General features: G+C 45.2%; 12 protein-coding genes across 12 annotated transcripts in view; 6 read left to right on the plus strand and 6 right to left on the minus strand.

Moving 5' to 3' along the window:
- Positions 1 to 53,306: 53,306 nt before the first annotated feature.
- PtA15_12A454 (uncharacterized protein) lies at positions 53,307 to 54,272 on the plus strand (the record flags this gene model as incomplete). The annotated part of the gene is made up of 3 exons (XM_053162065.1): positions 53,307 to 53,572; positions 53,675 to 54,103; positions 54,224 to 54,272. The coding sequence occupies 3 exons, from the start codon at positions 53,307 to 53,309 to the stop codon at positions 54,270 to 54,272; spliced, it is 744 nt and encodes a 247-aa protein (XP_053026020.1).
- A 1,556-nt stretch (positions 54,273 to 55,828) lies between these two features.
- On the minus strand, positions 55,829 to 58,481 carry PtA15_12A455 (uncharacterized protein; the record flags this gene model as incomplete). The annotated part of the gene is made up of 14 exons (XM_053162066.1): positions 55,829 to 56,017; positions 56,091 to 56,250; positions 56,333 to 56,408; positions 56,468 to 56,507; positions 56,573 to 56,749; positions 56,813 to 56,930; positions 56,999 to 57,131; positions 57,206 to 57,366; positions 57,453 to 57,485; positions 57,549 to 57,706; positions 57,777 to 57,801; positions 57,886 to 58,079; positions 58,119 to 58,202; positions 58,284 to 58,481. 14 exons carry the CDS (start codon positions 58,479 to 58,481, stop codon positions 55,829 to 55,831), a joined length of 1,746 nt encoding a protein of 581 aa, XP_053026021.1.
- An 18,786-nt stretch (positions 58,482 to 77,267) lies between these two features.
- Positions 77,268 to 79,321, plus strand: PtA15_12A456 (uncharacterized protein; the record flags this gene model as incomplete). The annotated part of the gene is made up of 5 exons (XM_053162067.1): positions 77,268 to 78,217; positions 78,295 to 78,375; positions 78,494 to 78,707; positions 78,785 to 79,093; positions 79,217 to 79,321. The coding sequence occupies 5 exons, from the start codon at positions 77,268 to 77,270 to the stop codon at positions 79,319 to 79,321; spliced, it is 1,659 nt and encodes a 552-aa protein (XP_053026022.1).
- A 3,069-nt stretch (positions 79,322 to 82,390) lies between these two features.
- On the plus strand, positions 82,391 to 83,380 carry PtA15_12A457 (uncharacterized protein; the record flags this gene model as incomplete). The annotated part of the gene is made up of 4 exons (XM_053162068.1): positions 82,391 to 82,456; positions 82,574 to 82,807; positions 82,900 to 82,984; positions 83,070 to 83,380. The coding sequence occupies 4 exons, from the start codon at positions 82,391 to 82,393 to the stop codon at positions 83,378 to 83,380; spliced, it is 696 nt and encodes a 231-aa protein (XP_053026023.1).
- A 1,100-nt stretch (positions 83,381 to 84,480) lies between these two features.
- PtA15_12A458 (uncharacterized protein) lies at positions 84,481 to 87,373 on the plus strand (the record flags this gene model as incomplete). The annotated part of the gene is made up of 13 exons (XM_053162069.1): positions 84,481 to 84,666; positions 84,773 to 85,089; positions 85,170 to 85,194; positions 85,269 to 85,426; positions 85,524 to 85,556; positions 85,657 to 85,817; positions 85,928 to 86,063; positions 86,187 to 86,307; positions 86,394 to 86,570; positions 86,653 to 86,695; positions 86,779 to 86,854; positions 86,919 to 87,078; positions 87,185 to 87,373. The coding sequence occupies 13 exons, from the start codon at positions 84,481 to 84,483 to the stop codon at positions 87,371 to 87,373; spliced, it is 1,782 nt and encodes a 593-aa protein (XP_053026024.1).
- A 759-nt stretch (positions 87,374 to 88,132) lies between these two features.
- On the minus strand, positions 88,133 to 89,432 carry PtA15_12A459 (uncharacterized protein; the record flags this gene model as incomplete). The annotated part of the gene is made up of 6 exons (XM_053162070.1): positions 88,133 to 88,269; positions 88,372 to 88,574; positions 88,708 to 88,793; positions 88,883 to 89,036; positions 89,131 to 89,153; positions 89,250 to 89,432. 6 exons carry the CDS (start codon positions 89,430 to 89,432, stop codon positions 88,133 to 88,135), a joined length of 786 nt encoding a protein of 261 aa, XP_053026025.1.
- A 1,671-nt stretch (positions 89,433 to 91,103) lies between these two features.
- On the minus strand, positions 91,104 to 92,630 carry PtA15_12A460 (uncharacterized protein; the record flags this gene model as incomplete). The annotated part of the gene is made up of 4 exons (XM_053162072.1): positions 91,104 to 91,246; positions 91,351 to 91,571; positions 92,118 to 92,140; positions 92,241 to 92,630. 4 exons carry the CDS (start codon positions 92,628 to 92,630, stop codon positions 91,104 to 91,106), a joined length of 777 nt encoding a protein of 258 aa, XP_053026026.1.
- Positions 92,631 to 97,914: 5,284 nt separating this feature from the next.
- On the plus strand, positions 97,915 to 98,558 carry PtA15_12A461 (uncharacterized protein; the record flags this gene model as incomplete). Its single annotated transcript, XM_053162073.1, has 2 exons — positions 97,915 to 98,480; positions 98,552 to 98,558. 2 exons carry the CDS (start codon positions 97,915 to 97,917, stop codon positions 98,556 to 98,558), a joined length of 573 nt encoding a protein of 190 aa, XP_053026027.1.
- A 5,118-nt stretch (positions 98,559 to 103,676) lies between these two features.
- Positions 103,677 to 104,216, minus strand: PtA15_12A462 (uncharacterized protein; the record flags this gene model as incomplete). The annotated part of the gene is made up of 1 exon (XM_053162074.1): positions 103,677 to 104,216. One exon carries the CDS (start codon positions 104,214 to 104,216, stop codon positions 103,677 to 103,679), a length of 540 nt encoding a protein of 179 aa, XP_053026028.1.
- Positions 104,217 to 107,905: 3,689 nt separating this feature from the next.
- PtA15_12A463 (uncharacterized protein) lies at positions 107,906 to 110,819 on the minus strand (the record flags this gene model as incomplete). The annotated part of the gene is made up of 3 exons (XM_053162075.1): positions 107,906 to 108,012; positions 108,079 to 108,246; positions 110,399 to 110,819. The coding sequence occupies 3 exons, from the start codon at positions 110,817 to 110,819 to the stop codon at positions 107,906 to 107,908; spliced, it is 696 nt and encodes a 231-aa protein (XP_053026029.1).
- Positions 110,820 to 137,295: 26,476 nt separating this feature from the next.
- On the minus strand, positions 137,296 to 138,062 carry PtA15_12A465 (uncharacterized protein; the record flags this gene model as incomplete). Its single annotated transcript, XM_053162076.1, has 3 exons — positions 137,296 to 137,364; positions 137,469 to 137,612; positions 137,814 to 138,062. The coding sequence occupies 3 exons, from the start codon at positions 138,060 to 138,062 to the stop codon at positions 137,296 to 137,298; spliced, it is 462 nt and encodes a 153-aa protein (XP_053026030.1).
- Positions 138,063 to 142,986: 4,924 nt separating this feature from the next.
- PtA15_12A466 (uncharacterized protein) overlaps positions 142,987 to 144,179 on the plus strand; it is a gene marked incomplete at both ends in the record, with an annotated part of 1,271 nt that continues 78 nt past the window's right edge. The window contains 4 exons of the mRNA XM_053162077.1: positions 142,987 to 143,060; positions 143,143 to 143,199; positions 143,725 to 143,821; positions 143,913 to 144,179. The exon at positions 143,913 to 144,179 is cut by the window's right edge and continues 78 nt beyond it. Of these exons, the coding sequence (XP_053026031.1) occupies positions 142,987 to 143,060; positions 143,143 to 143,199; positions 143,725 to 143,821; positions 143,913 to 144,179 (495 nt within the window). The remainder of the gene's footprint in view (positions 143,061 to 143,142; positions 143,200 to 143,724; positions 143,822 to 143,912) is intronic.

Here is a 144,179-nt window from a genome sequence, read left to right on the forward strand (position 1 = left end):
TTTATTCGTTTTACTCAAGATGGATTGACTCGGGCGCGTCGTTGCCTTTGTATTCACCGTCGAGTTCCAAAAGCGAGGACTCCCACATTTGCACCTCATGTTGACGTTGCACAAAGATGACCGCCCAACCACTCCAGAACAAATCGACTCAATCGTGTCTGCTGAAATCCCCGACCCTGTGCGTTCTCCCGAGTTGCATGCAATAGTGTGCGAATTCATGCTCCACGGCCCATGCAAAGGGCGGCCTTGTTGGAATGGCAAGAACTGCAAGCTAGGATACCCGAAACCATTCTCCGAACAAACAGTCAACGTTGAAGGCGCGTATCCTGTCTATCTTCGGCGGGACTCAGGTCGGTCTATAACGAAGCACACCACGACGTTCAACAATGGTCATGTTGTCCCCTATTGTCCGGCACTGTTGACTCGGGCCTTGAATTGCCATATAAACGTTGAGATCCCCGTTAATACTTCTGCGATCAAATACCTGTATAAATACATCACGAAGGGGCATGACAGGCTGATGATGTCGGTGGAAGACGGCGACGAAGTGAAATCTTACGTGGAGGGCCGGTACGTGAGCGCACCTGAAGGTAAGCTATCCAAGGTTTAATCGCGGAATTATTACTTACTTGTTGCTCTGCAGCATGTTGGCGGTTGTTCAAATTCCCACTCTCAGGCCAATCGCCGTCGGTGACACGCTTGAACATACACGATAAAGATGAGCAACTGGTCTACTTCGACAACAAGGAAGGTGCAGAAGGCCAAATCAACACTGGGAAGGCGAGCCAAACAAGCCTGACCGAGTACTTTGTCAAGAATCTTGAAGACGCAATAGGGGCGGATGGCAGGCGCGCCTGTACCCTCCTTTACGAAGAATTCCCGGCGTATTTTTCTTGGAATAAGTTAAAGCGCGAGTGGATCCCCCGAAAGCATAAAGTCAACGTTGTCGGGCGAATATTTTCCGTGTCGTACTAATTGGCAGGCGAGAAGTTCTACCTCCGAACTCTCCTACTCCATCAGAAAGCAATGACCTCATTTGAAGACTTGAAATTTGTAAATGGTGAATTTCATGACGACTACCGATCCGCTTGCAATGCACTCGGGCTCCTTGTCAACGACTTCTTATACAATGAAGCTCTTTTGGAAGCATCATTGGTCCGGACAGGATTCCAGTTAACTCAATATTTCGCAATGATGTGTATCCATTCCCGGCCCTCAGACCCCCTCGAGTTGTTCAAAAAGCATTACTTAAACTTCACCAACGATTGCATCCGAATTGATATGTCGAAACAATTTTCACAAACATTGACGGATAAAGAACGTCGTGTGATGGCAATTTTTCGCCTCAAGGACCTACTCGAAGGCATGGGAGGCGACCTCTTGACAGCGGGTTTGCGAGTGAAGAAACGTGAAGTTTGTATACTCGCCCGGATGGCCGCTGAGGCCGCGGAAACAGAAGACAAACGGTCAATCAAGGCGCGTCTTCGATCAATCAAATTGTCTTTCAACACAAACCAGAAGTCTTTTTACGACGAAGTCTCATTGGCGACTGCGGGACTGCGTGGACGGTGTTTCTATTTGGACGGCCCGGGTGGGACTGGAAAGACATATCTACTTAACAGTATTATAGACATGTGTTCCCTTCGAGGCATCAAAATTTTGGCCGTCGCGTCGTCGGGAGTTGCCGCCTTACTTTTGAAAGGCGGGCAGACCGCTCACTCAGCTTTTAACATACCTATTGATACTCAAGAAGGAAGTGAATGTCCAGTTGAAGAAGATACAATCCTGGGGATAACTCTCAAAGAAACACGCGTTATCATTTGGGATGAAATAGTCACGATCCATAAGAATGCTATAGACGCTGTTGACCGAACATTACGGAGAATATGCGGCTCGACGCAAGTTTTCGGGGGTAAAGTGGTCATCTTTTCCGGCAACTTTTGCCAAATACTCCCTGTTGTCAAATATAATGAATACCCTCCCGCCTGCCACGCTACAATCAAGTCATCGCCCATATGGCCTCAGGTTATTCAGCGTGAGTTAGTCAAAAATATGCGACTTGCCAATGCTCTGCAAGGCGAAAATGCTCATATCAATCTAGAATTCAGTAAATCCCTTCTAGCATTGGGAGAAGGGAGGACTCAGAGCCAGCATATGAGTGTAATCAAACCCGACACCATCGACATCTTATCTTTCAACACAAGTGATGCCATGCGGAAAGAGCTCAGGGAATTTGTCTACTGTGACCTTGAACGTGTATATTCGGAAGGCATCAACTCCTCGGTGGAATACTTAAATTCCCGGTGTATTCTAGCTCCGCTCAACCGAGAAGTCAAGAAGCTTAATCATGAAATCCTGTCTCGCCTGCCTGGAGAGGTCCACATCCTCAAATCGATCGACTCGCCGGACCCTGATTGCTTCGGGGCACTCCCGGAGGAATGCCTTAACAAACTATCAATTTCAGGATTCCCTGAACACGAAATCGAGATCAAGATAGGCATGCCCCTCGTCGTTATCCGGAACATGGCCATTAAAGAAGGAATATGTAATGGTTCAAGGATTGTCGTCGAAAACTTCGGTTCAAGTTACATCATCGGCCGATTGATGTCCGGGCCATTCGCTGGGAACGAGATAACGCTCCCGCGGGTCAAGTTGCACAACAAGGGCGACGCCAGGTCAGGGCTCTCATTCTTTCGCTATCAGTTCCCGGTTGCCCCTGCCTACGCCATGTCCGTCAACAAGAGCCAGGGACAAACGCTGAGTCAAGTCGGCATATATTTGGAGACAGACGTATTCTCACATGGGCAACTCTACGTCGCCCTGTCCCGTGTTTCAAATTCAAAAGACCTTCTCGTTGTGCAACCGCATTCACAAGACGGTATCCTTAACGTCGTGCATAAGATAATCTTCACCCAGGACTTGAAGCGTGAGTTCATATCCTCTCCTAGTAATTGTTGCTTAGATGATAAACAAGTGCTTGTACCGCAGTGGCGCCAGGCCCGGAATGTGAGGAATCTTCGGCGCTGTTTGATCATACCATCATCAATGCTGCGGACGCCATGGTTGATTGAGTGATTGGACCCCTAAAGTCATCAAAACAAACCTTAGGAGGTGGTTATCCAGGAAGGCAACGTCGAAATTGTGATCTTTTCCTTTTTGATATTTATCCCCATTGGTACGCGTGCTTCTACATAAATGAATGTTAGCTCGATGATATGTATTCGAAATCGCGCTCCGTTTTCCATAAGACACGCAAGCTTCGTCCGCTGCTCCTCCTCGTTGTGTTCTACGACACTCGATAATCTTCCACAATCAAATCTCTGCTGCCGTCATGGCCGGTTTTAATTACATCATTGCTTCAGAATTAAAATCATGAAAGTGACACCAAAGGGTTAAATTAACATGCTGTGATTTATTATCATATGTTAGCGTCTCCTCTGAACCTGACATAAATGGCAGTTCCTTGTTGATTCATCAATTATTGAGGATGAACTTAAATTGGGACTGTTTGGCCTGCAACTTATGATGAATGCGGCCTGGGTGTCAAACAACAATTATTTGCCCTAGATCTGAACTGTCATTCAACTCATTGTATGAAGTCTAGCCGCGAGGGCCTCGCCTGGAACTGGTTTGCGCTCAATCAGTGCCATCACGACCGGCTCGTTGTGCCCCAACCAACTGTTATATTATCTTGGTTCCTCAACGTGTAACATGGGTTGAGGTTACGCCGTCCCTTACTGATGTTTAAACATAGGTTGGGTTGAACGGCCTGACTGGGGTGCTCTGTTTTTGCGGGTTCACGCCATGACAATGCCTCGGCGCGGCAAGATGATACATCTCATTGGCTATTGGCATGGCATTCGGACACGAGGGATTTCGAGTGCCCAACCGTCATGGTTACGAGGTAACTAAGCGGAATCTGCGGGCCATGCCGTCACGTTGCTGGACTAACCCCGTTGTTTCATGCACTACGGCAGGGCAGTTGTTCAACCTACGCCCGTACCGGGGCGAGGGACTGTTTACGAGGCCAGGCCAGCTCTTACAGCAATCATGGCCAGGCGATGGATGCAACCTTTGATGGGACCCAGAATAACATGTGATACCGTGACGCTATATAACGTTACTGAAGGCCGCCTAATATCATTTCAACAATTGACCCGGCCTGCTGCCATTCACCGAGCTCCACAATACTGAACAAATCTAACAAACCTTAGCACGACTTGATTGCGCGGAAGTATGATACAGACTAATCGGGCCCTGAAATCAACAAATTACTCGCTTAGCGGGCCAGACCGCCTCAATTTCCGGGGCAAAATTTATGTTCAGGAGGACGTGAGTCGACGTTGGATCGCGTTTGTGATGTTTGGCTCATGCTGGTTTGCAGATTTCCGACGATATTGACAGGCTAGGAGTCGTGGAGAAAAATCTCCTGTGGGCTTATTTGAGATCAAGCACGCGTGGACCAATGTCTTTTTTCCCAGTTGACCTAAGTGCGGCCGCTTTCGATGGATCAAATATACCGTCTCGTTGCTTTTATTCAATGAAGGGTGCCATAACTGGGTTCAGTCGAGACGGAGCACTTGAACTTAAGTTCAGATCCGCGATTCCTGTTCCACCACATGACTTTACTACTCAACCAGGAAATAAGCCGCTTACTATCAACGCGATGGGAACAATTGTAGAGGTTTCTGTCACATCCGGCGAGCATCCTGGCCTGGGTCCCGAATATGCTATCGTAGTAAGACACAAGGTATGGTGGCCTTGTCTCTAATCCTGGTGAACATAAACTGAGGCACATATAAAGGTGAACTTTAAGCAGGTCACTGTCAACTTCATTGTCTCCCCGACGCTATTGACAACGATAGGCTTAAATTCGAGTATTTTAGGTTGTCGGGCTTGGTTTTCCGGATACCTGGTGGGGGTCAGTACATGTAGAGGCCGCTGTATTGTTAGAGTGAGTCGATTTCATAAAAACGCATAACATGGTGGATTAAATTAACGTTTGACTTACCTGCAGGTCGTCTCGGGTCGAGTATCAGGCGCATTAGATAGTGATGAATGAACTTCCTTGTCCTTGGCATTAGGTCCGGGAGCGCGCGGGATCACGGCGCTGGCGAATAATAGTCATATGGATCTGTCATACATCTGTGTTTTCCTTGTTTGATAACTGGCCTGTTGTTACGTTTGCTTGTTTATGCTAAATATCAGCGCGGCTAGCCTGTGTTTTTGTTCCGGTGACTGCCACCCGGGTATGCGAATGATTTTGTTTAAATAGTCTGATGTCAACTGGGGTTAGCGTTTATGGTGATTGCTGGCAAATACAGATTGGCATACCTCGGTCCCAATCTTGAACTGCGACGTCGGGTTGATGGCACAAAGGCTGCCCATTGACTCGCGCAATAAACAGATTTTGGTTGAGGTTTAGTCTTTGAGTGCACGGCACTAGGCTCAACAAGTGACCTATTAGTGGATTTCTGTATTAATGAAACTACTTTGTCATTGAGTTGGTCCCTTAATCAAGAGGTACCCCTGCTGGAAACCGCCAGAGTGGTTTAATCCGCGAGCTATTCGCAGGCCGGGAATGGGGAAAGCCCTCATTCTTTTCCATCCGTGGTGACTCTCCCCGCCAACTGCGTTGTATCTGCTTGCGCCCGCGCCATTATAATAAGGGTCTCGAGATTTCGAAATCATTCACTCATCTTAGGCCATCTTTGTACGTTAATCGACCAAAGCTGTGTGTTTGGGGTCAAAATCATCACTTGGTCTTAAATCAGACAATTAATAGCATCACGCGTAAGCATTGGTCCGATCCGTAGTACTATTAGCTCCCAAACGGCGAAGGGCCTTAATAATCACGTACCCGCGGGACTAGGCTCGTCTGCGCGTTGTGTGATGAATCTCACTAATTGCATGTGTTTTTATCGTATCGTATACTGTTCGTTGAACCTCAAGTGGATAGCTGCTCTGTTAGCGAGTCCTGTCGCCCCGGGAACGCTTTAACGATTTAAACGTGACGTCCATGGCCGTATAAATCTTATGCGTATGATGACAGATTTGTTTGGTACTAACCTCATATCTTCTCCATTATTGCTTGATACGTTTCAAGGGCTGTGCATTGGTTTGAAGAAGACAAGCAACGAACATAACGGCATGGCTGAAACGCGTGAAAGTATGATAGAGTATACGAGGCGTAATTGGATGGCGATGATAGGCCGGCCCTTCAATTACAAGCTTCCTTCTGTCATCATGTCGTGTCCCAATGATTGCTCTGCCTGTGGTTGTGTGCACTGGAACTATCGGGCTCAGGTAGGAGCTTTGGGTCATGGCTCTGACAAGCGTAGACCTAACTCACAGGCAATGGGCCCAGAGACGCGGGTCGGGCGTGAATTGAACCCTTAGTAGGGCAGGGACGCGTTTATTTGTGAAAAAAAAATGATGGTCATATCACCTGTTGGATGTAGCTCGTGTTGCGAATGCTAATGAGTGTCAAACTGTTTGTCGTTTGGAACTCAGATCCTCGCCTGAAATTGCTCATCTGCGTGGATCACGAGGGGATATTGGTGCAAGCTTTCATGACGGGACAGAGAATTGCAATTTGTTTACTACTTTGGCGTGCATCACCATGAAATAACTTGCGCTCGGGTCAAGGCTAAGGAAAATTACTGGTTGTCTAAGCTAATGATGCCTGATTGTTATGGAGGAATGGTGTACAGTGGCTTTCGGCTTAATAATTTTTCAACTGTATTATTGTCACAAGGTTAATTGCTGGCAAGATTGTTCATTTATTGAAGTCAAGCTGTGAATGTGCGCATGGCAATTCGGCGGGTGGATAATGGTCTGTAACAAAGGCTGACCATGAGGGTCACTTTTTCACGCCGAAGACTCTGCCCGAAATAACCTAGCAAGTAATGGAAGGGTCAGGTTGGGCAGGAAATGAGAATGACTGTGATTGCGTACCTGGACGATAACTCGACCTTTTGTAGCATTGACCCCCGCCAAATTGCCGTAAAACCACGCACGAAGACCAATGTGATCTGCATCTAGGGCGAATATGGAGGCTATCTCCGCGGGTATTAAGTAGTCAATGACGAGCTTTGACGGAAGGTTCTGGTGCGGAGAATTAGCCAACTGTTTGGAATCAGTGTTGGTGGTGCGACTCACTGGGGTTTCGTGTTCGAGTGTTATGGCGCAAGTTGGTTCGCCACTTAATATATTTGTGATTGACAGCTCGCAGATGGTCCCAACTGCATTGACTAGTAGTGGTGCTTCTTTGTTCGAGAGCTTGCGCGGTCGGCGCTCATCGGTCGTCCCACACGTAAAGTTCATTTTGAGGCGGCTGTCGGCACTCAGCCCAAGAATTGATCCTCTGATAGTGTGTGCTCCCTGGATTTGGTGGGTTGCTCCGAGGGAGGAACCTGTTCTGAGGTTGATGGGGAAAAAATAAGGGCCGGCTGACGGGCGTGCGGGGAGGCAATTGGTTGGCGAGTTGTTCTGACCAAAGTGCTGGTGCGTAAGCTGGGGCAGTGTGGGACATATCGCGGCTCAGTTGCAGGGGTGGTGGGACTCACGCATTCTTGAACGTATATTCCCCCGCGGACTTCAACCCTATCAGCCATTTGGGTGTCTTGAGGGGTGGTCTGAATTGTTCTATTGGCCTGGGGCATGGTTGTTGGGAAACTGTGTGATTGGGGTTTAATTTTGTTGTGTAGGGGGGCAGCGAGGGGGTTGGGATTGGTGCTTAGAGGTTTGAGGTTACTGTTGGGATAACGGGTTGAATTTATACCTTCCGGTGGCAGGCTGGATCTCGGGTTTGCCGCCATGCAGCCCTTCGAATAGTAGCTGGGCTGGTCGCGTCCAGGTTGGTCATCGTGGCGAGCCGCAATCATCTTGGCCTGGGGTGGCGATACTCGCCTGTTGGTCGTGGTAAGCGCGGCTGATCGGGCTCGGGCTGATTGGTCTAGCGAGTCGTCTGATGATGCGCGTGGGCGCCCTGGTGGGGGCGGACAGTTTGCGCGGGTAGTCGGTAGCGGGGCGGTGGATTTTGCCTGTGTTTGCCGCGTGGTCGATTGGGTGGGTGGCGTATCGGGACCTGGCTGTGGGCGGGCCAAGGTGAAATGCGAGGGGGTAACGGGTTTTGACGTGAGGTGCGGTGTCAGCCTTAGAGTCATCACAGCTGACCTAAAAAGCTGCCTGTTCTACCTTTGTTACATATAAATTACTTTATATCTTTTTCATCTTAAGAGATATCCCTGTTTTGACTTCATATTCTGTTTCCTCATGCAATTTTAACCCTAGTTACAACTTACCAATTCATTGTAACTATACTCCTTCCCTGAGTTACTGAGTTGTAGCGCCCTTGCGCAGTTGTGACGTGTCAGCGCTACTAGGCGCGCCAAACCACATGTACATATGTAAATTACATAAGCAAACTGTGAAAATTTTCGTAGTCAGGATCCCCCTTGCCTGAGGCGGATCCACAGACTTCAGTACACCAGAACCACCACCCAGATAACTCTAGGATCACCACCAAAGAGCCTACTATACTCCCAGTATACCTACCGTCACAGGCGCCTAGGATATTGACAGTAAGTAACCTCTTTCACTGAACCTTGTTTATCTCAGAGGTACAACTCTGTGTCTTGCTGGATCTGCCTTTTCTTCTTGCTTTGCTTCCTCCTTGATCACAGGGCTGTCCCTCCAAATCTATAGGCCTTTGCCTCCATCTTGATCACAGGGCTGTCCCTTCTTATCATCAGGCCTTTGCCTCAAAATCTAGGTTCAGGGCTGTCCCTCAGGTTTCCCTTTAAGAACCTTGACTGTCCAGAGAGAAGTCTAAAAAACTGTGGCTGGATTAAGACTTATCTAATCCAGATACCCTCCTGAGAGGAAGCTGTAGCATTTCTTGCACAGATTAGCAGCACTCTTCTAAAGAGTAGCATTGCCAGTGGACGGGCATTCCCACTAGAATAACCTAGTACTTCTCTTCCTTCTTATCCTGCTTGGTTTCTCTCTCTCTTTCTCTTTTTTTCTTTTATAGTTGTAATTTCTTTATCCCAAGAAATCCAACTATTGCCCCCCCATTTCTTGTGTCCTGCTGTCACTATAGAGACTCAGGCTCACAATTGGGGGCCTCATCGGGAAATATACTCACCTTTTCATAATTCTAGACTGCTATAAAGCCAAAAGACTGATCCTCTTGACTAAATCAAACAAAAAACTCTAAAAATTCGAAAAATCACCTTAAAATTTTTTTCTACATATCTTTCTAACGCTAAAATTCTTCTAAAATCATCCAAAATTGCTTTTACATTGATAAATTTCCTAACTGAACCCTTGAAAATTTTTTTTACGTCCTGTGTACTCGTGAAAGTGCAGAACTGCGACTCCTCCGCGCCGCTATTTATCCCTTCGTCGGACTTATCCTCCCCAGAACCCTCTATATCTTTGGATCAAGAAGAGATAGAGAAAAACGGAGTACGCTCAAAAGATTCTCCTGCTTCTTAACTATAATTGCCGCAATTGACCGTAAAAAAATTCGTAACGGCGCAGACTAGCGCAGAAGACGAAAATTGCGACGACAACCGCGTAACTGATCCGAAAGAAGGAAACTGGATCAATAGTTCCTCTTGGACCCCTATTGCTACTACTAAATACCCAAAAGTCCGTCGCCGCAAGGTCACCGCCGCTGTTAATATCTCTGATTGGACCTCAAAATCCGCCGCAAAACCCAGCGCAAAGGAAACTAAGAAAAAAACCTCTACTACGACGCGTAAAAGTAAAAGGTTATCTTCTAAACCTAAGTCCCAAGGTATTTTAACCTTGAATTAATTCTTAAAAACTTTCTCTTTCCGCTTAAATTAACCTCTCTTACTCCTTATCACGATGCCTCCTCACCTTAGAAATGGCCGAGACCTCTCCGAAGAGCTCCGCCACCGGTACCGCCTTAGCCCAGCCGCCGAAGAACGGCTTCGAAGGGCTAGAAGCAGCCTTGCCGCCTCTACAGGAGGATTTCCTCAAGCTCCCGGAAGAGGAGCCGCTCCCCCCAGATACCGGGATCCCTCCGGCTCTATACCAGCCGAGAGAAACGTCCATAGCTCTAGCGTCGAGCAGATCCACGCCGGTTCCACGGCCTGTCGACAGGGAACAAATAGATTTGACGGTGAACCCTCCTCAGACGAGTCAGCCGCCCTCCCAGCCTATCAACCCAGAGGGCATGAGACCCACGGCGCCGTCCAATCTAGCCCTCCTTCCGTACACTCAGAGCCCTCGACGGGAAGCGTCCTCAGGACCCATGGACCTTATCCCGGAAGAGGAGGAGTTATCCAGCCTCATCAGTATGTTCAACGAACAATTCGACCTTTTTGTCCGCGCCAGGGAAGCGCAGAACATATTAACTATGAGGCGTCTCCTCTCCCAAGCCTCAATGACCCAAGAAATGATCATAGATCTGGTTGGGAGGAACGACGGGATACGCCTGTGTCAGGATTGGATCCCCAGAGAGGAACTCAACAATCTAGAAATATCTCTGACGCGCCAGAACAACGGCAACGGGCCGCCGAACTCGACCGCGCTACAAATCCGAGCTCCTTCGCAGCTAGCAATGATACCGCACGCCAGCCAGCAGCCTTTACTAGTCACGCCGACTCCAGAGCCTATGGGTTTTCAGCACCGAGCCTTGGCGCAGGAGTTCCAGGCTCCTATCCTTCCCAATCTTCCAGAATCCCGTCCACAGACGCAGCCTCAAATGCGCCCAGAGAATCAGAACTACCAAGGAACTCCCTTGCCGCCGCCGCAACCGACGCAGACGCTCCAAGCGAGGCAGCCACCAGCTTCTATACCGCGAGAGGTGGTTCAATTATTCCGCCCCAGCCCGCATCTTCAAACTGGCGGCTACAATCCACCCCATTATCCGCAAATGCCGCAAGAATTCGCAGGCCACAACCCCCCTCCTCCTCAAAACAACTGGAGAGGATCAGGGAGGAACTGGAGACGCCCTCAGGACGACACTCAGAGAGTTCTAGAAATAGGAGAATACTTGATGAGAGCCACACGAGGAGTGAGGAGAGGCTATGGACGAGGGAGAGCCAGAGGGAGAGGCCCTTATTAGATGAATCTTTACCTAAAAGTTCCTTAAGTAGTGATTCACCACTAGGCCTCAGTTTAGATATTGATAATCTCTCTGATCCTTCAAATAGAGAATTTTTTCTCAATAATCTTAACTCTGAAATGTCTAGAAATGGCCCCTTGTTTCTAGAAGAAAAATTACAAGTATTGTTCTCCAAATTTCTCTCTGAATTATCTGGTACTGTTGAAACCATTCCTGGTACTCTTCTTGAATCTTGTGTCAGCAATTTTAAAGATGTCCTGAATCATTCCATTCTTGATCTATTTAAAAATGAATTCATTCCCTTTTTGCTTGATCAAATCCTGAACAACATAGGAGAAAGTGCCAGAGAGAAATCCACAGTGAATAACAATGTGTTAGAACAACTGAAGAAACACATAGATGATAAGTTTGAGACAGTTCAAGATTTGATTCTGGTAAATGAATCACAATGTCATTCTAACATGGATACAATTGGCCAAAATCTGAAAGATTTTGAAGAGAAAGTGAGCAACAATCTTACTTCCATTGATAATCAGATCAATGACCTTCATGCCAATGAACACAACAGGTTTGAACAATCTAAGAGAAGATTCAGTGACATATCTTCTGTAGTAAACACCGTGAGCTCAAAGCTGGATTCCGTGTTAATACCAGATGACAGAGACCAACCCCCTCATCTCTTGTACAATAATCCCTTCCAGAATGTCCACCATGAGCAACAACAGGAACACAGACCAACTCCTCCTGTTCCTACTCCTGAACCACAGAGACCACCAAGAGATCACTTTCCTAAGCCTGCTAGCAATACTACTGATACTAAGACCCAAGAGGAATTCCCCTACATTGATCATGGAGCTATAGACTTTGAAATGAGGAAAGAACTGTGGAAAGGTATCCCCAAAAATGGAGACTGGGAGAAATTCTCTGGAGAATTGCCTTACAATCATGAACTTTGGATTAAAAATACTGATATCCTGGTTAGAGACTACTTGATGCTGGATAACATGATAATCAGTAGATTAACAATCTTGTTAACTGACACTGCAAGGAATTGGTACCTAGGCATCAGAGATGAGTATGGAAACAAATCTTGGGCTTGGTGGAAGAATGCCATCAGAAATAAGTTTGGCACTGAGAACTGGAAATGGAAAATGCAACAAGAGTTTGAGAATGATCACTTTGCCTATGATGGGAGGAAAATCCATAAATGGTTTGGTAATCAGAGAGAAAGACTGAAAGCTTATCAACCTGAACTCAGTCAGTACCTTATTTGTGAGAAGATCTTAAAGCAGTGCCCTCCAAACCTTGAGCATGCTATTAAAAGCAGATACAAAAGAGATGCCACTGAAATGAGTTTTGAGGATATGGTTATAATTGCTGAAGAGGTCATAGACAGAGTCATGAAAAAGAACAAGCCTGTGACAAATAATTATAACACTCCAAACAGATCCCAATGGAGAAGCAATCCTGCCCCTGAGAAAACTGATAAGCCAACTGACTCCTCTGCCAAAAAGAATCCTGTCTCTGCCCCTGAGAAAGAAAAACTTATATGCCATTTCTGTAAACAAACTGGTCACTTCTCCAGGGAATGCCCTAAGAAGAAGAACAGAATCAATAATGTAGGAATGGATGATGATGATGATCCCAAGAGTGACAATGGAGAAGACCAAGGTGAACCACACAAGTCTGAATCAGAACTAGATGAAGAAGAAGAGAACCATAGAACCAATCACATGATTCTTGCCATGGACAATGGAAATGGTGCCAATTATGATCCCTTAGTTGATTTTGACTTTGGAACACATGCTGTAGAGTGTGAGATAAACCAAGACTTCTCCATTGCTGAAATTCAAGCTGAAACTCATCAACCTCAGACCTGGGACAAATCCTGCCAGTCTTCCCACATAGAAGATGCTAGACTAATGAAATGCAAGCCTGATAGAGGAAAAGCTCATCTTACTGGAAAAGCAAATCTTACTACTGTCCTCATTGAATCCAGAGAACAATCATGTCTTCTTGATAGTGGAGCTTCTTGCTCAATCATCAGCAACAAATTGCTAGATTCTATATTACCAGAATGGGAAAACAAGCTCATGCCAATTAACCATGCTAAATTCCACAGCTGTAGTGACCAATTACAGCCAATGGGCATAATAGAAATGGCTTTGATTTTTCCTCACACTAAAGGTTCTATTAGAATTCTAACAGAATTTGTAGTCATGAAAAATGCAAGAATTAACTATCTTATCCTTGAAAATGATTACATGTCTCTTTATGGCTTTGACATCACAAACAGCAAAGAGAGATTCTTTACCATTGGAAATGAGAACAAGAGGAAGAAATTCAGCTTTAAGTCTCATCATCTGGAGAAAATGAGCCCTTCTAATGAAATTTCTGCTGTAAAGAAGTCCCATCCTCAACTGCAGAAATTTATTATAGAAGAACTCTGTGAAGCCAAATTCAGTGATAAGTTGACTATTGAGCAAAAGGAGAAACTGTTTGAAGTCCTCTACAATAACAACCTTGCCTTCTCCAACACCAATCAGCCCCTTGGTGCCATTAAGGGTCATGAAGTTCATATCAAGTTGACAACTGAGAGACCTTACCCTCCTCTCCTCAGAAGACCTCCTTATCCTGCCAGCCCCAAAAGCAGAGAAGCTCTTGAGCAACACATTGAAGAGCTAGTAAAACTGAATGTTCTAAGGAAAGTTGGTCATAATGAAGTAGTTGAGATCACTACTCCTGTGATCATTGCCTGGCACAATGGAAAGTCCAGAATGGTAGGAGACTTCAGAGCTTTGAATTCCTACACTGCTTCAGACAGGTATCCCATTCCTAAGATCAGTGAGACTCTGAACAATCTGGCTAAAGCTAAGTACCTGACTAGCATGGATGTACTCAAAGGTTTTCACCAGAATGTCATTGCAGAAGATTCCAGACATCTACTCAGGATTATTATGCACAAAGGAATCTATGAGTACCTGAGAATGCCCTTTGGGATCAAGAATGCCCCCTCTCATTTCCAGAGAATGATGGACATTGAATTCAGAAAGGAAATTGATGAGAAGTGGGCCATTATCTACATTGATGATATCATCATTATGTCCAACACTTGGGAGGAACACCTCAATAGGATAGACAGGATCCTGAAAGTTGTTATTAACATGAACATGAAAATCTCCTTGAAGAAGTGTAACTTTGGATTCGATCAGATCAAAGCTCTAGGTCATCTTGTGTCTGGTATTGCCATAGGAATAGACCAGAATAAAGTAGCTGCTGTTCTCCAAAAGCCTGTGCCTAGTAGTAGGAAAGAAATGCAATCATTTCTTGGTTTTGCTGGCTACTACAGACAACACATTGAGAAGTTTGCAGAGATAGCAAAACCTCTGACTGAACTGACAAGGATTGATGTCATATATGAGATGACTCATCATAGAATAGTAGCCTACAACTTGTTAAAAGAGAAACTGACCACAGCTCCATTGCTACTGTTTCCTGACTGGGCCCATCCCTTCACACTATATGTAGATGCTAGCATGACTGGTCTAGGTGCTGCTTTACATCAAGTCCAAGTCATTGATGGAGTGAGAAAAGAAGGACCCATTGTTTTCATATCCAGACAACTGAAGGACAGTGATACAAGATATGGTGCTAGTCAACTTGAATGCTTATGTCTAGTCTGGGCCCTGGAAAAACTCCATTACTACTTAGATGGCAGTGTCTTTCATGTTGTAACAGACTGCACAGCTTTGAGATCACTGCTGAACATGAAGACTCCCAATAGACATATGCTCAGGTGGCAGATTGCTATTCAGGAATACAGAGGCAATATGACCATAATCCACAGAGATGGGAATATTCACAAGAATGCTGATGGACTGAGCAGATGGGCTTTGCCAAATGATCCTAGTAACCCTGCTTATGACCCAGAAGACAAGGATGATGATAGATTCCCCATCATGGGCATACATGTTTCCACTTTCAAGAATGAGTTCTTTGACTCAGTGAGAGAAGGCTACAAGCAAGACAAGAACACTACCATATTATCTGAACTTTTGTTGAAAGATGCTAAAGATGCCCAGCTGAAAAATTCCTTACAAGATCCTTGGAGAAAGCTATATGATGAAGGAAGGTTCTCTATATTTGATGGCCTCATCTACTTCAGAGAGAAACACAACTCTGTCCTAGTCCTAGCTGACAAAGAAAGTATCAACACCATCTTGCATGAATGCCATGACAGTGTCTACTCAGGTCATTTTTCTGAAGACAGGACTTTAGAAAAAGTAGCTGATACTGCTTGGTGGGCTAACTGGAAACAAGACACTGGTGAATACTGCTCTTCCTGTGATAGATGCCAGAAAGCAAATAAGGCCACAGGCAAAAGATTTGGACTGCTCATGAAAATTGAAGAACCTTCAAAACCATGGGATGTTATTAACATGGATTGGGTAACTTCTTTGTCCCCTGGAGGAGCAGCTAGTTTCAATGCTTGTCTGGTAATAGTGGACAGATACTCTAAGACCCCTATATTTGTACCCTGCTTCAAGGATGACTCTGCTATGGACACTGCCATACTGTTTTGGAACAGAGTAATGCCTAGGACTGGCATCCCCAGAATCATCATCTCTGATAGAGACCCTAAGTTCACATCTGAATTCTGGACTGGTTTACATAGTATGCTGGGAACAAAACTCTCCTTCTCCACTGCTTACCACCCTCAGACTGATGGATTAGCTGAGAGGATGATTCAAACACTTGAAGATATGATCAGGAGGTTTTGTGCATATGGTCTAGAATTCAAAGACAATGATGGTTACACTCATGATTGGGTTTCACTTCTACCAATCCTTGAGTTAGCTTACTGCACCAGCATACATTCAACCACTGGAAAACCTCCTGCCATCCTGGAAAAAGGCTGGATCCCAAACCTTCCCAGAAATTTCTTGAAGCAAGACTCTGTAGACATTCATCCTACTGCTCTTGCTTATGGAAAGATCTTTGAGAAAGCTAGAAAACATGCTGAGCAATGCATAACAGAAGCTACATCCTACAACAAAGAAAGATGGGACAAGAGTCACAAAGAACCATCTTTTAAAGTCGGTGATAAAGTCCTAATATCCACAGCAAACTTCAACAACCTGTCTGGCCCTAAGAAGATGAGAGACTCCTTCACTGGACCATTCCTTGTGAAAGCTTTACATGGGAAGAATGCTGTAGAAGTGATACTGACTGAAGAGTTTAGCAGGAAACATCCCACATTTCCTGTCAGCTTGGTGAAACCATACAAGGACCCCAATCCAGACAAGTTCCCTTTGAGACAAAAAGTCAAAGTTGTCATTCCCCCTATGGATAAAACCCCTCAGAGTAAAGTCATACAAAAGATTCTCAGAGACAAGAGATTGAGAGTGGAAAACAGAGATGTTATCATGTACTTAGCTAGATACAAAGGTATGAGTGCTGATCATGATGAATGGCTCCTTGAGAAAGACATCCCAGACTCTGCTATCCTTCTCAGGAAATTCAGAAGTGACAAGAGGTCTAACCCTGTGGTTTAATTTCTTACAGAAATCCAACCCTTTTGGTGGTAGGGAATGTCAGCCTTAGAGTCATCACAGCTGACCTAAAAAGCTGCCTGTTCTACCTTTGTTACATATAAATTACTTTATATCTTTTTCATCTTAAGAGATATCCCTGTTTTGACTTCATATTCTGTTTCCTCATGCAATTTTAACCCTAGTTACAACTTACCAATTCATTGTAACTATACTCCTTCCCTGAGTTACTGAGTTGTAGCGCCCTTGCGCAGTTGTGACGTGTCAGCGCTACTAGGCGCGCCAAACCACATGTACATATGTAAATTACATAAGCAAACTGTGAAAATTTTCGTAGTCAGGATCCCCCTTGCCTGAGGCGGATCCACAGACTTCAGTACACCAGAACCACCACCCAGATAACTCTAGGATCACCACCAAAGAGCCTACTATACTCCCAGTATACCTACCGTCACAGGCGCCTAGGATATTGACAGTAAGTAACCTCTTTCACTGAACCTTGTTTATCTCAGAGGTACAACTCTGTGTCTAGCTGGATCTGCCTTTTCTTCTTGCTTTGCTTCCTCCTTGATCACAGGGCTGTCCCTCCAAATCTATAGGCCTTTGCCTCCATCTTGATCACAGGGCTGTCCCTTCTTATCATCAGGCCTTTGCCTCAAAATCTAGGTTCAGGGCTGTCCCTCAGGTTTCCCTTTAAGAACCTTGACTGTCCAGAGAGAAGTCTAAAAAACTGTGGCTGGATTAAGACTTATCTAATCCAGATACCCTCCTGAGAGGAAGCTGTAGCATTTCTTGCACAGATTAGCAGCACTCTTCTAAAGAGTAGCATTGCCAGTGGACGGGCATTCCCACTAGAATAACCTAGTACTTCTCTTCCTTCTTATCCTGCTTGGTTTCTCTCTCTCTTTCTCTTTTTTTCTTTTATAGTTGTAATTTCTTTATCCCAAGAAATCCAACTATTGCCCCCCCATTTCTTGTGTCCTGCTGTCACTATAGAGACTCAGGCTCACATGCGGGGCAGACCCGCGGCGGCGCAGCCGCTTGGCCTCTAGTCTCACAATAAAATGCAGCTTTTATTTTGGAATAATTCAGATATAGTCCAAAAATAAATATATAATCTAGTTCAAGTAATTCCCAAAATTAAAAATTTCTTTATTATGATTATAAAGAGCTTTGAGGTGGTTTTTGGAGTTATGCTGATTGAGGGGGTTAGTACCACTACAGAAAACTTATTTCTCCCAAGTAATACTATTACATATTTTGCCTAGAAATTCACTAATTTTGAGCAGCTTTTCCAAGCTACTTTAGGGACTGAAACAATACTAGGCTGTTCTTCTGGAGGAGGGAAATCTCTGCATTCAATTGGCAAGACTAGCAATCCTCAACACTCAACTCATCCCAACCAGGGGGATTTTTCCATCCAAATGACCACATTTCAGTCAGTCTCAACTGAAGATTTGCCAAATTCTGGGCAATTTTTTGAACCTGAAAAAATTGAATTGGATGTAAGATTATTCTTCTGAAATGCAAATCAGATGAGATTTCAACAAGCTGAAACTTTGAATTCCTTGCTTATCCTTAAATTTAGGATGAACACCTCATTGCAGATGAGCATATTATACAAATTCAGCCAGTTCAAAAAAACAGGCACACAATTGACACACTCCAAGAAATGAAATTGGAAACTGATTCAGAAATTTCTCAAAGATCTCTTTTCCTGCCTCTGGAATACTTTGATGCCTCAAATTGGGGAGACCATGAATCCAAAGAAAGACAAAATATCCAGGAGGGAGCTTCAAGTCAGCCAGATTCAAAAAGTTTAATTATCCTAGCTGCTTCCACAATATGGACTCTTCTGATCCTTCTTTGGGTTCAGCATATTACAAGATAAAACTCACTTTTGATTTCATTCAATGACTAGAGGCCAAGGCAGCTTCGTCGCTGCAGTCACCATATCATCCCTTAGTCCAGAATAATCATTTGCAGGTGTACCTCCCACCAATTTATTTTGTTAATATGACTGCTGTTATCAGAGGAATTTTCCCATGGAGTTTAAATCATATCAACATTAGGTTCCAAACAGGTATTGTGTTTTGAAATAAGTAATTTGGACTTGAAATCATGAAATTTAGGATTTTCAAATGAATTAATTATGGTGCCAGAACCCAATGATTGAAGGTACACAACCAAGGCACTTAGGGAGGGTACCTAAGTCCATGAGCATGAGTAATGCGGGCTGAGCACAGGCAGACCAAAGGGCAGAGGAAGATGAGGCCCAAGCACCTGGCTGAGCAGTAACAAGTGGTGTATATTGGTACCAAACTCTGGCCAGAGTCACCCCCATCCTCACCACTCCGTCTCTCTCCACCGCATTAGTATCTCTTGTTATTTCATACCCAACGGGAGGAAATAACTCAAACTTTTTAAGTACCAACCCACCCACCCAAATTTGGTTAAACAGGGGAAAGGGGGACTGACTGAGTACGGGCGGCGGTTGGTTTTGCCGCGCACTCCCTACTCAATTTAAAGAACACAATCATTATCTATCACAGGTACTTCTCTAGCCTAATTGAGTATTCAAAATTTTTGGATAAGTTGACTCAATTTTATCCCATGACTCAGGTGGACTGAGTGAACTAGTTTCACTTATAAACCCTAGAGGAAGGAAGATGGACCGTACTTAGAAGGCTCTGGAACCTCTCCTTGACATGATTACTAGAAGATAGTACCATGAATGCATAATGGATTTCATCATTGGTGTGGTGGCCCATTTCGTGGTCAGCTATTCACACTATGAAAAAAATCAAGAAACTGGTGTCAGTTGACATGCAGTATACTGGAGTTCAGTCCCCCTTGAAACAAGCCTGATACAAAAAAAATCCCAGGGTGGTGCAACCTGGAATATTTGGAAGTTACTCAACAGCCCAGGCTAAGCAGTATTTTAAGACTCTACTTAGCCACACCAGCTGCACCTTAACTTAGTGCACTCACTTTTGAGTTGCTCAGCTGGCAAGGCAGTAGCACCTAGGTACATGTCAGCACCTTTGTTAAGCAGGAGGAATCCCCCCAGCCAACCGACTAGGCAAAATCCACCCACGTTGACCAAGAGGGATCCCTCCTGACTGCTTCATACAGTACTTGACTCGGAGGGATCCCTCCTGTCCAACAAAGACATAGGATAGTTGACTGGGAGGGATCCCTCCCAGTCAACTAATACATGGAAAAGTTGTCCGGGAGGCATCCCTCCCGGTTGACTGATAAATAGAATAGTCAACCAGAAGATATCCCTCCCGGTCAACTGCTTCATACAATAGGTGACTGGGAGGGATCCCTCCCAGTCGACTAATACATAGAACAGTCAACCGGGAGGGATGCATCCCGGAGGAATGTATCAGTAGTCCAGGAGGCATCCCTCCCGGTCGACTATCGTATGAACCTGTCGTCTGGGAGGGATCCCTCCCGGACGGCTGATACATAGAACAGTCGTCCGGGAGGGATCCCTCCCGTTCGACTGATAGGGAATATTTGTCCGGGAGGGATCCCTCCTGGTTGAGAGGTTCATACAATAGTTGGTCGACCGGGAGGGATCCTCCCGGTCGACTGATACATTTATCAGTCCTCTGGGAGGGATACCTCCTGGACGACTGCTCCATACAACAGTCGTCCGGAAGGGAACCCCCCCGGACAACTGTTCTATGAATCAGTCGTCCGGGAGGGATCCCTTCCGGACGACAGGTTCATACAATAGTCGACCGGGAGGGATCTGTATGAACCTCTCTACCGGGAGGGATGCCTCCCGGACGAATATTCCCTATATCAGTCGAACGGGAGGGATCCCTCCCGGACGACTGTTCTATGTATCAGTCGACTGGGAGGGATGCCACCTGGAGGACTGATATATGTATCTGTCGTCCGGGAGGCATCCCTCCCGGTCGACTATCGTATGAACCTGTCGTCCGGGAGGGATCCCTCCCGGACGACTGATACATACAACAGTCGTCCGGGAGGGATCCCTTCCGGACGACTGTTGTATGGAGCAGTCGTCCGGGAGGTATCCCTCCCAGAGGACTGGTAAATGTATCAGTTGACCGGGAGGGATCCCTCCCGGTCGACTATTGTATGAACCTCTCGACCGGGAGGGATGCCTCCCGGACGAATATTCCCTATATCAGTCGAACGAGAGGGATCCCTCCCAGACGACTGTTCTATGTATCAGTCGTCCGGGAGGGATCCCTCCCGGACGACAGGTTCATACAATAGTCAACCGGGAGGGATGCCTCCCGGAGGACTGATACATATATCAGTCCTCCGGGAGGCATCCCCCCCAGTCGACTGATAGGTTGACATGGGCTGGTCAACATGAGTGCCCTTTCATCTAGCCTGGTCAACCCCGCCTAGGACGGGAGGGATTACTATTAGTTGACATGGGTGCATATTCTGGTTGACCTGGTGGAATTCCCCCCAAGGGCTAGTCAAAAAGGGCTTGTATTATGTGTATGGAAATACTGTTGAACTTAAAGTAGTTCTTTTGGTTCTTTCTCATTTTCCCGCCTTTAGTGTAGTTGTGCCTAGTGATATGATGACGAATGCCTTGATCCTTAAGATAACTTTCAAACTCTGCGGAGCAAAATTCGCCACCGCCATCGGTTACCAGGTTAAGAAGCTTCCTTGAGTGAAACGTTGTTACTTCATTGAAATATTCTTTGAACTTTTCGAAAGCTTGACTTTTTGATGATAAAATATATACATGTTTATACAAAGAGAAAGCGTTGGTAATTTTGAAGTAGTATGAACATTTCCCAACAGTGGCTGGCGTTATTTTGCCGCTGAGATCCATGTAAACATAGTCAAGGACACAAGTAGGCTTAGGTAGTTGACTAGTAAATGGTTGACGGTGAGATTTTGAAATGCAACACGATTCACAATTTGAAGTTGAGTAGCTTAAGTCAAACATTTTAACTAATGCTTCTCGGCTAGGGTGCCCCGCTCGCCTGTGCGCAAGTTCAGAGTCAACATCTGCTGAGCTTAGTGAAGCAAATTTAGACGGACCTTGAGCTTGCGTAGCATTTGATAACGACTTGGAGGAACCCGGTGGTTGAACAACTCTGACCTGGCAGACAAAGATGTTGCTGCTGATATTTGCTTCAAAAAGGACGATATTCTTAACAATATCCTTAACGAAGTATTGAGAACCATCCCGACAGAGCAAGTCACAGTTGGATGCTGACAAGCGCGCGAGACTCAAAAGCGCGTGAGTTAAATCAGGCACATGAAGAGCCTTAACAACGAAAGATTTCCCGTTGTCACTCTTGATTTTGATGAGACCGCGTCCTTTAATAGGTAAAGATTGTCCGCTAGCAACGTTCACCGCAGAGTCGAATTTTTTGTACTCAGTGAAATTACGACGTTCAGGAAACATATGATCAGAGCAGCAGCTGTCTAGGAAGATCAGTGCGTTGTCGTGGATCACCGCCAAAGCTTGAGGAGTAGAAACGCAGACGTAGACCCCGCTAATATCTTCGGATGTCACGGCGTTAGCTTTCTTCTTTGAAGCAGTTTGACTTCGACGTTTTTTGTATGCTTCGGTTGCCTTATTCGGATGAAGTTGATAGCAATTTGACTTAGAATGCGGAGCATCCTCGTTGTGAACACCGTTTTCACAGGTTGCCACGACGGACTTGAGAGCATTTTCACTCTTTATGATAACCCCTTTGGAAGCAGATGAGGAGTTTTCAGCGTTCAAACTCAAAGATTTAGAGTTGAGGAATTGTTTGACAGTATCGATGTCGATCGGACTCTTATTGAGAAGAAGATCTTTAGTTCCTTCCAGTTTGGAAGGCAAAAGGTTGACAAGGTATTTGGCTAATAGATGTTCATCAAGCGTTCGCTTTTCCATCTTGACGATTTGGATCCCTACCGACCAAACACAAGATAACCCTACATCTATATCCGTCAAAAATTGCTCGAGAGTCGAGTTGAATCTAATTTTTAGAAAATCTTGGTAAACAACCGATTGATTTTGAGCTGACTTTGACTGAAAGTGATCAGTCAAAGCGGTCCAAATAAGATGAGGTTGTTTCTTATTTTCTTCAGTGATGAACTTGGCGTAGTTTTCTACCCCTAAGTTGCGACCTAAGATTCCCGCCGCGACTCCTTTTTGAAGTTTAAGAGTTGCTTTGGCAATCGGATCTCTTTCACCAGTGACCAAGTCAGATAACAAGTGCTCATCGACTCCCTTCTCAAGACAGAATGAGAACATGACATTTCGCCAGTCGTCAAAAGTAGTCCTGGTGAGAATCGGAAGACGATGGATAGCCTTATCGGTCATTGCGTACGAAGACTCGGGTTCGAAGAGGTTACAGATTTAAGCACAATCTGGGCTCATTCAGTCCTCCGGGAGGCATCCCTCCCGGTTGACTATTGTATGAACCTGTCGTCCGGGAGGGATCCCTCCCGGACGACTGATACAGATCCCTCCCGGACGACTGATACATAGAACAGTTATGAGCCCAGCGCTACCGCGTGATACCTAGGATATTATGGAGTCTTGGTATGATAAACCCCTTTCATAGCACGGGGGGCTGTCAGGTTGTGGTTCTGCTACTCTTAGCTTTATCATACCTGCTGGTGTCACTCATTCATGACCTGTCATTTACAGGTCTTACCCTCAATTAGGGATCTTCATGTGACACCAGTGGATGTTCATTCACCCACCTGCAGCCATTCATATCCAAGCGTCCTTAGTACAGTGGTTAGTACACTTGACATGGATATAAGAGACATGGGTTCAACTCCCATAGGACACATAATATTTTATGGAGTTTCACAAACACATCCCCTTGTTGATGACCAATGAGCACCAGTACGGCTCAGGAGCTTGGCACATGCAAATACTGAGCTAGCTGAGCTGCCCTGTGATTAATCACGGAATGAAAGTGGATGTCCAGGAAGCCTTGCCCTGGATTGCGCATGTCAACTGACGGCGCTTTCTGGAGTTTTTTTCACAGTGTCAGGATCATCATGTGTCTGCCACCTGCAAGATCAGCAGTATTCTCAGCAAGACTCAAGATCAACACTCACCTCTCAAGATCCTCAAGACTTCAAGAATTCTCCAAGTCGGTCCCTTGACTTGAGCTCCTGTCACTTGAAACAAACATGTCATGTGAATATCACTAGACACACTTTGTCTCCTGGTTTTCCTCTAGACTTTCAAACTTTCTTTGTCTCATCTCACGATCCCAGTAAAAAAACATTCAGATCCGTCTTGCTCATCCTTGTTTCCAACTCAAGTCCTTGCTCATCAAACTTGTCCAAAAGATTTCTCACACCAAATTTCTCATCACCAAATCCAACAAACTCCAACTCTCTTAAATACTTGACATCTCTTACTCCTTCTCTCTTTCTTCTGGGGAAATTGTTTGACTCATCTCTGGAAAATATCATTGATAGTTTCAAAACATCTTCAAACTTCACTATTTCTGACTATCCGTTCCTCCAGAAGACCAAATTTTCAATCAGTCTTCAAATTCTTCAAAGCCTCAAGACTTCCTCTTTTGGCTCTCTCTCTTTGGTCTGCTCTTTCTTCCTCATCATTATATCATCTCATCTTTTTGTTGTACTCTTCTATTTTATGTTTGCCTTCAGTTTGATTCTTAACACTCAAATCCCTACAACTCTTTTCCGGACTATCCAAGAGGGCAGTCACACAACATCTTTTCCCCTCCCAGCGCTGCCGCTGGCCTAGCACCAACCAGAGTTCCATATTGGTTATTATGATGATGACAGTACTGTCATAATCATCCCAAGCGCAAACCTTGCACTTCAAGGATAATTAAATTTCCCAAAAAAATTACTCAAAGTTTGAGGTTGGGAAAATCATTGAAAAAAATCACTCTGTACTGAAAAAAAATGCAAACTGAGCGTGCTCAGCCAAAAAAATAAAAATGTGTCAGACTGATCAAAAAACAATGGGGCACATTTTTGGGGTGATTTGTTGGACGGGCCTGCACAAGGCCCGCATGGGCCCCTAACAGGCCCGTTGGGCCCATTGGAAAAGTAGTATTTGTTTGGAATTCCAATGCTCTGCTAAAATGTGAAATGGGTCAAACTGAATAAAAAACATGGGGGTACATTTTTGGGGAGATTTTTTGGACAGGCCTGAATGAGGCCCACATTGCCCCCACAAAGCCCACTGGGCCCATTGAAAGAGTAGCCTTGGTCAAGAATGCCTATGCTCAGCTAAGAAACAAAAATGTGTCAACCTGAGTAAAAAACATGGGGCCACACTTTTGGGGAGGGCTTATTGACAGACCTGCATCAGGCCTGTCAGGGCCCACCCAAAGCTGGTTCGGCCAACCCAGATGTAGTCTTGGTTAAGAATGCCCATATGATGTTTCAGAACAGCACCAATTGACCACTAATCAACAGAAGATATTGAAGGGCTTCTGACATCTGTATGACATTTGTGCACTCACAGAATGTATGTCCAGGCCCTTTCCTTTTTCTTGTAACCCTGTTGGCCCGTACGGGCCTGATGCAAGCCCGTCCAAAAAGCCTCCCCAACAATGTGCCCCTAGGGTTTTTACTCAGTCTGACACATTTTATTTCTTAGCTGAGCATATGCTTTCTTAACCAAAGCTACTCTTTCAATGGGCCCAGTGGGCTTTGTGGGGGCCATGTGGGCCTCATTCAGGCCCGTCCAAAAAATCTCCTCAAAAATGTACCCCCATGTTTTTTATTCAGTTTGACCCATTTCACATTTTAGCAGAGCATTGGAATTCCAAACAAATACTACTTTTTCAATGGGCCCAATGGGCCTGTTAGCGGCCCATGCGGGCCTTGTGCAGGCCTGTCCAAAAAATCACCCCAAAAATGTGCCCCATTGTTTTTTACTCAGCCTGACACATTTTTATTTTTTTGGCTGAGCACGCTCAGTTTGCGATCTCAGCAATTTCTGCAGCCTTGTGGCAACAGAGGCCTGCAAGATTGTGGATGGTTCTGACGGACTCATCTGAAATGTGCTTGCCTCCGGATAACCACCCATTTCTTGGCAGGTCTCTTTGGCCTTCAAGACAACCCCGGAATTCCACAAGAAGTCCAATTACAGAGTAAACAATGAGGAAACTTATGCTCATTGGATCAAGACTATGAGAGACACCCACAGGGATCACGTACACGCCGGTATCCATGTTGAGATGGACAATCTTGCGGCCATTGCAAAACAGGCTAATATTTTGGTTGATATCAAAACTCATGTTTTGACTCAGATGGCGGCTCAGAACACCAGCGGCGGGCTCAGCTTGATTACAAATAGTCTTTTGGCCAGTGATTTCAAGGGGCTCAATTTCTTCATGAGCCAGCTTTGCATGAAGCACCCACCCAACGTGAAGTACCTCTTGAAATGGCCGGTCTTCATTGATCCAATGTACCCGAGTGGGGATAGTCATTTGGGACCCGGGTATCAAGCGGTACACGGGTACTGCACCACTTTTTGGCCAATTTCAGGTACCTAGTACCGCACCCGGCACCGCCTGGGAGCAGCGGTGGGTAGTCACGATACGCTACGATAACCGCCGTTATCTGTGTAGCTTAACGCTTGCCGTTACTGCGCTCAGGCGTTAGCGCTACTAGTAACAACTAGTTGTAACCCCGGGCCTGATTTTTCTGGTGCGTTACTTGCGTTACTAGTAGCTTAACGCGTTAACCACCGGTTAACAAGATAAAGAGGGGCAAATGGCCCCCTCTGGATCATATGCAGTCCGATATCTGCCCCTCCGTGCGGGCAGATATTGTAACGGATGTTAAATGCCATACATCCTGGGTGTGCAATATTGTAACACACTTTTGTTACGGTTAACGGTAATGGTAACAAGAGAAAAACCGTTACGATATTGGTACGTTACCGATAACCGTACCGTAACTACCCACCCTTGCTGGGAGGTACCACGGGTACCGCGGGTACCGCCTGTGCTATTTTGGGCCTCCAGCTCAGTAAATGTCAGAAAATGTTATTGGCCTCAATTATGGTGACAATATATTTATTTTAAACCATATAGACTGTGTAAATTGAGCTTCTTGAGTTCTTTGACCATCACTTGGTTGTTTGATGCGTTGTTGCTCACAATCCCACATATCTAAAATTAGTCAGTGTACAAAATCAAATAGAACCATAGAAGACGGATAGGTCTCATGTCAGGCTTGGTGATGCCAAGACACGAAGTCCTCTAGCTACACGAGTGACTGCGGCGAGTGGGCGCGTCTGTAGACGCGGTAAGATGATGGTTTATAGAGATTTATATCCCTGATGGGATGTAACGGAGGGGCCGCGAGAGCAGCGGAATGGTTAAGGTGCCCTCCGGGGCGGTTCTTACAGGGCCTGACAAGCAGGGGTAGTATGTCCTGTGTTGTCTGGGGTCCGACAAGCGGGGGTTGTTCGACAAGTTCCCAAGTATATAGTTGATGGGGATTACACCCGAGATGATAAAGAGAAAATGAGTTGGACTTACTGTTGAAGCAGGATTCCAGCGACGAGCAATGAATCTAAAAAAAATCTAACACAAGCTGAGAGTGAACTGATCAACAAATATGTTCGGCGAAGTAGTGCGCTGCTGGGCGGTTAAAGTGGTTGACAATTCTGGGGAGCCAGAGTCCTCCCAACACCGGCTTTTATGCTGTTTCTGGGAGGCTTGTCAGCTCGCTATTCTCCTGGCTGGCCTTCCAATACATTTTGTTGGAAGGCACAGCCTCTTTACTGGTCTTGCTACTCGTAAGACCTGTATCTCTTGGATACTGGTCGCAAGGAAGCTTTGTTCTTCTCAGAACTTGTTTACTGAGTTCTACTCGAAATGACACGCTAGAGACCTTCTGCTCTCGAGTGGAGGATCACTAGGAGTCAGTTCCTATGCGGAGCTCTTCGGCAATTTGTGTCCGAGTCTTTCCGCTACCGTTGCTGCGACAGAGCTCGGAAGAAGATTGTTACCACGCAACCAGGTACTGTAGTTTTCTGAGTCGCGTGGCTTGGTTGTTTTAGCCGCCTACCGGCGGCTGTTGTTTCCATGCGATCAGGTACTACAGTACTCTGCATCGCGTGGATGAGTGATTTAGCCGCTACCAAGCCCACGTAGTATTCACGCGACCAGTGGCTGTCTGCTGAGTATTACGTGGGTCTTCTGAGGGGGTCTTTTTATATAGGCTCCCTTGTTTTTGTTACTTGTATCTAGTCGGAATATCTTGTACAGAAGAGGTTCTGGACCGCACGGCGGTCCTTTTGGTGTCTAGCTTCTCTAGGGAGCTATTTGTAATATTTAAAACAATTGAAACTGATCTATGCTGCGCAGAGGTCCGCACTGCGGTCTGCTCTGCACCCAGTTTACGGTGCTCTTGGCTGCGCTACCGGAGCTGCAGGCGGGGCTCTATTCTAGAATGGTATCCCGGCTGACATCTCACCTTATCCTTAATTCCAAATTCATCCACGACTAAACCTAAAGTGTTGGCCAAGTATTCTCCCATGTGGCTTTGATTAAGACCAACAAAGTCTATAGTCATGGCCTCTAGATCAGTCTTGTCAGCTGTGTTGTTTATCAATCAGTAGATTACTATACCCATGATGTCAAAGCCTTTTGGAGACTGCCAGGCATCAACTCATAGATATAATGCGCCTTGATGCGCCTGATAATAATAAAAAAGAGATAGAAGTGAGCCAGATAGTATTTAAATCCAAGTGGAACTGATGCTCACATTCAACTTGTCCCGGTGTGGTAGACGGAAAAGTGAAAAATCAAAAGTTTTTTCACATACATATATTTACTCACCCTAGGCCTCAAGATACCACCAAATGGACCTCAGAAATCGATTCTATGGCCAATTTTACCCTTAGTCACCACTGGAAGCATCACTGGAACCCCGTTGGATTGGAAGTTACACCCTCTTGGACCCTCATGGACACGGCCAGCCCCAGTCATCAACCTGTCACAACCCTCAAGTCACCTTTCCCAGGTATACACATACTCAGACCCAGCCAAACACATACTCTTTTCTATTCCTCTTGTCTCCACTGCTTATGCAGGGGACCAACCCCATTTCTTCTGTATTTGACACGTCCCCGCTTCATTTATGCACCCCTTGCAGCTGCATGCAGTCTTCTGACCCCATTTCTGCACTCCTTGCATTAGTCTGACACCACTCATGCACCCCTTGCATGAGGTACCCCTGTATTTGACATTTCCCCGCTTTGTTTATGCACTCCTTGCATCAGTATGACATCATCTTTCATTTCTCACCCCACTTTCTGCCTGTATTTAGTATCTTCTCAAACCACTTGTACGCAGCCCACCAGCTAAAATCCCTCATCCAGGGTCCCCCTTGTAGCTAAAATCCCTCACATTTGTCTATATAAGGAGCTCTCTCCCCCAGTTGTTTTTCCCTCAGTTCAGTACCCACCAGTTATACAGATATCACCCATTAGCCATTATCATCACCCTTACACTTTTATAACATACCATATCATCCCTCTTATCTGCAATAACCACTGAGCTCACTCTCATATTCTCATACTCTCATATCACTGGTTGCATATCACGCACCTGTCACGAGTTACCCGGTTCCTGGTTCAACTCCCAACTAAGACATATACCCTTCTCAGTCCAGACACTCTTCTCAACTTCTTATATCACCCTCTCAAGGACCTGTGTTCAACCCCCACCAGAAACATCAAGTCAACTTTCACCCTTTCCATCATCATAAACCCTCTCAACTCTCACATACCTGTCATCAAACAACTTCATCTGGAACTAGACCAGACCTATCACTTGATTAAAACTTGCCAAGCTTAGCTTGGTGGGTCTTGTTATCTGATAGTATAGAAGGGCAGAGTTTGCACCTCCATCATCCCCTTCTCCATTCAGCAAAAGGGTTTCAGAACCACTTTTGAGTCTTACACCGGTACTCGCTTTGTATGGCTGAATATAACAAGTGGATGTCCTTCAAAACCTCCTTGTACTTGGGTAAGTGCTTCACTACCATCGGATGTAGGAAGGATTTCATGCTCAGATCAAAAAGTGCTGAAAACGGCCTCGCAGCTTCAGTGCACCACATAGCGCATAGTTGGGGAACCAGAATAGAAAACCAATGATCAGCATCAATAAAACAAAATCAAAGATGGTGCATATAACCTCTTTGGGATCAATTTCCCTTGTCCCAGTGAATCCAAATTGAGCCAACGACCCTGTGCTCTTTGCATCTTTTGTTTTGCGCAGGCATATTGAGGCGTACTTATTGAGTTTACTACAGGACAAGTCCAAGGTTGGGCGGTTCATCTTTGTCCCACATCTGATTCTTGGTGTCAGTTAAAAGTTAAGATTTATTTAATATACATTGTCAATTTACTTTTGGATCAGATAAGAAAGAAGGGCATAAAACTTGCATGGATAAGCTATTGTTCGCCGGCCAAACTTGTCCTTTTGATTGGAAATTACAGGTACTTCATACGAGCTATAGCTTGAACTGACAGAGTTTTGTGCAATTTTTACAGCTCTTCCTACATGAGAATCAATAATCAGAATTTCTTTAAAGAGAATGAAATGAATAATGATTGTGACTCACATAACTCCTCTTTGTTGGTTGAAGGCTGGCTAGGTTGAGGATCAGTGATATTGTCTTTGTCAAGGGGGGTTGGTTGGTTTCTTCTGGTGGTTTCCCTTGGTTTTCTTGGTTAGAACAGGCACGAGTTGATTTATGGTTGGGTTGCTTGTGGGTGACACTCCCGGGAGGCATGGTGGTCTTGATCACTTCAGTGCTTTGGGAAGCTTGCGGTGACCAGGCCACATGGATAGTATAGTCACATTCTATTGTCCCGCCGGCCCTGAATCCCCCCAGGGGGTGAGCGGTACTTTCAGGCGGTAACCGGGTACCACACCGCTTTCCGTGCAAAACCAGGTACCTAGTACTACACCCAGCACCGCTTTGCGGGTATGAGGCGGTACTAGGTACCCGCTGCGGGTACCAAATGACTATCTTTATACCCCACCCAATACATCCAAAACTGCAACAAATACAATACATTGAGCATATTGGGTAAACATTTTTCATTGAAGATGCATACCTAAATTTCCGAATTTTTGTTTTTAGCCGTGATCATAGAGATAGCGTCTAAAAACAACAAATTGGACATGTAGGTATGCATCTTCAATGAAAGAAATTTACCCATTACGCTCAATGTATTGTATTTGTTGCAGCGTTGATGCATCCCCTTGACTACTCAAAATAACCAAATTTGGGCACATGATATTGTAAGCTATTTACATCTGCCTCATTGCTTTGTCTGGTGTTAAATGATCCACTGAATCACCTGAATTTAGTTACAAGAAGTTGAAGGGGTTAACTACAATTCTCCCCCTTCGGCGCTCCAGTTTGAGAAGCTTTTGGCCTACAAGAAACGCAAGCTCTCTCACATGATCAAGGACGCCTTCCCCCCAGCCAATCAAAGCCCTTCCCCTGCCAAAGGATCAGATAGTTTGTTGGTAGTCGATCCCAATGAGGACCTCATGGAACAGTACCTTGATTTTGTCAAAATTAAGCCAAGTAAGAAGGACAACATCCTCAGCATCCCCAAAGAGAAAGATATTTACCATCCGACATACTTTCAATTGGAAACCATCACTCAAGAGGAAATGGGCCGTTGGGGCTTGTCTCCTGGCATAATTACCCAATTGCAAGACAACACCAAAATGTTTGAAAAGCACCACGCTTCTCATTAGACCTTCTCGTTTGGTGTGCATCTTGTGAGTCTTTGTCCCTGTTGTAGCATTCCTTGCCTTTGTAGAATCATAGATTTTGTATTGCATGTTGTAATTGCTCCTTGCCTGTCCTTGATCCTGCTTCTGGCCTGTCATAATTCAATTCACACCTTATAGATTCCTGCTGTATCTCTGCTCCTTGTTGTTTGCCTGTATTGTAGCATTATTGGACATGTCATGGTTTTTTTAAAAGACCAACTTGACCCATCAAATCTTCAACCTGCTCTGGAGTAATCAGATCAAAGGGAACCATCTAGTTACCATATTAAGTGTCCTTGTCCAAGCTGACAAGAATCTGCCACTCAGTATGACTCAATACAACCATCTGATCAATATACTCAACGGGGACTTGAGCCAGTCTCACTGTGATTGATAAAATTAACAGAGACTCAAGAAAGTCTCACCAAACAAGACCATCTGGATTTCATGGTATGGGTAGAAAGAAGGAGAGCACGGCTTGGGCAGACAGGAAACTGGGGCTGGGTAAAGGACAACTTGTTCAACATTGTGTGTTGGACTAGCAGACTGGATCTGAAGACAAGAGGAAAGCAAATTGTGTTGGACTAGCAGACTGGAGCTGAGGATAAGAACTAGTGGTGGTTTGGAACGCAATATCCAAAGTGGCGGTAGAGTTTATTGCACAACTTATTGGTCATGATTTGGGCGGCTACTTGGCGGATCTCCCATTCTGGGTTGTTGGTTTGGTTCAAAAGCTGAGTTGCCCTTGATTGCCGCAAATCAGAGCTTGATTGTGTTCAACTCTGAGCAGTTGGGTGGCAGGAAATGGATTTGGACTCCACCGGCTTTGCAAAGCTCTTTAACACGGTCTCCTTGGTGGATTTCCGCGTTTTTGCACACAATAACAGAGTTCCTATCAGGGTACCTGTTCATACGAGGGAGCTAGAAAGGATTATCAGCTTGGAAATTTTGAGGAGGAGCCATGAGGAATAAAACTCACCAAACTGTATGCTAGAAAATGCTCAAACTTCCAACCAGGAAAGGTGTCAATCGTAGTGGTGAGGGCCAACAACACATCAAGCGAGATTTCTGGGAGGATACTGGTTCAATCTGGGTTCTGGTTGACAAGGTACTTCAATTCCACAGTTCCTTTTTCCAACCTTGCGTAAGTTTGGAGGAGGTCCTTTTCAGCAAAGGATATTTGAATGCTCAAGCACACTTGCTTCACTCCATAACAAAAAAGTAGAATTCTTACCTGTGAATACCAAGAAGTCTTCAGGGAAGAACTCCATGCGTTCAAAATATGCATACTTGCATAACAAGCGACTTGCAGATATTCTTTGTGTCCGGTGTGGTGCTCCATTCCAAACCATAAGTAGTATTTTATTGCTTTTCTTTACATATATTCATCATTACATTGCCCATTTCCCCATAACCCTTCACAAATACCTCATTATTATTGCATATTCAGATTCTACGCCAAATTTTACCTATAGTCACTCATACATAGTACCCCCTTATCTTCAATGGTTCAGTAGTTATAAAGGATATAAGACTTACAGACAACCTACATTCTTCATTAGTTACAATACTCATTTCATTAGTAACCTACTTGAATCATTACAGTAAATTCCTTTTACATATTTATTCTCACATACTAAACTCTTTACATACATTTCTTATTATGTACTATGCCTATTGTACACCTTACATCATTGGATCTGTGCTTACCTCTTTCAGTAGTGCTCATCATTACAAGTAGTTGCTATGTTCTCATCACTCTTCCCCATTAGTACATTCTTTTATTCCCATAACCAGCATTCCCCTTTCAGCATTGCTCATCATTACATACTGTTACTATGTTCACATCACTTTTCCTCATTTGTACAACCTTCATTCTCATAGCCAGAACTCCTCATTGTCTGTGCTCATCCTTCCTTCATATAAGAACTGTCTTTCCCCCCTCACTTGTACCTCATGCAGAATTTATATATAATTTTAGATACAGAAATTATAAGTGCCCATTCTCATCAACCCATTACCATTGAACTATTGCCCATTGCTTTCCCCCCCTTTCAACCATTACTCCAACTCTCTTACCCTCAGTAGTCAGTAGTTAAGCTCATAGTACTAGCTCCTAAGATCAAGCAGAAATCAGCCACACCTTTTCTTCTTTTTCTTAGTGTTACTCTCATCCCCTCAGCATTAGTCAGGAAGGCAGCCTCATCAGCACCCTTGCATAGCTTACATTAGTACTAGTGTTGCTATCCATTTCCCTTCCAAGCTCTATTCTCCCCTTTGAGTAGTTCCACAAGTGGTGTCCCAACAGTGGCTTTTCTATACTTCAGATATCTTCAGCTCTAGTAACACTCTTACCATCAGCTAGATACTACTTTTACCTACACATCCTCATACTCCTTTCTTTATAAATCAACCTCCTGCTTTTAGAATCAACTTCAACCAACAATAACACTATCAGCATCTCCATTATCAACCTTCAACACTCTTCAGGTTTAGATTCAACTTACCTGCTTCAACCATGTCTGCCCAAGGATCTCCCAACACCAATGTTGCTCCCAGTCTTTACCCTCCAGTGGATCCATCCAGTAATGCTGCAGTTCAGGACTCCACCACTTCCAATGCTGGTCAGACTCAGGTTCCTCCTACTGGTCCAAGTTACCAACCTTCTTCTACTGGTCCAGGTCCACAGGCTTCTTCCAATGCTCCAGATCCTCAGGTTTCTTCTACTCCACAAGTCAACTCCAGTTCTTACAGACCTCCATTTGGACCTCAGACTTCTGGTATTCCTAGATACACAGGATATAGAGATACCAATCAGCCTTCAGAAGATTCAGATGATTTAGAGGCACCTCCACCCCGCTTTCCCAGGTTCCAGAGCCAAAGGGACGACTCAACACACTCCACCAGGTCCAACACTCACTTTTTAAATAAGGAACCAGCTATGCCTAGGTATCAGGATCCTGTCAGCAGAGGAGTAAAGATCAAACCCATGGACAAGGAGCTCTTCTTTGATGGAACCAACATGCCTGTGGAGAAATTCATTAGAAGGTATGAAAGTGCTGGAAGAGATGATGGTGCTAACTCTAAGGAACTGGCTGGACAAATCATTGCTTTTATCAAAGGGTTGGACCTTAAGGATGAAGTGGAAGACATGTCAGGCCATGAAAACTTGGATTGGGAAACCCTGAAGAAACAGTTACTCACCAGATTTGGAACCTCTCAGCCATTGGTCAGATATACCAGGGAGGATCTCAGGAAACTAGTCTACAAATCAGCTCAGGATGGAGGAATCAGCACCTTGGAAACCTTCAACACATTCAGAAACAAGTTTGAAACCATCACTCACTACTTGGTAAGAATGGGGTACAGTACCAGCCTGGAGGAATTCAGACACCTTCTTTTGGAAACTCTTCACAAGGATCTGGATCAAAGGGTTACTAGGAGCTTGATGAAGGACAATCAAATGCTAGCCTCAAAGGATGGAGGTGATATCTTGCCAGACACTGAAACTCTTCTTACCTACATTCACCAGGAAGTCTACTCAAGATCAGTGGTCAACAGAAGGACTGAATGGAGGGCAGAAGAGAAATTCACTTTGGACAACTCACCTAGGACCTCCAAACCCACACCTGCTACTCAGGGAGCTGCCCCTACTGCTTCTACTTCTCTGGACAAACAAGTGGAACTCCTTACCAAACAACTTGCATCTCTCACTGCTGGCAAAGGACTACCCCCCCACATGGACAAACCTGCTAGGACCTGGCCATTCAAATGCTATTATTGTCATCAGGAAACCCATGGAACCAACAGCTGCTCTCAACTTGCTCAGGACATGTCTAGTGGTGCTGTTATCAAGGATGGCAGAGATTACAGACTTCCAGACAAATCAGTTATTCCCTGGATTCCAAGCAGACCAATCAGAACCCCAGTGGAAGAGTACTCTAAAACTAAGCTCACATCTTCTTTTGGCCAACTAGAGGAGGACCCAGTCTATTATCAAACCCATAGTTATGAAGCAGACCTTGGAAAGAGGACCAGAAACAACTCTAAGGATCAGGATGAAGAGGAATCAGCCAAGTCAGACAAAAGGATCAGGAAGGAGAAACAGGACCTAATGGACATGGATACAGAGGACTTACTTCACATGACACAGCCCCCTACTCCTAGTGCTTCCAAATCCCCTACTTCAAAAGGCTCCCCTCAGGTCAGATTCCAGGATAAGGACAAGGATTCAACCACTGCACCTAAGGACAAACCAGTTAAGAAAACCTATTTGGAAAAGACTTTAGCCAAGGAGTACCCAGGAATTGAAGAGGAAGTGGCTAGTAGGATGTTGACTGCAGGAAAGATGGAGTTGGCCTTTGGAGAAATCTTTGCTATATCACCAGGAGTTACTGACTTTATTAGGAAGAAGATAACCAACAGAAGGGTCCCATTGGATGGTGTCAAATCAGCAAACTTCACAGACATGGAGGATGGAGAAGAACCAGCACAGGAGCAACCCACTACTCACTACTCCTGCCCCCTTGGATACATCACCATCACTATTGGAGGAGAGAAACATCAAGCACTCTTGGATACTGGCTCTATGGTCAACATTATTCCTGAAACTCTTGCACATAAACTTGGATTAGTACTCACTGCTAAATCTATGAAGCTCAAAGGAATTGGAGGTCACCTTACTGATATACTTGGAATTGCTGAAGATGTGGAGGTAACCATTGGGAAAGTAGTCAGGACAGTTCATTTCTGGGTAGCCAAAGGACCAGTTCAGATGATTATTGGAAAGCCTTTCTTGATGGATGTCTCAGCTAACATCAACTACAATGGAGCCAGAGGAGAAGCACTTTCAATCATGGATTCAGCTGGTCAGACTTTTTTGGTTCCAATTATACTCCCCAGTAATCAGAAGTGGGAAACCAGCATACCTTCCAATTCTGGACTGTTAAATTTTTTAGATTGAGACCAGGTTTTCAGTTCCCTTCCCTTACAACTGCAACCCTGGAAAACAACCAAAAGCAACAAACTGTAGACACTCATTCAGCAAAATATAAATCAACTCTAAAAAAAATAAAACCAGTAAACCAACCAATGCCATTATCTCTCAATCCCCCATTATCAAGACCACCACTCTCCAGAGATCCTTACCTCACTCCTTTGAACCCATTTCCTCCACCATTCACTCCTACCTCTAAGATTACTCAAGAAAGGCTGGACCTCATCAACTTCGGACCTCCTGGATGGCTCTCTCCTCAAGAATATCTCCTGCTGGTATGGGTAATTGTGATTAGACAAGGTGCTTTGGCTTTTGTGGAAACAGAAAGAGGCCTTCTTAAACACACCTATGGACAGCCTTATATTATTCCAGTCATTCCCCATGAACCTTGGCAACAGAAACCAATTCCAATTCCTGCACCCATCAAGGACCAGGTTATAGAATTGGTAAGGGAAAGACTCAGCACTGGCCTCTATGAACAATCCTTTTCCAGTTATTCCAGCCCTATATTTTGTGTAAAGAAGCAGGATGGTAAGCTCAGAATTGTACATGACCTTCAGAAACTCAACAAAGTCACCATTAAGGACGCTGGACTACCACCAAAGACAGAGGAACTCATTGAATCATTTACTGGAAGGGCTTGCTATGGACTAGGTGATATTATGGGAGGATATGATGAAAGAGAATTAGCTCCAGAATCCAGACCTTTGACCACCTTTGAAACACCCCTTGGAAGATTTCAACTTACCAGATTACCCCAAGGAGCCACCAATTCAGTTGCAGTTTACCAGGCCCAAATGATGTGGATACTCCAGGATGAACTACCTCAACATATGGGAATCCTTGTGGATGATGGAGGTATAAAAGGACCAACCTCTGACTACAATGAAGAAACTCTAAAGGACAACCCCCAGATTAGAAGATTTATCTATGAATATGCCATTACTCTGGAAAGGATTCTTTTCAGGATTGAAGAAGCTGGACTCACCATCTCTGGGAAGAAATTTGCTTGCTGTGTACCTGCTCTGAATCTGGTTGTCCATGTGGTTTGTAAGGAAGGCAGAAGGATATCCATCAAGAAGCTCAACAAAATTGAAACCTGGCCAACTCCCACCACTCCTTCAGATGTCAGAGGATTCCTAGGTATCTGTGTATATGTTAGAATGTTCATTAAAAATTACTCAACCCTCACTGCTCCACTCAGAAGACTCACCAGGAAGGACTCCTCTTGGGATTGGACTGAAGATTGCCAGGATGCCTTTGAGGACCTTAAAAGGATTGTTGGAACTGATATCACCCTAAAGAAATTGGACTATGGACCTGATGCTGGCTTAATCAAACTCTCAGTGGACTCCAGTTTTATTGCTGCAGGTGCTGTTCTTACTCAACAGGATTCTGATGGATTGGATAGGCCTGTGTTATATGAGTCAGTAGTCTTTTCACCCAGGGAATCAAAGTACTCACAATCCAAATTAGAACTCTGTGGTGTTGCCAAGATCCTCAAGAAACTTCAAACCAAACTGTGGGGCCAAAATTTTCAACTCAGAGTGGATGCCCAGTGCCTTATTGGAATGATCAACAACCCTTCACTTCCCAATGCCCCTATGAACAGATGGATTGGATTTATTCAGTTATTCTCCTATGACCTTGTTCACACTCCTGGAAAAACTTTCACCTTACCTGATGGACTTTCAAGAAGACCCCCTGATTCTGATGAAGATGATTGTCCTAGCTTTGATGAAGAGGAAACCTGGATCAAACCTCACCCTGGATTTGGAACTAAACATTCTTCTTTTGGCCTGCTTCTGGGGACATCAGCTAAGTTGGGGGAGGGGGTAAGTAAATTGCAGCAAGGAATTTGGAAGCACCTCCAGGAATACCTTTCAACCATGAACAAACCTCCAGGATGCAGCAGCCTGGAATTCAAGCAAATTTTGCATAAATCAGCCAACTTCTTCCTTTCCAATGGAGTCTTGCACAGGATCAACAAACCATTCTCTCAGATAGTAGTCACCTCTCCTTCAGCTCAGAAATCCATCCTCAATTCCCTTCATGAATCCTTAGGCCACAGAGGTATTGCTGAAACCTACAGAAGGATTAAACTCAGATTTTGGTGGCCAGGTCTCAAGAGAGGTGTTACCAAGTGGGTCCAGTCTTGTGAAACTTGCCAGAAGAGGAGTTCAAAATTGCCAATGGAACCCAAGAAACCTACAGGAGCAGCAACCATCTTTGGAAGAGTCAGTTTGGACACAGTTCACATCAAAGCTGGCAAATGGAAGTACCTGGTAATTGCAAGAGATGACCTTTCTGGATGGGTAGAGGCAGTTGGACTAGAAAAGATTCAGGCAAAGAAAATCTCTCAGTGGTTCTTGGAAAACTGGATCTACAGATATGGAGCCCCTTGGTCAGTCACAGTGGATGGAGGCTCTGAGTTTGGACAGCAATTTCAAAAATCCCTTCTGGAATCTGGAATCAAAATCAAAGTCACCACTCCTTATTATCCTGAAGCAAATGGTATGGTAGAAAGAGGACATCAGGCAATTAAGGATACCTTGGTCAAGCTCTGTGGAAAGGAAGGCAAGAAATGGAGGAATTATTTACCTTTGGTTTTATTTGCAGACAGAATTTCCACCAAAAGATCAACTGGATACTCACCTTATGAACTAGTTCTTGGACAGCCCCCCATCTTACCCATTGACCTAGAATTGGAAACCTTCTTTGGAGTGGATTGGTCAAAGGTAGAATCAACTCAGGATCTTTTATTGGCTAGGACTCAGCAGCTTGAAAACAGGGATACCATCTTGCAGCAAGCACACCAGCAGCTCATGGATTCCAGGAAGAACTCTGTGGACTATTGGAACAAGAAGAAAACATCAAGGCAGCCACTAAAGAAAGGTCAATTAGTGGTAGTGTATAACAAATCTTTGGACTCTCAGTTTGGCAAGCTCTTTGAAAATAAATGGAATGGCCCTTACAGAATCAAGGCTCAAAATCCAGGAGGATCTTACATCTTGGAAGAATTAGATGGCACAGAATTGGCCAGAAGGTTTGCTGCAACTCATGTCAAGGAATACCACTCCAGGTAAAAACAATAAATAAGGAATAATCAATTCATTTCTCTTCTCTTTTCTCTTTCTCATCCTCTTACACAAATAACATAAAAACAAAATAAAATCAAATCTATAAACAAATCAGAAATAAATCAATAAAAATCAGTTTCAAACACTCTCAAATAAAATAACTAAATATAAAAATCAAAAAGCTCACCTCTTCTTCTTTTATCACTACATCACCTTCTTCCATTTCACTTTCCTCCTTCTCCTTCTCTTTTCCCTTCTCCTTATCTAAAAAAAAAAAAAAAATCAAAAGACAAACAAAGAAAATTTAAGCATAACCTTAGTAGAATAAAAAAAAAAAAAAATAGAACTTACCCTCAGCTCTTATCCTCTCCATTTCTGCTTCTACCCTCCAACCATCTTCCTCCTCTTCCACTTGGTCCCTCACCCTTAACAACTCCAGGGCATTCCTTTCTTCAGTTTCCGCTATCATAGCATCTATGATTGAATGGGTATCCATCTATAGAAACAGGAAAAATATCAGTATTATAATCAATCTTCTTTTTTTTCAAATTCTTATTCATATACATACAGAATCCACTCGACATACATGTGTAAAAGCGTCGTGGAACCGGCTATACAATTTAAGGCGTGCGTTTCGTGCGGCAACCGGGTCGTCGAGGTCCTCACGAGCGAAGGCAAGGAGTCCTTGTTGGATATAGTGGCGCAAGGCATCGACTTCTTCGGGCTTAAAAGAGTCTCTCATACCGGCGTTGTACGCGTGAACGTTGTCGACGAACAAGTGCGCTCTGCAAATGGAGAATGGGATTTCGTAGGAAGGCCTAATAGCGGCCTCTTCGTCAAGTTGAGATGAAGTTATGGATGTGTTTGACAAATAATCTAATGAGTTATCAAGGTTCTCTTTTGGTGACGAGGGCGTGGAAGTGGCGCTGGAGGAAAACATTACGGATAACAAATGGCGATAACGGGAACTTTTCCGTTGGCCAATGACCTAGGCCTTATAGAATTTATTCCTTCCTCACTTCATGACGTCACTATGGACGCATTCACCTTTCAGAATTGGTTGGCGCGGTTATTCTTTCATTTCTTTAATATTGACTCTGGTGTTCGACCCAGTTTAATTAATTCGTGGAACGCTTTCACGTCATTCTTTCCGCCTGCAACCTTTTTCAATCGATTGGCCAGCGTCAGGAGTCTAATTGGATAGCTCCTTGGCGCTACCTTAAAGTTATTTCATTATGTATTCATCTTCTTTCAACTCTTATACGATGAAAACCGCGGAAAATTATAATGATGCTTTGAACGGCTCCAACAACCATTCGGCCGGCCACAAAATTAACATTCCCGGTTTCAGGTTTGATCTTTCCGATCTTGCCTTTCATCTGAACTCGGTTCTAGACGATTCTATCGAGCTGTTTAGAAGATATAACCCTTCAAAGTTTCCCAAGGATTTACGCGGCCCCGCGGGTGCCATTCATTAAACGTTTACGGCGACCTATCGGCCGAAAGGAATCTCAATATTAATCTATTCTAGTTTCATCTTCTCGACCCTGCCTTTCAAATAAGACCGTAATTAGAGAATTTCATCGACGGGTTTTGGAGTTATATGCGAAGGAAGATGGTCTCTTAAACTGCACGGCATTCCTACTACGCGCGCCCGCGGATTTCGCTTGGATCTTTAACCGGCCCTACACAATCGATACTCAACCCTTAAAAATAACCAGTATATACCATTTTAATCTGCAGAATTGGCTCTTTCAAATGAACTCGGTCTCGAAGATTTTCATCAAGCCGTTCCGAAGATACAGGTCGACCTTTTCCTTCTTTCTTTTTCCGACGTTCCGCACGCGCGCCTCCCGCATGGAGCCCCCGCTCAGACAACAGGACCCCTCTTTCGACAGCACATGCGTATGGACCTAGGTTCCATTCCCCATCTGGACAAAAATCAAAGCTTTTTTTCGATGAAATGGTGAACTCCAAGGTGGCCAGCACTGAACATGAAGAATCAATCATTCCCTGCCATCATGAATTTGGGGGGATTCCGGGAGAGAGGATCCATTCATTCTAAATCATCAATCATTCATGGAACCCCAACTCATTCACTCCTCCATGAAGAAATCCAATAATCAATCATCATTCCTTACCATCCCATTGCAATTACTGGACATCCAACCACCTCAATATTGGAATTTCTTCATCATCTTCACCCTGTATTCTAGGAATTATTCAACCATCAATCCAATCACTCATTCATTCACCATTATAATCAATTTCTTCCAACACATTGCAGCTCAGAAACCACCCAATTGAATCAGTAATATTCTCTGGACAGCTTATCAACTTCCCTGGACTTCAAATTCTCTTCACAGAACTCTACATTATATACTCAGATACTCAGAAATTCAGCCATTCAACCCCAAATCATCCACAACCTTCAGAAACTACAATTATCAACCCCAGCATTCATCATCAATCATTGCATTCTTCCATTGGCCTCAGTTAGGCAGGAAAATTATTGTATTCTTCAGAGTGGAAATTAGTCTAATATGTGTCTGTCTCAAGGATATTGCCTTCAGCAGAGTTAGATCTTCTTATACATTCAACCCTCATTGATAATTGGACCTTCTTTTGGATACTGGACTCTTTGGATTGGATACTGGACTATGGATACTCTGGATACATAGGACTATTGGACTTTGGATTGGACTTGGATACCTTGGACTCAGATATACTGGACTTGGCTTACACTTGGATTCTATTGGCTTTGGACACTGGACTCTGGATTTGGACTGCTACTCAGGACTTTGGATTTCACCTTTTGGAGGAAGAACACTGGATTTGGACTTTGGACTCTTGGACTCAACATTCTTCAACTCTTTCTGGATCACTCTTCTTTTTGGTGCATTGCCTGGGGACAGACAATAAGTTGGGGGAGGATGTGGTGCTCCATTCCAAACCATAAGTAGTATTTTATTGCTTTTCTTTACATATATTCATCATTACATTGCCCATTTCCCCATAACCCTTCACAAATACCTCATTATTATTGCATATTCAGATTCTACGCCAAATTTTACCTATAGTCACTCATACATAGTACCCCCTTATCTTCAATGGTTCAGTAGTTATAAAGGATATAAGACTTACAGACAACCTACATTCTTCATTAGTTACAATACTCATTTCATTAGTAACCTACTTGAATCATTACAGTAAATTCCTTTTACATATTTATTCTCACATACTAAACTCTTTACATACATTTCTTATTATGTACTATGCCTATTGTACACCTTACATCATTGGATCTGTGCTTACCTCTTTCAGTAGTGCTCATCATTACAAGTAGTTGCTATGTTCTCATCACTCTTCCCCATTAGTACATTCTTTTATTCCCATAACCAGCATTCCCCTTTCAGCATTGCTCATCATTACATACTGTTACTATGTTCACATCACTTTTCCTCATTTGTACAACCTTCATTCTCATAGCCAGAACTCCTCATTGTCTGTGCTCATCCTTCCTTCATATAAGAACTGTCTTTCCCCCCTCACTTGTACCTCATGCAGAATTTATATATAATTTTAGATACAGAAATTATAAGTGCCCATTCTCATCAACCCATTACCATTGAACTATTGCCCATTGCTTTCCCCCCCTTTCAACCATTACTCCAACTCTCTTACCCTCAGTATCCTCATTTGTACAACCTTCATTCTCATAGCCAGAACTCCTCATTGTCTGTGCTCATCCTTCCTTCATATAAGAACTGTCTTTCCCCCCTCACTTGTACCTCATGCAGAATTTATATATAATTTTAGATACAGAAATTATAAGTGCCCATTCTCATCAACCCATTACCATTGAACTATTGCCCATTGCTTTCCCCCCCTTTCAACCATTACTCCAACTCTCTTACCCTCAGTAGTCAGTAGTTAAGCTCATAGTACTAGCTCCTAAGATCAAGCAGAAATCAGCCACACCTTTTCTTCTTTTTCTTAGTGTTACTCTCATCCCCTCAGCATTAGTCAGGAAGGCAGCCTCATCAGCACCCTTGCATAGCTTACATTAGTACTAGTGTTGCTATCCATTTCCCTTCCAAGCTCTATTCTCCCCTTTGAGTAGTTCCACACCGGTTTCTTCAAGGTAATTAACAATTTCTTGACAAGGGCCCTGTGAATGCCGGAGGTACTGAGAATGGTACCAGAGTATTGATAAAATTTATCTTGTATTTTTTCCAAGAAGAGGCCAGGCTCAGAACATACAAGCTCAATCATAAAGCTACACTCATCTCAAGTGAGACTTGCCGGGCAACCTTGTTCTTGATAGTAAATTGGATGCCTGATGATGAAGTGCGTTTCTTCAAAGAGGTGCTTCCATCTGCGGAATTATTCAGGGGAGAATTGAACACCCAACAGTTTCTGGATAAAGTCTATTGGAAGGCCTTGCTGGGACATTTGAACAACAGAAATTTTTTTTTGCTGGGGGGTGGGGACAATAGACCATTGGCCAAATTGCTGGTGGGAAGGTTGCCGAGGAAAGGGGCTGATCAGGTCAATGCTGGTGAGATCCGAGTGACAGTTGGTTGTGAGGTCAGTGTTTGTGGGATTGGAGTGAGGGTTGGTTGAGGATATGGCAGCTGCCAAGATTGGAGGCCAGGATATCATATCATATTACTGCTGTGTCAGTCAGAAACAGCAGGATTAAACCTGTAATATGCATGCAAAGTACATACCTCAGAAATCCAAAAAAGCAAAAAAGTCCAAGCTTTTTTCAAAACACAATATGTGAACTGGTATTTAATAACCATCAAGCCAATGTAGATGTTGTTCTCCCATAAATCCTCTGATACGTGCCACTTTTCTTGATAACCATCAACTTCAATCCCATCCCCAGATTGATTCCTGCACACATCCATGCAGCAAGGCAAAATAGAGGGCTTTCAGCCCAAATCAAAAAAAAACCATCATGCGGGAATTTTGACATAAGTCATAGGCCTACCCTGATGTCAACAGCTCTGCTGCTTGCTCCCACTTCCCCCCCCCCCCCCCCCTAACTTAACAAAGTCCCTCCTCTGCGGGGCTGAGTGGGGAGCAGAGTGCTGCCAACCGCAGGGAGGGACTTAGACCCAAAGCAGGGGTGCTCGCCTGAGACCATCAGGCAAAATCCTGGTTCAAATTTGAGCCCCTGTAGCTTGCTCGTTGTGCAAGCTACATATGAGGTCCCAAGCATTGATAGATGCACCTGCACCTCATCTTCCTTCCTGTAAGCTCAGATTTTCAAAGGAGAAAGTAGAACAGACAACCAAAGCCAAAATGAGAGAAAAAAAAACTTGACCCGCACAGACCTGCGGGGCCAGGCACCGCCTGAGAAGACCGCCATCTTGAGTCTGGGTGGGCTTTTCAAAAATTTATCAAAAAAAAACTTGGAAAATGTGATGATGATGTGATGAGCTCAAAAAATCAACAAAGTATAAAGCAGCTTAAGTTCCGATAATGGGGGGGGGGGGGGGCAGCGTTGAAGCTGCAGGCTACAAAATTCAAAGAGTGATTTTCCATCACTTTTTGGTGGGTGGTCTCCCACCCAAACAGTCGCTTTAGCCGTAATTCCCTCCCTGCGGGAGGGGTGGCTTTGCCACCAGCCAAACTTAAGCTCCACCCAAATGAGTTACCCCCCGGACCACCACCCAAACTCCGAACTCCGACCTCCCGCATGGGGAGGGGATTTGATAATTTAGCTTCCCCCCTGTGCAAGCCTAGTTAATCTTGAGGTTGTGGGTCTATTGGGTTGGGCTGATATTGCAAATTTCCCCCAAAAGCCAACCCAAACCTGGCCTAAAGACAGCCCGGCTTGGGTGGCTAATTGGTGGTCCCTCCCAATTGCCATCCCCAATGTTATACATCACCACTCAAATCCAAGTTTGGATTTGTGTGGGCTGAACTGCGCAGTTGCAGACAGGTTGGTGCACAGCTCCCACATCAGACCATGTGGTGTAAGAATGTAGGATCTGTAGCCAGGCTGCATATATGCAGGTGGGTTACCACCCACTCTGCTGTTGAGACATAGGAGGCTTTGTGTAAGCCTGAGGTATATGGGATAACAAAAAAACAAATGCTTGCTAGCAGAATTTCCAGACAGGAGATCTATTCCTGCTTAGGTTTGCATTTGATATAATATGTTGTGAGGTTGTTAGGGAGCATTAAGTTAAGGTGAGGCTTTATTTGGATAACTTAAGATTGATTCCCTTTCAAGATATTCACAAGATTTGATTGGCAGTGATACAAACATTTTCCCACAAGGACAAGAGCTTCCTGGTGGTTACAAGATCTTATTTATATTCTAACAACCAGCTAAGAAATTTTCCAGAAATAAGTACAAGGAAAGTATGAGGAAGAACATAGAGGAAAGGAAGATTAGGGAAGTTCCTCAAACAAGAATGGTGTGTTTCTCAAGTTTTCCCTATTGAAATTAAACTTTTATGGTCCTGGGAGCTTGAACCTGAATACATTTCTGCATCTTTTTGTTACAATTTGCCTCATTCACCTATATTGGGCTAGGTCCGGAGTTACACCATGGGGCAAGTGGTGGCAACCATGGCACCCCATTGACCCCAAATGGGAAAAGATGCCTCAGTGGCCCGCTATGACCATACTATTTACGGGTGCCATTGGATCCATCCCCATGGGCGCCAGCTGCCATCAGCTGGTCCACGTGGTTTCATTCACCGTGTGAAAAAATGGTTCATTTCACGTAATCAAGTTGTGCAGTCCTAAAGCTGTTACATGACATTCATTTGGCAGGTAGAGGCAAATTCACTGTGGATTGAATGTCACATAAAATCTTGATCTGGAGGGCGCAGCCGCCAGCACCCACAAAAAGAACTCCAAAAGTGGGGTTTGAACCCACCCCTTGGACTCAACTCCCTTTGAGCTCTCTGACAGGTGCATCAAATAAGGGCTCATTGGGGTAAATACACAATCACACTACAGGCAGACACCTGTTGCTCCTGCGCGCAGCGTTACCTCATTTTGGTGGCCGCAGTTAAACGAATATTGATTTGTGATTTGAAACCTAAATGAAACCAACACACTAAAGTGAAAAACAATTAGAAAGAAGGAACACTTGAAGTTTTTGGAGAGATAGAGAAGAGAATAGAAACCAACATTGGGACAAGCAGAGATGTGTGAGAAATGGCAGTTGAGAGATGGAGAACAGGACAGGAAGTTGATAAGAGCAGACACTGGGGAGGAAGAGTCAGTTGAGTTGGTTTGTCGGAATGATTGAGAAGACTGGGGTAAGATCTCACCAGACAATAAGAAGGAACAATGGAGAAGGGAAGTAAAAGAGATAGAGATGAGAGTGAGGAGTGAGTGACGAGTTTGAAGTGAGCGACGAGTCGAGATGAGTCGCTGCAGAGTTGAATTCGGGTTTTTTGAGGTTGTTGATTTGAAGCGGAGTTGAGGATTAAGAAGAGAAGAGAGAGAGGTGAGAAGAGGAAGAAAAGAGGAGTAGAGTTAAGTCGAGTACAGGAGAGAGAAAGGGGCATGTCACGGATGTGACAGGAAGGTGATTTTTACACTCCCCGTGGCTGGAGAGATTTTACCTCCGGGAATGTGAATGAAGGATCGATTGTTCTGGTAAGATTGGTTATCGATGATTTTGAGGCGGCTTTTGTCAAAGCATCGGCAAGCATATCAAAGGTACGGATAAGAGTTATCTTGATGTTTTTGTGTTTCAGTTCCTGACGAATTCCCTTTGTTTTGAGGTCAATGTGCCGAGTCTTTGGGTTGGATCCGAATTTCTTGAGTTTGTCGTCGAGACCCTTGTTGTCTATGAAGTGTGAGTTGGCGAATTTTTCTTTGAAGTCATCATCACTCATCATAAGTCTTTCATTCAGGTCTTTATCATCGATGTAGTGAGTGGCGGAGTTGATTTGCAGATTCCAGATATCAGAGAGGAGAGCCTTTAACCAAGTGCCCTCGTGAAATGCGTCAACCAAGGGATTGAGTTCGGCCTCTGTAGAGGAGTACGTCACGTTATGTTGTCTGCTACTGTTCCACGAGACGAGTGATCCGAATAGATAGCAAAGGTAACCGGATTGCGAGGTTCTATGAATTGGGTCGTCTCCCCAGGTGGCATCACTGTAAATTTCCAAAAGTTGATCCGGACGCCGTATTTCCAGCGAGAGCTTTAGGTCCTTAGTGTGTCTTAGATACTGCCACACTTTTTTAACTTCGTGCCAGTGTGACATTCCTGGTTTGATGGAGTATCGCGCGAGATTGGAGACTGCAAAGCTGATGTCTGGGCGAGAGTACCCTGCGATATAATTCATGAGACCTATAGCAGATCGGTAATTGACATTCTGCTTTTTGAATAATGCGTGATCGTTATCGCTTGCTTCTTTCAGTTTGAGATTCGGCGTAAGAGGAGTACTTGAGGGTTTGCAGTTTGAGAGTCCTAGCTCTTCCAAACCATGTTCGATATGCTTTGGTTGAGAAAGTAGGATCTTATCCCCTATCCGTTCGAACTTCATGCCTAGTATAGTATTTGGATCATGGCAGGAAGAGTTGGAGAATCTTTTGCTGAACTTTTCCTTGAAGTTGTTACCTGAGCCGACCAGTATGAGATCGTCGACATGGAAGAAAATCCGAGAGATATCGTCGTCACACAAGTAGAGACAAGGATCACAGCTTGATTCATGAAATCCAACCGATTCGAGCCATGAAGACAAGGTTTCGTACCAGTTCTTCGGCGATTGTTTGAGACCGTACAGCGCCTTTTTGAGTTTGAGGTACGGCGCATTTCGGTTGACTCCTTTCGGAGTTTTGATGTAGACGTTTTCCGTTAAGGGAGCATGGAGAAACGCCCCCTGCACATCGAACTGAGTGATAGGAAGATTTTGGTGCAGGGCGTACAGTAGTATCATTTTGAGAGTTGATACTTTTCCAGTAGGGGCGAAAGTCTCCCCGTGATCGACACCCTCTATCTGATTGAAACCTTGAACACATAACCTGGCCTTGTGCTTGATCGGGTCTCCATGACAATTGTCCTTGATCTTGAAGACCCAGGTCGTGTCAAGAGGATTTGGTGGATCTTCGTGGTAGTCGTCCCATACTTCGTGATTTTCGATTGATGTGACTTCTTTCTCTATGGCCGTCTTCCAGAATTTTTGGTCCGAGCATCGGATAGCTGATTCGAAGGTATTAGGTTCATAGTAATGATGGAATCCGAAGCGTACTGGAGGTTTGATGGTGGATCTATCTCTCAGAGACCTAGCAACTGGAACGTTTTCGGGTTCTCTCGGCTTCAACATTTGTGAAACGTCGTCGTTTGATTCCGAGTCTGAGTCTGAAGAGTCCGAATTGACATTGTTGTTCTGTTGAGATTCCATCCCTTCCCGACTTGAGGATTCAGAATCGTCGGAAGCTTCATTCCTTTCCACTTGTTGCGCTGTTGAGTTCTGTTTGATTGCTTCAGCGGTCGTCTCAGGGTAGAAGTCATCATCGCTTGATCCCTTGAGGTCCATTGGGGGCATTTTTAGAAAGCGCACGTGTTTGGAATCAACAATCGCGCCGCTTAGAGAGATGATCCTATACGACTGTAGTAGTACGTTGAAACCTACAAGTAGGCCTTCTTGGCCCTTTACTTCGAATTTTCTCCCCTTCACCCTGTTCATGTTGAGCACGACAGCCGTCGTCCCGAGAGGTCTGAGGAAGTTGGCCGGAAATTTCTTGCCGTGAACGAGCTCCCAAGGCGATTCGGTCTTGTCTTTTCGGGGAATTTGGTTGAGCATTAAGCAGCAGGACTTTACTACCTCGTGCCAGTAGTTCTTGGTGATTCCCGAAGCACGAAAAGTAGCTCTCATAGATTCGACGATAGTTCTATTAGCTCTCTCCGCTCTGCCATTATGTTCGGGATGGTAGGGTTCGGAGATTAGCCTCTGAATATGATTTTTTTCCAAGAAGCTGACTAACCTATCTCCCATGAATTCGCCTCCTCCATCGGAGCAGATCAAGTCTGGGAAATAGCCTCTCCGTTTGTTTTCGGATTCAAGTAAGTTAATCAAGACTTTGGTGGTATCGTCCTTCTTGACCAGAGGAAAACCCGCCAGGTATCCCGAATAGTTGTCGACCAATGTGAGAATGAATCGCGATTTGATCTTGGATTCTGGAGAAATGGGACCGATGATGTCCAGGTGCAGTCTTTCAAACACCTTCGAAGCCGGCTCCGATTCTGATTTGAACGGTTGTTTGGTAATCTTCGAGAGGGTACAGGATTTGCACTCAAATCCGTCTTTTTCGGCCCGTGAGATAGATTGAGGAATGAATTTCTCTAAGCGTTGGATCGAGGCGTGACCGAAGGATTCGTGAATAATTCTGAGTGAATCCGGGACATTTGGGTTTGTGAAATGAGAGTATTTGACAGTACCCCCTACTGAATCGGGTTTGTCGACTACAAAAAGGTGGTTGTCGATCTTCCCCTTGAACCGACTGATTCCGTCTTTTGAAACATCGAAGGCGTTTTTCTTCGCTGAAATTTCGCACCCCTTTTCCAGTAGGACACCGGCACTAATGAGATTGATGACAATCTCAGGAACATACAAGCAGTGTTCAAGAGAAATAATTGAGCTTCCCCATTGAAGGGTCACTCGGCCGGTACCCTTGATAGGAAGAGTCGCGCCCTCTTTTCCAGTTCTAATTACGTCCCGATCTCCAAGTTCCAGGTTATCGAAGAATTTGGAGTCGTTAAAAATGTGAGCAGAAGCTCCGCTGTCGAGAACGATTTTGAATTTGGGATTGCCGATTTGCGTCCAGAGGGTTACCAGGGAAAGGTAGTAATTGACATTGCCGTTCCCGTTGCCGTTGCCTTTGCTCGCTTGCCATTTGGCTTGAGATTCATTCCACCACTCCGGGGCTTTATCGGGGTGGAGGTGCCAACACGAGTCAGACGAGTGATTCGAGTCTTGCTTGGGATTGTGGTATCCAGTCGTGCATCTCTTCCCTCCATTATCATTCGGACCTCCTTTTTGCGCGTTGTTTCGATTTGATTTTTGGGATCTCGTTGAGACTAGCGCAGCTTGGGTAGAAGACGAAGTATCCTTTATTTCCGCCTTGTTCTCGTTGTTGACTTGGGTTAAGTGATTGCAAACGAATTGGACAGTCAAATTTTTGTCAGAATGCATAATTTGCCGTTTGAGGAGTTGAAGACTGTCGGGTAGCTTGAACAGGATGAGGTATGCGAGAATGTCTTGAGGGAGATCGATCCCGACGTCAACGAGCTTCTTGATTGAGACCTTGATGTCTGTCACAAAAGTTTCCAGAGCGTCTTCTTTAAATTTGACGTACAGGAATTCATTGAAAACTCGAGCTCGGTTTGATGACTCGTCCGAAGCGAATCGATCCTTGATTGCCTTCCAGAGTTCCTTCGCGGATCCTCTGTTGTCTGCCGTGACGATATTGTTGTGCGTCACGCTATCCATCTTTGAGATGAATAGGAGTTTGAGTTCTGCATTTATGTCATCGGCTAGAGGTACACTGTTTGGGGCTTGAGAGTCGAGAGCTGTAAGTACTCCCCGTAGCTCTAGCAGCGCTGACATCTTGTCCTTCCATATGGAGTAATTCTCCTCCGACAGTTGAGGGGTTGTTTCGAGCGCTGTTTTCAGCATCGCCTGTCGGAATCCATCGTTGTTCGATGGAGCTGCCATTGCCGTCGTATCAGTTATCGTGATCGGCGGTATCTGTTGCTGTCCTGCGTCGGTTTCACTTGGCATAGGTTGGCCGGTCGTTGGCTTTTAACCGTAAACGAATATTGATTTGTGATTTGAAACCTAAATGAAACCGACACACTAAAGTGAAAAACAATTAGAAAGAAGGAACACTTGAAGTTTTTGGAGAGATAGAGAAGAGAATAGAAACCAACATTGGGACAAGCAGAGATGTGTGAGAAATGGCAGTTGAGAGATGGAGAACAGGACAGGAAGTTGATAAGAGCAGACACTGGGGAGGAAGAGTCAGTTGAGTTGGTTTGTCGGAATGATTGAGAAGACTGGGGTAAGATCTCACCAGACAATAAGAAGGAACAATGGAGAAGGGAAGTAAAAGAGATAGAGATGAGAGTGAGGAGTGAGTGACGAGTTTGAAGTGAGCGACGAGTCGAGATGAGTCGCCGCAGAGTTGAATTCGGGTTTTTTGAGGTTGTTGATTTGAAGCGGAGTTGAGGATTAAGAAGAGAAGAGAGAGAGGTGAGAAGAGGAAGAAAAGAGGAGTAGAGTTAAGTCGAGTACAGGAGAGAGAAAGGGGCATGTCACGGATGTGACAGGAAGGTGATTTTTACAGCAGTAACTGCGCAGGTGCTGCTGCGTGCGGGAACGTCACCGGCTGTTTGCCTGTAGTGATCAATGACTCCCTTTCATGCAGAATAAATATTTCAAGTCCAAAAAAGAAAAAATCCTAAGTCTTTTTCCCGAGATCTCAGCTGGGATTGAGCCTTTTGAGATGGATTTTGGAAGCCCAAGGTGTTAGTCCCGAGGGCGGCATAGAGGTGGGGGCCAACCGCTGGCCTGCCCCTTGGACACCAGGTCACTCAAGGGTCTTGCTCAGGCCTTGGGGCTGCCCAGGGAGCCACCGTGGGGGCATCACATCGTGATGGTGGCGCAAATTGGGTTCCATGTGGTGTCTTGGGGGCTGAGGATGACCCTGGAGACCCCCTAAAAGTGGGTGGCACAAAGACCTGTTTTCATCACAAGGCACTTTGGCTTTACACCAACCACAAAATCAGCATGATTCCTACCTGGGGGCATGTAAATGGCAAAGGGGCATCATTTGCATGTGTTCATTACTGGTCAGCTCAAACCAGCAACCCTTGAGAGGGGAAAACCTAAAAAAAATACATGAATCTTGGATTCATACATTTTTTTTGGTTTTTCCATTCTTGAGGGTTGCTGGTTTTGAGCTGACATCTAATGAATACATGCAAACAATGCCCCTTTGCCGTGTACATTCCCCCATGCAGGAACCACAATGATTGTGTGGCGGGTGTAAAGCCAAATTGCTTTGTAATCAAAACAGGTCTTTCTGCCCCTCATTTTTAGGGGGTCTCCAGAGTCCTGGCAGAAGAATACGGCCGCGCGGTTGTGGTACCATGGCCTTGTTGAATTTGCCCCGCAGTGTTACGGCTGTAGTTGCTTGTCTGCAACCAGGGGTTGTTTGTCCTTGTGTTTCTGTTTGAGGTGCCCTTACAAGGTATGTATCCTCTCTCTTGTAGGGGGTTTGTCCCCCAGTTCCTTTTCATATTCAGGCCATTTGCCAGTTTCCTCTCATCTTGTGCGCGTTTCTATTCCGCTGGGCCTCTGCATCCTGAAGAGCCCCGCTTCAGATCCAGGAATATCCGCAGGTTTCGGAACCTCGGGCTTCAGATATCTGGCTTGATCCGCGGTCCCTCAACAGATATCCCGGATTATCTACCGGATATCCCACGCGGGATACTGGCTAAGGGTTGAAGTGAACCGAGCTCAGATCGATCACTCAGTCACCAGACCCAAGAGAGACAAGAGACTGCCCAAGTTTTCGCACGTCATAGCGCATTTGCATACTTCCATGTGTTTGTACATAGAGTATGCATTTCATTGAGGAGTTGGGCAGATTTTCGTATTAGGCTCCGTGCTGTCATAACATCTCTCCTTCAAAGCTTACCCTGGTCATCCGTACATAGATAGTCGCTTTATGGGAACCATTTATGTAAGCCCAGAGCTCAAAACTTACCCGGTCTGATTTCTCAAGACCCCAGACAGGAAGTTAATAACCATGGGGCATCAAACCAGCCACTCTCGATCTTGGAAGCCGCCGTCCCTGAAGAATGCCAAATCATTCTTGATCAAGTTAGTGCACTTGCACCCCACAGCACCACACAAAGCAGATGAACCGCCGCCGGACGATCAAGCGCCGCACGGAGAACTTCAGCAGGAGGGACCTCAAGATGACAGGACCAACAGTCTGCCTCCAGCCTACGAAGTAGCAGTTCAAACGCCTTCTCACCTGCCGGGTCATGGTCAGATAGAATCATCGCATGAGTACGTCTGACAGTTTCAGAGTTGGGATAGCTCGATTACCTCGATAAACAATGTTGCTGATAAACACACTCTTGTCCACACACTTGCTTTACCAACTTGCAGTCTGCAAGAACCAACTGGCAGTTTGCAAGAATCACTGAGTTCCTCGTCGATTATGAGGGAATCTGTAGTTATGGAAGATACGTCTGTAGTGATGGAAGATACGTCTGTAGTGATGGAAGATACGAGCGGAACCAGTTCCAGTGCCAGTTCCTCAACCAATCTTCCGTCATCCGCCATACAATCCACCAGCTTGATGCCAACTCCTCACAATCGCGAAGAGATCGAATCACTGGCAGATCGAAGACTTCTCAGGCCAAGCTCAAGTCGACAAAGTTACAGCAGTAACAACCCTCGCCCAAGCAAGAGAAGGTTCACGAAAGCCTCTTCTATCAGTACTCTTAATTCTCATCGAAATGCTCACGATGGCCGCTCAGGTTCTCGCAGAGATCGAGAACTGATCGCTGCCAAAAAGTCTTTGCCTATTTTGACGTGAGTGACGATCTTTCATCACAACTCTCATGGTTCAAATCACAAAACCTGATCGTCTCTTATTTGTTTTCTTGTGGAAAACCCATCACTCAATAAATACCTTTACCCCGGACAAAATAGCAAATTTGGCAAACCGAGCACCAGCTATAAAAATGCACCTCTCCTTTGAGCTGTTCCAGTTCTCAGTGACCCGAGTCCAATCACGATATTCTTATCTGTTCAGAATCCTCTGTCACTGTATTTTTTCCACACTTGTCACATGCATTCATCAACCATACACCATTTGGCCAACACATAAATTGCTTTATTTATTTATTTATTTATTTATTTACTTATTTATTTATTTCCATATCATAATTTAGTGACCTTTTCTTTTGCTTCTCATTTTTTTAAATCCACATCTTGGTTCTGTTTCACGCGCCCAAATGGTCCTGATAATTTTCATGTTGATCATGATTATTTTACTAGATCTTCTTCCCCAAATTAAATTACATAGCATGACAATACCTTAGAAATTGGTTGGGATTGCCATAATGTTTTTCTCTTGGTGTTTGACAACAGTGTGTAGTGGGGGAATTCCTGTCAAGATCTGCAGGACCTTCAAAATCAGACCTGAAGCCCCTGTGACTATGATGGAGGAATTCCTTAGCTAGAATGGTTGATCTAGAGGGAAAGGCTAAACCTAGCTGGCTGGTGATAATTGATTGAGATTGATTTTTTGCCAGCAAACAAGGTTGGGCACACTCCTTTAAATCAAGCCATTTAGGCAACAGAAAGTCCTCCATTTCCACACAGAAATTCTTTTTTTGGCTCCAAATCAAAATCTGCAGGGGTTATCAAAAGAACAAAATTGTCCCCAGAATTCCATCATTCACTTAAAAAGAAACATACTTCTTGGGTTGCCACTTACCCAAACAAAAATGCATCTAATTCCCAGTAACAATATGCACTCTCAGCAGTAGTAGAGAGTCCCTGCTCCACCTCAAACACTGTTTTTGAAATCTATTCTCAAGAGCACCCCATGAACAGATAAGGGAGGCTCATGTAACTTAAGGCTGATTTCAAGGAATTTCCATGGATGGTTTGGCTGCTCATGCACCTTGCAGTAAGTTTTATGCATGCAAAATTGCTTCCACCACCCAGCCTAAATGTTTTGTCAGGATAAGAGAAACAAGTTTGAACAAGGTTTCATGACTGATTTCAAAATCCGCCTAATGTGAACCCCCCTGTAAATTTTAAACAGATATCAATTATAGCAGTCACGTTGCACTGCAGCATAGTTGGAAATAAATGACATGTGTGCAAATGGCAGTTAGGAAGTATGTGAGCTATGTAACTCTTTTTTTCTTAGGCCATGTTTGGCAGCGTCTTATTATGCAGTGTAATGTTTAAAACATGCTAACCTTACATATTGTAAAACACATTTTTTAGGATAATCTTAAATAAGCTATAATAAAGCTTGAAAGTTTACTTCCAAATCATCAGGCCAAAAAATGATGTTTTAGATGATGTAGAGGGACATGCCACAATTACTTATTCTGTAATAATGACGCTGCCAAACACGGCCTTATTATCCACATTTAAGTGTACCCCAGAAAGATTATCAAAAATTCAAATTGCTTAATTCTCAACTACTCCATCTATTTTCAGTCATGTTTAAATAATTCCTCTAGAGGGTATGCTCAATAAAAGCAAAATGAAAAGGGTCTCTTCATGAAATTCTGCCTAATCCCTTGCGCAATATTGTTGAAAGCAAGCTTGACATTCAGCCGTTCTCGAAGCCGAATTGCGCAAAACTTGTCGATCGATCAAAGCACAAGCCAGGCACGCCGGCCAGTCTGCATTCTTCGTTGGCCCAGCATTTTGGGTGGCTATCGCGAAACCATTCTCGTAGAAGATTTGAATCTCTTCAGGCTGTTAGGGCGAAATCAACCTTATCAATCCTCCATCTGTGACATGAAACATTACGATCATTCAAAGGACTCACAGTATATGTTGTTTTGGAAGTCGGCTGGTTCGTCTCTCCTACTGCATAGTAGTTGGGCAAATAAATTATTAGAGGGCCTTTGAAATCATTGCAGCCAAAAAATGTTGGTCGTCGGTGATACCCCAATTGGGTAAAGGTTCCGTTGACTGAGTTTGGTATCCTTGGGGAGAAATATAGTCACAACCATGTTAGAACAATTCCGCGTTAAACAGTTTGCGTTCTTCCTAGCTAAACCTTCTTACTTTGGCATGTGGCGTCCTTTGTACAATGGAAGCCGTGTTCTCGAATAAGAAGCATATAAGGCTGTGCCATTTGGATCTGTAATGATGGTTGAGCTGTATGGTCACTATCTTTTATGATTCAACACATCAACTTACATCTCAACAAGGTGGGATCCGCCTCCTGACCATCTGTACTCTAATTCCATTTTAGATTATCAGCTTGAATCGATCGTCGGTTGGGATTCCACTAGATTAACTTACTGCATCGACAGCAATGATTGCATCAATATTCCTCTCTGGCTGTAACAAGGAATAAAGGGGTATGGATTCGTTGATAAATCCGCAATCGGCCATCAGGAGTGTATCACGCGCGTTATCTTGAAATCCGGGGGATTCATCTTCCGGTCCCTGTCCTAGATTTTGGAATGTGTTGGGCACCTGTGTTTTACCAATGTTAATATAAGTAAATCATTGAAGGGGCAGGTAGACTGATTACCGTACCTTTCCTTCGAAGTTATCATCTTCGGTGAGCTTGTCGATTATCTTCAGAACAATTGGTCTATGTTCGTTAGGCGAGTCCAACATGGAATATATGTTACTAGAAAGTCCCATGATAAACCTGTGCAGAGTTTGATGTACTTTTCGTTAGGCCTCGAAGAAAAATACTTTCAACCACAACGTACTCACCCAGCATTATCGAATCCACGGACGCAAGTTCTGTGAACCCCGTTCAAATTTTGTGGAGACCCCAGGTACTTCATCGGAATGGATGCATTGAGACGAGGATGGAACACGCCGAACTCTTCCGCGGAAAACTCGTCTAAATACCACCCGGGTCAGCTTGGTTTTGAATCTGAGTTCTAGGGGCAACTTCTTGAGATTGATTCAACATACAGATAGGACTGTAGGGAGTGAAGTCTTCCTTTATACCAGGCCGGCTGGTGGCGACTGCAATGACATAAGGCACTTGTCGGTCTTTGTATAGGGGAGTTTGTCCAATAGAAGACCAGAGTACACCTTCGCCTTGGTTTGGATCTTCTTGGGTCGGGTCATCTCTTGATGGCAAGAAATATGTTAAGATAATGAAGAAAAGATCAGTAACTCGTAGGTTGGATTTTTAGAAGCAACATTGCGGTCTCACATGAATAGTCGAGAGAGAAGGCGACCCCAGAAACTGCACATCAGATAATCAGCTGCTTGGCTCTAATCTGATTGGCAGAGTATTCTGATGGCTTACTCCACGATGTTTGTGGCGAAGCCTGCCATCTTCTTCTGTTTGACTACTTTGTAAACTTTGCTGTAATGCTTCATCACATTCCAGTCCCATAGATCATTTTGTTCAGACAAGCGCCATTTCGGCGCGATATCAGAAATTGGAGGGAAGTTGGAAGTGGCCTAATCAAGAATAACATTAGCCCTGATTAAACTTTGGTACTGAAGAGATCCAAGCTTCTGAGTTGCTCACCCATGCTCCCAAGAGCCAACTTGCGCTACCAGAAGAAGAATTGAGTATTCGGATAGGTAAATGGATAAGTTACACGTCACGTCTGGGGTCATAGCCAGAATGGACCCACCCAGAAACCCCGACTGCATAGTTGGAAAGCTGTAAGATACCGCCAACTTTGGCCGCATCTGCCCTCGGATTTCTGGCATCAAATGCTTCAAGAATTGAACCACTGAGGCACAGTGCTCTCCCGCCTCCACCACTCAGAGAGAGGCCAAAGTTTGGAAGAGTCTCTCCGGCCAAACCTCCGCGCTTCTCGGCTTCCTCCAAAAAAGAGTTAATGTCGAAATCTTTCAACTTGACATTTTCCAAATATTTCCGCCACGGATTGACCGACTTTCGGGCCTTTTCGGCAATGTAGTTACGCTCCGCCCGACTGAGTTCTGCCTGCAAATCACCCCAGATTTAACAAACGAGGTTATGAGGCTTCGCATATCACGGCAGATCAAGATTTTAGAATTTTCATACCCGTCCGTTCGTAAGCTTATTTGGTTCTCTGAGATAAAACTGTGCCGGACACGTGTCGTAGACTGGTGCGTAATTCCCTGAAGGTGATGTAGTTATAGCTGGATCTCTGCGTTCTAAAACATGTCGGCCTGTCGCGGGAGAGCTTTGTGCAAGGAGGAGTATGGAATAGGCAAGCACCACGAAGTTTGAAGAAATCATTGAATAAATAACAGCGTTGCCCCAATGAAGTAAAGTAAAACTAAGTAGTTGATCAGATGTAAAAATGAGCGTTGTGCGGATGGCTAAAGGCTTTCGATGGCTCTCTCTCTATATGAACACATGAGCGTTTGTGTTTCAGTGAGACGACAGTTGGCTTCAACTGCGCTTCATGGATGATCCGGTTTGATCAAGTTTGATCCGTTTCAGATTTCCAAGCCTCTGAAGATGATCGGCACTTCAACACGTTACTGTCGGAGGCTATGGAGCCTCTTGCGCCCGCAAATGTCCAATTGGCTTCAAACAGATGTACTTCAAAGCTGGTAAGACAAGTTTTGGCGGCAGGCCAGCACATAAACTTACACGACCGGGCCTTGCTGGAACGGGTGTACGCGAGCGAGACAAGCCGGCACATGGGAGAGGCAGTGATGATCATGTGTCGTAGTGCGTCGCAGAAACATGCGGTTTACATACCCCAGAATAACCCTACCTCCCACCGGCGTAGCGATCAAACCACCTATAATGTCCGACCGGAGGGCTTCTTGGCAAGGGCCTAAAATATGTTAGAATTCAGGAACTTGCGACTGCGCATTCAAAATACGCAGTCACAACAGTATGATACAAACAATTCTCACTCGGATCAAAAGGCGAAACCTAACCTTGATTTTTTGAACCGCATACAAAAGCTCAAGACACCGGCATCGTATCAGTCTCTTTTCTTCACACGCTCAATCAAGATTAAATCTAAGTGAAGAAAAGAGACTGGTAAGTGAATCAATCCTCAAACAGAAATCAACCCGGAACTCGTATCAGGACTAACCTTTTTCTTCTATCCATCTACCCCATTGTTATAACTAGATAAAAACCAAAAATCTCTTCGCGTGTCCTTCACAAACAAATCCGTTTTCTATCCCCCTGCTCGTCTATTGTGCAGGTGTGTGTGCTAAGTGCTGTCTAAGGTGTTGTTGGTGTGAACTTGTCGGCTAATTAAAATTATCTCTCAGGTGTGTGTGCTAAGTGCTGTCTAAGGTGTCGTTGGTGTGAACTTGTCGGCTCATTAAAATTATCTCTCAGGTGTTGTGTGTTTTGCTGTTGGGATTATTCCAAACTTTACAAAATAATGCCACTCCAATATGGTGGCTATAGAAAAAACTAGGTCCCCGTAGCAATGAAGGTGTAAGGACTCCAGTTGGGAGTCCTTCACTGTTTGTCGAGTGGGGCACAGAGAGGGGGACCTTGAGACAAGATCTAGTTCACAGGGCTGTATATTGCAGATGAAGGGGACAATCTGGATCAGAGAGAAGGGAAATCAGTTCCCTGCTAAGTACAACTAGAAGAAGGAGAGATTAAAATGGAATAAAAGGCTTACCTGGCTCAGAGAGAAGGGAAATCAGTTCTCTGCTGAGCCAGGGAAGAAATGAATCTCCTCAATGCCGGGCTGTTCCGGTCATCAAGAGGTGTTACCTCCCTCAATGACCGCACAGACCAGTCATCAAGAGCAATGACTCCTCTCAATGACTGGCACAGACCAGTCATCGGAGAGGAGGAGTGAATCTGCTCAAAGCCAGTCTGTACCGGTCATTGAGGGGACTCCACAGTAAATTACCCCTCAATGGTCGTGTGAATCCCCCTGATACCACTACAGATTGGCATTGAGACCAGATGAAGACCTCGGGGAGGATGCCTCCCCGGCAAGTTTCCTCGGATCCAGAACATGTCTGGATGACCCTGACTGGTCATCTTGAGGATTCAAGCTCTCAAGCTGACCTGTAAACACTTGGATGAGTGTGTACAGGCCAGCATTGTGTCTGCCCAGGTGCAGGGCCCTGACAACCAAAAGTTTTGGTTTGAAGGATGTCAGGGCCCAGGTGTGAGGACTCGGCTATTGTTCGCTATATAAGGCTATGAAACTATCCGAGAGGATAGTTCGCCAATGCTTGAGTAATAACTAAGGATATAATTCTATGCGATTTGCAATAGAAGAAGGATTCACAATGATAAGGGTAGATTTTCCGAGTGTTTTTGAGATTTCTCGGATACACAAGGATGATAATGATGGATGAAATGAAAAAGAATATATCAATGAGTAAAAAGAAAGGAAAGGGGAAAAGAGGAAAACCACAAACCACGGAAAGATAACAATGAGAGCCGACAAAGATCGTGAAAAGGAAATATGTCATAGTAGTTACAACCATAACAAATTAATCATTCGCCGGGATTAGTAATCCAACAGGTGCATGACATCACGATTGACAACCGTTCATAACTCAGATGAATAAGCTTTGATGACTAATAACAAAAAACCAGTCGTTACAAAATAAGCCTACCCTATTTCCCTACTACCTCACCAGTAGACGGTACTTTTGTGTTTCTTACTTTCCTTTTCTTCTGCGTTTCCGCCATATTTCGGAAAGCCTGCAAATAAGAATCAGCTGAAACCGGTATATGGCTTTCTGAAACCCATGTATCCTCACCGGGTGTGGAGCCTTTCCATGAAATAAGATAATCAAACTTACCTTTCTTCGTGGCTTGAACATCCAAAATGACCCTAATATTCAACCAATCAACAATCTGGTTGTTAGTATAATAACTTTCCTTTCTTCCCATATTAGTTGAACAACCCGGCACACTGTTTGGATTTATATATCGCGTTAGCAATGAAACATTAAAAACTGGATGAAGTTTTGGATAGTCCCTTGACAAATCCAACATTACGGCATTGCGCCCAATCATCTTAACCACTTTGAAGGGGCCAATATATCTGTAATCTAGCTTAGAATTAATGCGTCGCGACTGTATAAACTTTTGCAAAAGCAAAACCTCATCACCTTCCTGATAAACCGGTGCATCCTTCCTTCCCTTGTTATAGTATTCCGCCTGCTTAACTCTAGCCTGATGTAAACACTCCAATGCCGTCTCTTGAGTTACCTGCAGATCAACTAAGAACTCATCCAAAGTCTTCCTCCCTGTATTCTCCGTTAGTACATTAAACCTGGGGTGGAAACCATAAGTGAAGAAGAAAGGGGAAATCTTAGTACTTGCCAAATCTAAATTATTGATGGAAAATTCCGCCATCTCTAAACACTTGTGCCAGTTGTCCTGGTAATACGAACAAAAATGCCAAAGATAATCTTCCACCACCTGGTTCATGCGTTCCGTCTGTCCATCCGTTTGCGGATGATAAGCCGTTGACAAGGCCGGCAATATACTCAATGACTTCAACAACGCCTTCCAAAACTTGCTCACAAAGGTAGGGCCCCGGTCCGAGACAATCTTATTGGGAAGGCCGTGTAACCGGAACACATTCTTCCTAAACAAATCAGCTAAAACTGCTGAAGATGCCGCCTCCTTGCAAGGAATGAAATGCGTCAGCTTGCTCAAAAGATCTATTACCACTAAAATGGAATCAAAACCTCCCGACACCGGTAGCTTTACTATCATATCCATACCTATTACACTCCAAGGCTTCGGGTTTGCTATTATTGACACCAACTTACCATCAGACGCTTGCCGACGAGCTTTTACTCGCTGGCACAAATCGCAACTGTTGACATACTTGATAACCGAGTCCTTTATTCCCGGCCACAAAAAAGTCCGAGTTAATGTTGCCAAAGTCCTTGCAATACCTGGATGACCCACCGCAGGCGTGTCATGATAAAGAGAAATCAACAGCGTCCTTAATGACGAAGGGACTAGAATCCTATCTCAATGCCAATAAACATTGTCAGCGAAGCGCAAAGCTTTTCCTGTTTTCTCAGAATCAGTATAGTTCCTTTCAAAGTATACCAGTAGATCCTTGGACGGTCTCTGGAAAAACAAGTCATGAGACGTAAAAGGCAATAAATCAGCTGTTGACGTCTCATTGCAAGCAACCATTTGTCCTGAAATAAGTTTAGCATCCGTACTCCTGATTCTCTCTTCGAAATAGTCTTCTCTACGGCTCGGGCCATCCGCCGGATTCTTGTAACCCATGATATGATAAATTAGCATATTAAAATTATCTAGAAACAAGGCCCACCTTGCCTGTTTAGGCGACAAGTACTTAGCTGTTTTGAAATAAAGAAGATTTGAATGATCCGAAAACATCTTTACTGGATTCTCAGTTCCCATTAACCACGCTCGCCACTCTTGGCAAGCCGACACAATTGCCAAGAGTTCTAAATCAAAAACCTTCCAAAAGCGCTCCCACTCAGTTAGTTTTCTCAAAAAATAACTGACAGGCAAAACGTCCCCCATGTCATTAGGTTGACTTAAGACCGCCGCAATTGCATAACCGGAGCTATCTACATGAACAATCCTATCTTGCGCAAAGTTAAAATGTAAGAGCAAAGGTTTGTTAATAAACAAACGTTTCAAGGCCTCGAATGCATCTACCGCATCTCTCGAGTTCAACATGGTTGAATCACTGTACTTTTCTTGCGTTAAGGTTGTCAATGGACCTGCTATCGTGGAAAAGCGCGGTATAAACCGGCGATAGAAGTTCGTGAAGCCTAAAAATTTCTGCAATCCTCTTACTGTTGACGGGAAAGGCCATTCATCAATTGTTAATAACTTAGATTTATTCATCTTTAACCCTTTATCAGTAATGTCGAAGCCCAAAAACGTCACCTTTGAGCAGAAGAACTCGCATTTCGCCAAAGATGCTTTCAAAGAAAACTCGCGCAATTTCCCCAAAACACTTTCCAAATGTTTCAAATGGTCGCTCCTGCTTTTTGAAAAAATCAAAATGTCATCAATGTAGACGAAACAACAGACATCCAGAAACTCCCGCAAAACATGCTGAATGAATCGTTGAAAGGTCGCCGGCGCATTAGCCAGCCCAAAAGGCATCACTTGATATTCGTAGAGACCCCAGGGTGTCCGAAAAGCGGTTTTCCACTCATCTCCTTCCGCCACGCGCAACAAGTTGAAAGCCGCCTTCAAGTCAATTTTAGAAAGAAACTTACAACCTTGAAGATTGTTCAAAAGGTGAGAAATGACAGGTAAAGGATAAGAATCCCGCACCGTCATGTTATTTAAAAGCCTATAATCAACACAAGGACGATCAGCTTTCCCTGGAACTTTAACATAAAAAATAGGTGCAGCAGCTGGTGACGAGGAGACTCGAATGAAACCCTTAGCTAGATTATCGTCCACATAAGTCTTAAGCTCGTCCCGCTCCGGCTTGCTTAAATTATACATTTTGCCAAAAGGCGGTTCCGATCCAGGCTTCAAATTAACCTTACAATCAAACTGGCCCCTGTGAGGCGGCAGATTAGCCAAGGACTCAGTGACGAACACGTCAGAAAACTTCTCCGTAAGCATCCGTGATTCTTCACACGAAACATCATTAATTTCTTGTATGCAGTCATACATTACTATATCTCCCTCAGCTCCTCCTACAAAAAAACCAGAGTCCTGTAACCATGAGTTTCCTAAAATGACATCGGCCAAAGCTAGCTTGGTTAAATAAAGTACAACTCGAGAGGAAAGAAAAGAACCGGAAACAGTGGGGATAATGACATATCCTTTTGTGTAGGAAGTGATTTCTCCCGAAGAGGCCGGCGAACCATCGAAGGACTTGCAGTGCAAGCCAACCGCCATCGGGATGACTTCCATTTTAACCTTATTAGCAAAATTCGAATCAATGAACGACGCCGATGCACCGGAGTCAACCAAAACATTTACATCAGCTTTGTTATCATTGTTAATTAGCAAACTTCCACGGAAAAATGGGCGACCATCTGGGCAGGCGTTTTCATAACCACATAAGAATGCTTACAATCTGAGGCGCTCATCTTCTCCGCTAAACAAGCGTTGAAGAAAACCTCCCCAGCCGACATGTCTTCCATGTTAACCATGTCCGCCGACAATCCTGGCTCGCCGGCGTCACCGCGAGAACCGGCAACTCGTTTCTTGAATGGTAAACCGTCGACCTCCGACAAAGACTGGCGTTTCTTCCCCTTGTCTTCTCGGTGAACTGGCGAAGTTGTACCACTACGACTAACCTGGGCTCGAGCCGCAGAAGCAGTCGGAGCGCGTTTGATGGCTTCCGGCGATGACTTAAAATCACCTTGCTTCTTGAGCTTGCTTCTTCGAGTCGACCCACCCCATTCCTTCCACAAAGCCAACATATCGGACAAATCCATCTTCATTTCGGATCCAAGCGTGCAGCCCTCTTTGAGATAGTGAGCATTGTCATAAGTACCGCCGCACCGAATGCAAATGTTTCGATCCACGCAAGCCTGACGGAAATCCTTGTAATTGAAATCCGCCTCCTTCAACAACGCCGAAACCTCATCGACGTCCATAGGATCTCCATCCGGAAGCTTTGCACGCTGAGGATGCGCGGGAATGGAAGGATTGACTCGAGCCCGATTGTCGACTGGCAGATGATTGCGATTATCCGGAGCGGTGTGAGAAGCATTTTGTTTTTGATTTGGACGCGGATCGAGGATCTTGCTGACACCGGCAACATTCTTAGCGATGACCTCCGCGATGGCTTGTCGAGAATCCAGATCCACAGTCTCGTCCCAACGACCTCGGAACAAAGCCAATTTGATGATATTCGGATCGATAGCCTTGTCGTAGGCTACACACTTAGAACGATCTGTTAACTCCAATGGTCGCAACAAGGACTTGAAGATAATATTAAATTCTTCAATAGACTTATTCCCTTGGCGGGCCGCATGAAAAGCCGCTTCCGCTCGCTCCAACTCATGATAATCCTTGAAGGTGTGCTCGATGGCGCCAATAAAAGAATCGCAATCACGTAACTCCGCAAGGACATAATCCATCTTCGCGGAAGCCGGTAAGGTCGGCAAATGAAGAGCCGACGCATTCTCTGCAAGCAACCCACGCCACCAAACATACAAGGGAACAGTTTCGTCCATACGGCCTGTATCCGATCGAAAATAACCAGAGATCCAAAGTATCTTTTGTTTCTCCAAATTGAATTGGTCGCCGATTTGCTCGAAGGTGTTTCTCATAGAGAAACAAAAGTTGTTAGTCTCGCAAGGCATTCCGGTAAAATAGATGCCAGCTTCGTGTTGAGTTGTCTGTTAGTCTGCTACCATGATGTATCACCACAGTATGGAGGGCTGTCGGATCGACCCATGAGCACTACCAACCAACCACCCAGCTGGCAGCCACAAGCGTCTGTAGCCTAGTTGGTAAAGGCAGCACTCTAGTATGTGTCTCAGCATAGCTGAGGTCGTGAGTTCGACTCTCACCAGACACATCTTCATTTTACAGTCTCTACAGGTTATGAGCCCAGAGCTACCTGAGCACTACTCGCTTACAATAGAGACTTGATGAATTTGTGAATGCTTACTTGTAAGACCACGCAAACCCCTATAAGCCTACATCTAGATCACGGGTTCAATCCCTACGCTGATCATCTTTCCTGGGTCTCATTCCCACTCTCTCTTGGGGTCAATCCCCACTTCCCATCATGTAGCAAGGGGGGGTGTTGAGTTGTCTGTTAGTCTGCTACCATGATGTATCACCACAGTATGGAGGGCTGTCGGATCGACCCATGAGCACTACCAACCAACCACCCAGCTGGCAGCCACAAGCGTCTGTAGCCTAGTTGGTAAAGGCAGCACTCTAGTATGTGTCTCAGCATAGCTGAGGTCGTGAGTTCGACTCTCACCAGACACATCTTCATTTTACAGTCTCTACACTTCGTGAGGGGGCTCAATAAAAAGTCTGGGGCGCTCAACAGTGATTGGACGAGTTTCCAAACGACCAACTCTTCCATCAAATCCCTCCTTAAACCCTTCAAAAGTACCGCGAAGATGCGCCATGGATTCATTTTGCGCAGCTTGAAATTTGAGGAGCTCGGCGTGAAAAACGTCCTTAATGTTCTTATTGTCGGTTTGTAAGTCTTTGATGGACTTTTTATCTTGTCGAGCTTGCGCCTTCAAAAGTAAAATAGCGTCTGCTTGATCTTGAAGCCGAGAAGTTTGAACGGTGTTATCGACACGTAAGTTCGATAAAAGCGCTGCTACGTCTTCATCATTTTGTTGTCCTGCCGCCGCCGGAGTTGCACCACTTGGTCCCGCAACTGGAATGTCAATGCCAGGGATAGGTAAATCATGTCCGGAAATTGGTCGAGGAGAAAAATTGATGAAAGAGGGGGAGTTATGGTTGAAAGGAGATGGAGACTGATTGGAGAAGAAGGGAGAACCTTGAGCACGAATCGGAACCAGAGCCGTCATTGGAGGTTGAGCTGGTGGAGAAGGCGAAAATCTGGGGGAAACTCTAACTGGAGTTATTGGGGAAATGACAGACGGTTCTGACATGCCAAAGAATTCTATAATATGTATAAATAACTTTATTTTTGATGATCAATATATAATTGTGAGGACTTGGCTATTACTCAGTTCGCTATATAAGGCTATGAAACTATCCGAGAGGATAGTTCGCCGATGCTTGAGTAATAACTAAGAATATAATTCTATGCGATTTGCAATAGAAGAAGGATTCACAATGATAAGGGTAGATTTTCCGAGTGTTTTTGAGATTTCTCGGATACACGAGGATGATAATGATGGATGAAATGAAAAAGAATATATTGATGAGGAAAAAGAAAGGAAAGGGGAAAAGAGGAAAACCACAAACCACGGAAAGATAACAATGAGAGCCGACAAAGATCGTGAAAAGGAAATACGTCATAGTAGTTACAACCATAACAAATTAATCATTCGCCGGGATTAGTAATCCAACAGGCGCATGACATCACAATTGACAACCGTTCATAACTCAGATGAATAAGCTTTGATGACTAATAACGAAAAACCAGTCGTTACACCAGGGTGTGTGAGCTTGGTCGGATAAAGGGCTGGGGGGGGGAGCTGTTTGTCCCTCCAGGGGATCTGGTTTCGTCCACCCCCTCCCTGAAGGCCCCCTATTTCATTTGAGTGGGCCCCTTCTTGATTTCAAAAAACAAAAATTCCAAACCCAAAAAAAACTTTAAACTCACACCAAAACAAGAAAATTTCAACTTTGAACTCACACAACACAAACAAATTTAAACTTTGAACTCACACAAAACAAAAACATTTGAACACAATCAAAACACACAAAAACATAAAATAAACTCACACAAAAACAATAATTATATAAACTCAAACAAACCATAAACTCTGTACTGAAAAAAAACTTAAATTTTTGAACTTAAGGAACACAAATTTCAAACTTTTGATTTCTTCTGCCTGCAATTTCAATTAAATGCAGCATGAAACCATGAAGTCAGTTTCTGTGAAACTGTGGTTTTAATAAATTTGGATAAATTGCCCACAGCCAAGCCTTGTTCACGTCCACACCTCAGGATACTCCCATAGGGAGAAAAGGACTTGGTGGTTGCGCCCACTGAAGTCCCCTCTATAAATAGAGGCTTATTTGGCCATCAGGAAAAGATCCCCCAGACATTTCACCACCCAATAAACTGTAAGTTTGCTGTGAAAATTCTCCCTGCTACTATTGTAGCCCCCATTCCTTTTAAACCACCCTCAGCACACAAAATCCACTGGATTAAACCCTTTAAACTATCAAAAATCCCTTATTAGCATATTTAAAGCTTTATCCTTATAAGCAGTTGCCGTAAGACCTCCGCCTCTGTCAAGCAGCCAATCAGTTTAAGCGCTTACGCCCTACTTTTTACACCAAATTAATTCCCTGTAATTAATAATTATTGGGTTTACTTTGCGCACGGAGGGAAACTCATTGCACACGGGAATTTCCGTTAACTCAACGTCACGTGACATTGGGCCCCCCTCCGTGCACGCCACCAGCTCCCCTCAAAAAACTATCCGCACACGGGGGTGCCGTGTGGTGACAGGGGGCCGGGTTGAGACACTCCGGCCATCCGGAGGAAACAAAATCCTTGATGACGGGCACAGACCGGTCATCAAGAGACTACATTCCTCTTGATGACCGGAATAGACCGGTCATAGGGAGGCTAAAATCCTCTTGATGACCGGTAGAGACCGGTCATCAAGAGGCTACATCCCTCTTGATGACCGGCATAGACCGGTCATCAGGAGGTTACATCCCTCCCAATGACCGGCACAGACCGGTCATTGAGAGGTTATATCACATCTCTCTTGATGACCGGCATTCCGGTCATTGAGAAGACACATCCCCCTCAATGACCGGTACAGACCGGTCATTGGGAGGCTACATCCCTCTTGATAACTGGTACAGACTGGTCATTGGGAGGCTAAAATCCTCTCGATGACCGGAATAGACCGGTCATTGGGAGGCTAAAATCCTCTTGATGACCGGAATAGACCGGTCATTGGGAGGCTAAAATCCTCTTGATGACCGGAATAGACCGGTCATTGGGAGGCTAAAATCCTCTTGATGACCGGAATAGACCGGTTGTTGGGAGGCTAAAATCCTCTTGATGACCGGAATAGACCAGTCATTGGGAGGCTACATCCCTCTTGATGACCGGCATAGACCGGTCATTGAGAGGCTACATCCCTCTTGATGACCGGTGTGGTGTTCTGTGTCTGTTGCAATGCCAAGAGCATGTATACAGAGGTATTGTAACAGTACAGTTACATATATGTGAAACCCATTACAAGAGGAGGAGATAATCTTACACAACAGTTACAACATTTACATACATACACTCTTTGGTAGCCACAGCGGATTGGACGGAAGAATACACAACGTGGATACGAGGACGAGGGAGGAGGAAGGAAGGAGGAACAGAAAGAGGCTTTGACCCCCAAATCCTGGAAAGGAGGAGTATTCTAGTTGGGTGCAGAGTGCATGGAAGGTGGCTTGGTTACATAGCAACACATTCTGAAGGATATGGAAGGTGGCTTGGGTACATAGCAACACATGAAATCAGGCAGTGCAATATATGCAGGCAGATAAGGTGTACAAATAGTGTCACTGCAGCATAATTCCCTCATTGTTTGTGTGGCTGTGCAGTACAGGTGTACATATGCTGTGCAACTGAGATTCCCTGCAGCTAAATTCCCTCAAACACATTCCCCTGGAGCTAAAATCCCTCACTCTTCAATATAAAAGAAGCTCTTCTCCCCCCCATAATTTCTCTTTTCACCATCAGCCTACAGAGGTTTGGTCACAGTAGTAGTTTAGTAGTAGTAGTTTGGCAGTAGTAGTATTGAGTAGCGTAGAGTCAGTCAGTCAGTAGAGTGTTAGTGCAGTAGTAGAACCAACAATCAACAACCAACCAACCAACCAACCAACCAACCAACAACCCATTCTCCTTATTAGCATATTAGTAGTAGTAGTAGTAGTAGAAGTAGTAGTACAAATTATAACATCAACAAAAGTAGAGGAACTTCACCATAACAAACCACGTTATCCTTAGTTATAACCGGTCTAAAAACACATTGAATTAGATATTTAGGTCTGATAGAGATTACTATATAAAAGTAAGAGCTATCTTGGAATCTGTCACATTTTCTTAAATATTGATTACAAGACTCTTGGTTATTTGCATAGTACTATTAGAGGGGCAGGTCTTTCAAACCACCCGTAGATTGTAATAGCCTTTCAACCTATCATACAATTTATTTCCCCCTCAAAGGAACTTCAATTACCCATCCATCCCTGGAGTCCTACACCGGCATAGACAGGTCATCAAGAGGCTACATCCCTCTTGATGACCGGAATAGACCGGTCATCAGGAGGTTACATCCCTCTCGATGACCGGAGTAGACCAGTCACCGAGAGGATACATCTCTCTCAATGACCGGCATTCCGGTAATCAAGAGAACACATCTCTCTCAATTACCGGCATTCCGGTCATCAAGAGAACACTTCTCTCTCAATGACCGGCATTCCGGTCATCAAGAGAACACATCTCTCTCAATGACCGGCATTCTGGTCATCAAGAGAACACATCTCTCTCAATGACAGGCATTCCGGTCATCAAGAGAACACATCTCTCTCAATGACCAGCATTCCGGTCATCAAGAGAACACATCCCTCTCAATGACTGGCATAGACCGGTCATCAAGAGGGATGTGTCCCCTTGATGACCGGTACAGACAGGTCATCGAGAGGGATGTGTCCCCTCAATGACTGGTACAGACCGGTCATCAAAGGGGATGTGTCCTCTCAATGACCGGTCTGTGCCGGTCATTGAGAGGATTCTTCCCTCCAGATGGCAGGAGTGCTTCACCCCGGCCACCTGTCACCGCACGGCACCCCCGTGTGAGGATAGTTTTTTGAGGGGAGCTGGTGGCGTGCACGGAGGGGGGCCCAACGTCACGTGACGTTGAGTCAACGGAAATTCCCGTGTGCAGCAAGTTTCCCTCCGTGCGCAAAGTAAACCCGTTAATAATTATATATTATTAATTACATAATTAATCCTTCCTCTTTTAAAGAGTGTTTAAACCCTTGTAGTGGCCATTTTTGCCATGTAACAAGTTTGGTAATTTACATTACCAGTGTTTACATCAGCACAGTTATAGTGCTAGGGCCCAAAACCCTTATTTTGACGGGTTTTTAGCCCTAAGCTTCATAAACAAAGCTGTCAACTTAGCTCAGTGGTAGAGCAGGTCTGTACCAGGACTATGGGACTATGACATGGGTTCAACTCCCATAGTTGTCACTATCTTTTCCTGTCTCTTTAGGTTATGAGCCCAGCGCTAGCTCCTAGCACAAGCTTTAGTCCCCCCACTAGCCATGGGGGGAGCATCTGCATACTTAGATGATGGACTGATAGGTGGTTCTCCTAGCCTGAGGGCTCTGATGCTTGGCGTAGGCAGGGGTGTTGTGACTCTATACGCCATGCATCAGATGACTTAGCTCAGCAGTAGAGCAGTTCTGTACCATGACTATGTCATGGTTCTGACTCCCATAGTTGTCACTATCTTTTCCTGTCTCTTTACCCATGTCATAGTCATGGTATAGACCTGCTCTACCGCTGAGCTAAGTCATATGATGCATGGCGTATAGACTCACAACACCCTGCCCACGCCAAGCATCAGAGCCCCTGGGCTAGTAAGACCCCCTATCATTCCATCATCTAAGTATGCAGCTGCTCCCCCAGTGGCTAGTGGGTAAGGATTGTTGATTGGTACCCGTGGCGGGTACCTAGTACCGCTTGCCGGGTACTGCTCGCACCCGCCTCGCACCCGTGCAGCGGTGCCGGGTGTGGTACTAGGTACTTGGGTTTCGCCAAGAGGAGGTACCCGGGTACCACCCACAATTACCGCCCACCCTCTACTATGAAGCTGCGGTCCGTGGGGGTAATTACTGCCCACTCTACTATGAGGCTGCGGCCCGCGGCGGCAGACCGTGACATGTCATAGACATCACATATACATACTTTCAACCAAGACACTGATTTCATATCCAGTCTTTAGTCGAGTGATGCTCGATCAATCACCAGCAAAGATGTCTTCCAGCCGTAAACATCCCAAGTCTCGCCTATCCCGTGGACCTTCGACCCAAGACAATACACCAGACCCACAGAACCCACCCAAAAAAGAAACAAATGAAGCCCCCAGTAACACAGACCCCGGAAATACATACAATATTGATGCTCCACCTGGAACCCAGCCCCCAACTGATGAGGAGGAGTTGTGTGCGTACCACTCATTATTCTTGTCATCACATCCCTTAATTGCATCCAAAACTGTTCTGACTAGTGATCATATATAGAACAAGCAAGGAGAGTTGTTGAAACCTCTATCAGTCAAATATACGCTTTGTATAAGATACCCGAGCTTTCCAATCAGTTGGACAAGTATGGAAGGCACATGATTGCTTATCTGTGCAAGATGTAAGCCTTTCTATTTGATTTAATCAACCTGTGAACTTTTTTAATGACCAGAAGCTTCAGATGCGGCACCAAGATCAACCGCCCAACCTCCAACTCCTCTTGCAGCAACCTCAACAAACATGCCGCGAAATGCTTGCAAAAAATTCAGGAATCAAAAAACTCTCCGTTATTGGCTCAATTTGGAACCAAAGGGACTGGGGACATCAATCAAGTGGAAGTAAGTGATGAGTTGCAGCCATTTTTTAACTGGAGAGGAGTTCATGACCAATCTATCTCTTTTTTTCAGGTTCCTCAACTTTGCGCTATATGGTGCGCTGAGGCAGCGAGGCCATTTTCGGCACTTTTGGATGCCAGCCTAAAAGAAATCCTCCATTCGACGGTCCTCAAGCATTTGCCAAAGCCGCACCACGTCTCGAAGGATATTCACATGCTCTATTCTGCTATACAGCACGTGTATAAAGCAGTTTTAAAGGTTGTGTTCTAGTTTTCCCTTGTATTTATTACTAACTTTGTCACCTGACTGACTTTGCTGTTTATCAGGCACACAAAGGTGCATTATATCTAGGGGTTGATTCATGGCAGTCCCCTAACGGATTTGATATCTTGGGTATAGTAATCTACCAATTAGCAGATGACGGCACGGGGGAGCTAGATCTAGAGGCCATGCCTCTAGACTTTGTTTGACTTTCTCAAAGCCACACAGGTGAATACTTGGCAAAGACAATTGGCTTGGTTGTGAACAAGTTTGACATTGAGGACAAGGTGAGCCTATTTGTTTGTTGACAGCTCAATTTATACACTGACCAATGATGTTTTAGATATGTGGTATTGTTAGTGATAACGCATTGAAAAATAAAGTGATGGTTCAGGAGCTGAATAAGCTCAAGTGGCCACGGTTCCAAGGTGAGCCGCAATGGATCCGGTGCTTTGCGCACATCCTGAACTTTAGTACAGGGGATCTTTCGACTGTTTGGAACTCAGAAAGCAGAGAATACTTCCAAGTATCAAAGTGATATCGTTGGCGTGGATGAATGGGATTCTGAAGATGATGATGCTGAGGAGCAAATAAGATTGTAAGTCCAACTATCATTCCTCCAATTCTAATTTCCGCGGCTTATTCATTTGTGACAACATACTCTAGGCTTTCTCTGGGCCAAAACGGCGCAACCCAATTACCAGATGAAGATTTGAGCGAGGGTGAATCACTCGTCAGGCCCAACAAAGACGATATGGAATCCCTCGATGAAGACGATATAAATGAAGCTAGTGAAGAGGATGAAAGTGATTGCTATACGTCCGCTTTGTGCAAACAATCGTTGGAAAAGGTACATAAAACAGTTCTTGGTGCAATCAACATGAGAAAGGCACTGACTTTAGACATTGCTGCAGTTCCGTGCAGTTGCCAAGAAGTTGAGGTACTTGCCCAATTCAAGAGTAGAGTTTGTAGAGATCTGCCAAGAGAAAGGGTGTTTGAAGCCGCATACTGTTGAGAGAGATGTCCGTACTCGATGGAACTCAACATTTACTCAACTCAAGAGCATTCTTAGGTGTCAAGCTGCTGTGTAAGTCACTTGCTGCTTCTCTTTCTGAGTCAAAGCAGATTCATCAATTTTTTTAAAATTTATCTTATTAGCCTTGAGTGGCAGTGTCATAAAAGGCATGGCCTTGAGCGCAGGCATCACTTGGATCAGTCGGACCTTCACTTGGCGCGCGATTTGGTCAACGTCCTGGGCATCTTTGATGAGCTAACACTTCAGGTATCCGTTGCAGGCTCTTCTCACTTATCAAATATTGTTTTATACATTGATCAAATCACCGAGCACCTATCAACTATTATCAGTGATCCACAATACCCTCCAGCGTTGAGGAATGCAAGTCAATTAGGATTAAAAATAACCAACAAATAATATAGCTTAACAGACACCTCCCCGCTTTACAGAATAGCTATCCCTACGTATATTCCACCTTATCATTGTTGTTTTTATCCTTAATATTGAACTTGTGAATGTCAGTCCTACACCCATCATTTAAGGACAAGTACTTCAAAATGGCAAAGTGGGCGCCTGAATGGATCTCCGAAGCAATACGCTTAGCCCAGGATATGTGGTTATTGCTTTACAAGCCCCGAGCGCCTACTGCACCTGTACCTGTACCAACTAAAGCCTCCAAGGTAAGTAACAGTTATAATTGATCTAAATATACCATGTACGTCTTATTAATCTCTCACATAAATATCCCAATAGCCCAAGACCACTATGCTTGCAGGCCTTGGCAACGCGGCAGCCGCCCGAGGGGGAAACTCCTCATCCAACGCATTCAATGTCTGGCTGGCCGGGGGACTTGTCCTAGATGCTAATAACGATCCCGTCAATCCTCTCAAGTGGTGGCTTCAACAGAAGCATTCTGGAAACACACATTGGGGCCTTGTACATATGGCCCTTGATGTTTTAAGTTGTCCAGGTCAGCCAACCAACTCCAGATTAATATTTTTACTGCATCTAACTAACCTCGCTTGTACTTCATTAATTAGCAACCTCTGTTGATGTGGAGAGGGCATTTAGCTTCAGTCAGGATTATATTTCATCAAGAAGGCACCGACTTGGACCAAACTCAATAAGTGGCGGAATGACTGTTGCCTTCTATTCAAAAACCAGAAGAATCAAAGAAGGTACCCTGGCCACATGGAAACAAAAATACAAACATTCCAGCAAGACCACAAAGAAGTCTAAAAGAAAGGTAATTGTCTTAGATGATGATTAATCCCAGTATGAGTTGGTTTGGCTAGTTTACATAGTATAAATTAAGGTCTTTGGTGATGCTTGCAATATAAAAAGTAGTGAATTAAGTATTGAAGGGCTGGTTATGGCAATGGATACAAAAGCTAGCGCTGGCGGTACCTGTGGTACCTGCCAGTTGGTGCCAGGTGCGGTATCAGGTACCTGATGTGGGACAAAAAACAAGGCGGTACCCAGGTACCGGTTGGTACCAGGGTCTAGATCAACAATCCCTACTATTGGGGGGACTAAAGCTTGTGCTAGGAGCTAGTGCTGGGCTCATAACCTATTGTGGAACAGGTGGGTCTTGTGCACAAAAGTGAGTGATATTCCTCCACCTCTCCAGCTCTGATCCTCGGACCTGAGTCCGAGGGATAGCTGATACTGCGGCTGCGGCGAGTCTCAGGATGTTTAGCCCCTCTGGCTACAACAGTAGTCTACATTTATGTCAATGGTTATGGAGGAGGTTGAGATGGTAGACAAGTTGAGGATGCCTTTGAAGCACAACCAAGCATTTGGTACATGAGGTATTGAAGTTATGTGGCAAAAATTTATCTTGTATGAGGGGTCGGTTATGGAGGAAGAAGAGGAGCAAGGTATGGGGACAGGGGGAGAGTATAAGACATTAAGTTTATTAGTGAGAGAGTGCACTGGATGGAGTTTGGAAATAGGGATGCAAGTGGTGATAACAGGGGGGATATTTGGCGCTGGAGACAACAGTCCGGGATTTAGGTGGTTGTACAGTGCCATGAACTTAAATTTGATGTTGTGGCCAGATTGTGAGTTTTGTGGTGACATGAATATGGCGGAGGGGGGCGGGAAATATGAGCAAATGGGATTGGAGGAGCAAGAGGGGGGGAGGGGGAGTGGAGACAACTAATTTGGCAAAGAGTTGGAAGAGGTTTGCACAGGGGAGCATGGATTGGTGGATGGATATTTTGGTTTGGTAGTTTCAATAGGCAACTGATGGAATTTGAGAAGAGTGTTGCAGTTTTTGTTTGGGTGATTGAGGAATGGAAGCGGTGAGGCAGCAGATGACATGGGTTGGCAGTGTACATGATCAGTGGTGGGCCTGGGGCAAAGCTGAGTCTGCAGGTACGGATAAGGGATGAACTTTGTTGGCAGTGCTTTGTATCATGGGTTGCAGAGAAAAGTTGATAGTGCAGCAGAGAATTATTTCTGATTTTGGATTGTGAGTAGTTTCAAATGTGGGAATAGGGATTGGTTCCTCATTCATTAGAGGAGGGACAGGATTGGAATAAAAATGTGTGATACATAGCGGCAAAGTTGCTTTTGTTTGGACAATGACCAGGTTGTCAACACGATACAGTTGCGCAAACAAAGAGAGGAATGAGACAAAGGCAAAAAGCACCGGGGAATAAGGTATAAGTAGACCGCTTCATTCATGTGTGGAGTGTCAAGGCGCCCGAGTTTCAGACTCATTGTGGCAGCCTTTGGTGGGGAAATGCTGGATTTTTTTTTCAGGAAGTGAGAAATCCCTGTAAGAGATCATCTCTTTTTTGATCTACATAAATATTGTATTTCTTTTTGGATGTACTTTGCGCACTGGTAGCGCAAAACACTTTGCGCACTGCAATACAAAAAAGTTGGATTTTCAAAGTTTTTTGCTGTCATCCAGCAGAGGGCATTTTTCTTCCCCTTCCCTTGATTTCTTGGGAAGAATCGGAATGCTCAGACTTGCAAGCTGATTGTACCAGTTGGCTCCCCTGTCAGAGGAACGTCTGGAGTGTCTTCTTCAATAATGAGGACGCCGCCCCGCGGTCAGACGTTATGAAAACAAATATACTGTGCAGGTTGTTCAAGATCCTTCTTCCATCCTTGGTTTAGATCATGTTGAAAAGGCTTCTATGGAGGCATTCAACGAGTCTTTTATTTGAGCCGTTGGAAATATTATTGGCCTGGTTATTTTTGATCTTCCAAACCATAGTAATTTTGTGTTGGACTAACTGTTGCTTCTCCATGGAATCAATTGGTGGCTTCCCAGAAACAATTTTCGAGCTTTGAGACAGCTTGCAACCTCAGTCTGGTCATAGCACAGGCTAGCACAGTGTCTCATAAATTGTGGCCTTTTACCTTGAGAGGCAAGTTTCAGTGCTGATGGGAGAATGCCAATATGACTAGGTTGAGAGATTCTGTGGTTTTGCACGGCTGGGTGTCTTCTCTTCTAGTCTCCCACCCCAACTTGAGCTCGCCCCACCCACCCGGTTGCTATTTCCTGCAACGTCGTCGTCCACCATGAGATTGAGCCCGGGCTGCACCGGCCTGTTACGTCATCACTCCTCCGTACTCAAACCCACCCTCACCAACCACCTCCGATCGGCCAGTGCTGTCAGTCGCCCGACCGATTTCGGCCGGCTCCAGTTCGAAAGCTTTTCCCGGCTTGCTCTTCGCTCTAGTCGTGCGTTTACTAGTGCTGCCATCAACATGGGTGGAGCTTCACACGGTGCAGAGGATACGACCAGGCCGAAACCCGATCAAGTCTTGGTCGATATTGCCAAGTACGTCCATGATCCCAAGTTCGACGATCCGGCTCTGGCCTACGAAACCGCCAGACTATGCTTGATCGATACACTTGGATGTGGGCTCGAGGCTCTCCGCTTTCCGACTTGCTCGAAACTGCTCGGCCCGGTTGTCGAGGGTACGGTGGTACCGAACGGCACACGAGTTCCCGGGACGGCGTTTGTCTTGGATCCGATCCGGGGGGCATTCAATATCGGGACGATGATCCGATGGCTGGACTATAACGACTGCTTCCTTGCGGCCGAATGGGGCCATCCGTCCGACAACCTGGGCTCGATCCTGGCCGTCGCCGACTGGCTGAGTCGGACGGCGGTTGCCGAGGGAAAGAAGCCGCTGAAGATGCATGACGTTCTGACGGCGATGATCCAGGCTCATGAGATACAAGGTGGACTGGCTCTAGAGAACTCCTTCAACCGAGTCGGCTTGGATCATGTCGTGCTCGTCAAGGTGGCCAGCGCGGCAGTGACGAGCAAACTCCTCGGCCTCTCCCTCGACCAGACTATTGACGTCATCAGTCAAGCCTTTGTAGATGGCCAGAGTCTCCGTACCTACCGCCACGCCCCTAACACCGGCTCGCGCAAATCCTGGGCTGCCGGCGATGCCTGCAGTAGGGCCGTCAATCTGGCCCTCCTGGTCCAGAAGGGTGAGATGGGCTATCCCACCGTGTATGTCCACTGGCACCCGGGCTTCAGTAGTTCAAGCAACTGACTGATACCTGTCGGGATATATTCACTTGCCTCAGACTTTCTGCCAAAACTTGGGGATTCTATGATGTTTTGTTTGGCGGAAAACCATTCAAGTTCCAGAGACCATTCACTTCCTAGTAAGTTACAAGGCCTTTCAAGAAACTCTGACTGATCGTTTTTCTTTTATTGAAATAAGGTCAAACATAAATGTCTCATCTGACACAAATTGATTCCAACTATGATTGATCCTCTCAGTATTATGGAGAACGTATTATTCAAAATATCCTATCCAGCCGAATTCCATGCTCAAACGGCGGTCGAATGTGCCCATATCTTACACAAAAAGCTGGCCGAAATGGGTAAGAGTTCGGATGATATCAAGAGCGTCAAGATCCGCACCCAAGAAGCTGCTATTCGAATTATCGATAAGCAAGGACCGCTGCACAACTTTGCTGACAGAGACCATACAGTTAAGCACCACCACAATGTCTTTCTTCCTGTCCTGCCCAAGCCTCAAGATTAAAATGAGGTCTTGAAAATCCTTAGATTCAATACATGGTGGCGATTCCGTTAATCTATGGGAGATTGACGACGGAAGATTACACGGACAAAGTAGCCTCGGACCCCCGAATCGATGAATTGCGAGCCAAGATCAGCTGCACGGAGGAGAAGAAATACAGTGTGGAATACCATGCGCCGGACAAACGCTCGATCGGCAACGCGATCACGATCGAATTGAAGGACGGCACGATCTTGGACGAGGTCGAGATCGAGTATCCTGTGGGCCATAAACGTCGTCGAGAAGAAGGGAAGCCCCTATTGGACGCCAAGTTCAAGAGACACATCGAGCCTCACGTTCGTCTCTTCGCTTCTTTTTTCCCGAATCATCGTTAATTCATTCTAGTCACTTATCTTTCTGGATTTCTTCCTTTCAATCCGATTATGCATCGTTGTGCTCCAACACTCATCAACAAATAGTTCCCGCAGGGACAAATCGCCAAGATTATGGAGGTGGTCAATGACCAAAAGACTTTAGAAAATTACGATGTCGATAAATTCATGGATCTCTGGGTCAAATCTTAACCACACGCTCCACCAACAAAAGCCCTCTTACCAGGTTGAAAAAGCTCATTGCAAAGAGTGATTCTGTATTTCCTTTTGTCTTAAAGATATTCAATATGATTTGCTTTTGTAAATCAAATCCTCTTGTCAATATAAGCAGCGCAGATCGCCAAATGTTTTAGTAGGATGACAATGTAAGCTGCACAGATAGCCGAACGTGTCAGTGCGTCAAAAACATTCAGGTTGAATGCTACTGTTTGGATGATCACCGCTCCAGATGGTCAAGATATCCGTGGAATTCAGCGCTATTGTTGGCTAAGCAAGTTGACGCAATATGAAAATGAAAATGGAGAGGGAAAGCTGACATTGACCAACAGGGGCCAAAGAATTGATTGGTATTTTGACCAGGTAGCCGTAGAGAATGATGAAATACTGATATTATCTATTTCTGTTTGTTCTCACACTGGATACCTCACAGCTATAAACTTACCCAACCAAAAACGCCAAATCTTGAGGAGAACCTCTCCATATTCTGGGAGTTTGTTAGTTGCTTATTTAATTTTCAATGTCACCTTTGAATAATGGGGCAAATATACCATGTATTCCCACCGGACCCTGCTCTAAGATATGTCAAAGGAATTGGAGCACACACCATGGCAAAATTGAGATATCTAATTAGGTGATTAACCACAGCAACAGTGGGCCAACTACACTAACCTTAGCACTAGCGTAGCAGAATTCTCCTAAATCTTAGTGTAGTGTTAGCACAATTCCACAGGATTAGTGCTAATGCTGTGCACACATGGCACAAAAAAGCGCCCCCTGTGCTGTGTTGCAGAACGTTTTAGTGGTTTTTTGCCATTACACTGCCCTGTAGTGTGGTGTAGCATAGCGGACCACCAATGACCAGAGTCCCTTTGACTCTGCCTGCTAACTGCCAATGCCATTAGTAGCCATGTTTTGATTGAGTGCCTTGATAACGTAGTACCTACTCAATTGCATACCATCACTGCAGAAACAGAATTTAACTGCTCCTGGTCAAGAACCCTGTCTGAGCAGGTAGTTTATGCGGTGCATGAGTTTCTTTTGACCACAAAACACTATGCCAAATTCCAAGCCAGAATCAAATGAACAACACCAGGGGAGTTTGCTCAGCATCAACCCTCTCTTTAGGAACCTTTTAAGATATCTTGTGGAATTTTAATCTGAATTTATGCTGAAGTTTGTGTTGAATTTATGCTTATTTATATTCTGAATTGACACTGTATCTTTCTGCATTCCCATTGGAAAAAGTTTGATATCAACTTGACAAGTTGAAACAAACCCCAACCTAAACATCCAAATTATTCAAACTCTCTTAGAACCCATGTATATCTGTGTTGCAAAGAAATGTCAATGTTTTGGAAGAAGCCAGGTTATTCATAAATTTTCATTGATCATGTGGTTATCATTTCTTCCACACAGGCTCAGCTCAAAATATGTTTTCATATATGAAAAAAAAAAAAAAATCATGGCTTGGTAACTGGTTACTGGTAGATGTACCTGTTTTATGAAAGTGCATAAACTCAATGAATCCTTCTTCTTTTATAATCACATAAGATATGTATAGACATTTGTGAAAAACTTCACATAGTGGTTAATTCTATCTTTATACTTGTTGATGCTGTATTCTGTAAGCACCACATCCTTTGAGATAAAATGTAATTTTCTTTTGGACTGAGCTAGCATCACTCACTGGCCTTGATGTCTTTTTTTGCATTACATGATTAAAAAGTGCCAACTAACCCACCATAAACACCTTGAGATCTGGCAGGTTGCATACAGGCAACTGTGTGTTCTCACATAGAAATTTGTTGGGGAATTTTCTTCTTTTTTCACAAGGTATTGGAAGTCTGGGACCAGTTCAGGGGAAAACCAGATTACCCAGGGGCTTTTCACCCCTTCAGAAAATCCCCAACAAAAGATGTGTGTACATGTGGGTGAAAATTATACATAAATTTTGAAAGATTTCACCTAATACCCCGGTCTTACATGGGCACTCAGCTCAGCATCTCTTGGCTTTGTGGTGACATGTGTGTCTTACAGGTAACAGTTGTGTGTCATATTCTTGCAGCTAGCCCCCAGAAAATGCACACCAAAGTCAAACTAGATCAAAATCATGATTTAAAAAAAAACTGGCATCTTGTTGGCAAGGCTAAGATACCCTACCCATATTGCACCTTGGCCCAAGGGGAAACAGTACCTGCGGCAGTGGCGAGTACTCTCTAAAGTCATACACTTTAATTCTGTGCGCCCTAAAAATAAAACACAAATAAAAAGGTTTCAGATCAACCTAGATGGTATGGGTTTTCACAAAGGTTAGAAATTATAATGCTCAAAACATATTGATCTTTGGTGAGAATTGGGGATCAAGTAAATGTGATCACTAAGTTGGCCTTAGGTTCAGCGTAGGTATGACATACATATTACATACATAGATTCCACAATAAATTGGGTATGATTCCAGTTAAGATTAGGTTTGAGTGTGGCTGAAATTAAAGTTGTAGCTTGTATTCTAACCAACATCAACCCAATTTTAAACCAACATATTACAAGGATCTAACAAAACCTCTGCATGTTAAATGATGCTACTCGTCAACAGGTGCTGAGTCCTGTGGTGCAAAGGAAGATGCAAATAAAATACAAATTATTAGAACAAAAATGCACAACTCCAGGATGTATTTGTATTTGATATGTTCCAGTAGTCAACAGGTGAATATTTCAGGCTTGAAATACTCTTTCTTGTGGGCACATATTGGGTGCATTCCAAAAGCTGGTTGTTTGTACTTGATTCCTTGTGAATTTTCTTACTCAAAGTTTTTAGAAGTTTCTAGGTGAGCAGCATCAGTTAAGAGCTGTGACCAAGACGACGTCGGTGTTGGGTAATGGGGTTGACGTGAAGTGGATTGCATGTGTATGCACTGCATGTATGTACATAAATTCGAATGGATACACTTGGAGGAGCATCCCAATCTCGTCCGTGACCGAGTCGAAGTTAGCTGTTAAACCGCCCAACGCATCATTCACAAATAGACAGGCAGACGCGAGGCCATGTCGAGTTCACCGCTTTCATCCACCCTGTCGACACCCCCGAAGACAAAAATAGACGAGCTCCCGGTTGGGGAAGAGTTGGAAGAAGAACAGGAAGAGGTAGAGGAAGACCAGGATGAGGAAGACCAGGATGACGGGGAGGGTGAAGAGATCGAAGAGGAGCCGGAGGAGCACGAGGACAAGAGTCCGCACGGAGTCAAAGGACCGCAGGCCGATCAACTGCGACCACAGCCTCAGCAATCAGCTACCAATCAGCCCCCTGCCCAGCGCAACCAACAACGAACCAAGAAAGTCCACCAGCAAAAAGTCGTTGGAACAACCATCCTACCCGTCACAAGAGTCACAAGGGCCGCAAAACAAGATAAAGATATCAAGATCGTTTCGAAAGAGGCCGTGTTCTTAATCTCAATTGCTACCGTTCGTGCTATATTCCTTTTCGTTGGCTTTAGGTCTACAATGTGTTGATTTCAGAATTTATTGCTTTCTTTAATGTCTGACTTAAACCACAGGAATTTTTTGTCAAAAAATTGACCGATTCAGCTTTTGAAAGATCTAAAAGAGAAAGGAGGGTATTTGTGAAATACAACGATGTCGGTAGGTTCATCTTTCACTCATGATCTAATATTTCTTTATCTTTCATCAGTGCTAAAAAAACTGACTTTATGACCAAAAATCAAAGCATCGGCAGTCAAAAGAAATCCAGAGTACGATTGGTTAGAGGAAGTCATTCCGGCATCATTACCGTTAGGAACAATCCTCAGAGATCCAACGATACCCACCTCATCTACTGCAATCACCAACTCACTTCCGACGGACACGCTCATGAAACTAAACGACCAATCCTCTGCACAGCAATCCAAAGTCTCGCTGGCCGTCAACAGTCACACTGACAGCCTTGATACCGATTCACATCCTAATCCAGAGCTGCATCCGATTGATGATGATGGGATGGACGTGGACGACCAAGATGAATTGGATGAAGATCTTTGAATAACTAAGAGATCTCGTTCAATCAAGGCCACTTTATCCGCGTCCTTTCCGCTTATTTATTGTGTCCTGGACGCGTCATATGTATTTTAGTTCACATTCTGCCAAATTATCTCTTGATGCGTGAGCCGCCCTCCCTGGTACATCCTAAACACGCCTTCAGCGTTCATTCACAGTCCCCATAATCAACACGGTTTATGATCCCAACTGCGCGTTTTTTAGATTAATATGTATTTACTTAAATAATCACTTCAAAATCCGATCAAGTCCCCGGTCTGATTATGCAACAAGGGAGACCCCCCGCTGTCAACTTGATTCCTTGTGTACTTTGAAGCTTGGTTTAGTCAGAAGCTGTATCCCCCCCTTATTATTTCAATTCCCGCTTGGACTGCTTTCAGCATCTTTCCTCTTCTCGTCGCCTTCTTCTTCGTCAACATTTCATGGGAGTGTAATCTGGCGCAAAAATGAGATTATGATCAAGTCTGATCCTTCCGGCATGATCCCATGAAGTTCGACTGGAATCAGGGATATTCTCTGGTCACCCCTGACATGGGGCCCTGCTCGGCCGGACGGCCCCGATGCCGTGTATATTTCCTTTGGATTTAAAGGTACCGATGCTCAAACAGGCACCCGCGCAGGGGGGAGCCGTGGATCGTATCATCGTCACGGTGACATGGCCTGTGGGGCCCTGGAGGTGCACTCGATCAGCTCTTGCAGCATGTTTCAGCAAGCTCGGGTCCAACTTGGCAGGCTGGCCCAACGTTGTACATATGGATGTATCCTTGTTGAAGTTGCACTCCGCCTCTTAACCCTTCCGAATGGCCAAGTTTATACACACATTCAGTGATACATATGTACATACATAGTACCAATCTGACCACCGACGCTCCTTGGAAGAAGACTCAAGAAGCCCTCGGCGCAAGAGGCTCTGACTGAGCTCTGACTGTCAGAAGGGTCTGACATAAATCAATCGCGGAACCCATCGTCAATTCATCACAGTCACCTCTCCAGGATATTCATCGGTGGCCGATACTTCGGCTCGCAAACCAATCATTTTCTTTCTTTTCTTCAAGTCTTTCTTTTTAAATCACGAATCTTCAAACATGGCCTCTCGCTTTTATATCCTGGTAGGACTTGTCGTATGTCTCAACTGCATATCGGGCCGACCCAACATATGGCGAAGAGATCCTGCTTTATCTCAGTCACCCTCCGGAAATTATGCTCCAATATACACTCAGTGCCCTCAAGATCCCTTCGTCCGAGCTCCCAACAAGAACCAAAATGACCAGGTATCTACCCGAGACTAATTCCTAAATACCTATCTATCTATTCCGTTGAGCTTGAAGCACTTGCACCAGAAATCTATTATTGAAATCTCTTATTTCATTCATTCAGACCAAACTCGGCAAGGGCGAGTCAGCGTACATCAGGGAAAAAGCTGCCCAATCTATTCCCTTGTGGCAGACATATCTGGAAAATGTTAATCTGGAGGATTTTGATGTCGAAGATTTCTTGAAATCAGCCAAGCAGAGTGGAGGTGTGGCTGCGGAAACTCTACCCAATATTGGGTTATCTCTCAGTGGCGGCGGTATGCGGGCACTGTGCTTTAGTGGATCGATTCTTGACTCATTCGACGCGAGGAACCCGAAAGCCAATGAAGCCAAAGTTGGCGGTATTCTCCAATTGGCAAACTATGCCGTCGGTGTATCAGGGTGATTCTTTTTTTTCGTACAATTGAGCTTGTATATCAGCATACTGGCAGAATTTTAGTATTAATACCTCTTTGTTGTAGAGCAAGTTGGTTATTGGGATCATGGGTACATATATTTTTCTAATAATTGATCGCAAGCAAAGATGAACTAATTGTTATTCTTCCTTTTCTAATGTCTAGGCTACCTCAAACTTCCCGCAAATATCATTTCTTGTCCCGAAGTGGCGACTGTCAGATGATAATGCCTTGTGGGATTGGAACATCGCAAAGGATTACTGGTCGCATTATAAAACGGTGAACCAAAAACATAAAGCTGGGTTCCCTGTCAGTATCGTTGAGTAAGCAGCCCTCGAGGCCTCTGAACTCTACTGCTTAGTGCCTTTTATAACAAATCTAGATTTAACACCTCCCTGTTCTTCCTTTTTGCTCTGGAAGTGTATGGGGTAGAATTCTTTCTCGTCACTTTATGTAAGTTGGATTTCTAGGACCTCACTTGCCCTCAGACTAGAGGATGCCGTGCACAATTTTGACAACGATTTCAATTTCTCTGGCTCTATTCTCATCAAAGAGACGAGCCTGATAAAAAGGACTCGCAGAAAGGAAAACAAGTTCTTTGGTCATCCATTAGGGAAACTTCCCACTACAAACAACGAGAGGCGCCTTTTGTGATGGCTGTGACTACCAGTCGACCCAACAAAGGCATGCCATTCACCCCGGAAAGCCCAACCTGTGCGTTTTTAAATCGTGCATTTTTTGACAAATGCCACTAGAATACCTGCTTGAAGCTCAGTTCAAACGCTCAAGCATCTGTCTATATCTTCCCGTTGAGCTAATTCCAGATGAGTTCTCTGCCGAGGAGTTCGGTATCTTCCATCCTTCTCTGAATGCATCAATACCTATCGAGCATCTTGGATCCACCCACACCGCTAGCGTCCCTGACCCCCAAGGTTGTGTTGCTGGATTTGACAATGCAGGGTAAGTAAATCGCGATTTGAATCCGCCAACTTTACATTCCCTCTCAATCTGCGGATGACAAGTGTATCATTTTTTTGGGGGGTTGACCAATCTTTCACATTTTCCAACGATTTTTCCTATCAGATTTGTCATGGGAATGTCCAGTAACATCTTCTCCCGTGGTGATTCCCCAAAAGGAGAAAAGAGGGCCAAATATTTGACGGCAGTACGAACATTTATTAATGACATAAATTTTGAAGGAAAGGTAAGAACTTACATACCCTTTCTTTTTGTCTACCACCAAGGTCATGGGCACACCAATCTCACTTTAATTTTTTTTTTCGGATTTAGATACCCAATTCTTTCAAAGGGCTAGGAAAGCCGTCGGATTATGGGATGGGAGGATACCAAGACACAGACAGGGACTTGATATTGATGGCAGATTCGGGATTGATTCACGAAAACGTCCCCCTGTTTCCTTTGATTCAACCCGAGCGTAAACTCGACGTGATCATGGCACTAGACGCCGTGAGTCATTCAAACCAATCTATCCGCTTGACCACGATTTCCCCCAGAGTCTACCCCCAACTTATTCCCAAACGTTTCACAGAGCGCCGACGGGAGCGATGAAGACGTACCAAGCATGTATACCTGTTGGTCTAGCCATCCTACCTCTTTTGCAAAAATCTTGAAAGATGCTCATGATTTCCCATTCCTAAATTTGATTGACAAATAGATCCCAATGGAACTCACATGTATAGTATCTATACTAAGACACAGTTACCTTCTTACAAAGGCTACCACATGCCAAAGTAACTGATTCATATTCAAGAAGTCATTGGATTTGCCTTCACGCTGATGTGTTTTGTCCATTAGCATTCCCAACTCTCACGACGGTACCTTTGCCCAGCTAGGATACAACAAACGACCAACTTTCTTTGGCTGTGAAGATCTGAAGGGCCCCCTCATAATCTACATGCCCAATTACTATGCTACTGGCAAAACAAACACGGTCACTACAAAAATATCATACACAGTAAGCAAAAATAAATAAATAAAACAACTGATTTGAGTTAAATTTCTGTCCCCCTTGTGCTAATAAATTCTTCTCCCGCTTCCAAATGATTTACAAAACCCTCCAGCCGGAAGAGATTGATGCATTCTTTTCCAATGGATTTGCATTAGCCACCCAGAGTGTTGGACCTACCCAAAACAAAGACTGGCCTATGTGCCTGGCGTGCGCGCTGGTAGATCGGCAAGTCCTTAGGAACTCAGCTACCAGAACTTCCCAATGTCAAGCCTGTTTCAAAACCTATTGTGCCGCTCCTTGATTTTCTTCCTGTCTCATAAAGAGTTGATATTACTTGATTGTACATCTATACTTTCCTTAGACCCTGTCCTCCAATCGGCTACCCAGCCAAAATTTGTATCAAACATATCTGTTTTCTTTGGCCTTTTATACATAGCTACTGATTCGGAAACCATTTCTGTTCTTTGTTCTCTATTCTTTCTACAAGGCAAAAAATCGAATGGGTTCATCATCTACTGCACCTCTTTCTACACGACCTCGTATCTTGCCCAGAGATCATGATCAGCTGCACAAGCAATGAGGTTTTTGACTTGGTTAATGTTTGCTTTAAGTAGTGTATGTTACCCAAGAAACAAAAGCAGAGAAAATAGAAATACGAATGACACAGGCGGGTGGAAGATTCTGCGGATTACTATTTTGAACGCCTTGTTGCTAGTATTACTTTGTTGATGACTGATAGCAAACAACTTCGTTTTGTCTCAAAAACTGTCGTATAGCTGGATAGCATGGGCGGGCCGTGCAGATTGTCAAATATCTCCAATGATTGGCCCTGCCTTACGGGAATGTATTGCTAAAAATAGAAATCGATAAACATGCGAACATTGCCTCAGGTGAATAATGAAAGATGATAAGCTATTGAGAAAAGAAGGTTTCCCCTCATGCTATTCCGCAACCCAGAGAGACTTGCTACGGGTTGATAGTCACAGACCTAACTAGAAATTAAATCCGCATGAACATACAAACCTAAACTGAAATCCGCATGGATAGTCAGATTAGGGCTTCAGCAGTTCCCGACCGCGTTAGTAGTGTTTCTGGGATGGTCCAACTCGACATTCTTCGTGATAATTTGCTTTCCATTGTCGCATGTAACCTTGATATCGGCCGATTCCCCCAAGGCCTTTCCGGACTCGGGTTGGACTGCCATGACAAAGGTAGAGATGGATGTGAGGGTCAGTAAACTACACACCAATTATTGCTGGTCTGTCAATAAAAAACGAGGATGAAAAGGTGGAAACACACAGTAGTTAGAGTTGGATTGCTTTGTCAATCTAATCCAAGATTTCCTGGCAGTCCCTCCATAACTTGCGTTAGATATCGGCATGACTTCCAAAGACTTGATCGGTGCATCGGCACCGGCCACTTGAACAGAATTCCAATATTTACTGACTCCATCCTTATTGATGAACTCCATCGGCTTCGAAAAGTTACACGGAACAATTTCCCTGCAAATCGTAGATCAAGCCAACAATATGATTACAACAAAGATTCACTGTCAACATATTTTCTTCCTTCTTCATGATCAGCACAAAGCACCGAAAAACTGTGAGGGTCAACCTCCCATAAGAAGCAACAAACCAAGTAATTGGAAGCACTCCAGGGTTTTGTCCATTACTAACTTCTTTCCATAAATCCGGACCGAGGTCTAAGCTATCTGCTTTACACTGCGTCAAAATTCTCATTTCAGTATATTCCTCTCGATAACTTGTGTGTTTTGCTCCCCCAATAAAATAGAACAGACGGATGGACTTACAGATGGACATTGATCACTAACGACTCCTTTGTGAGTTCCACCAGGTCCAGTAATAGCAATACAAGCGCCGCAAATACTGGACGAGTTCCAAAGGTTTGAAGCTATAGCGATTGGTCCCAGTCCTTTGGGTTGAGGCCAATCTTGAAATAGACAACTATTTTCATTTTTGAAATATTCACAAAAGTATGAGATCGTCAGTCCTGATTTCACTTGAAAAAGATAATTTCGCCCAAGGAATATTTACTAACTTCCCAGTAGCCCAACTGGCGTTCTATAATGATCGCCACGGAGCCAAATAAATGAAAACGTGTCCAAATATAGTTAAAATATATAAGGGGGGGATTAGGGTTAGTTGATGGTGGCTTACCCAGGTAGTGGCTTCTCCATGGTAAGTTCGACCGACAACCTGGCTATTTCCCTGGGGGGAACTATAGCAGGAAGTGGTTGAATTTTGGTCTTCGTTGACTCGGGGCCGCCTCAAGTTGAGTGGCTTGGCCAGAACTTGAAATGACAGCAGACTCAAAAGTGAAAAATGATACCCAGCATGCATTTTTTTGGTTGATTCGAGGAGCAATTGAGCAATTAAAGGAAAGCAGTAGTAAAGGAAAGCAGTAGGTGTGAAATTGGACAGCGGCGAGAAGTGGGATGAGTAGGAGCAGGACTGGCTTATTTAACTTTTCACAGTAGATGGGCTTCGCTAACGAACGGGAACAGGTTCATTGGAGTCAGTTGCATCTTCCTGTCGTGATGATTTATGTACAAAGATTAATACCAGCACCCTGGTTCAATTTCCATCCTTGGGGATATCAGGCTCGTGATCCGTCGTCGAAAGTTGCATGTCTAATCGGTGCACGTCATGATATTTGTCGGCGATCACAAACTGCGGTGCCACATGTTGCAATTGTAACCACGAAATACCTCGTCACAGAATTGGATGAGATCATAGAAAGCTGGTGTCACTCGAGGGGTAATCTAGCTTTCGGCTGATTTAAATAATCCCAGATAAGCAAAGCTGTAGACAAGGGACCTATCCCTCACCAAACGTCATTTTCCATCATTTTCCTTAATCAGTTAAGTGATACCCAGTACCTTTCTTTGGGAGGTCTCGTCTCAACTCGTGAGTCTATGGGACTTCAGCGGCAGATATTTACATACGAAGCAGTACGAAACTTCTTGCTATGCGCTGTAGATAAAATAAAGGAATCTACAATCTGCGAGACCCAATTCCTGTACTCAAGGACGATTTCATGTTAGATTGAGCCCAGCAATAGAGCTGAAGATCAGAGCTCGCAGTCCAAACCCATGATGAAAGATCGGTCGATCATGTAGCGCAGGAACCAGTTGGTTAACGGTTCTTCACAGGGTAATTTTGTCTTTGGGAGTCATGCCATTTTTGAATCATGACCCTTCACGTTCAAATAATGACATGGGTCTCCGAATCTCAATATTCAACGTGAAAGACGCTCTACTGCCTAACTTGACTGTGTTTCTTTATTGGAGGGGGGTGCGCCGTGCCGTACTGCAGGGACCCTCCGAAGTCCTTCGGAGGTTCCGAGGAGGGACTTAGATACGTTGGCTCTACGGCGTTACTGATGCAGCAAGCATATACAACGGCCACGGCACCATCGGCCGCAAAATACTTGCGCTATTGAGGATAATGGAGATGAAACATACTGTATAAAGAGTCTCAACGGGTACCCTGTGGAAATGTCATCTCAGACCAAACCAAATGTGATTTTAGATGAGACCATTGATTTTTACCAGCTGGCTACATGAGGTTGACCGAGAAGAAAATTTCAGGGCTCTAAACCTTCACCCTTGACATTATCTCGCAACACACTCTTTTTTTACTCTCCATCCGCACAATACAGATGGTCTTTTCCAGAAGGACCGCGCTATGCAAGCTTACGTCCAACATTCATTTATTGTTTGTTTGACAGAACTCGGCTCCAATTCCAAATAATTGTTTGATGGAGCTATCTGAGTGAATAGGCAATCAGGATCAGGAAATGGTATAAAAAGGAGTCTGATATATTACAAATATATATCATGGGTTTTGTGAAAGGAAAGTAGACTGTAAGGAAGGAAGATAAGGAACAAGGAAATTGAGGCCCTCTGTAAGAGAACAAGAAGGGTCCCTGAGCTACGCCTGTCGGTCACAGACCTCAGCGGAGACCAGGAAATGGCTAGCTAGGGTCTAAGAAATAGCTTTCGAGCCAGATTAAGAACAGTTTCCGGAGGCCGGGGTCGGGTGAGTGGAGTCGATTAAGTTGACACCTTTGGTGACGAATTGCTTGCCGTCATCGCAAGTCACTCTCAGGTCAGCCGAAGTTCCAAGACCTCCCTTCCCATTCGGCGGGCCGACTTGTACCACCGCCAAGTTGCGTTTTTGACAAAAGGAAAGGAAGATTTCAGCCAGCCGAACTCGATTTCATTTTTTTAATCAGAGACAAAGGGGTGATTCTTACAATGGTTAGAGTTGGACTGTCTGACCAATTTGATCCATCCTTCCTGGCCATCACCAACACCGCCAGAAGCACTAGAACCACGACCGACGCGAGAAGTTTTGTCAGAAGATGAACCAGTCGCCCGGGCTTCTAAAGATTTGATCGGCTTGTTCGAGCCGGCCACTTGGATTGCAGTATAATATTGACTGGCTCCATTCTTGTTATAAAATTGGATCGGGGCGCTGAAATTGCATGGGACCAAGTGCCTAACAGAATCATCATCCAACATATCAATGATAAATCAGTTTTGTTTTATTTCTTTTTTGTGGAACAGGCAAGAAATGTGCATTTCTGGGAAGGATCAAACCAATGGGATATACTACTAACCAAGTGATTGGAAGTGCGGAAGACTTTTGATGGTTGCTGACTTCAGACCAAACATCGGGGCCGAGATCAAGACTGTTAGGTTTGACCTATTTTGAAAAAGGGAACGCGTCGTTTTCAAAGGTTAGAAGGTTTTGCAGAATTCATTGAATTTTGAAAGATGCAGCATTTACGTCGGATTGATCAGTGATGATACCCAGATAAGTGCCAAAGGAACTGGTGATCGACACGCAAGCCCCACACATCCGCGACGAATCCCATAAGTTTTGGGCTATCGCAACCGGTCCTAATCCTTTGGGTTGAGGCCACTTCGAAAGGAGGCAACTGATATACGTATTAAAAAAAATCGGGTATATTCGTCAATTAGCGGTTATTCGTCCCGTCTTAGATGGGTGTATACTTACTTTCCAATAGACCATTTGGAATCCTAGAGTTGGAAACGGAAGGAGTGGACTTAGTTAACATCTTTCGATTGAAAACCTGTTGGTCAAGAGGGGTTGAGCATTAAGAGAAGAAATGTAGCTCACATAGGTCGTAGCTTGGCCTTGGTAAGCTCTTCCGTCATAGGGACCGCCGGAAGAGCTTCCAGAGTCAGACTCAGACAGCGTAGCCGAAGAGCCAGACTTAGACGATGGATTTTTGGTTCTGGCCGAGCCAGTCCCGCCAGCAGCGGGGGAGCCCGCAGAGCTGGGATCGTCGCTGGTGGCTCCTAATCCTCCGGGATGGTAGTCAGAAGAGCGGCCGAAGTCGCTTCGGCCTAAAGACGCGTCTGCGCGAGCAGATGATAGGCCGGTATCAGATGCTGAGCTTTCACCGCCATGGGCTTGAGCTTTACTTCTCAAAGGCGGCCAATACGATGCTACTTGAGAAACTACTTGTAGGCTGATTAACAGCGCCAGACTCGTTCTGATATGCATCTTTGCTCCTTTCGAGATACACTTATCTTTTGAAGAATCGAAAGCTATTGGCTAAACGCTGAAGAAATCGGAATGAGCAAGTGCAATGAGGGAAAAACAACGGAAGAGAACGAGGTCCTTATATATTCTAATAATTGAGATGGCAAGCGTCGTTCTCTGAAGCATCCCCATCAACTGGTCTCCCGTTCTGGATTGCCTATCATCCCAAGTCTCGCAATCACCCAAGTGAACCTCGAAAACTCGCGAGCACCACATCCTGGATCGTTCCCTCTGATGACGACGATGATCATGGGCTCTGGTGGAGAGTGTGACCAGATGATGATTGCAACTGAATCTGATCAAGTTCCGCAGTAGGGTACACATGTAGTAATAGCCTGACGATACAAGTCTCTCTCATGTTTTGAAAAGAGCGAGGCCTGATTTAAACAAACACGTATCTGAGGGTAGCGAAGCTGTGGATGATTGGTGATGGGGTCGGGCCTGTCGCCGCCGGTCGGCGTGATCAGTGACCGACTGAGTTGGGAAACATTGTTTTACATCGATAAATTATAATGTAGAATGACGAGCGAGTGAGGCACGGTTGTATTTAAGTATCTCGATCGTATCACAAAATAAAGCTTGTTAAGTTGTAGCGGGTGCAATCGGTGAAGATAGAGTTAGACGGGCAGCTTGATCAGGGATGTGGCCAGTGGCAATCCCATATTGCGTGAGTGGTGACTTTTCCGGGGAGAAAAGTGTGCTCGCCAGACTTCAGCAAAGGAGTCTCTCCTGATCAATCTTCAATAACAGATTTATGATCCACAGACATGGTCAGGAAGAGACAAGCTTCCGAGGAGATTAAACTATTTTGAAGGGCTGAGTGCTCCCTGTGGGGAGCAAGAAGTTCATGAATGCCGAGTTGGAGACCACCGACTCCGGCCCACCGCGGTTCGACCGCGGTTCAACGAAACAACCGACGTGGAGCCAACCTCCTCGACGCCGGTGCGGCACTGTGCGGTATAGCGGTATTGTGTATCGGCATTCAAGGGACATCGCTCAAGTGGAGTCAACTGGGCCAGATCCACGTCTGGGTCATGGGCTCTGAGATCAGCCAAATCACCCTCAACAAACTTGATCAACGTCTGAAGAACCACAGTTTGTCTGGACTCTGGGGGCACTAATTTCTGTTCTAGAGCCGCGAGTTCACAGCTAGTATGTATCAAAGGTGTCGGGGCAAAGGGCCAGCCTGAGCTTTTGTTAAATCTCTCCGTGTACCACTCCAGCCATCCGATATGCCCTGATCACCATCATGCTGCTTATCTATCAGGTTGCGGTGATGCGGGGGTGAAATTCGCCAACACCCCATGGCCCTTAGCCATGTTCATCCCGTCTAATCGGTGTGGAAGCTGCCTGCCCTGATGCCCACCTACACAGATTCGCATCGAGCTACTTCTTCACAACTCAAATAAACTGTTAGTTGCACTAACACGTATCTTTGAGGTGTCCGGATTTACCGTTTTCCGGATGAGCCTCCGCGGCCCAACTCGGAACCAAAGTCTTGCAAGGGCTTGCCCGCACCCCTGAATAAAACTTCGTTAATTACAATGAATTCATTGTGAGAGCCGTGAAACATGAAATGTAAATCAAGAAAAAAAAAAACCTAACAACTAAAGATTAGCAATCAAGACAGTTGCGAAGACGACAAAATTGATGATGAACGACAGAAAAAAAAGCGATGATGAGATGATGAGTCCTGCCCACACGGCATGAGGCAAGAGAGGAGGGAAAAATACGAAGTGCAACTATGCCGTGATGAGCAGCTTTAATATATAAGGAAGTCATGTTCGCAATCTTTCTCCGTACCTCCCACCATCCTACCACCCGTCCATCACCACCTGCACCGTGAAAGTAGCTCCTTAACGAATCTGTGTCCTTTTCTTCACGCCAGCACAAGTCTTCTCGACTAGATCAATTACTTCAAATGACTTTCTTTTGAACATCTCAATCGACTCCACAGTCGAACCGCCCACAAATTCCTTCTTGTGCCGCTCGTCCTTCAAGAGTGTGGTCGTTCGCTTCAACCACTTGAAACCTTCATCTTGCCAACGGACTAGAAGGCCATCCATTTCCACGCGCCCCAAGAGCCCGACATCCGCGACTGGCATAGTGGGAGGGAATTTGCTGGCAGCAATTCCTTTGCATTTTGACTCGACCAGTTTCAGTACATCTTCGCAGGCTTCTCTGAACCCGTCGATATCTTTGATTGATGCCGTCTGTAGCATCGCGCAACGGTTGAGTTTAGTCTTCATTATTACCTCGGCCCGATCTAGCGCCGAAGATGCCGAGTAGTTGTCAAGTTTGACTATTCTCTCAACCTCACTGCAGGAGATTGTTCTGTTGAGAGAACCCAGAGAGACTGGTGGGTAAGCAACGGGGAGCCAGGTGTTAGAATCTGGTGCCATCGTGTACGAGTTGTCAGTTTGGTACCGTGACTGCCGAGACTTTGTGGGATTCAAAACCTCTACATCTGATTCCCCCTGCAGCACCTCAACATCCGATTCGATCAGGATGGGATGAGTTGGTCTGATTTCCACTCCCGTCCGGTCTTGTGGATACTCTGTTTGAATCAGCGCAGCCACTTGTTCGACCACTAGTAAGTCCTGGTCTTTCGCAAGGAAGAACATATGCTTGCATGCACTTCCAGTCTGCGAAAAGTGGGGGCAGGTGCAACTAGTAATTCTGCCTTTCTTTGTCCCTGCGCTTGATTGATAAGCAACTATGTATCGGAGAACAGTTGGAGTGGTAAAGGAGCTGATTCGATACTGCATTGATGAGTGTGATCAGCATCAATCCTTAATTAGTGCATGTAAACACTGTTTCTTACATAGGTGGGGAAGCGAGTGAATTCAACACCGATGCCAGCCAAGAACAATCGGGTATAGCCCTCGCCCAATACTTTGGCATGGCACTGGAATTTGTTGGTCCGCTGCTTGCGGAACCCCATCTCAACACAAATGTGCTCCTTCTGATACCTTGGCAACACCTCGTCCTTGAATATTTGGATGACTGCATCAATTCGACGGCGTTCGGGTCCGGGAATATACTTGGTTTTTAATATGTTGTGCCAGCTTTCTACATAGTTGTTTGTATGCACACCTTGATGCGAAGTCTGCTTAATTTTAGTGCATGAATACAGCATAAGTGTGAGGTTTCCATTAGCAAGGCTGTCGTATGTATCTTGGAAGACCGAAACATTTGTACAACGTACATTACGATAGAACATGGCCCAGTTTTCGTAGTGAGAGTGCCACTGGTCCTCCAAGTACTTCCCAAACGCGAGGCTGACAGCATTCCACTTGTCGGAAAATTCTCGCCAGCAAGTTTCCGGCTGAGCCAAGCAGCAATACAATAAATTGCAGAATTCTGAAACTGCCTCATCATCACGCCCTTGTCCTTGTAAGTATCGGCCTGCCACTCCTTTGTAGGCCTTGATGACGTGAAATATGCACCAGTAATGCTTTGGACCGAGAGATCCGAGGTCCCGATAAACGTTGGCAACAGCATTGGCGATAGCTAACGCACAATCACTCATGATTGCTTGCGGAACAAGCCCTGTGCTGCTTCGTAGCCATCGAAGAATCATCTCGATTGGTTCACTGAGCATGAACACACGTTAGATGTCAGAGCAAGTTAGATATGATAATTTGAGAATATGGATGGAGTGCTTACGCGGCTGCAGATGCAGTAAAGGCCCAGCAAACCGGCAGTCCCTTACCGGTGACTGGGTCGCGAATAACAATAGTATAAAGGCTGATCTTGCGGCCATCATGGAAACAGTAATTACTGACCGAGTTGTGTGTGCTGTCAATCATCAGCATGCTCTGTCCGTGGCTGAGGAGCATCTTTCTCTGCCATGGCGATTGAAAAGCAAACAAATAGTTTGCCAAGGAAGGATTGCCTGGAGAAGGGAGATAGGTGTGCCAGCCGAGCTTGATGAGCGCATCGTTCCACATAGATACAGATCTGAAAACATCCGGGTCCCGCTTTGACAGCACGTTGATTCGTTTACGAATCAAGTTCTTCACCTTGTCATACATATTATCTCGAAAGTACGGTGGACCTGGACCGACACCATTTGTGTCAACGAAAACGAAAAACAAAAACCAAACTTTTCGGCCTGTTTCAAAGGCAGTACATGTGTACACACCTTTTCGGTCGGGCTGAAACGAGTACCAAAACCCAATAACCTTCCCGGGCCTTCAAAATCAGGCCCAACCTTTTTCATCAGGCCCGAGTCATTGGTGAGTATGTACATATATAATTTTTGACTTATGGGGTTGCAAGCTCACTGTCGGACCCCCCACGCGACGCGCTGATGACCTCGCACACGTCCCTCGACATCACCATGAACACCCCCAGCCACTTCTGTCGTTGGGTTGTCGGTCAGAGAGTGCCCAAAGAGCTTCCGTGATGTACAGTACATATTAAACCTGTCCGATCTAGAGCAGAGGTGTACTGTCAGGGGGCTTCGCCAGGCCAATAGCTTGTAACTATAACCTGGCTGAAGCCGATGCCTGGAACTAACGGCATGAGCATATTTTTTCTTTGCCTTGGTACTTGCATCTCACAAGCCTGGTCAGATTATCGTATTGATATGGCCTAGGATGAGCTTAAAATTTACGAACGAATTATTGTAATCATTACACATGGCAAATGAAGCAATGTTGCCTGCCTGGTTCAGGTTGCATTGATTGCGTTGGAAACAGCAAGGTGCTTCCAGTCTGGCTGACTGCACTTCAACTTTGACACGGCCAGGCCTACCAAGATCAGCAAATCAGTGAGATCATCCAATGCCTGGGCCAGCCAAGCCCCGTCCTTAAAAATAAATCAAATCAACCTTAAAAACCGTACCCCACCAGTCATCCATACAAAACTACATCAACCAGTCATCGCAAACTATTACCATAGCTCACTTTTAAGCATCTTACCTACTTTTAACCATCTTAACATCATGCCCCTTTGCAAGAAGTGCAAAAAATGGACCCAAGATGAGCTATGGAGTGATTCATGCCGTACTTGCCTTGAAGCCTTCCTGCTAAAAAAACCTCCATCCCTTCCAAATCGTCCGTCTCAGTCATCCCAATCACATCGCACTCAACCAGTTCCATTCTCCAATCCATTTAATGCAAAATCAAACACCCTGCCAGCCGCTTCCAGATCCTACATCCCAGCCCAATCAAACTCTCTCAGTGCGAATCATGCTGGTGAGAATGCATATGCGCGTCATCTTGCCCGAGAATCACGGATGACAAAGTCAAAAGAACCCACGAAGGCTAGCAAACCAAACACTAGGACAATCAACTGCTCACTCATGCTATACGAAGATGGAGTCCTTCTGGACAAGAAAGGGCTTTTTTGCACCAAACAGCTTGTCAATCTCAACGACCCAAGTCTCTACGATAATTTGCGCGTCCAACTTTGGAAGGTTTTTGCTCCCGATATTGTTGCGCATACCGAAATCAAGTCCCTTGCCATTTCGCCTATGAGGTATCTCTTCCTGGGCCAAGGTACTGCTAAGATACCCAACCAAGAAGTACTGAGCAGTTTAATCAGTGAGACTTCCTCTCGCAAGAAGCTTGTCCTTGACCTCATGTATTTTCATCCCGGAACCAACGACTCCAGTCCATCATCCTCTCAAGACATGTCCTCAACGATAAATCAGACCAAAAATTCCTACACAGTTACTGAAACACAATCAAGAAAGCGTAGGAATACCTCACCAGCAAAAGTCACAAACAGCTCAAAAGCAATTCACAAGTCGTGGGCTCTTGGCATCTCAGCTGCCTCCAAGCGAGTCAAAAATCCGGAAGAGTTGGCAGCACATCTGGGTCGCCTCAGCAAGCGTGTACTTCATACAACTGATCAAACTACTAGCGGTCCAGATCCTGAGTGGATAATTGGAAATCACTTATGTTTCTTCACCGGCCCCCCTCCAACTACCTCAACACCACCATCCTCTACATTTCAACTCTCAAATGGCATTCATGTCGCTACCTACCCAATCACCTATCGAGTCAACCTGAATCAAAAAATAGGTGAAGGAAGCATGCGAACAGCTTATGCTGCTCAGGTGAAAACTGACCTGGGAGGAGGACATCAGCATATCAATCACTGGGTAGCAAAAGTACGGAGGACCGATGTTGAGCCATCCATCCACAAACATGCAACTGATGCCCTTATGTATGAGGGATTTGCGTATCTCCTTCAAGAATATAAGGAGAGTCTGTTGAATTGTACTCAGTTGGATGAAAGTCTTGCATCAAGGCTTCCAATATTCAGGTCAGTCAAACTCCATCTCAAATTATATTCTAGCAAATTAAGGTACTGAAACTATTTTTCCCTCTATCCTTTAGCTTGTTCTTCATGCAGTAGTGGCTACTGGTGATATAAAATCACCAACCAATGTATACTTCCTAGAATCAGCAATCAATGGACCTTACGTCAAATATTCAAGCAACATCAACTTCTCAATACCACAGAATCAAGAAGGCATGGATGTCGAATTATTCAAACTGATGGATGCTTTTACCCATTGGTCATATAACCAATCACATGGAAAGTATTTGGTTAGTGACCTGCAGGGTGTTGGTGCAATGCTTACTGACCCACAAATTGTTGATATGGATCCAGAGTAAGTTATTTAACCTATTATCCAATCTACCTATGAGTAATACTAATCTGATGATTCTTTTAGTTGCTGGTCTGATGGTAATACCAGTGTTGAAGGAATCAAATCCTTCTTAAACACGCATAAATGTCATCCAGGAAATGAGGTGTGCGAGGCTCTGAATCTTGGAAAAGCAGTTGACTTGAAATGGACGAAACCTCCTCACTCATTAGCTCACCTTCTGGCCTCAAGATATCAAAGTGCTTCACAATCAAATTACTTCAATTCTACGGCAGGCTCCCAAAACTTCAATAAATGAATGAACTTTTAGAAAATTTATCCAGTATTTTTTCTTTGTAAACACTTTCCTCAACTTCTCTATCTTCATTTTATTGCATTATTGGAATGGTTTCTTCTAGACTTTTTATTACATTTACTTCCTGTTTTACTCTTTGATTTGTAAAGTAAAAAATTTCCTTTCTTGTAAATACTTTAAGCTTTCCATTTATATTCTTATATTAGCTTTTTCTTTCTTGACTTTGCTCCTCACATATTACATGTTTACATCTTTCCTCACTATACTAGAAAAATAACCTTTCTTGTAAATACTTATACGCTATTAGCTTTTCATCTTACAAAATTTCATTGTTATTGATTTCAGCCATATTTCATCTTTTCATCCTTTCTGACCATGTTTTAAAAAATCTTTTTCTTGTAATTATTGAAATGCTATTCATACAAAGTTGCATTACAAAACTTGACCAAAAAACTGCATTGGCTCAAACTTAACATTGAGAAGTCTTGCATTACTCCGCCAAAAAGAGCTATACAAAAAACTGCATTGGCTCAAACTTAACATTGAGAAATCTTGCATTACTCCGCCAAAAAGAGCTGTACAGCAAGACATATGTTTACACAGATTGCAATATTAGCTAACCTTATCAGCTAAATTTTTGTTCCAGCCAGTAAGTTTTTAGTATCTTTAATGTATTCTTCATTTTGGATTGCGTGATTCAGGTCGGTATAGTCGGAAGAAGGAAGGAATTTCGGGACCATTGGGATCTTGTTCAGATTCCAGGGGAAGCGGTGCAATCGTGTCTTGGGATCCTTCCATTTATACCAACGTATCATTGGCAGATAAAAACAGATAGTAAGCATATGCCAAAACACGTTTTATGTATCAACACAAAAAAAGGAAAGCGATAGACAAAAGACAGATCACTGTTTGGAATAACAACATCAAAGATGCCTGCCGATTCTGCTCGGTTTTACCCAACGGCTGATCGGAACAACTGTTACTAGCAGGAGCGGCGATTGAATCAAATTTTTCGCATCATTGATGCACATCACTCAAAGTCAGGCTGAATCTGTTATGGTTCACAGGGACTGCAAAAACATCGAAGGCCCAGGTATCAACCAGGGGCAGACTGCTTCGCATCTCCAGATTCCCACGCAGGATGCGGACTCTAGACAAGATTCTGAACAGGAGATGAAAAGGGCTTTCCATGCTGGCCAACCCTTCCACCAAGGAGAATTGATGATAATAGACGAATAATAGCGTATATGTACTAATCACTCCCGTCCAGTGTTCAATTCGCATTGCAGACACACTTTTTTTGGCAGGGGAAGAGTGATAGAGATATCAAAGCTAGCTACAGCGATGCAAATGGCGACCCAAAAGGTCATGGGTAAATGCCAATCAAGGAAGTTGCGGATGGGTTTCAGGATAAATAGATGAATGACTTCCAACAAAGTATGGTTTCAAGGAGCCTGAACCAGAAAAAGTGCTTCCCTTTTGAGTGCTGGGCATGGAAACTGGTGGCTTGCATTGTTGACCAGGGTTGCACCTACCAAGCTCTACACTTTGCATTCTGAACCAGTAAATGAAAGCTTTCAACACCTTGCTTCTCCGATTCATATTCATCATCAATTCCTCAAAGAAAAAACCCCAGTAGCGTAATCTGCTTCAAACTAGTTCAAGAGTCTTAATTCCTTTTGATTTAAACTATGGATCCTCCTGATACCTCAGATGGAACTGAACCAGACTATTCATCGGCCACTTCAAATTTCAGCTATCCAGACCGTTCAGATTTCCCAGAGGTTCTTTCAGAGAATGACATTAAGGAGGTCATTGCTTCTCTTGTATCTCAGAAAAAAACAGGTCAAGAAATCCACTGGTTCTTAGTAGAGGAATGTGGGATAAAGATGTCTTTAAGTACCCTCAATCGCCGACGATCTCAGTGGGGACTTCGCAATTGTGACCTCCCAAAAACATCAACCACCTCCGAACTTCGACCAGACTTACAAGCATCAATTGTTGATTCACACCAACAGAATTTCACTGTCTCTGAAATGAAATCAAAACTAATGAAAGATACTGGTCATGATGTAGCTAAGCGTACTGTAGAGAGATACTTGGTACGCCTCAATTTAAAACAAAGACGCAATGACATAGCTGAAGGAAAAGTGACCAGAGAAGAGGTCAAATCACTCATGCACCATGCAAGAACCCAATTACTGGCACACTCGGCTGGATACAGAAGGATGAGGCAGATTTTGATTCAAGAATATCAAACCCACGTACCTAGGTATGTTTGACTTTGACTGTCCTTATCAAATAAATACTAATCCAGGTTTCTATTAATTCCAACTAGACTCCTTGTATATGAACTCTTATCTGAGCTAGACCCCGAAGGAATGTCTGAAAGGCTGCGCCATGCTTGCAAACGTAGAGTCTTCAGGACAAATGGTCCAAATCACATCTGGGCGGCAGACGGCCACGACAAGTTGAAACCATATGGAATTGCAATCTACGGCTTTATTGATGCTTGGTCCCAAAAAATTCTAGGAATGTACGCTCATGTCACCAACAATGATCCCAAGCATGTTGGGGTATACTTCCTTGAAGTGGCGGCAAAATCTGGTGGAATTCCACTGATGGTCACCACAGACCGTGGAACTGAAACTGGTGAAATGGCTGGATATTTGGGTCAACTCACTCAAGCATATTTGGGAATCACATTTGAAGAAGCAAACACACACATGCATTACACCAAGTCCACACACAACCAGAAAATTGAGTCATTATGGTCAAGGATGATGAAGGAGCACAACAGACCAGTAATTGATATGATTTTGAGACAAATGGAAGCGGGGAAATATAATCAGGATGATGAAATTGAAAGGCCAGTTTATGATTTCAAATCAAATACTTTTGGAACTTTTTGGGCTGACTTCCTTGCCAATAGACTCTTGTTCCTGTTCCTTTGGATTCCAGTGCTTCAAATGAGCATTAACCGATGGGTATCAATCTACAATGCATCAAGAAAAAGGAAGGACAAATTCACAGAGCTTCCCACGTCATGCTCTCCCAACTTTTCATACTCAACTCCTGAACACTTTGGAGCCACAAATCAAATTATTCAAGTTCAGAAACAACACATCGAATCTATTTTGGAAAATGATTACCCAGAAAGACAGGAAATGTTTACTCACACACCTGACTGGTTCCATCAGTTAGCTAGTGCTGTAATGCAAGAGCTGGGTTATGATTTTTTGGAGATCTCACTTGGAGGTGTCTGGTCTGTCTTTGATGAAATGCTTCCATATATTATTGCTAATTTGCCTCCTGGTCACAATCCAGTCCCTCCTGCAAACCCTTAACATTTATTAAATACATTTTATCATTTCCTACTCTGAGTCATCATCAGATTATCATTTCATTGACTTCAAACCTTTGACAAAACATAAGGACCTGCTCTTCCACTAATTAGCACAACAATAAAAGTAAAAGTTCCTACCAGGTTCTCCTTGTCCCAGAACCTACTACCATTCAAATTTGATCCTTTTTAATTATCTTCACAAGACTTTTTTTGCTGGGAGGTGTAGCAGTGGCAAAGAACTAATTATTTACAATCTGACATGAATTGATGCAGTGATAAAACAAGTCATCCATTTATCATTATGGGGGTGACTCACACCATGATCTATCAAAAGAGATTCATTCATTGAACCCACAAAGTGATGGAGAGTCCAGTGACATCTGCCAATCCTGGTTGCAGTTGTTTTCAATTATCACGTGTTGGCATCATGAACTAACTTTGCTCCAAATTTGTTCAATGTAAGGATAAGATGGTTTATTCATTTAGGCCTTTGAATAGCAAGTCACCAAGCTGTTTATTTGCTGCAACACCCTAAAACTACTTCCATATACAAAACTATTCGCATCACACTGTCAATATTCACACACTATTCACACCAGATCAAGAGGCCTTGAACACAAGCCTGCCACTACTGAAAACTCTCTAAAATGTTTTCAAGTTTAAGAAAAAAAATGCAAAGAAAAATCAGTCTTGTATCTCATTTCCTCACTCTTTCATAAGCTGAAAAACTCACAAGCCTTATTCCTTGTATTCAGCAATCAATAGTTCTGACTCCTTGATCATACATCCACGTGCCAGAGCTGCCTCGAGTCCCCAGTCACCATCTGATCTGCCCTCGGTGTTGGCAGCTGGTACCAACAATCCTGCCCGAGATAGCATATTGGACACCTCGCTTCCAACAGAAACCGCAAAGGCCGCACGTAACGGAAATTGAGACCAGGAGAATGGAACTTGCATGTATTCTGGATTTGAGTAGTACCGAACCACCTTTGGGACCAGTATCTTTTGTCCATCCTGACCATTTCCAATAACTGTTCCCGTCACAAACAATGGATTCATTTCTTTCACCACAATTTTTGCTCCTAACGGCACACTAATGTTGCTGAATACCGGTTCTGTAAGCATTGCGACCATCCCGGCTTTTATGGTAATCTTCAATGGTGGAAAATCTTCTTCATAGGCCATGGCATGTTCCCTAAGACGGGAGTCACGAGCCGAAATTGGTGCGGGATTATCTGTTGCGTTTGACTCGAATCCTTCGCCAGGAAGAGAATCCATGATTGCTTTGTTGACTTGAGCCTCAATGCGTTTGTTGACAGAAAAAATCGTCCTTTCCCCAACGTAGTCCCGAAAGTCCGCCTCATCTTTGTTGATTGCAACCAAAAGGTCCCTGTAGACAAAATTAACGACATTTTTTTATTGCCGAGTCTTGATTTGTGAACTTGGCCGGCTTGGTGCTTATTGAATTGTTTATTGATAACATACTTACGATAGTGCTGAGAAATTGAAAATATGTGTGTAGAAATTTGTTGCTTTGAAATTTAATTGATACGGGAGAAAGAACTAAGTGCTTTTGACTAATGTATCGTCTCATATGCTCTCATTATATCTAAAACTCATAGAAGCCCCCAACGTGAAACAACCCTTATCTCCCTTGGCAGCCGTGGCAAACCATCGAAGAGCCCCTGGATCTGCATGGCAAATAAAACCAGTTGCCATGCTGCCCTTGGCAGGGAATTCAAGCAGCAAATCAAGGACCCTTAACTCCCTTGGTAAGGAATACAACTGTGTGACCATGTACCAGACCAATTATTTTGCCTAAACCCAAAACCCATCACTGTAACTGGCACCACCTGGCCGGATTGAGGGGAAATTTCCTGCTGGTTGCAGCGATTAAAATCAGTGGAAAAAAAAACCTTCAAGTTTTAGCGGGCTACATGATCAGCAGTCAATAGGTGGGAAACCGCTGCGCTAACTTGGAAGCACAGCAGAAAAACTATTGAATGACCACTGACAACGTTGTAACCGCTGCGCTATGCTAAAAAAAAGTGGTCATTTAGCGCAGCGCAGCGGTCACACCGCTACTTCCCAGAGGCATGTAAAGCTGTTAAAAAAACTAATGCGCTACTCGCTACACGCAGTGATTGACCGCTACCCACCCAGGGCAATTAGCAATAGCGCAGAGGAAGCGGAAATCCGCTGCGCTATCCGCTAATTTAGCGGATAGCGGAATTTAATTTCATGCTAAACCTCTTTTAATATGATTTAAACCATTTTCTTTCATCTTTTTCAAACCGCTGAAGTGCAGCGGTTCAGCACTACGTGACCCCTTTTTTTAGCCCGCTAAAATAATTTTGTTCCCCAGGGAAAACAGAAAGTGTTTAGCGCAGAGGTCTGGCTGGTTCTCCCAGAGTTTAGCACAGTGGCACAAAAACCTGCTGCACTAACCGCTTTGCTGCGCTAAAAGTAGCGCAGCGCAGCTGTTACAACGTTGCCCCTTACCACCTTCTCAGGGTCATCACAATTATTTTTCTGCACCCCATCTTGGTTATAAGGTCCAGGTGAGGTCTGATGGGGGGTGAAGGGTTGGTAGGGAGGTTGATTGAGTGAGTGGGGATACAAATACACATGTCATCCAATCAAAAAAATGGGTGTCAATGTGCCGCACCCTGCTCCCATTGACGCTGCTGCTGCACCAATGGTCCGTTCTTAGTGCTGCGCAGAAAAATCAGTGTGTTGAAGCTGGAAAAGCGGTCAGCAGTCTTTCTGCTGTGCTGTGCTAATTGTCAGCTTTAGCACTTTTTTTGGCACTGCACTAACACTGATCACCAGAAAGAGTCAGTGGTAGATCACTGAATTCAGTGTTAACACAGAGTTTGGAGCGCTGTGCTAATGCTCATTGGGCTTGAGGATCAGTGGTGGACTGCTGTGCTGCGCTGCTGGGGAAATTGGCCGCACTTTTAGTGCAGCGCAGCAGTTTCACCCTTGGACACAGGTTTTATTGTTTTTTGGTTACTGCTCCCAATTTTATGCTGGTTGGTTTGCTCTAAAAAAAATTGGACTTTTAATCCATTGCTGGATTTACAGAACTATGTCCTCGTTAAAATTGGAATTGGCTGACAAGTGTGAATTTTTTCAAAAATACTGCTTTTTTGGAGGGGTATCAGTCTTAGCACAGAAATAGAAAGTCATAAATTTGAAAATTCCGCTCTGGTGCAAAACCTCTAGCAGCACATTGAATCCTGAAATATGTTACCACTTCTCAAAGCCATATGAACCACTTTTTTCTGCCTACTACATAAGATGAGTGCATATGATAATTTTTATTTGCTGGCCTTTTTGGTTTTTGTAATTTTATGTGCAGAATTTTGCCTTGGTATCATCCATGTAATTAGTTTAGAATTCTACTTGCTCCTTCACTACTTAGAAATTAGTGGATTTGTGTGGCACTACCACCAAATCAGTGAATCTAGGTGTTACCACCAAATCAGTGAATTTAGGTGCTGCCACCAAATCAGTGAATTTGGATGGCGCCACCAAATCAGTGAATTTGGGTGGTGCCACCAAATCAGAGAATTTGGGTGGTGCCACCAAATCAGAGAATTTGGGTGGTGCCACCAAATCAGTGAATTTTATCTGCATTACCACTATGTCAAAGATTGCCACTATGCCACTGCAAAGACAGTGGTGTGCTGCTGCAGATTTTGGAACACTCAAATAGGTTTTCCCAAGGGATTCCAAATAATGTTAATGTAAGTGGCCACAGTTTGATAACTACTATGGAGCATAGTGTTGCATAGAGTTGCAGAAAAATGTGTCACTTTCTCCTCCAATTTTGGCCAACTTGGAAACCAGGGGACAGTCTGTCACATGCATTTGATCTCCTCATTGTGTGCTCCACGCACGCACAACACAGCCAACAGTAGAAAGAGAGGAAACAAAAGCAGAAGGAGAAAGCAGAAAGAGAGGGAACATAACAGAGAGGAAAACAAGCCTGAGAGATGTAAAGATAACAAATGAAGGAGAACAAGACTGAAGAAAAGAAACAAAAAGGAAAAGGGAACACCACAACAAGGAATAAACCCACAGAACATGCTGTGTTAGGACCAAGAAAGAAAACAAGGAATTTGGGAAATGGAAGGAAAAGAAGAGAAGTGGAAAGAAAGAAGGGAAGTAAGTGATAAAATCATAAACACATGGGATGGCTTAAGGGATGTACTAGATCTTGATGTCTTGAGTTTTCAGGGGGAAATCTTGAGTTTTGAAGATATTGATGAATGAGTCTTGAGGCTGTTTAATGAACCTTGAATCTTGAGGATGGTGCCGGTGAAACTGAGTCACTAAATCTGATCTGACTACTGGATTTTCTGGCACAGTGGCTCAAACACCAACAAAACAAAACAATTCTGTTGAGTACAATCTCAGATATTGTGGCTATTTTTAGAGTGCCAATTGGCAAGTCGGTCACTCCGTGAGACTGTTCTGGTTTTCACTTCTTGTGGATTCAGTTTGTTCAAGATTTCAGCTCTTTTCATGAGGCGTTCACTGATTTGGAATGAGCAAGCAAAGTGTGTTTTATCTTCAGTGCTCCTCAAAGCTTTTGGTGGTGCAGTTGTGTGATGTTCAAGGCTGTTGCTTGGCCACATTACCTCAATTATACCAGGGGTTGTTCCAAAGTCCAGATTGCAATCAAATTGAGGAAATCGGAAGGCATGTCCTTTGACATTGACTGGTGGACAGATTGGCATTCCACCATTTTTGCAGTCTATGTAGCTAAACAATCCATATGTCAGAGGGTTTGCATCTGGGTCTTTGTGTGGGGAGTTGTAGAAATCTTCAGTTGTAATAGCAACACTGCTGTAGAGAGGCTCAGTGCTGAAATCAGTCCAATCCTTTGCAGCCCAGCTAGGAACCCCAAATTCTTGAAGTATCTTCTGATTGTTCTCATATGCTGATTCAGAGAAGTGTCAAACTCTTTCACATAGGAATTCATTATGATCAGGAAGGGACAATTCAATTTCTTGTTCTGTTCCAATTTCCTCTGCTGTAAGGCCATCAGCCCAGGCATAAACTCCTGTCAAAGGAAATAATTCCATGGTCAGAAATTAAAAAGGAACATGATTAATTATGTAAGACATACCAGCAGTTTTTCCCTCTTCTCTGCCACCTCGGAAGCCAATACAAGCCATCTTTCCATTCAGTGTAAATTGGTTGGGTTGATGGGGCCGATGTAAACTCATTTTGAAGAGATCCTTGATCATTCGAATCAACTTTTCTGTAGTTTCATCATTGTTGTTGGAATCTTTTGCTAATGGGTGGAATTGTGCAAGAAAGAGGATATTTTTTCCAGAATCATCGGTCACAATCAAATACTTAGATTTAGAAAATGTCTCAATTGAAATTGAAAATGTCTCTTTTTTTTGTTTTTGACTCATTCGCAACACATATGGTTCTGCTATCCCTGAAAAGTTTTCATTTTGTAGGCGTTGTGAAAGTTCAGGGATTTCTAATTTGGCCAATGAATCTGGAGTCATTTCTTGTGTGGTGGTTTGGTGGAAGAGGAGTGGAATTTGGCAATAAGGATCCACTCTATTGATTTGAATGGAATGCAGTGCTGTAAAATGGGTTGAGGGTACGTGGTGTGGAGTGCAAAGAGATGAGGGAACAAACTGAGATACAAGGAGCCATTTGGTATGATTGTACATAGTGCCAAGAATGCAGCTCAAACAACACAGCAAATTGCAGTCCGGACATCCTGGATCAACATTTTATGTATCACACTCTAAAACCACTGCAACATCCTAAGGCTTGTTTCAGGTACATGCATAATTGATTCAGAGATAGATAGGATCAGCAAGGCAATTTTGTTACTCGTGCAAGCTGCTGCAGAATCTTTCCAAACCTCCCACCCATACTGCTTCTGTTCTGAGGTGTTGACGCGTGCTCTCGGACTGGCTCCCCACTCTGGTGGTCGGCCAGCCCGCCTCGGCAGATAGTTGCGCTATCAGGACAAGGAGCCAGGAAAGAAACGGACACCGTTCCACCTGGGACAGATGCCAGCGAGATGAGGAAGGACATTCTGGCTCTGGCAGCACTACACGCCACTTGGTGAAACAGATCATCATTGTGGTGCCAAGAATCCATGCCAAACCACATGAGAAATCAAATGTCCCGGATCAACAATTTATGTACAGTACTAACTATGGCAAGTTACTGTCTCTTAAGGCTGGAGATACATGGATAGTTGATTTGGCATTAGCGCCAGGACAAAACGGAGGTGAGGAGGGCTAGGTCTGTATCGCAGAGCCTATCTATCATCTCAAACAAGTTTGGTCCGCACTGCTCCTATCGCGGCTTTATTCCCTAGCTTCAGGCGAGGGGGATGAGTCGGATCAAGCTGAGGTGTTCATTGAGTTGAGCTCCGAGATCGGGATGTCTCGGTTATTACAGCAGAGTCCATCTATCATCTCAAACACTCTTATCGGGACTTTATTGTTGGTTCTTATCGCGGCTTTATTCCCGAGCTTCAGGCAAAGGGGATGAGTCGGACCAAGCTTAGGTGTTCATGGATTAGAGCTCCGAAATCGGGATGCCTCGGTTGTTACAACAGAGGCTATCAAAACGCATTAATATGGAGAGCTGAGGAGAGACAAGTACGCCTCCGAGCCTACTTTCCCGCCCTGATGGCCCATCCCCCCTCGTCCCATTCCCCTTCCCATACCCGTCGGCCCCCCGCCTAGGGGGCGCGAATTCATTATCAGGGAGAGTCGGAGGTTTGTGGAGGTTGTGGCTAGGGGCGTTCATGGTGATGTCGGGGGACGTGTGCGAGGTTATCAGCGCATCGCGTGGGGAGTCCGACAGGAGTGAGCTTGCAACCCCATAAGTCAAAAATTATATATGTACATACTCACCAATGACTCGGGCCTGATGAAAAAGGTTGGGCCTGATTTTGAAGGCCCGGGAAGGTTATTGGGTTTTGGTACTCGTTTCAGCCCGACCGAAAAGGTGTGTACACATGTACTGCCTTTGAAACAGGCCGAAAAGTTTGGTTTTTGGTTTTTGTTTTCGTTGACACAAATGGTGTCGGTCCAGGTCCACCGTACGAAAGGCTTCAGGTATGAAGACCGAGAGGTTATTTTCCTGAATGAGTATAGATAATTGTCAATATGTACCCAAAGCGGTAATCAAAGAGGAGTCAATGCAAAAGATACCCACATCATCAAACAAGTCAGGAGAGTTCAAAAGACGTTCAATTGATTCCCACCCCAGACCCTCAACAACCCAATTGTTGAGCCACTTTTCAACAGCTATGGGAGCACGGCAAATGAACATCTCATCCGCTGAAAAAGGGTCATGATTGTGCTCCCACAACCAGAATACCCGAAGTGTGTTGGTTGAGATGTGATAAGAGATTGTATAGCGAGCGGTGCAGCCAATCTTTTGGGATTTGTGTGTCTTACGTGAGTTGATACGATTGGGTGGCTGGCCAGCGCGTGGACATTTGAACTCAAGTTTGAAGCCGTTCATTGCTGGCCTACCCGGGCCCTTTACAACTGATCTGGATTGAGTTAGGTCTTTGTTGGGGGCTTGCTTTTGAGTTGTCCAACGCACTGTTCCTTCCATTGCATGGGCGAAGTCTTCGGCATGCTTGCGGGTGTGGCCAGGAATTGTGAAGGTGTATGGACTGTGTGGAAGAGGAGGGGGACGGCCCCCAAGGTATCGGACAAGTCGTAAGGCATTGGGAAGTCCTTCTGAGCCCGCTGGTGCTGGAACCTCCTGTGCGAATGGCAATGGCACTATGCTGTAGATGTCTTCTACAAGGGGAAAAGACATCTTGCTTTGCTGATAAGTGCTTTGAGACCGTTTTGTTGGTTGCATCATGAAGTGATAGAAGTGGAAGGTTCAAGAAGACAAAAAGTTGGTGACGAGATTGGAGTGTGATGAAGATGTTTATTATTAAATCAAAGGTGATTGTTTGAGTATGACTCTAAGAAATAGCAATCAAAAGGAGTCGATGAAATATCAAGGAGGAGTGATAAAAAGAGGAATTCGAGAATACACCAAAGGCAGTGAAAATATGGCAAAGTGAAGTGGAAGGGCCCCAGGCCTAGATGAGGAAAGATACAACGGAACATGAATGGGAGCAACTCTCCTTCTTTATATGACCATGCGTCCTCATGGTATTGTTTGACTTGAGGAGAATTGAAGTACGTGCATTATTACTCCGATACAACTTGAGAGCTCCATGGTGATAGACTTCCCATCTTACTAATCTCTAGTCCCAAATGGGATCCTGGATTCCACCATGGCTCATCCGGGATTCCCACAATGCTCATCTTTATCCTTGAAACATGTTACCTTTTGGGTTTGAGCACCATAACGTAATGGAATTAAGGAAGTTTTATTCAATCCACCGGGCTTGCCCTTCAGGCTCGATGAGGCCACTTGGCCCTGTCTCAACACTTCCGATCATTGCCCTCTGACCTTTCCCCCCATTTGCGCATCAAAAAATCAGTATAAGAATCTGCCATTCAAGAGCCGCTTCTTGCACTCCCCACTACATCCAACTCTGCACACTGCACACTCTAATCTACTGGCACGCACGATAGCAAATCATGAAGTAGTCTCCATCGCAAATTACTAGCCGGACATGATACATAATACCAAGTGGCTTCGGAGTGATCTGGCCCAAGTTCTTTTCACAACAGTGTGCAACTTCAAAAATTGTTTGCTATGTAAATGAAGACCAAACACAACCTAGATTTTTGTGGTGGCTTGATTGTATCGACCGAGCCGATCTGATTAGGCATTGTGTATGTGTCCCTTTCCAGGTCTTACATTCTTTTGCAGCAGTGAAAACTCTCGGTCCAAGTCTTCAAGTGTAATGCAAATAAATGGCTTAGGCAAGAGGTTATACACTTGAAGACTTGGACCGAGAACTTTTACTGCTACAGCAGAGTGTAAGACCTAATAAGGGACCCATACATGATGTCAAATGAGATTGGCTTGTTGAAACAATCATGCCAGTCGGGAAATCTAGGTTGCATTCAATATTTCACCTCCAGTCACCAGCAAAACTTGAAATTTTGCTCAACCCTTTTCCTGCCCTTGAAACAAGCTTCCCCAGCAAGTTCTATGGTGTATTTCTGCAGTTCAAGAGCTCTACACTCAATTCTGATGAGGCTTGTTTTTTTAATCCAAATGATTAACGGAGTATCACTATCAGCTTCTTGGGGAGATTGTTTTTTTCATACCTATTCCTTACTTTTTTTGTTGTACATAAATTTACAGATGTTTTCATCCTAAGGAAAAATACCAAAACCTTTTCACAGGTGCCCCAAAACCCACAAAATATTTAGAGCTGACAGATTACCCTCTGAAGATCACATGTTGACCTGCATGGGGCACAGTTGATAGTGCCTCCAACACAGTTAACAGTGTCTCTGGCCAGAGCTGTTGATAGTGCCTCCAGAACTCTGTGCTGCACTATGCTGACACTATTAACAGTGCCGGATGCACTATTGACAGTTCCAGAGGCACTACAGTGACCCCGCCATGTAAGCATACACGTTGTAAGCATAATTTGCTGTAAGCATAGGATTTCCGTCCACCATTTTTGGCTACCGCAAATTTAATGCTTTTTATGCATAATGCATAATGCATAAAAAATTGGGGGTTAAAACAGGAATATGCTTATATAGGACTGGGAAAAGAGGCCAAGGGGCCATAGATACTACTGATCTCCATCTTGGAAACCACAAGAATCTCCAAACTACAGCTCAGCAACCTGAAAAATGTTGGCCAGTGAGCAGGTAAAAGCTCCTTTCCCCAGAATCCTTGCAATATCCCAATCATCTGCTTCCCAAATATCTCAAGCCACACAATGTAAGCATAAACTGCCCTGGGAATTTACAATGCTTATAAAGGCCAGTCCTATATAAGCAATAATTGATTTATGCTTACTTCGCTAAGAAGCATACCTCAATATAAGCATAGGATTTGTGTCCACCATCCTTATGCTTACATGGCAGGGTCACTGTATTAACCATGCTGGAGGCACTATTAACTGTGCAGGAGGCACTATTAACTGTGCAGGAGGCACTATTAACTGTGCAGGAGGCACTATCAAATGTGCCAGAGGCAATATCAATTGTGCTGGAGGCACTACCAATTGTACCCAAGGCACTATTAACTGTGTTAGAGACACTGTTAACTGTGCAGGAGACACTATTAACTGTGTTGGAGACACTGTTAACTGTGCAGGAGACACTATCAACTGTGTGGGAGACAAAGACTAGCACATTGAATTGAATCAATTCAAGTATTTGTATTTGTATTCGATTTGAGTCAAATAATGCCTGGGCAAATTTAAGCTCGAATATTCAAATAAATCCGAATAATGGCTCAAAGGGGCGCGTAGGGGGCCAATGCAAGCTTTTCTGGGGCCCAAAGGCCCCAGATGAGTTTGAAAAGGCCCAAAAGTGGCTCAGGTACGCTAACCATAGCTTTTAGTGTAGTGTAGCGCAGCGCAAATGCACTCTTTTTTAGCGTAGCGTTATCACAATTGTGCGCATCTGCGCTGCACTATGCGCACATCTGCGCTGACGCTACACGCACAGGGTGCAAAGCTATTTTAGCTTTTAGCATAGCAATAGCACAGATACATTTTAGATTTTAGCGTAGCGTTAGCACAGATACGCGCAATTGCGCTAATGCTATGCATGCAGGTCGCAAAAGAGCGCACGCTATGCTGCGTCCGCCACTATCAAAAGTGCGTCTGTCACTATCAAAAGTGCATCCGCCACTATCAAAAGTGCATCTGCCACTATCAAAAGTGTGTCTGGCACTCTGAATAGTGCGTCCGCCATTATGAGATATGCCTCCGGCAATATTGTAAGCGTCTTTGGCACCACGATATTTTTGACGGCTGACCTCCTCAAAAATTTATGGCCCAGAAATGGGCCAAAAGAAGTCAAAAACACAAAAAATGTAATTTTTTGGTGTTTTTAATGTATTTTGGAAGTTTTTCCGTTGAATATCTCCAAATACTCGAATATTCAATGAATCAGTATTTGAGGGGCCCAAAAAACACGTCGAATACCACTGTGCTAGTCTTTGGTGGGAGACCCTGTTAACTGTGCAGGAGGCACTATCAACTGTTCCCCATGCAGTTCAACATTTTCTCTTCATAGGTATTCTTCCCACTGAATTTTTTTTTGTGATTTGCAAAACCTGTGACAAGGTTTTGGGAGTTTTCCTTAGTAGGAAATCCAGCAAATTGGACCCACAGTTGCACACCCCCTTCTGGTGTGAGATAATTTCATGCAGCTCACCATGTGATCTTCAGAGGGTATTCTGTCTGCTGTAAAATTTTGGTGGGCTTTGGGTTCCCCAGGTGGAAGTTGTAATTTTTGTTCATTTTTGTGATTTTTTGAAAAATTTGATTTCTGACGCACAAGATAGCAGAATTTGACTTCTGACTCCCAAAACGGCCCTGGGTCAATTTTCCATCCTGGGGACCGGGGAGAGACGGACAAATGTTGGTCTCCCAAACGTCTGATGCATCTGGGAGTTGGAAGGCAGATATTAGTTAAGCCCTTTTATTTCTTGTCTTCTTGTCAGTGCAACATTCAGGTTGATTGGTTGGTTTGGCACATTCGAGTTGGAAGGATCTGTGTGATGAAAGTCAGATTACGGGGCTAGCTATTTTCTGAGACGGAAATTAAAGTTGTGAGATTGAGGTTCTAGGTTGCGGGTGGTGGGTGGTGCGGCTGGGTGACGTCATGTGGTGGAGGCGACCCTCTGGAAAGATCGGAAGTTGTCCAGGCGAGGAACAAACCAAAAGCGAAGACGATGCCAGCCGGACAGGACCCAGCAGAATACATCGCAGAACTCACAAAAACACTCACAACATCCACAACAACAACAACAGCAACCATCCTCCACGCAGACCCCCACCATCTCGCCTATCTCGCCCGCCAGTTCACCAGGCTCGAACTCAGCCCACCACCACCAGAAACAACACAGACATCCCCCAGAGTATACCACCCGGCAGAATGGACCCACGCAGAGCCAGCAGCCAGCAGCAACAAGCAGAAGAGCCTCTTGAGCACCATCGGAAGCTACGTCACCCAGCCACCCAGGATGCTCTCCAGCCTACTCTACTCGCCATTCCAACAGCCAGCACCCGAACAGCCACCGATGACCACCAACGAGCAGCTCAAGTATCTCTACGCCACCTTCACAAAACTCACCTCACTCCAGCTCACACCCGCCTCGTCCCCCTCAAACGCGATCATCAGCCCGACCAGTAGCAGCACAGAACACACCGAGCGCATGCAGCTCCTCCAGGGTCACCGCGAGCTGCCCGGAGACGCCCTCGTGCCGCTTTCGGCCTTCAAGAGTCTCTGGTCGATCTTCATCGACAGGCTCGACCCTAGGATCTTCTCCGGCTGGACTCGCCTCTCTCAGAACCTCCGTCGACTCGAGATCAGAAGGAGCGGGATACTCGACTTTGAGCACTTCTTTATCGAGACCATCCTACAAGACTCTCAGCCCCTCGACCATCACCCAACCCCAGCCGACCAGCAATCCTCTGGTCCTCTCAAACTACACCAAGAACTGCCCGCGCAACAGAAACGAGATCTGCTTGAAGAACCTTTGATAGATCGGAAACTAGAGGAGACTACTGCGAAGCAAGAAGAACTTCAACAGACTGCACAGCCGCACGAAGAAGAAGAAGAAGAAGAAGAAGAAGAAGAAGAAGAAGCAGAGCCAGAACAGATTACAAAACAGGAAGAAGGAGAAGAGCAAAAACAACCCGCCGAGCACGAAGAAGAGCAAGTAGGGCAAGAGCAGACCGCACAGCAAGAACCGACCGCGCCGCATGAAAATCCAGCTGGACAAGAGCAGACCGCACAACAACAACAACAACAAGAGCTAGGACATAACACGCAGCAAGAAAATACAGCAGGACCAGAGCCGACCGCACAGGAAGACGAAGAGCAAGAACAGACCGCCCAGCAAGAAGAAGAAAATCAAACAGGACAGGAACAGACCGCCCAACACCAAACCATTCAAACCGCTGACTCGCTGCCGTCCGAGTTACCAGCGTTTGCATGGTGCTTCCTACAGCACCTGAGTCTGGCCGACAACTCGCTCACCTTCCTGCCCACCCGCGCGCTGTTGGCCCTCACCTCCCTCGTCTCCCTCGACCTCTCCTCCAACCTGCTCATCGCCGTCCCCACCGGACTAGAGCATCTCCCTCGCTTGAAACTGCTCAATCTCTCTAACAACATGGTGGACTCCCTCCTCGGCATCTATCTCAGCCTCGGCAGTGTAGGTAACCCAATTTTTGCGCATCTTTCTCGCTTTCCAAAAAAAAAAAAAAAAGCACTGATGTGGTGAAAGAGGTGTTTTAGGTCACCAGTCTTAATCTCTCACGCAATCGACTTTCATCTCTGTGCGGCTTGGAACGATTATCGACCCTAGAACGCCTCGACGTCCGACAGAACCAGATCCTGGACATCAGTGAGCTATCGCGCCTGGCGACGCTTCCAGTTCTGACGAGTCTATGGGCGAGCAACAATCCGTGCACGACGGGGGGCCATCAAGCTGGGTGGCGGGTGCGAATCTTCGAGTATTTTGTGCAGGAGGAGCGGGCGATCGACGGGGCGGCTCCGGGCCTAGTGGCGCTACAGCTAGAGAACCAGGGGCCGAGTTATCTGGAGACGAAGGCGATCCGGGGTCCCGCTGGCAGCCGTTGGGCAACAGGCGACCGGCCGATCGTCGTTCACCAGAAGACTCTCGTCCGCAGATGCACTGACACCCGCCACTACTCCCCGCGCCCCTCCAGTCTGCACGCCCACCGTCCCTGCTCCATGGTCGACTCGGCCAGCCTTCCCGAACACGCCCGACTCCTACCGGCTCCTCTCAGCTCCTCCCCTACCTCCTCCACCGCACCCATCCGCGTCCAGTCGAAGAGAAAGCCGCTCAAGAAACCCGCACGGATCGTCGACTTCGAGCCCTCCTCCGAGCCCTCCAACCCCTCTCTGATCCCCGACCCGATCCGTCCGTCCACCAGCCACCACCACCCCATCCCTGCACGCACATCCTCCAACCCTTGTCTGCACCCTTCCCGCCCTCCAGCAACCCATCTGCACCCCGGCGCCCTCAACTCCTCCTCACCCACTCCCCCGTCCCCCTCTTCATCCTCCTCCAAACACGTCCTTCCTTCGCCTGGTTCCGTCGACCAGAACCGGTTTCGCAATCGGATCGAAAGACTCAAGAGCGAGCTCGGCGACGATCGCTGGTTACGTGTCCTCGGCGAATCTGAATTCGGATCCCTCCCTTCCTCCTCCTCTTAATACTTCCTTCGTCTTCCCCTATTGAGGCATCCTCCTCTCTTGAAAATCATTCGAGTCCAAGTACCTCACTCTTCAGTTTGGCAAATGTATGTATATCCCAACCCCGTTAGCCTTTCCCGTCTTGTTTGGGTAGATCTCCACTGTGATTTCACTTCTTTTCTCCTTTGTTGCAAACTTTCTGGTTCATCATTGGCTCCCTCCCTTGCCCACACACCATCCCATTTTTTTACTGGCACAATTGCATATATATATTTATATTAGCATGATAAAACTGCATCAAAGGAAGAAGGGCCTAAACACTTGGAGTGCATGTACCTCTCCCTTTTTACCCTTGAGGCAGTTGTACACCTTGCCTGTTGCCAGCTACTCTCAATCAATCTCTGACCAGTTGACCAAGTTGTTTACATGTAGCAATCTATGAACCAAAAAAATAGTATTTTTGATGGAGAGCTGTCACTTCAACCACTACCAGATATCCTGAGTGGGATATCCAGGATACCCTGTACCCCAAAGCACACTCTGTAATAGGAGTGTTTGCCAAAGCACACTCTGCAATACACCCTGTAATAGGAGTGTTGTGCCAAAAGCAAGGGTGAAAGCACTGCGCTTCAAAAAGCGCAGCGCAGCGGTTTTGGAGGCCGCTGCGCTGCACTGAAAGTAGCAGCCCCGCCCGCTGCACTACCACTTTTTGGGTCTGGCAAGAAGCGGGGATCCGCTACTTTCAGCAGTAGCGCAGCAGAACCATTGCTGCGCTACCGCTTTTTGAGCTGGCCACGTAGTGCTCCGCCGCTGCCAGCCAAATAAGCGCAGCTCTTTTGGTGGCCGCTGCACGGCACTGAAAGCACCGGCCCCGCCCGCTGCGCTACCGCTTTTTGGGTCAGGGAAAAAGCAGGGCCCCGCTATTTGAAGCGGTAGCGCAGCCGGACTGGCGCTGCGCTACCACTTTTTGGGCTGACTGCGCAGCGGTTCCCTGCTGCACTGAGCTAAAAGACCACTTTTTTGTAGCGGAGCGCAGCGTCTCAGCCTTTCCAAAAGCACACTATGTTAGAGATGAAAATTCGAAAATCAGATACCTGCTAGTTTTTTTGCCAAAACCAGCACCTCACACCACACCCGGCACTGCTTGGCGGGTACCAGAAATACTTTTGACGGGTACCCTAGGTAACCCCTTTGGCAGTGCGCTGGATACATATGTATCCAGTGCCCTGCGAGGAGTCAATCTAGCTTGGCAAGGGAGTTCTCCCAGCAAGCTGGACAGCTTCAGCTTGCTGGGAGGCTTCCTCTTGGCAAGCTGGATACAAATCCCTGGGAGGATTCCTCTTGTCAAGCTGGATAAAATGAATAAAAATCCCTGGGAGGATTCCTCTCAGCAAGCTGGATACAAATGTATCCAGCTCCCTGGGAGGATTCCTCTTGGCAAGCTGGATAAAAATGTATACAGCTCCCTGGGATGAGTCCCTTTGGCAAGCTGGCTAGCTCCCTGGAAGGAGTCCCCTCTGCAAGCTGGATACATATGTGTCCAGCTCACCGCAATAAATTCTCCTAGCAAGGTTGATACAGCTATGTTTGTAAAGGTTGCGGTTCCCCCCGTTTTTTTTTTTTTTTTTTTTTTTCCACTTTCCCCCCTCCCCAAATTTTTTTTTCACCCACCAATGATCAGCGGGGAGCAGTCGGTCCCCCGCCAGTTGTTTGTACAATCGGCCGGCCAATACACCTCACCGCCATAGCTCAATCGTTTGTTCCTTTGGTCATTGGGTGTAAGTTTTTCTTTGTCTTGATTCTTCCCGGGTTGAAATCTCACTGACACAACAATTTGGTGAGGATAGAAAATGGGTTACCGGAAATATTTGCCAGAAGTCAAATACAATGTGGTCAGCCAAGCCATTGAAGGGAAGAGTCTAGCCGATATCAACAACTCGTTGGGGACTACAATCAGCCCGGATTCACTTTACCGATGGAAGAGTTTGTATGAGAGAACCCGAGCTGTTGTGTGTGACCCTGCAACTTATCTGCAAAGAGGATGTCCATTCGAATTAGATGCCGACCACTTAGAGTTCATCAAAGGATTAGTTGCTGACAAGCCATCAATCTACGCGGACGAGATCCAGAGCAGCTTGGCCAAAAATCATGGCGTCACGGTGTCCGTTACAACAATCTTGACGACGCTTCATGCCCGCTTGAACATGTCGAAAAAGACGATGCGCACAGTCCATCCAAAACAAGACAAATGGGAGCGGGCCCATTATATCTATCAGGTTGGAGCAGTTCCAACGAACTGTCTCGTATTTACAGGTGAGCTTCCGTTCCATCTCACTATCCTTCAGATGCAACAACAATCTGATTTGATTATCATCCTCCTCAGACGAGTCAGGAGTGTGCCTGGAGGTCGTCCAAAGGACTCGAGGATGGGCTCTGGTTGGTGAGCGAACCCCAAGAGTTCCACGCGAGCAAAGCACCCATCAATTCAGCATAGTCCCTGCAATTTTGACTTCCGGATTGGTTGCTCACATGGTGCAGGAGGAATCCATGGACCAACAATCTTTCCAGTTTTTCCTGGAAAATGTCCTCGTCAGCTTCTTTCTTGTTTCAGTTTCAGTGAGAGCTTCACATTCTGATAAGAATTTTTCCTTTCATCGGCCAGATTCCTTCCATGAATCCCTTTCCGCAGGCGAACAGTGTCCTGGTCATGGACAATGCACAAATCCATCATAATGGAGATGTGGCCGATATTGTCGAGTCTGCCGGATGCCTTTTACTTTACTTACCAGCGTATTCACCCGACTTGAACCCCATTGAGAAGGCCTTCAGTGTCTACAAGTCAACTTTGAAGCGAAACGAGGCTTTACTTACTGGCGGTGAGGAGGACTTTGAGGTTATTGATGGCTTTATTCCACTGGTTTTCACTTCGGATCTGACCCAAAAGCTCTTCCGTGCATCTGGCTACGCTATTCAAAACTGATCAATCAAGGCTTGTTGTTTGTTTTTTTCTGCAATCCTTACAATACAAAATAACGTCTGCAATCCTTACAATACATGATAATGATATTGTTCCTCTGTTCTCAGCCTTGCTGTTTTTTCTCAACCTTGCTGTATTCTTGTCTTGATCATCTATCCTATTTTCTCGACCAAATCTCTTGCGTACACAAAGTATCAATACATCAGCTTGCGTCCTTAAGATGCAAGACATGAGGCTCTCATGTTCAGTCATATGTGATGATCACCCCCAGATTTGGACAACTCATTGCTCAGAAGGTTTTTTTTTGTTTATGAATAGACTAGAGATCAAGGCGGCTGCGCCGCTGTACTTTTAAGGATACAGATATATAGTAATACCACAATGAGGCTGCTTGGTGGGTAATCTGAGGGATCAAACCAGAATACAAAGTGGAAATGAGCCACAATTTTCCTCAATTACATGAACTCAATTAAACCCTCTGGTCAACAATGCCCTTCTGACTATGAAATGCCCTGCCAGTCTCCCAAGAAGAACAAGTTCCACCAATGAACAAATAATTTTATTATCATTCACAATTACTTCTATCAGACTTCAAATTCACATCAGCCATTCTTGGTTTTACACTTTGAATTCAGTACAAATATTTGAGAGATTTGGATTGAAGTGTTCCAATGATTTTCTTTCAGTGTCCAATAAATTTATCCAAATCATACTCAATAAACTTTCCTAGGCATGGCTATTGGGTGGGCTGGGGCCACCAGCAGGCCAGCCCGAGTTGGAACACAACATTATTGGGCAGGCCAGGCCGGGCCAATTTCTCTCAAGTAGTTGCCCAGCCCAATATAGCCTTTTCCACAACCATCAAAACTTTATAATCCACTCAAGTCTGGTCACCATGAAATTCAAATAGTACATACCTCACAATATCCAGCAAGCTCAACCAGTAAAAAAACCAACACTTCATCCAAGCTTCAATTACAATTTCAAGATGTTCATCATTTCCCTATACTCTTGCCCCTGCCATCATCTGATGACAGTTAACAATTGTAGTTCAAAGTTCAAACCACCTGCCAAATCACAGGGGGATTGCAGGGTCTAAGATACCTGTCCCCTGTGTACCTCTTTCTTGCCAAATGGCCTGACCTTCACCCTCCATAATTTGCACTTGCCATCCCGTGATTAAAATCAACCCCAAGTTGTCTACTCTGCTTGCTGCATTCTCATCTTGAATTTTCAAGGCAGTTGCATTTCATGTCTAATATTGCAAGAAATGTTAAACATACTTTCCCCACAAATTAGTGTCTTGATTCAAAGATTTGAGTTACAATTCAAATTCTTGTGCAGTGTGAACTGTGGTGCAAAGTCAGAATATTAGCTGTTGTGTTTTGGTGTTAACTGTGGTGAAGAACATTTTTATTGATACCTCATGAGCCTCCAAGGAAGATCAATTAAATTTCACCATTGCACACTGTACTGGTCATCAAAGAAATAGACCAGTCATATAATTCCAGGAATTGGAGAACTTTTGCTTGACAATGACATCACATTTCCCTGTCATTGAATCCCAATTTCACTAAACAGTCCAGATGAGGAATACATACAAGCATTTAATTAATCAGAAAGATAATGAGAACCCAACCAGTCAAGAGATGTCACAAGCAAAGATTCATGCTGACCACAAATTAAAAAAAATAATGTTTTCCTGCTGTCATTTTTCTAATTGCTCAGAGCCTGAAGGTAATCAGAAATGTACTTGGAGACTTACAAATAAATGTTGTTCACTCTGATTGTTACCTCAGGCCCATCAGATGTACCACCTTACCTTATAGTCCTAGTCATGGTGTCCTGGTCTAGTCAGGGTTTGATAACAACAGATCACAGTTGAAGCCTGTTCAAGGTTGAACAGGCTGAATGGCAAGGGCATGTTCCACCTGCTGAATGACCAGATAAGCTATATGGGAGGGGGGGGTCTGGGGGATGAGGAGGCGGGTGGTTGGCGACATCAATGAGGGTGACAAAAACCTTCAGGAGATTGGGCAAGATGGGCAGGTCGTTTTCTATAAGCAACTTCTTTTGGCTAATTTTGAGCGCCCCGCGTGCTCGCTGGCCAGTTTGCGCGAGAGCTAGAAAGAGTGCAAGTCGAGAGAGAGGGTGGTGTTCGGAGCAGTGAGCCTGCGGCCAACAAAAGCACTCGCCGAGCTGGAGAGCGTACTCGGCTGCGAGCTAGTTGTAAACCAGTTGAGTCAACAAGCTGAGATGAGGGAGCAGGGAAGCAACGCCGGTCTGAATGAGTAGGCTGCCGAACATCTTGCAAAGCGCGAGTTTGCCAACACAGTCGGGTGAGGCTTGCACATTTTTTTTGTGGCAAAAAACTTACGAACAAAAGCCCCAACCAGTCCTCTCGAGTTCAACGGCCGACAATTGCTTTTGCTTACACGTCGGGACGTCTCATCTCTGCGATTCGGCGTAACCAAGGTTTGTAACCGTGGATTTCAGCCATTAATAGCGAGTGACAACAGCTCCTCGGTAATTGTGGTGTACAAATATATACAAATAGCTGGACAAGGCGGTCTAAGCAGACATGGTCCAAATATCAGTGAATTTATGAGCAGGGAAGGGAAAGCTGTGGCATGACGGACCTCTCCGATGTATATGTGGGGCATGCCTGCTAATGGCCCGATTGATCGTGATTCCTCGCCCCTGGATTTAGTGTATGGTTTCGTGAAAACCACCTCAAGTCACTTCTCTGTCTTATTCTGGCAAGCGAACCATGTCAGTCAATTGAACAGCGAATAACATCAAACAAATACCCATCCCCTGCAGCTGAACCAGGAGCCGAAGGTCCCACAAAAAATATACCGGCTTCCACTCGGCCCCAAGACGCATGGCGGGGGGACAACGTTGCCTCAACCGCGCACCACAGCGCAGAGAATTAGGGTATGGGCAAGGGTCAGACTTTGAGTTTATGGTAAAAAACTTACAACAAAAAGTCCCAATGAGTCTTCTTGAGTTTGCGACCGGCCATTGCTTTGGCTTATACTTTGGGACGGCTCATTTCTGCAAGTGCGCGTAAGCAAGTTTCGTAACCAGGGGTTTTAGGCATTGATAGCGAGTGATTGGTGCAAGACTTGAAGGGGAAAGATGTGCTTTCCGAGAGGGGCAGACTTTGTGTTTGTGCAAAACCTTACGGCATAAAGCCCCGAGAAGCCGAGGTCGACGACCGAGTATGGCTTTGCTTTGGCAGCTTACACATCTGGATGTCTCCCCTCTGCGAGTGCGCGTATACAATATTTGTAACCAGGGGTTGAGCCGTTGATAGCGAGTGATTGTTGTGAGACTTTAAGAGGGAGGGGGATTCACGGAAACAGCGTGATTGGCCGGGTGATGTACTCCCCAACGGGAAACCTCAACATCGCCGGGGGGGGGGGGGGGGGGGGGGATCTCCAGGCATGCTGAAGTGGCTTTCATACAGGTGGGCTCCCTAATCATGAGGGGTTAGTCAGTCAGCACTTTGGGTAAACCAACCTACGGTGAGCCAGGAAGTTGCGTCGTTGTTAGTTATCTGTGGCGGCGGTGGCGTTTTTTGCCATGGCGGTGTTGGTGGCGCTGTTGCCGTGGAGTTGGTTGTGAACCCAGCGGTATGTAAGTTGAACTCAAAGCATATGTATAACCCACGGGTGGGACTCGGCTATATAAACACCAGCTGGCCAAGCTTCTTTGCCCCCCAGGCGCATCCGTTTTTGCTGTAATTCCAGCTGGCGGTGCGTCCTCAAGCCCCCCCGCTGTTGCAATTGCATATGCGCAGGGGCTAAAGTACTGGGCCCCATGATGCATTCTGCCTTTGGCGCTGCAGGGGGCCCTTGATTACATATTGTTTGTCCCTTCCGGTGAGTTGGGCGGCAATGTGAGCCTGGGTGCAGCAGCTTTAGCTGGTGTTGGGCTGGGTTGCTGGTCGTGATTTTTTCCCATCTTGAATGGAAAAAAACCCATTTTTTTCTTTTGTATTTTGTGAGCTTGTGGGTATCTTGTGAGCTTGTGGGGTAAATCATGTATAGCATAAATTTGATGTTCTTTTGCATTTTTTTTGAGCTTGTGTATCATGTATTTTGTTTTCTTAAATGGGTCTATTATAGGGGAAACCCTTGAATTTTTTTTCTACAAATCTGTGGTTTTAATAAACTTGGATTTTTTGTTGCTTTTAATTTTGAAATTTAAAAGAAAACACTACAGGAAGTGAGATACAGAAAGAGATGGCATTTGCTATGGTCACATGTGCTCAAGGGAAATCAGATCAATCAGACAGAGGTGGGAGATTCATACAGCACGACGAGCACGATTTTTTTTAAGGTGATGTTCATACTTCTTAAGATTGGAGATGAGAGCTCGGGCATCAGCTTTTTTCAAACCTGCCTCTTTGAGTTCCTCGGATTGCATGTTGTACAACTTGCTATAGTGATTGATCCCGAGCTCGTCGAGTCCTTCCTGGAGCTTTGGACAGTCCGGATCCACGTGAGTGAATAGGAGGTAATCCTCAAGACCATCGGGCTCATCCGAAGGAGCTGGCGACGAAACAGGTTGAGCGACGTGAGAGGTGGACTGAGTGGGCCAAGGGTTATATGGAGACTGGTAGGACAACGGGGGTGCTTGAGACATTGGAGCCGGTCCGTGACCTGCCATGTAAGGCTTCATCTGGGATTTTGATGGGTCCCAAGCATAGAGAACTTGAACTTGAGGAGTTGTTGGCGGGCCAGTTGGAACCAGAGGAGATTGTTGGATAACACTGGTTGGAACAGCCACCGCGGTTGATTGAGGCGGATCCCAGTCAAAGCTGGGATCCTTGGGTGGATGGTACTCATTGACTGGACCAGGCTTCATATGTTTTTGCATGATCAGTATCAGTGCCTCTCCTTTTGAGAGGGAAGAGAAAAACAAGCGGAAAAAACATACAATTGCTTTGGCCCAGTTGGCCAGTCGATTTGGATCCAGACTCATGTATTGCAGCGGGTATTTAGGGTTGATATACACAGGCAACTCATGGAAACCAGTGAGTTTTAATTCGGAGGGTGTTTGGACTTGATAAGGGCAATAAGATCAATGATGTTTGACGAATGGGTTGCTCCGGCCGAGGGTTGCCATTTGTCAACATCTACCGCAGACTTCTTTTTCTTTCCCTTAGAAACCACCAATTTCTCTATAGCAGCCTCCCGCTGGTCATGAAACGCAAAAAATCTGTCAATGATGAATATCTTCAATATCATGAAGAGGTAATAACTAACCTGAGCAACGGTTTTTGGGTTGACCTCGTTGATCAATACAATAAATTTGTACCCATCGGGCTCTGCAGCTTCCTCAAGAAACTTGGTGAATTGATCATCCGTATCTATGGTTGCCCGGTTGCCGGACTTAAAAGCACACCCGTGAGGGATACTTGCATACCAAGTGACTAGTTTCGCCGCATCTTGCTCTTCTGCACGTTTGGCAAACACATCAGAATTGAGCTCACGAATTGCGCCAAAGGCTGCTTCTTTGAAAGCAGTTAGGTTGTTGTCGCTGAGATTCCAGAAGAGGAAGATCTTGCCGGGAGTGGAAACAATATGGTCGTACTTGAGCTTCCGAGCATTGGGCGGCGGCTTTCGTTTGTGTGAGCCCTGGGTTGTGGTTATCTCTTCATCGGTAGCTATGTACAAGGCGTATTCCAACGATATTTTTGATTTGCCTTCATCGTTTACCACTCGCTTTTCAGATTTCTTTGATTTTTTTTTTAGGCTTGGTGGGTTCCTGCCTGTTATTCTTAGGTTGTTTTGTCTGGCCACGCTTCGGAGCAGGGGTGAGATCACGAATAGAGCTTTTGGATGAATCAACGTCGGAGGGGCTGCCAGGATAAGAAGGCAGAACATCTTTTGGAGATGCAGCTGGGGTTGCAAAAGGAGCAATAGAACCAGTCGATGAGGAAAACGAGCGCTGGTGAACTGGGTGGTCTTCTACAAATTCGGACTGGTGTTGAAAATAGTTTTTGCCAGATTCCTTTGGATTTTGGAAGCAGCGGTCTTCGTCAAATGCACTATTGATCCAGTGACAGTCTCAATCATGTTGGCGGAAGTAGTCTAGCCAAAAAAGCCGAAAAAAAAAATAGTATTCAGCCCCAACAAAGGGGAGTTCATGACCAACCTTCTGCCATGCTTTGTCCAAGATTTTGTGGTAGAAAATCGATGGATCGAGCGGTTCGACAAGCGGGTTGCAACCGTAGAGGGTTGATATGCAGTGGATATCCTGGCCGGCTGATTGTACAAACAACTGGCGGGGACCGACTGCTCCCCGCTGATCATTGGTGGGTGAAAAAAAAATTTGGGGAGGGGGGAAAGTGGAAAAAAAAAAAAAAAAAAAAAAAAAAAAACGGGGGGAACCGCAACCTTTACGAATATAGCTGTATCAACCTTGCTAGGAGAATTTATTGCGGTGAGCTGGACACATATGTATCCAGCTTGCAGAGGGGACTCTTTCCAGGGAGCTAGCCAGCTTACCAAAGGGACTCATCCCAGGGAGCTGCATACATTTTTATCCAGCTTGCCAAGAGGAATCCTCCCAGGGAGCTGGATACATTTGTATCCAGCTTGCCAAGAGGAATCCTCCCAGGGAGCTGGATACATTTGTATCCAGCTTGCTGAGAGGAATCCTCCCAGGGATTTTTATCCATTTTATCCAGCTTGACAAGAGGAATCCTCCCAGGGATTTGTATCCAGCTTGCCAAGAGGAAGCCTCCCAGAAAGCTGAAGCTGTCCAGATTTTTGGGAGAACTCCCTTGCCAAGCTGGATTGATTCCAAAGGGGTACCTGGGGTGCCCTCCAAAAGTATTGCTGGTACCCGCCAAGTGGTGCCAGGTGCAGTGTGAGGGATGGTTTTGGCAAAAAAAACTAGCAAGTACCCCGGTGCCAACAGGTATCCAAGTTTCAAATGTTCATCTCTAACATAGTGTGCTTTTTGGCTCAACACTCCTATTACAGATTGTTCTTTGGCACACTACTATTACAGAGTGTGCTTTGGCACACTCCTCACCAGGAAAAAAAAGTAGTCAGTTGATGACAACTGACATAACACAGCTCTGGTCTCAGCTACCAAGCTACTCCATGTGCTAATGCAGGGCTGGCTGGCACACAGCTCAGTGCGCATTTTGGCACAGCTGAAGCCTCTAGAATTTTCACAGGCTGCTCCTCAGCTTTGTCCCAGGCAAAGCTGCTGCTTAGCCTTGGCCCAGGCCCAGCTGCTGCTTAGCCTTGGCCCAGGCCCAGCTGCCACTCAGTCTTGGCACAGGACAAGCCACTGCTCAGCCTTTGCCTGAGCAAGAACGGGTGTTGATAAACGCACGCCCGTCCCCCGGGGGCACGCCCACGCCCACGCCCTTCAAAAAGGGTGCGTGGGACCGCACGCCCTTTATCAAGGGCGTGCGAGTCAAAGGGCGTGCACGCCCCTGTATGGGTGTGCGAGGGCGTGCACGCCCCCACACCGTGCCTGCTTACCGGGAGCCCCTTGGCGGGCAGGTGCAAGTATACCTGCTCGCCGAGAGCCCCTTGGCGGGAAGGTACAGATCCCACCTCGCCAAGAGCCTCTCGGAGAGCATGTATACGTGCACCTGCTCGCCAAGGGGCTCTCGGTGAGCAGGCTCAGCGGGTAGGTTTATGTATCCCTGCTCGCCGAGAAGGATAACTCTTGGCGAGCAAGTATACAAACACCTGCCCGCCGAGCCTGCTCACCGAGAGCCCCTCGGCAGGCAGGTGCATGTATACCTGCTTGACAAGAGAAATCCTCGGCGAGCAGGCATGCAGATCCCACCTCTCCGAGAGCCTCTCGGCGAGCAGGTATACATACACCTGCCCACCCAGAGCCCCTTGGCGGGCAGGTGCATGTATACCTGCTTGCCAAGTGAAATCCTCGGCAAGCAGGCATAGAGATCCCACCTCGCCAAGAGCCTCTTGGCGAGCAGGTATACATACACCTGCCCACTGAGCCTGCTCACCGAGAGCCCCTCGGCGGGCAGGTGCATGTATACCTACTCGCCAAGAGAAATTGTCGGCGAGCAGGCCTACATATCCCCGCTTGCCAAGGGCCTTGCCTGCTCGCCAAGAAGGATTGTTAGAATTGATAAACTGAGAGAGATTCATTTCAAATTAGAAACAAGAAAAACAATGTTTTGATACATGAAAGTAGATTTGCGGAATTCATTGTGCTCTTACCTGAGAGCAGAAGTATGGCGCTAAGTTGATGACAAGGAAGAAAATGAAGCAAGTAGCTTTCACAAGAGAGAAAAAGAATTTGGCTCAATATGAACAAGAAATGTCAAAGGACAGGAGGAATGGCAAGAGTCGGTACGATGTCGTCGAGCCAATGCTGATGAAATGAAGAAAGAAACAAGGGCCGGTTTGATGGCAAAGAAGAATGAAGAAATGGAGCGACGAGATGGGACTTCGTTGGCTGACTCCTGAGATATGATTCAAAGTAGGCAGGAGGGTGCACGCTATCTGTTGGATTTGGTTTAAGGAAGATGGTCTAAAACAGGTGACAAGATGGGGGCACAAGGTTAATTTAGCTGAACAACGATGCTCCTTTTATACCGTTTGTCTGACGGCGTCGTAGAGGAAACTCTTACAGTAGATTATCTTCAGCTGGTCTGGCTGGTAACGCCAACAGGCCCCTAGGGGTCCATGTCAGCCATGTTTGAGTCTTGGTCGAGACCAGACTGGTTATGGGCGCCTCGCCGTTCATTGTTGTCTACGAGACACGGTAAGGAGAGGGTTAGTTCTGCTTGTACAAGTCGAATTGGTTCAAGCTTGCGGCGCTATGTGATTAGCCAGAGAGACTTACCTGTAGTCTTGACGCCATCAGGTTCTTGGGCTGAATTCTGACAAGGATAACTCTTGGCGAGCAGGTATACAAACACCTGCTCCCTAAGGGCCCCTCGGCGGGCAGGTGCAAGTATACCTGCTCACCAAGAGGCTCTTGGCAAGGTGGGATCTGTATGCCTGCTTGCCAAGGATTTCTCTTGGCGAGCAGGTATACATGCACCTGCCCGCCGAGTGCCTCTCGGTGAGCAGGCTTGGCGGGCAGGTGTATGTATACCTGCTCGCCGAGAGGTTCTCGGCGAGGTGGGATCTGTATGCCTTCTCGCCAAGGATTTCTCTCGGCGAGCAGGTATACATGCACCTACCCGCCGAGGGGCCCTTGGCAAGCAGGTGCTTGTATACCTGCTCGCCAAGAGTTATCCCTCTCGGCGAGCAGGCAAGGCTCTTGGCGAGCAGGGATACATACACCTACCCGCCGAGCCTGCTCACCGAGAGCCCCTCGGCGGGCAGGTGCATGTATACCTTCTCTCTGAGAGGCTCTTGGCGAGGTGGTATCTGTACCTGCCTGCTGAGGGGCTCTCGGCGAGCAGGTATACTTGCACCTGCCCGTCGAGGGGCTCCCGGCGAGCAGGCATAGTGCACGCCTATGTGGGGGCATGCACGCCCTCGCACGCCCATACAGGGGCGTGCACGCCCTTGATAAAGGGCGGGCGGTCCTACACGCCCTTTTCAAAGGGTGTGGGCGTGGGTGTGCCCCCGCGGGACGGGTGTGTGTTTATCAACACCCTTTCTTGCTCAGACAAAGGCTGAGCAGTGGCTTGTCCTGTGCCAAAACTGAGGGGCAGCTGGGCCTGGGCCAAGGATGAGCAGCAGCTGGGCATGGGCCAAGGCTGAGCAGCAGCTGGGCATGGGCCAAGGCTGAGCAGCAGCTGGGCATGGGCCAAGGCTGAGCAGCAGCTGGGCATGGGCCAACGCTGGGCAGCAGCTGTGCCTGGGACAAAGCTGAGGAGCAGCTGGTGAAAATTGCACGAGAGGCTGGATAGCCAGCTGGAGCAGGTGTCATGTCAGTTGTCATCTAATGACTACTGATTTTTCCTGGTGCCTATTACAGAGTGTGCTTTGGCACACTCCTATTACACAGTGTGCTTTGGCACACTCCTATTACGGATTGTGCTTCGGCACACTCCTATTACGAATTGTGTTTTGGCACACTCCTATTACGGATTGTGATTTGGCACACTCCTATTAGAGAGTGTGCTTTGGCACACTCATATTAGAGAGTGTGCTTTGGCACACTCCTATTACAGAGTGTGCTTTGGCACACTCCTATTACAGATTGTGCTTTGGCACACTCCTATTACAGAGTGTGCTTTGGCACACTCCTATTACAGAGTGTGCTTTGGCACACTCCTATTACAGAGTGTGCTTTGGCACACTCCTATTACAGAGTGTGCTTTGGCACACTCCTATTACAGAGTGTGCTTTGGCACACTCCTATTACAGAGTGTGCTTTGGCACACTCCTATTACAGAGTGTGCTTTGGCACACTCCTATTACAGAGTGTGCTTTGGCACACTCCTATTACGGATTGTGCTTTGGCACACTCCTATTACAGATTGTGCTTTGGCACACTCCTATTACAGATTTTGCTTTGGCACACTCCTATTAGGGAGTGTGCTTTGGCACACTCCTATTAGGGAGTGTGCTTTGGCACACTCCTATTAGGGAGTGTGCTTTGGCACACTCCTATTAGGGAGTGTGCTTTGGCACACTCCTATTAGGGAGTGTGCTTTGGCACACTCCTATTAGGGAGTGTGCTTTGGCACACTCCTATTAGGGAGTGTGCTTTGGCACACTCCTATTAGGGAGTGTGCTTTGGCACACTCCTATTAGGGAGTGTGCTTTGGCACACTCCTATTAGGGAGTGTGCTTTGGCACACTCCTATTAGGGAGTATGCTTTGGCACACTCCTATTACAGAGTGTGCTTTGGCACACTCCTATTACGGATTGTGCTTTGGCACACTCCTATTACAGAGTGTGCTTTGGCACACTCCTATTACAGAGTGTGCTTTGGCACACTCCTATTACAGAGTGTGCTTTGGCACACTCCTATTACAGAGTGTGCTTTGGCACACTCCTATTACGGATTGTGCTTTGGCACACTCCTATTACGGATTGTGCTTTGGCACACTCCTATTACAGATTGTGCTTTGGCACACTCCTATTACAGATTTTGCTTTGGCACACTCCCATTACGGATTGTGCTTTGGCACACTCCTATTAGGGAGTGTGCTTTGGCACACTCCTATTAGGGGGTGTGCTTTGGCACACTCCTATTAGGGAGTATGCTTTGGCACACTCCTATTACAGAGTGTGCTTTGGCATACTCCTATTACGGATTGTGCTTTGGCACACTCCTATTACAGAGTGTGCTTTGGCACACTCCTATTACAGAGTGTGCTTTGGCACACTCCTATTACAGAGTGTGCTTTGGCACACTCCTATCACAGATTGTGCTTTGGCACACTCCTATTACAGATTGTGCTTTGGCACACTCCTATTACAGATTGTGCTTTGGCCCACTCCTATTACAGAGTGTGCTTTGGCACACTCCTATTACGGAGTGTGCTTTGGCACACTCGTATTACAGAGTGTGCTTTGGCACACTCGTATTACAGAGTGTGCTTTGGCAAACTCCTATTACGGATTGTGCTTTGGCACACTCCTATTAGGAAGTGTGCTTTGGCACACTCCTATTACAGAGTGTGATTTGGTACACTCCTATTACAGAGTGTGCTTTGGCACACTCCTATTACAGAGTGTGCTTTGGCACACTCCTATTACAGATTGTGCTTTGGCACACTCCTATTACGGATTGTGCTTTGGCACACTCCTATTAGGGAGTGTGCTTTGGCACACTCCTATTAGGGAGTGTGCTTTGGCACACTCCTATTACAGAGTGTGCTTTGGCACACTCCTATTAGGGAGTGTGCTTTGGCACACTCCTATTAGGGAGTGTGCTTTGGCACACTCCTATTACAGAGTGTGCTTTGGCACACTCCTATTAGGGAGTGTGCTTTGGCACACTCCTATTAGGGAGTGTGCTTTGGCACACTCCTATTAGGGAGTGTGCTTTGGCACACTCCTATTAGGGAGTGTGCTTTGGCACACTCCTATTAGGGAGTATGCTTTGGCACACTCCTATTACAGAGTGTGCTTTGGCACACTCCTATTACGGATTGTGCTTTGGCACACTCCTATTACAGAGTGTGCTTTGGCACACTCCTATTACAGAGTGTGCTTTGGCACACTCCTATTACAGAGTGTGCTTTGGCACACTCCTATTACAGAGTGTGCTTTGGCACACTCCTATTACGGATTGTGCTTTGGCACACTCCTATTACGGATTGTGCTTTGGCACACTCCTATTACAGATTGTGCTTTGGCACACTCCTATTACAGATTTTGCTTTGGCACACTCCCATTACGGATTGTGCTTTGGCACACTCCTATTAGGGAGTGTGCTTTGGCACACTCCTATTAGGGAGTATGCTTTGGCACACTCCTATTACAGAGTGTGCTTTGGCATACTCCTATTACGGATTGTGCTTTGGCACACTCCTATTACAGAGTGTGCTTTGGCACACTCCTATTACAGAGTGTGCTTTGGCACACTCCTATTACAGAGTGTGCTTTGGCACACTCCTATCACAGATTGTGCTTTGGCACACTCCTATTACAGATTGTGCTTTGGCACACTCCTATTACAGATTGTGCTTTGGCCCACTCCTATTACAGAGTGTGCTTTGGCACACTCCTATTACGGAGTGTGCTTTGGCACACTCGTATTACAGAGTGTGCTTTGGCACACTCGTATTACAGAGTGTGCTTTGGCAAACTCCTATTACGGATTGTGCTTTGGCACACTCCTATTAGGAAGTGTGCTTTGGCACACTCCTATTACAGAGTGTGATTTGGTACACTCCTATTACAGAGTGTGCTTTGGCACACTCCTATTACAGAGTGTGCTTTGGCACACTCCTATTACGGATTGTGCTTTGGCACACTCCTATTACGGATTGTGCTTTGGCACACTCCTATTAGGGAGTGTGCTTTGGCACACTCCTATTAGGGAGTGTGCTTTGGCACACTCCTATTAGGGAGTGTGCTTTGGCACACTCCTATTAGGGAGTGTGCTTTGGCACACTCCTATTACAGAGTGTGCTTTGGCACACTCCTATTAGGGAGTGTGCTTTGGCACACTCCTATTACAGAGTGTGCTTTGGCACACTCCTATTACAGAGTGTGCTTTGGCACACTCCTATTAGGGAGTGTGCTTTGGCACACTCCGATTACAGAGTGTGCTTTGGCACACTCCTATTACAGAGTGTGCTTTGGCACACTCCTATTACAGAATGTGCTTTGGCACACTCCTATTACAGAGTGTGCTTTGGCACACTCCTATTACGGATTGTGCTTTGGCACACTCCTATTACGGATTGTGCTTTGGCACACTCCTATTACGGATTGTGCTTTGGCACACTCCTATTACGGATTGTGCTTTGGCACACTCCTATTACGGATTGTGCTTTGGCACACTCCTATTACGGATTGTGCTTTGGCACACTCCTATTACGGATTGTGCTTTGGCACACTCCTATTACGGATTGTGCTTTGGCACACTCCTATTACGGATTGTGCTTTGGCACACTCCTATTACGGATTGTGCTTTGGCACACTCCTATTACAGAGTGTGCTTTGGCACACTCCTATTACAGGGTGTGCTTTGGGATACAGGACATCCTGGATATCTGGTAGTGGTTGAAGTGTGCAGGAATTTCATTGCTTTTCTTCTGAATAAAGTTCTCTCTTTATGAAAAATGCTAAGACTCTGTCTTATTTGTTGTCCACATCAAAACCAATTTGGGCCCCTTTGCTTTTCTCAGGTTAAAACTACATTCTAACCCAGCTCTGTTGTTGAGAATTGAGCCATCAGTTGTAGCTACCAGGCACTTGGGGACGTTGTAGGACTGGGAATTACAACCAAAAAACATGGCTGCCATCAGGTTATAAGAGCCATGGGGGCTTAGGGAATTTATGTCCTCCCATCCAATTCCCAAATCCCACTTGAAAAACCTATATTGGATCATTTTCTAATTTTCTTTCTTTACATACTTATTTGGTATTCTTATCTTTAACCAGGCTGAAATGGCGATGGCAACAGACCCCACCCAATCTTTCACCACGGCGAGTGCAACAATGGACTGGACCAAGCTTCTTCCAACATGGTTAGCAAACTTGTGATTGGTGTGTTCCCATTCCCCATTCCGCTTATAAAAGCATGCCACCTCATTGCTTTCACCCCAGAAAAGTTCAAGGAGAAACCAATCCAACCACCAATAATCTTATTTCAGCAGCCACAAAGTAGCGCAGGTTTGTATACAAGCAATTAGCATACTACCTATAAGTTTCCCACCTTCTACTGATTTTTTTTTCACTTGCAGGTACCATGTTTGCTATCCTTTTCATCATTTTGGTGTTGATGGTCGCCAATCTGTGTTTGGTTCAACCTGGTTAGTATGTTTTCTCTGACATATGTTTTTATGTAGCTACTAATAATTTTCCGTTGTGGTAGACGGAAAAGCGGAAAAATAAAAAGTTTTTTTGTATGCCACATAATTACTCATACTAGGCCTCAAGATACCACCAAATTTACCCCAGAAATGGATTCTACGGCCAATCTCACCCCTAGTCACCACTGGAAGCACCCCTGGGCCCCCTCTAGTGTGGAAGTTACACCTCATGGACACCTATCACACGGCCAGCCCCAGTAACCCAGCTGTCACCTGCCTCAACCCAAGTTTCACAGTAGTACACTTATACATATCACAGGATACAAACATACATATCCCTGTAAGGCTGCACTCATTACATATTAGCTAAATACACTCCTTTATATACATAGTATGACATCATTTACACTGTTTCTGCAGCCTCAGACATGCGTTAGAATGTTCTGTTGTATATTCTGACATCATGTATGCACCCCTGGCATGTTTAGAATGTTCTGTTGTATATTCTGACACCATTCATGCGCCCCTGAGGGGTTATGAAATCATTTGTATCTACTCCCACCAGCTAAAATCCCTCACCCTGTTGTCTAGATTAGCTGAAACCCTAACCCACAAGCCCCCTCTGGGGCTCCCCTTATGTCTATAAAAGGAGCTCTCTCCACCCCCAGTGGTCTGCTCCCCAGTTCCTCACCCAGAACTCACAAGTCACCCAACACTCATCCACACTCTAATCCTAAAACCCTTATAACAACCCTTATAATAAAGGAATTCAACCCTTATAACAAATAATTAAAACACTTACACGTTGCCAGTCAAACAGATTTCATCTGGAACAGACCAGACCTATCACTTAATAAAACTTTCCAAGCTAAGCTTGGTGGGTCTTGTTGACTGATAACAGAAGGACAGAGCTTGCAACTCCATCATACCAACGGTGAAACAGATACAATGCGCGCATTGATATCAGGCCATATCGCATTGACAATACCACCCAATACTGTGCATCAAATCACATAGTCTTGGAAGGCCGATGCAATATGCATCATTTAAAGCGCATCACTTGAGCATTGCAATACAGGCTTTTTGTTGGATGTGCATTGTTTTAACTGATCCAATGCCAATAGATGCAATACCAATATTTATTGGTATATCTGCGCATATATTGGTTGCATCGCATCGCATTGTCTCTACAATGTGATGCAAGGTTTTCTCACCCGCTGTATCAATCAAGCAATGCATTGGTTTTGCAATGCAATACAGCAGATTAGCAATATGGTGCATTGCCCCAACAATGCAATACCAATAAATGTGCAATATCACATTGTATTGCATCTGTTTCACCGTTGATCATACCCTTCAAAATTCAGCAAAAGGGTTTCATTACCACTTTTGAGTCTTACACCGTCTTTCTGAAGACAAACAGGCATTGTTGGCACAGGTTGCTGGGATGTTGGTGAGCTTGTATAGCCTCTCTGTTGAATGCATGAAGTGCGGGAGAGGCTTGTGTCTAAAACATGCATGCTTGCCTGTCACAGTTGGGCTTCTGAGGTCCTTTTCTTTGTAAAAATCATGCAAAATACACACACACCCAGTGGATAACAATGTTGGGCTTGGTGTGCCCCAGATGGGGGTCTTCATCCCCATCAAGAAGGATTTTGAATTTTTCAAAAATTGTATGTGTAGGATTTTTTACAAGCCAATTTTAGTCCAACATGACTTTGTTTTTTTTTTTTTTCTTTAAACCAAACCATTCCTTATGTAATCAATAGAGGACAGGACTGTCATCCCAGGATGGTAAATAGAAAAAGTTTGGAGGAATTTTATGAAGGAGGAATGCTAATTGAAAAGCAAAGAATCCACTTCAGTTCAATCTTAAAGAGTCAGATTTTCAGGCCCTGTTTGGCAGTGTCATATTACGCAGCGTAATAATAGGAAACATGCTACATTACATATGGTAAAACATGTCTTTTTAGGATAATCTTTTGAAAGTAAACCTTCATAAGGCTTGGCAGTTTACTTCCAAAAGATCAGGCGGAAAAGTAGTGTCTTACACAATGTAGGGGGACATGGCAAGATGATTTATTGCGTAATAATCACACTGCCAAACAGGGCCTCAGATTTTTGTGATCTTCCAAAAATTCCTGCTGGTCCAATTTTCAATATTTTCCTTTGAAAATTGGATGAGGAGGTCCGCACCATTCTCCTCTATCTCCAACCCAACTTTTTGCCTACAGTGAGATGGATGTACAGGAGGTGCAGCCGTCCAAAAGTCGGCTACGCCAAAACTGGCCAACAACTTGCGCAAGTCCCTCCTTCCGCGACCAGGGCTGCCCGCCCCCCCGCAGAAGAGGGACTTCACAAGTTCGGTTGCGCGCGTGTCTATTCCGCTGAGCCTCTGCATCCAGAAGAGCCCCGCTTCAGATCCAGAAATATCCGCCCATCTCCGCAGGTTTTGGAACCTCAGGTTTCAGATATCTGGCTTGATCCGCGGTCCCTCGAGAGATATCCCGGATTATCTACCGGATATCCCACGCGGGATACTAGGTAAGGGTTGAAGTGTGGATTTTGTTTTGGCAAGATGAAGAAAGGCGAGGAAGAGAAACAAGGGGGAAGAGGTGTGGATGGGATTACGAGTCAGAGCTGGGATATTTGTATAATGATTCATCTTTTCTTTTTCCTGCCAAGTCCCATTTATTCTACAGCCCATCACCATCACCGTCGCCGTTGAGGAGTACCAAACAAACAAATAACACAAGTCAGAGTCAAGGGTTGCGAAAATGGGAGGGAATGGGGACTCAACGGAATCGACGACGCCGATGTACAGCAATCCAAATGGGATGAGCCCCAAGATGAGGAGCGTGTTGCGCGCATTCCGGGGCGTCCATTCGTACGTCTTCATCACCCCGTCTCGCATCGCCGCATACCGGTCGACGTGCACGTTTTTCTACACAAACACCAAGTTTTGCATCCGTTGGTATCGGGCTTATTTTGATGGTGCCTAAGGTGACTTCTAGGAGGCGGGGATAGAGAGCTGAAGACGCACTTTTAAAGCCTCTGCAAGCCCGCCGATCGTAGCAAAACAATCGTCAGCGAGAGAGAGAGAGAGGGGGGGGAGGGAGAGAGGGAGCGGAGGGAGAGTCGGGACTGACGGAATCCATGATGTCCTCCACCCATCGTTCGTTCGTTCGTTGTTTGGGGAGCGAGGAGAGACGGTGTATATCGGTCGAGTGGTTGAGTGCTCAGTGCGAATGTGGGTGAGCCTCAGACCTTTCCGGAGCAGTCCGCCACTCAAAGTAATACGGGGGCCCATTCGCTCAACCGTCCCCGGTCGGGTTCGTTCCGGGGGCCGGAGCTTTTGGGCTCGGGCGGCCAAAAGCGGCGCGGGCTGGCCCATGGGCGGCCGCGGGTCCGCACTCCGGAGGAGCTGGCGGGTCGGACCCGGATATCTGGGTCTGTAAGTGCTCAGACAGCCAGAAGATGCCCCATCAATCTTGTCTACATACCCCCACTGGGAATCACAATGCCATCTTGGTCAAGAGACTTTAACACAAGGGCATTTTTCTCATCACTTGATGCCCTGCACCATTCCATCATTGATAGCATTAGCTGCTGACATGTCTGATGATGGTGCTTTGTGGTGCAAAGAAAAACATTCAGGCTTCCAAGAAATAAGTGTTGAAAGGCTTGAGTACATAGCTTAGATTTAACCTATCTTGGATGGTGAGACTATCAGCTCTGTTCAAACTTGACATTGGGAACTGTAATTATAACTTTAACAGGTTTATGGATACAATTGTATACACCAGTTTCACATCAAGATTCAGGTGTTTTTGAGTATTCTGAAATTTAACTGAATGAGTTAGCATAAATTTTACATAAAAATTTCTATGTGCCATGAAAATAAAATTAAAATTCCTAATAGGGGGATTCATAATTGAAATGTACAAAACTTTAGGACAAGTTTTAAGGTGCTTATGAACAATTTTTTTTTTTAAATTTGAAGTTGGGTTCATTGATCAGTACCACTTGCTGTTGTGCATTTTACCACAATTTTGAAACTTTCATCAAGGCCTCAAATTTGGCTCTGAAGTTTTGTAAAATTTGATTTTGAACCCCCCTAATATGAATAGGGCTAATGTGTGTCATGCTTGTTTATTTCCTGCAGGTGACCTTCTAATAAAATGCTGAGTGAAAAAATAACTGAGTGGTACTCAGTTGCAGTGACATTCCCATGAGAACAAAACATCAGTTAACACAGTGACAGGATACTCTTCCAGAGTACCTCATCAGTTCTCAAACTTAACACAAGTCCCTCCCCGTGCTCACAGGGCGTGAGAATCCTCCTGCTTTTTTTTGGGGGGGGCACTTTGTTAAAATTAAATCCGGAGGTGGGAGGAGTGGACAAAAGGAAAAAGAGATTGGCTTGACCAATACTATATAACAGACAAAGTCTGAAGAGGACCAATATGATGTACTCAAAGGGGCCAATGTGCCTTTGCAGATAAGACAGTGAGTGGGCTGAAGTGCGCACACGGGAACAGGTGGTCAAGAATTATGTTTTTAATTCCTATGTAGTCTGTTTGGTTTTAAATAGACTACATACAAGGTGTTCAAGTTGTTGGCACAAGTTAGAGAACACAATGAAAAAAGGAATAAATGCATAAAGGAGATGACATGTTTGTGAAATGGTAAAAATATGGTATTCAAAATTGCATATGCCACTGTTTACATAAAATCATAAAGCCCATTTTGGCTGGGAGATGTCAGCGTGCATAAAACTTAAAGTGACATCTCCCAGCCAAAATTGCAGTTTATGATTGTTTTATGTAAAAAAATCTTATGCAATTTTGAATACCATAAAAGGAAAAGGGAGAGCGGTGACCAGTGAAATTCCAACACACTTGTGCCTAATGACCTACATTTGGCTTGAGGCTGTCCAGACTCCAGCAAAATGTCTAAAAAGTACTTCTGACCCACATATCACCACATACCCATCTGATTTCTTCACAGCCTCTGGCAAAATTAGAATCAGCATCTATTTATACATGTTACCATTTATCCCATCAAACTTGTATCCTCATGCCTTGAAAGTAATTGTGATGTAAAAACTGCCTTGAAGTTGAGATGTATTGTGAGCCCAAAAAAAGGATACAGCCTATATGTTAGAACTGTGACTTTTATCTTTAAGAACCAAAACCAGAGACTAAAACAGAAGGTAAGAACAATGAGAAAGATTGGATGAAAGAGAAGATAAAGGGTACCCGGGTACCCGGCGCAGGTACCCGCCTGTCTGACTGTTGCGCTAACAGTTGGACCTAATCAATGGGTCTTGGGACCCAATCATTGGATCTCACAATCAATGGGTCTTCAGGCCCAACCAATGGGTCTCGGGACCCTATCAATGGGTCTTCAGACCTAATTCATGGGTATTTGGACCCAATTGATGGGTCCATGGGTCTTTGGACCCAATCAGGTCTTGGGACCCAATTGTACCTGCGGGCCGCGCGTACTTGCATCTTGCACCCGGGTACCCACTTTGCGGGTGCAGGTGCAGGTGCGGGTGTCTGATTTTAGTGAAATTCTGTCCAGGTACCCGCACCCATGTGGGTACCCGGGTACAAAGTGCCATCCCTAAAACAAACCCTGAGCAACTGTTAATAGAAAATGATGGACAAAATAATGTTGATGAGGCTGGAGAGATTGGGCCAGAGACTGAGATGGAAGTGAGGAGGATTAGTGGACTTGTGAGAGAAGTTGACAGAAACATCAGGAAAAATAAACCCTATAATATAGGTAATAAAGAGTATTGGGGAAAGGAACAAAGTGACAATGATCCAAGACTGATGACTGATGAAACAAGATGGAAGGTTAGTGTTATTGACCAGGAACTGAGGAGTGAAGCCAAGAGGATGAGTGACTAGGAAATGTGGATTCATTTCTCACCAAGTTGGAAGCCACAAAGGCTGTCCAGAGTTAAGGCTTTTCTGAACAAGAAAGAAGAAAGCCAAGCTGAGAGGGCCGAGGAGAGAGTCGTCTTGATCTTGAGTTTGTTGGAATAGTGATTGATTGTTGGATAGGAGATGAAGAAGGTTTGGTGATGAGACACATTGATGAGTAAGAAGGGGAATGACAAGGCAATACTAGAACAAGGCATCCAATTAGGTTTGGTTTGATGATAAACCTAGACATTTGCTGCAAGGTACTCGCCGCGCTGAGTGCTGTCTAATGAATTTCAGCCAAGAATTCAACACTATGTGGGTTTGCTGATATGCAGTAATACCACATCACCCATCTGATGTGGAGGGAAATACTTGAGCTTAATTTTCTGCGGGCAATTGACCATCCAGGCCAGCCTGCAGCATAGAATGGTACTTGGACCATCTGAGGCGCGCTGAGTGCAGTGTCATTGCCAAATCACTGCCTGCGTTCAATAACATGTTTCTCTCGCAGAAATTTATCTGATTTTTTTAAGCCCTTCCCCTTTTTTTGATCTGTTTGTACTTGTCATAAGGAGGACACTCATCAATGAGTTAATTTGACGTATAACTCACTGTCCATAGGATGCACTCTCAAGTTCCTGTTTTACAAATTTTAGCTCCTCAATTTTGCATAATATTTTCATCACTTGAGCCCATACACAATTCCATGCTGGGTGACTGTTGGACTGTCCAACGGGATTGATACATTAACCACCACCACAATTTGAATTATTTCAGAATAACAAGAAACACATTAGGGGGGTTCACAATACAATAAAAATAACAGGTTAGAGTCAATTTTAAGGCCTTTATCAACAAATTTTTAAAAATATGGCAAGATGTACAGGATTGGATGTCCCTGAAGATCAGAGCAATTTCTTCATTTTTTGAAAAATTGTTCATAATTAAGGCCTTAAAATTGTCTCTAAAGTTTTATTTTTAACCTATTGTGAACCCCCCTATTGCAATGTTTTTTTTCTACATACCATATAGTTCTTTTTGTATTTTAAAAATCTTGGGTCATACTTCAGTACACTAACCCTTGACTTGAAACAAAAAGGGCACCCTAATCCTGTTTTCTTGGTCAAAATGAGTCTAAGAACAAAAAGAAACATTCAAGTTTATTTTGCTGCTGTAATATTTTTTGGGGAATTGAGATATTTGGGAGTTCCCGCAGCCCTGGGCCACATGAGCTGGCTGCTATTCTCCGCTCTGCTGTTGAACTGGTGTCAGAATCATTGGAGCCTTAGTTCCACGGTAGATATACCCGTCAGGTCCCTCTCAGCGTTAAATTTATTAGGCGGGCTTTGGCAAGTTCAAATAACTAGGAAAACTTATGGTCTTCAAAATCACATCAGAATTTTTTTACATAAAAACATAAACTGCAATTTTGGCTTATATAGTCTATAGATTCATAAACATAGAATCCCTTTATTGTGGATGAATCTATTTGCATTAACTTCCTGCACTGGTCAGTTTGAATTCAGCGGGTGAAAATGGCAGGCTGTACATAAATAAGTACATGTGCCATTTCTCCGAACCGCATCTTGATTCTTAGAAAGGGCGGATATCTACAAGTCTTTGAAAGGGACAAAGTTCATAAAAGGCGTCGACAAGCGGTATTCGGATATTGATCACTACAAGCTGCTGCAGTCTGGGGGCACGTTGGGGCCAGGCCAAGTGGCTATGTACACGCGTTGTCCCGGCCTTTTTCCGGGCCTCAACACCGGAGAGGGGAGATCATGTACTGGCTGTAGCTTCTTCATCTTGCATGCTTGGGGGTGTACTTTACAACCTTTGTCTGAGATGGTTGATGAGATCAGGCTCGGTAGGCTGTCTGTAAACATGCATCGCCAATGTGCGCGTGTGGTTCAGTGGGTTCGACAAAGGCAATTTGTTGTGTTGTGTTCAGTTTGGATCACAAAGGGGAACTTGGTCCGAGAAGGGGACGCGTCATGATGAATCAGATGGAACTTTCCAAGCCCTGGTCTGGGCGATCTGCCGGCTGCGGATCGATCGACAGAGCAAACATGTCACAGGCTCGCGGGCTGGCTGGCTGCGGAGTGGTCAGCAGCATGGGGGGCTCGGGTGTTTTGGGGGTCTGGCCTATATAAACCATCGCCCTTCGCCCGCCTGCTCCCCAGCACTCTTCGCTCTGAAACCCAGAAAAACGAAGCGTTTCCCCCGCTTGACAGCCTGACCATCTTCTCAAACTGTACGGACGAGTCTTCTCTCTCCCAACCCCTCCTCGCCCAGTTGAACGGTCAACGAACCTCTTGCTAAGCGAGACCAACAACCGTTTGATTTCTCTCTCCCTCTCCGCATCACTCAGAATTCAAAATGGGCAAGACCACGCTCTTTGTTGCTGGCTTCGGCTCCTTGAGAGCAAAGGAACTCGCCTACGAATTTGAACGGTCAGTCTCATCCATACCTCCCCTCGCCCCCGCAACCGACATCCTCACTCACTAGCCTCCGCCTTCCCTTCACTTTTCACAGCTATGGACGTCTGGTCAGATGCGACATCCCAGCCGCCAAAAGCTCGACTGCTAAATCGTAAGTCGGAATCGATCGTACCGCCCCTTCATATCCTGTCATCTCCAGCTTTCGACTGCAAACCCCTTCCCAACCACCTCCGAGCGCCGCCTCCGTTCGGCTCCACGGCATCATCTGTGTCTGCCCACACTACCTACCTGTCGTTACCCAGACGGACTCCCGTTCATCTACGTCGTATCATCGTCACCCTCCATGTCGTCTCCAGCAAAAAAAATGGCTTACCCCCGCAGTCACTATGATCTGATCACGTCGGAAGCCGAGGCCTCTGATCTCGAATCGTTATCAACGATCCATCTCCCTTCGTTCTCCCTTCGAGCGATCTCATCGTCCCCTCTCCCTGCGATCGATCGTTTTCGTTCTTCACACCCTCCACCACGGACGAGTGCCCCTGCTCCCTTGGCCCGACAAGAACGTCAACACTTACGAACTCGTTTGTTTCTTCTCTTCCTTCGCCCCGCGCCATCTCTCCTCCCCTCGCTGCCCTGTCATCCATCTTGCTTCATATGTGGGGGGATGCCTCTCCAGGTATGCTTTTGTTGAATTTGAGGATGAGAGAGACGCGGCCGATGCGTATTATGAGATGCACGGCCGTCGTCTTGATGGCGACACGTTGAACGTACAGGTAAGCACCCTCTCACTCGATCACTTGCTCTTCTTTCTGCCACCGTATGACCACTGACTTGGCGTGTCTCCTCTCCCCAACCTGACCAAAGTGGGCGAAAAATGCCCCGTCGTCTTCTTGGCGTTATGAGCGTCGTGACCGCTCTCCTGTCTACCCTCGTCGCTCTTACAGATCCCCCTCCCCCTACCGAGCGCGTAGCAGTCGTCGCTCTCCTAGTCCCTACCATAGTCGCACTTCTCGCCGTAGTCGTAGCCCGTTACCTCCCAGACGTAGCCCCACCCCTCTTGACAAGGTTGATGATAGAGACAGGTTGCCGAGTGAACGTCCCAAGGACCACAAGGACGACAGAGATGACTAC

Source organism: Puccinia triticina, chromosome 12A (assembly GCF_026914185.1).
Source record: "Puccinia triticina chromosome 12A, complete sequence".
NCBI lineage: Eukaryota > Fungi > Basidiomycota > Pucciniomycetes > Pucciniales > Pucciniaceae > Puccinia > Puccinia triticina.